Genomic DNA, 144,179 nt, shown 5'->3' on the forward strand with positions numbered 1-144,179 from the left:
AGACAGTGGAGAGAGAGACAGTGGAGAGAGAGTGACAGTGGAGAGACAGTGGAGAGAGACAGTGGAGGGAGAGTGGAGACAGTGGAGAGAGAGAGAGTGGAGAGAGAGAGAGAGAGTGGAGAGAGAGAGAGAGTAGAGAGAGAGAGTGGAGAGAGAGACAGTGGAGAGAGACAGTGGAGAGAGAGAGACAGTGGAGAGGGATTAGAGACAGTGGAGAGAGAGTAGAGACAGTGGAGAGAGAGTAGAGACAGTGGAGAGAGAGTAGAGACAGTGGAGAGAGAGTAGAGACAGTGGAGAGAGAGTAGAGACAGTGGAGAGAGAGTAGAGACAGTGGAGAGAGAGACAGTGGAAAGAGACAGTGGAAAGAGAGACAGTGGAAAGAGAAAGACAGTGGAGAGAGAGTGGAGAAGAGTGGAGAGAGAGAGAGTGGAGAGTAGAGAGAGAGTGGGGAGAGAGAGAGAGAGTGGAGAGAGAGTGGAGAGAGCGTGGAGAAAGAGTGGAGAGAGCGTGGAAAGAGTGTGGAGAGAGTGGAGAGAGAGGAGAGAGAGAGAGTGGAGAGATTGGAGAGAGAGAGTGGAGAGAGCGAGAGAGAGTGGAGAGAGAGCTAAGGGAGAGTGGAGGGAGAGTAGGGAGAGTGGAGGGAGAGAGTGGAGAGAGAGAGTGGAGAGAGAGAGAGAGTGGAGAGAGAGAGAGAGTGGAGAGAGAGAGAGAGAGTGGAGAGAGAGAGAGAGAGAGGAGAGAGAGTGGAGAGAGAGTGGAGAGAGAGAGTGGAGAGAGAGAGTGGAGAGAGAGAGTGGAGAGAGAGAGTGGAGAGAGAGAGTGGAGAGAGAGAGTGGAGAGAGACAGTGGAGAGAGAGTACAGGGAGACAGTGGAGGGAGAGTAGAGGGAGACAGTGGAAGGAGAGAGTGGAGAGTGAGTAGAGAGAGAGACAGTGGAGAGAGAGACAGTGGAGAGAGAGACAGTGGAGAGAGAGACAGTGGAGAGAGAGACAGTGGAGAGAGACAGTGGAGAGAGACAGTGGAAAGAGAGACAGTGGAAAGAGAGACAGTGGAAAGAGAGACAGTGGAAAGAGAGACAGTGGAAAGAGACAGTGGAAAGAGACAGTGGAAAGAGAGTGGACAGAGAGTGGAGAGAGAGTGGACAGAGTTGAGAGAGAGAGAGAGAGAGTGGAGAGAGAGTAGAGACTGACTGGCACAGAGACTGAATACTGACTGACTGGCTGAGAAACTGACAGAGAGAGAGAGAGAGAGAGAGAGAGAGAGAGAGAGAGAGAGTGACTGACTGACTGACAGACAGACAGACAGACAGACAGACAGACAGACAGAGAGAGAGAGAGAGAGAGAGAGAGAGAGAGAGGGAGAGAGAGAGAGAGAGAGAGGGAGAGAGAGAGAGAGAGAGGGAGAGAGAGAGGGGGAGAGTGGAGGGAGAGTAGGGAGAGTGGAGAGAGAGAGTGGAGGGAGAGAGTGGAGGGAGAGAGTGGAGGGAGAGAGTGGAGGGAGAGAGTGGAGGGAGAGAGTGGAGGGAGAGAGTGGAGGGAGAGAGTGGAGGGAGAGAGTGGAGGGAGAGAGTGGAGAGAGAGAGTGGAGAGAGAGAGTGGAGAGAGAGAGTGGAGAGAGAGAGACAGTGGAGAGAGACAGTGGAGAGAGACAGTGGATAGAGAGTACAGGGAGACAGTGGAGGGAGAGTAGAGGGAGACAGTGGAAGGAGAGTGAGTAGAGAGAGAGACAGTGGAGAGAGACAGTGGAGAGAGAGACAGTGGAGAGAGAGACAGTGGAGAGAGAGAGAGTGGAGAGAGAGACAGTGGAGAGAGAGACAGTGGAAAGAGAGACAGTGGAAAGAGAGTGGACAGAGAGTGGACAGAGTTGAGAGAGAGAGAGAGAGTGGAGAGAGAGTAGAGACTGACTGGCACAGAGACTGAATACTGACTGACTGGCTTAGAAACTGACAGAGAGAGAGAGAGAGAGAGAGAGAGTGACTGACTGACAGACAGAGAGAGAGAGAGAGACTGGTTGAGAGTGAGACTGACTGTCAGAGGGAGAGTGTCTGACTGACAGAGACTGACTGACTGAGGTAGAGCGATACTGACTGACAGAGATGCTGACTGATAGAGAGAGACTAAGAGAGAAAGGCAGAGACTGACAGATATAGACTGATTGACTGCGAGAGAGACTGACAGAGAGAGAGAGAGACTGACGAAGGTGGAGAGAGAATGACTGACAGAGACTGATTGACTGGGAGAGAGAGAGACTGACTGGGAGAGAGAGAGACTAAGAGAGAGAGAAAGACTAAGAGACTGGCTGGCTGAGAGAGAGACTTACAGAGAGAGAGACTGACAGAGAGAGACTGACAGAGAGAGACTGACAGAGAGAGACTGACAGAAAGGGAGACTGACAGAAAGGGAGACTGACAGAAAGGGAGACTGACAGAAAGGGAGACTGACAGAAAGGGAGACTGACAGAAAGGGAGACTGACTGACAGAGAAAGAGGACTGACCGACAGAGAGAGAGACTGACCGGCAGAGAGAGAGACTGACCGGCAGAGAGAGAAAGACTGAGAAAGAGACTGACTGACAGAGAGAGAGAGACTGACAGAGAGAGAGAGAGACTGAGAGAGACTGGCCGACTGCGAGAGAGAGAGAATGACTGACAGAGACTGGGAGGGAGAGAGAGACTGTCTGGAAGACTGACTGACAGAGAGAGGCTGACAGAGAGAGAGAGTGACAGGGAGAGAGAGACAGAGATGCGGACAGAGACAGGGACTGACAGAGAGAGGAACTAAGAGAAAGACTAAGAGAGAGACTGACTGACTAAGAGAGAGAGACTGACTGACTGACAGACTGATTGAGAGAGAGACTGACTAAGATTAACTAACAAAGACTGACACCTTGACAAACCTGCCTTGCTGTTTGGATTGCCCGTGGATTCCTTGCATCTCCACCAACGCCTCGCGGAACCCGCTGCGCGGGTCCCGCTTCGCAGAGGGGCGCTCTCCTTCGTGGGCTGTTAGCTGCTGCTGGGGTAAGACAGGGGCTGAGGGCTGCGAGCAAGAGGGCTGGGACTACATTTCCCAGGAGTCCCAGTAACCCCGCCCGTTCCACCTGGGCTGCTCTCCCTCCCCGCCCCGCCCCCAACGACCGGGTGATCAAATACCGGCTTGCCCTGCACTCCGTGGGACACCTTGACAAACCTGCCTTGCTGTTTGGATTGCCCGTGGATTCCTTGCATCTCCACCAACGCCTCGCGGAACCCGCTGCGCGGGTCCCGCTTCGCAGAGGGGCGCTCTTCTTCATGGGCTGTTAGCTGCTGCTGGGGTAAGACAGGGGCTGAGGGCTGCGAGCAAGAGGGCTGGGACTACATTTCCCAGGAGTCCCAGTAACCCCGCCCGTTCCACCTGGGCTGCTCTCCCTCCCCGCCCCGCCCCCAACGACCGGGTGATCAAATACCGGCTTGCCCTGCACTTCGTGGGACACCTTGACAAACCTGCCTTGCTGTTTGGATTGCCCGTGGATTCCTTGCATCTCCACCAACGCCTCGCGGAACCCGCTGCGCGGGTCCCGCTTCGCAGAGGGGCGCTCTCCTTCGTGGGCTGTTAGCTGCTGCTGGGGTAAGACAGGGGCTGAGGGCTGCGAGCAAGAGGGCTGGGACTACATTTCCCAGGAGTCCCAGTAACCCCGCCCGTTCCACCTGGGCTGCACTCCCTCCCCGCCCCGCCCCCAACGACCGGGTGATCACCGTAAGAGCCATATATTAACGTGTGAATACCGCTGCGCGGGAGCTCGCTGGGAGAAGCCCGGGACAAGGGCGGGACCGTCTGTGGCCGTCAGAGGCCGGGCCGGGCCACCTTCCTAACATTTACAACTCAATTTTTATAACATCTCATGGTATCACCTAACAGACGTTTTAAATGTTTATTTTGTAAACATTGCATCTGACCATAACCAGGCTTGTGTCCTCATTGTTAGTATAACCGCTTTGACCTAACTTTGCCCATTATTGTACATAATTTGAGGTCTGAGGTTGGTGTTAATTTGGTTACTTGACCCTAAGATCTGGCAAAGAGAGGCAAGTCCAGGTCTCCACCTCTAATGGCACTTTTACGGGTACAATTGACCAGTTTTTTAAACGCTCTACTGCCATACTGGAGAAAGAAATCGCTCTAGTTGAAAAACGTCTTTCACTAGATATAATTACAGGCAAGCGATCCTCTCTTGGGAAAATTAATGAGGCAGTCTCCCCCATTCCGCTTTCCCTTTTAGACACTGATAGCAATGATGTTAATACAGATTTAGTGCTTGTAACTGTTCCTGAGACCCAAACTGTGGAGTTAGCGGGGACGGGTCAAGATAGCTCATATACCACTGCACATGATAATATGCTAAATGGAGGGACTACTATTTTTTTAGACCAGCCTGGAGAGAAATCAGGTCTCTCGGACTCACCTAATCTTAATATCAGTAAGGAGCAAGTGAATTCCCCGCCCCATTCACAACTTCTACCCTCACAGAACCCTGGGAAACGTAAAAGGTTAGACTTTCCCGACTTAGATGAACATATTGAGGGGGCGGGAAGTACTATTGATTCACCTATACAGTTGCCTAATACTAATGTGGTGGTTCAACTTGAAGACCATAACACCACAGTTAGTATTGCAGAAGGCATACTTCTGGCTAAGATAGAGTTACTAATGAAATCTCTGCTCTTACCACTATTCGAAAGGACAAGACTATTGAATACAAAAATGGATTCCTTGGTTAAAGATAATCTAGCATCTACAAACAGAACTCTTGCCAGTTTAGCCCCCAAAGGCTTGCCCCCCACTGCCCTGTCATCATCGAAGTCTACTCTGGTGAATAACAAAGCAGGGGCCTCAAATTCAAAAGCGGGACCCACTACGTTAAAAGCCCCGCAGCCAACAACTGTATCGGCCCCCAAGAAAACAGTTAGCTCTGAGGGCGCACCTAGACAGAAGGCCGCAAAGCAACCTCAGGCCAAGAAAACTCTTAGTAGTCACGACCAAAACATCCGGCCCTATATCAAACCTATCCCGAGGAAACAATGTATTAATCTCCCCCCAGAGTCACAGCCTTACACCATCATCTTAACTGGCGTGGCTCCTTTAGTAGATGGTAAAAGAGAAACACACAAGGACCTCTACAATAAAGTAACATTCTGGCTTAATAAAAATCGCCCGCTCCCACCCAACATGAATCCTGAAATTCTTAATGTAAGAAGGGTGGATTGGATAGGTTATGGTAAGAAAGATCTTGAGGGGGACTGTGTGGTGATAAGTTTCAGAGAGCCATGGGTGGCTGAATTTATCAGCAGGGAACCTAGATTCGGAAGTTTTGGGGATGTGCAAACATTATTGTTGAATTATTTCTATCCTGCTTTATATACAAGTAGACCCCACACCCCATTTCAACATTCTAGAAGAGACAGGCCAAGAGGGAGATTTCACTTTGATACCCCAGTCTACCCTTTGTTTCACCCGCACCTCACAAACCGGTTTGCTCCGCTATCTGGCTTGGAAGGTGTGGATTGACTTGACAATCTACTACCGATTCCCGGGCCGAGTGAAGTTGTACTGAGTTCCCCTAACCCTACTCCATCTCCCAGGGCTGAGATTGTAACAGGGCTGAGTGGTAATTCCCAAGGGGAGGTAGAAAGGGTAAAACTTCCAAATCCCACAAATAGACCCCTGGTCCCTGAGGAGACTGTGAATCAGAAAGAAAAGAAAGAAACAAGTAATACCCTCACAGTCTTGTCTTGGAATATAGCGGGATTAAAAGGGAAAATGTCTGAGGATGACTGGGGCTCTTATGTGGACTCTTTTGATGTTATCATGTTACAGGAAAGCTGGTCAACTGATGCCATCTTTCGGGTTGGCTATCTTAACTACTATAAACCAGCCTGTAAAGGACCTAAAGGTCGTCCTTCAGGTGGTCTGGTTATTTGGATCAGACAATCCCTAGCCTTTAAAATTATAGACATTCCTACCTTAAGTAGTGATATTCTTGCCTTGAAATTGTCTGGTAAAAATAACGAGGACTTTTTTCTGATTAACATATATGCAAGAGGGCAACCTGGTGGGAAGCCTGCGAGAGCAGCTAGCGATTTAGATTCCCTATTAAACAATATTACTAGCGACAAATGTATAATGGTGGCAGGTGATTTTAATTGTTCTTTTGAACCTTTTCCTAGTCTTGACATAGAAGGATATGGGGAAATCGATCAAATTTGGAATATTCCACCATTATCCATCCCTCCAATTAAAAAAGTTACCGAGGCCGCAATGCAGTGGTTAGGCCTCTGCCTTGAATGGGATCTGCGCGCAGCTAACGGTAGAACTAAATCAGATTCGATGGGAAAGGTCACTTTTGACAATTCCCAGCATTCGAGCCGTATTGACTACTTCTTAATAAAGATAGAGTTTTGGAAAATCCTAGAGGAGATGGAAGTAGTCCAAAGACCTGAAAGTGACCATAATCCCCTGGCAATTAAATTACTACTGAATGAGGGTCTCAGATTGGATTCTGCATCCACTACCGTTACAGCCGAGGCTGTTCTCACGAATGACTGTAGAAGGGTACGCTGGACTAGGCTTATAGACAACCCTACCGTATTAGAAAGGGTTGCGGTGGAGGTCTCAGCAGCCACCAATTCGATGGTACCCATAGTTAATGAAGGCACTTCCCTGGAAGAAATAGGGTCGATCCATGAGTCTCTGTTTATTAAGATTAAAACTTTTTTTAATGAACCCACAAAAGGAAGGAATAATGGTCCAGTACCAACTAGGACCAAATGGTATGATAAATCTTGTCGTCTTGCCCATAGCACCCTAATAGCTGCTATTAAATCCAAGTCAGCCAATGATATTAGGCTAGCTAGGGTTAATTACAAGAAAGTACTTAAAGAGGCAAAAACCAACTGGGACGAACAGCGCTCGTTAGATTTATACCAAGCAAGCACCTCATCTAACCAACAAAAATTCTGGGAGGTTGTGAGGTGGGGTGGGACTGGGGAATCGAAAGTCCCGGTTAACCATGTGCCTGCAGAACAATGGGTCAAGCACTACGCGACGCAGTTTAGTAACACGGAACGGATCTCCCACACTTGGGAAGATGCCAGTGTACAGACTGCGGTGCCCATACTTGACCACATTGTCTTCACAGAAACAGAAACTGTAGCTGCTCTTAAACAAGTCCAGAACGGTAAGGCCCCCGGTATGGACTGTGTCCCAGCGGACCTTTTTAAGTATGACCAGGTGCATTGGGTTCCGTACATAACTACCCTAGCAAATGCGATAGCTAGAGGGACCAGGATCCCAAATTCATGGAAAGGGGCAGAGATCCTGCCCGTGTATAAAAAAGGGGACAAAACTGATGCAGGAAACTACCGACCCATCAGTCTTATTGATGCCCTACAAAAGGTAGTGGCTAGAATGCTTTTAGGAAAAATCGACACCTGGATGACCGAAGCTGACATTCTCTCTCCATTACAAGCTGGCTTTAGGGCTCACATTAGTACTGTAGATCAGATCTTAAGATTTGTTATGATCTACTGGAAAACTGTGTTTTTGAGAGGTGGCACGATATACGCTGCATTTGTGGACCTCAAATCAGCGTTTGATTTGGTCCCCAGAGGAAAGATGTGGGCTGCATTAAGAAAGATGGGAGTTCCTTCTGCGCTCCTAGAATTTACCATCAGGATGCACGAGGGAAATTTTGCTAGAGTTAGGTGGGGCCGCCAGGGCCAGGTCACAGAACCCTTCCCCGTGACTCGTGGAGTGAGACAGGGCTGCGTCCTGGCCCCTACCCTTTTCATACTTTTTATTAATCAAGTGGTTAAGTTTCTCTCAGAAACCCCTACCGATGCCCCATCACTGGGTGGGACTAAATTCCCCCTTTTAATTTTTGCTGATGACACGCTCATATTGGCTAAAACACAGAAGGGTCTGCAGGTAGCTATAGACAAATTTGTGGATTTCTGCAATGAGAACGATTTAGAAATTAACATCAACAAAACCAAATTTATGGTCTTCACAAAGAAAAAACCACAGAGGGGCAATGTTACGATGAACGGGTCTAGTCTGGAACAGGTTGAAGTTATGACCTATCTTGGTGTGACAATGGACTATAGATTACGCTGGAAAGAGCAAATAGCGGCGCTTAGCTTGAAATTTACGCATCTGTCCGGTTGTCTGGTGAAGGAGCAGCGGAGTTCTCTGACCAAAAGGGTATTGCCCGCTCTTAAAATATATAGTGCAAAAATCAGCTCTGCCATATTATACTGGGCTGATATATGGGGTTGTGTGGACCTGGCTGTCCTTGATAGGATACAGAACAAATTTTTCTGAAACCTAGTCAGTCTTCCTCCATCAACACCCGCTCTACCACTATTGATGGATATGGGGTTCCATTCAATTAAACATCAAGCCCAGTACAGGATGGTGGCGTTATGGAGACGCATATGGTCCACACCGGAACTTGCCATGTTTGCCCAAGAGCTTCAGGATGTTAGATCACAACAGGGGGCAGGTGAAATTCCATGGTTTAAGTCAATTAGAAACACTCTTATCGGAATGGGCCTCCCCCAGTTGTGGTTTGAGCCGGGCTCTCACATCTTTCCCTCTAAGAAAGATTTTAAATCTCTCTTCTGGTCTATGGTTAAAGATGAACACGTTGCTCTTTCAGAGAAACCGAACCTGACCGGTCTGTTTCTGCTACATAAAATAGTCCCTCATACCGAGTGCTTTTGGGATGTAATTGTCAAAACCTTAGATAGGAAACTTTACTTTCAGTTCCGTCTAGGTACATTGCCATTACGGGCCTTCACCAGTGGTTGGCAGAAGCCGGCGACTTCACTTTGTCCATGTTGTACTGACCATAAAGAAACAATAGGTCATTTCTTGTTTGTTTGTAATGCTTACCGTGAACCACGCCACAAGTGGCTAAAGCCTATATGCTATAGATTAAAGACCCGGTCGAGCAGTGAAGCCTTGCTCATTCTAAGAACTAACACCTCTGAATGTCTTTCCATTGGATTGGCCAAATTCCTTGGATGGGCTTGGTTATTAAGGTCTAAGCCAGTTTGTAACATACCGTCATGAAAAACCCATATAGTACGTTACTTTACTAGATTGTGTCTCCGACCAGTATTGATGTTGTGTCTTTTTATATGCATTTGTTCAATAATAATCTTCTCTTGTCATCTTTATGCACATATTTAATTGAGGTTTTAATCAATTCTTAATTCTTTTTTGTTCTATTGTTCTTTACGCTTAATTTTCATATAATGTCATTGATTATGTAATATTGTTATTATTCATATGTATGTAAATATTTTGTCTTTTATGAAGAATATTCGAAATAAAGACGTTAAAAACTGAAACTGAAAGACTGACAGAGAGAGACTGACTCAGAGAGAGAGACTGACTGACAGAGAGAGAGACTGGCTGACAGAGAGAGAGACTGGCTGACAGAGAGAGAGACTGGCTGACAGAGACCGTGAGACTGACTGGCAGAAAGGGAGAGACTGACTGGCAGAAATAGAGAGACTGACAGAGAGAGAGAGAGAGAAAGAGAGAGACCGTCTGACTGACAGATTGACAGAAAGAGAGAGAGACTGACTGACTGACAGAAAGAGAGAGAGACTGACAGGCAGACTGACTGAGAGAGACTGACTGACAGAGAGACTGACAGAGAGACTGAATGACAGAGAGAGATAGACTGACTGGCTGAGAGAGAGAGACTGACAGAGAGAGAGAGACTGACTGACAGAGAGAGAGAGAGAGAGACTGACTGACAGAAAGAGAGATAGAGGGACCGACTGACTGACAGACTGAGAGAGAGAGACTGACTGAAAGAGAGACACTTACTGACAGAGAGAGAGAGAGAGAGAGAGAGAGAGAGACTGTGATGGAATTGGGGTCAAAGTGTTTATGAAGCTATGCAATGCCTCTTAAGATTGCTATTGTCTACTAATAAAGATGTATTATCAAAATGTGCTCTTTGTAGTTACATCTGCTTTTGAAATACTGCATTGTCGCATCGTCTAATGGTTTAAAACGGAAACGAGAAGGAGCAGTGGATGCACTTTTGTCAAAACTGAACGATGAGTGGGCCGGATGTTGTATATCATGACAGGAGTCTGCATCAGGAAACCCACCTAAAATTGGGCAAACTTCCCCAGCCTACTGATGGCAGAAACCCTGTAATGAATGAACCACCACCTATGATAGCCTGCTGGCAGAGTAAGCCCAACCTTTAACTCCACCATCCAGGGTTACTTATAACGGCTGTATTGGCGACAGTGGCGTAACAATAGCCCCGCATCCCATGCAGTGTGGCGGGTCGCTGGCCTGAGAGCTCCAGACTGGCACGGAGAATGGGGGGAGCCCACCCCTTGTAGTTTGCAGGGGGGCCCCCTCAAGTTTCGTTTGCCACTGGCATTGCAAGCATGTAAAAGATGTGCTGCACAACAACATAGTCACGAGGATCCCAAAACACATGACTTTGCTAGTTAGATACTGAATATTACCTTCTGTCTCAAGGGATATACAACTAATGAGAGGGGGAAAAGAGGCAGTTGAGCCATCTCCTTGGCTGCCCCTGTCAAGTGCCACCGTAAGTGGAGGAAGGCAGAACATTAGCAGACAACTGCGCTATACCACACTGCCAACTCTAGTAGTAGAAGTACAGTAGAGTAGCAGACAAACTATGCATGTGAGAGTGGTCATGTTCAACTCTATGAGAGACCGAGAAATTATGTGAATGTGTGTGTTTATGAGTGAGTGTTGGGGATGCACTTTGGTTCGGTGGTGTATGTATGGTGTGGGTGTCTGGTAACTGTGCAAATAGGGATCCACCATCAAATTGGCACTTTACCAGGAAAGAGGGCAATAAAAAGGTTTGCAACTACCTCAGCCCAGGTTCCCATAGAGAGGCTCAGCTAACGAGAGGAAAAAGCGAGGACGGAATTGGGACAGGGATCATGCATGTCTGCTTTTGGTGTCTGACTCAGCATGCCCAGTCTTGCCCCGTGTTCATCTCACATCTAGCTCCCCTCGGCATATCTCTTGTGCCTTTTCTAGCTGCTGGTGCTTAGGTCAGCTCAAAAAACAATAAGTGTAAAAGACTTGCTGCTTGGAGCTGAAACAGGCACCCATCCACTGGCAGCACAGGCTCATTGGAAGTGGTGTTCAAGTGCTCCTCCGGAATTAGTTTAATGTCACCAGATAAGCTAAAGTTGAGTGACAATAAAGTAGCATGAAACATACAAAAAACAATTTAACAACTGATTGAAATATTTTCCTACTTTTATTATTACAGCTATTGTCACCTGTAACAAGAAAATGACGAAGGTACTCTGCAGTAAGGTATAGCAACCGAATTGTGAATTCACAATGCAAGCTGTCAGTGTCTGCAAACAGTGTGAAAGGCAGGCCAATGAGCAAGATTTGAACTGTTGCTTAAGCAATAAAAGCGCTCACTAAGTTTTAACTCCTAGCTATTGTTGCCTGGAATTGTTCAGTCATTAGTTGATAAGGAGGCTTGTATAGCAGTAAACCTACTTATTCCACTCAAGACTATAACAAGAAAGGAGCACTCTACCTACATCTTGACATATTTTCTGAACTACAGATCTAAAATATAATACGTGACCAATTTTATGTTGTGTATTGGTGTGTTTATTGTTAAAATACAGATCTCAAATGTATTTTACACATGCAACTATAGAATATATTTCAGAATATAGAACACCAGAGCAGGGATTCAAACAGAGATTTCGGGGAAGTTAAAATGTATCGCCATGTATTAGAAGGACTATAGAGATATCGCAAGTTAACTGTGTAGTAGGGCTTTAGGTGGTTGGTCGTATTCCGTCCCGTTCCTCAATATTGTTACAGAGCTCTTTGGTGACTTGGAAAACCTTTACAATGTACTTTAAAGTGTACTTTTTCCCACGCCTGTTATATTTAAAATACGTTATCTACTCAACAAACCTCTCCTTTTCTACTGCAGTGGGTTCATGAATTGTGGCTGTTAAACTTGCACGAGAAGCCTATGACCATCAAATACCAAATATGGTCTTTGATGCCAACGCGCGTTTCTGTAAATCATTCATAGGCAAGACAGTAGAAGTCAACGGGGAAAACCGGGAAAGCGTGGGAAAGCAGGTAATGTACCCAACTGCAACTAAACCAAAGAATTAAAGCGCAATTGTGCAGGGTTGCACTTGCACAGTCCTACTATTGCATTGACTGCTATTCCCAGTACTCCTTTTTACATTTCAAAACATCTTATTGAAAGCCTTCTCAGAGTGCAAAGTGGCATAAGTCAGAACAGAGAGGAATTGTATATACAGGATTAGTATCTGGAACCACCAAAGCAATATCATATCGTCAAGACAGCAAAGGTCATCAAATACAATTTAAATTCCGCAGGTCATATTATGTATGCATGATAATAGCCTATATTAATAATCTACTTATATAATCAGTTGTGCTGTGCTAAAAAAAATTAGCAAGGTGAATGAACACAGATAGGAGATAGGGCAGAGAAAGTGAGACAACTAACAGAAAGGAGAAAGAGGAGAAGACAAGAAACCATGTGAATCCAGGCAAAGTTAACAGTGGCTCTACCATGCTATTTAAGTCGCACTGTTTGTGGTGTGCGAGGATTATTGAGAAACTCAGGGATTACTCATCAGCAACATTTGTGAGGAATGAGTACCCCTGAGTGTAATAAGACACATTAGGTATTTTCCAATCAATGAGAAAACCTTAACGGCAAAAGTCAGTAAGAGATCTAGGAGAGCCATATCTAATTCGGTGTGTGTTATCAGAAGCATAACGGCCTAAGAGTACAGTGGAGTCCAGAGCAATGCTTACATGGGACATTTTGCACATTTGTGTCCGAATGTCATCCCAGTGGAATGTTAACTATTCACATTTGAAAGACATATGTCTGAGATAGCCGCTTTCAATTTTACAGGACTAACAGGTGTACGGATCCAGGAGATGCAATTTTAAAGGGGTCCAGTAAAGGTGGAGGAAAACATTGTTTGAATTCAGTATGGAATTAGATTGTTTCGTAAAAGATGAGAACATATATTCCATGATTTGGATCTTGCAGAAGCACGATTGTGGAAGTAAATATTCCATTTGGAATTGATCAGGAGTGGAAAAATCGTAACAATTTATAGATCTTTAAAGCAGAATATCCTGATTGGAGGCAGATCGACAAGACATTTGTAAAAGCCAGTGGATGCGAGCCCATTCAGAGCTTGGCACTCTGACTTGCATGCCACGAATGGGCAACACTGCCTGAAGCAAATCCTCTACTTTCAATACTGTAGTTCATGTAGTTCATGCGAGGACTGAACACAGCTTGTGTTGTTTACCAAGTCACACTCCGAGTCTCTGCTGAGCACCCTACCAAAAACAGAGCGTGGAGGGCACCACTTACTGCATCATATGCCACCTGCTGGGCAGCTGCTTGTGTAAGCAAACAAGTGTACACCGCCACCTCAGTAGTATCTGCTGTAAACTCACAAAACTGGACTATATTGATGAACTTTGGAATGACCGGCTTCCTTCTAGTGTTTGTTGATCCAATCAGCATCACAAGTAGAGCAGTTTCTTCAGGGAATGTAGGCACATTGGTGCTGGTGTAGAACCCTATATATTTTATTTAGACTCAGTGGCAAAGCAGGTATGGGAGCCGGGGTCTTGAACTGGGAGGACCCTTCTTTCATATATAGGAGGATCTTCTCTAGGGCTGGCTGGAAGATTAATATAAAAAAACTGACCGTCTGTTTCTGCATGTAATGACTGGCTGAACTCTTTGCAGATTCGACTCGTCCAGGCTGTACAGGTCACTACTGTCAAACATGAAAGTGCAAGGTGACTGGACAGAGAACCATCCTGGGGACAACCCAGTCATCCTATGAATCCATACCGCCTCGAGGCAATTGTTCCTCTTCCTCATAACCTAATAGTCGGCCAAATAGCCATCATTCTCTGAATTACAGTAACATTTATAGAAGGAGTTTTGTGGAGTGGGGAACGAACCTCGGAACTAGAATGTTTTCCATCTTCTTTTGTTTGAATTCTTTGACAATTAGTTTACGAAACTGGGCATTCTCAAAGTAACACATCTTATCCCTGGAGCATGGATTCTTCATCACTTGATGTGCCCTGGGCTCCATTCTTTTCTCTGAGGCCATGGAGCTCCATTTTTATGAGCCTAATGGATTTCTTCTCCCTCGGTATGCGTCTCTCTCTCTCTCTCTCTCTAGTCTTGCTGCATACTCTGGCATCACCCCCATCCAATTTGTAGTATTAGTATCACATCAAAATTGAAGCTTCAAGCTTGGCATGAGTGGCTGGTGTCGATAAGTGTAATATCATCAATAACTGCATCGAAAGCCTTGGTACTGTTAAGGATGGAGAGAGGTGTTAGTGCTAGAACCAGCATCTATTATCTCGAGCCCACAGAGTTTGATGTCCAGATCGGTGCAGAGGCATGAAAAAATATGATGGTTGGGGTCAATAACATCAAACTTAACGGAAACAGACAGGTGTGAGATCATGGTGTCAGCCAGAACAAGGTAGAAGGGGGTCCTTACACATTTGGGAGCATGCCAAGGGCTACTACAGGGGAAGACTGAGCAGTGGCAGCCAACTGGCCTCAGGAATGCATGTTTTCTCCATGGTAAACACCCAAAATATCGAATTTTAAATATCGACTGTCCAGAATATCGAATCAAAAATATAGAGAGGACAGAATATTGAATTCCCAATATATAGTTGTGTAGAATATCGAATTTGAGGTAAGAAATATGGTTTTCCATAATATCGAATTCAGAAATATCTTTTTCCAGAATATAGAAAAAAATTAGTATTATGTATGCTAGTATATGTGTTAAAATTATATATTATTTTTGTAATGTATGTCTGAATTTTTTTTAAGTTATTAATTTTATGGTACATATATTTTTTTGAGTAGTTTACTGCCGTAGCGGGTTGTGGGTTTATACGGGAATAGGGTGGGAAGCAATTTAATTATAATATAATATCATATCTATAAGGGGCGAACGAGATTATGCCGAAGGGCGCATCTTAACTTACGCCAAAAGATATGATTGGGCGCACAAAAACTTTAGAGCCACACTTGGGGAACGTAAAGGAGAGACAGTCTCTACTGGATCAAGCTCAGGCATAAGCAGAGATTCTGAAGATCGCAGTACAGCGGACCCTTTAGGGTCACGCCCACTCACTTTCCTGCACAAATTCCAGATTATGAAACAAAAGAAAGATCAAAGTCAGCCGAACAAGCCCCAAACGAGAGGACAACCCAAAGGCAAAGTTCCAAAAAAAGGAAGAGGAGGAGGGACCTGAAACGACAAAGACTAACTAACAAGAAGAATAAGAAATCAACTGTTGGAACTCAAAATCCCAAGTCCATCAAATCAGATGTAAATCTATTGTCCAGAACCCTAACAGAGACATCGGTCCTAGAATTAGGACTATCTTTTTGCCCCAACCATGATTTAAGATATACTGACACAAGAATTGCTCTTTTCTTATACATTCCCAAATTGAAACTGATGAAAATATACCAAACGCGCAACAAAATAAAACAGCCAACAAACACAACATGGGAAGGTCCTAACGTTACCGGCATACAAGTTCAATACATGGAACTCCTAAGGATCATGTACGAACTGGAAATGAATGAAAGTCAAAAAAACAGTGACCATGTAATACTATTACTATCATGTGGAATCACAAATACTGAGCAGAAGCACTGTGGGCTGAAATTAAAAACAAAATATAACCCAAATGTACCCTATGACAAAATTGAGGCATTCAACTCAGCAGTCACCTTGGATCTAAAAAGAACGAGAGAAAAACCCTGCAATTCGAAGTGGGATAACCTATCAAAAACAAAAAGGGAAGCTATCAATGCCCTGGAAAAAGACCCTACCATCGTGATTAATCCCTCCGGCAAGGGGGGCAATGCGGTCATTATGAACATTGGAGACTACAGAGCCGAGGCAATGAGGCAGTTATCAGATGCATCATGCTATGAGTTAATCAATTGGGATACATACAAGCAAACAGTCCAGCAATATCATGGACATCTTGGGAACTGGTACCATCAGGGATTATTAGATACAGACGAATACACATTTCTGAGAAAGGATAAACCCCGAATACCCTGTATCTATTTTCTGCCCAAGATCCATAAGAATGCCACTACACCACCAGGGCGTCCTATTGTCTCTTCCAATGGCGGACTTTTGGAAAATACATCTATATTTCTGAACCTCTAATTATGTACTTAATTTAAGTTCATATTGTAGAGACAATACAGATTTCCTTCGGAGGCTGCATGATGTTCAATGGGGAGAAGGATATCTGCTGATTGATCTGCTGCTTATATACATGCATTGATCAAGTGAAAGGGATGGCAGCATGTTTGCATTTTCTGAAAAGCAGACATTGATCACACAATGCATAAGAACATGTTGGAGAGCATGATGTTATTCTGTCTGCAGCAAAACATCGTCATTTTTTAAAAGTATGTGTACCGCCAACGATCTGGAACCGCGATGGGGACATGTTTTGCCCCGAGCCTGGCGAATCTTTTTCTGGCTGGTGGTAAGAACATGTTGTCTGGACTAACCATATGGAAAAATATACTGATCACATACTCATATGGATCAGATATATTGATGATCTTTTCTTAATATGGGATGGCCCAGAAACTCTAGCAAGGGAGTTCATAAAAATGCAGGGAGACAATGATTTAAATCTAAAATTCACACATTTTATTAGTTCCCATTATTGTGAAATTCTAGACATAGCAGTAGAGATTAAGGAAGGCAGAATTGCAACTCACCTGTTTCGCAAAGCAACTGCAGGGAATACACTACTCCATGTTGGAAGCAATCATCCAGCTCACCGAATACAAAGTATACCATATGGTGAGCTACTTCGGGCACAACGTAATTGTAATATGGACGATAACTACTAAAAGGAACAACAGACCATGATGACTCGTGTTAGGGAGAGAGGCTATAAGGAAGACACACTGACAAAAGCCAAAGATAAAATAGAAGGTCGATCTCAACATGATCTACTATTTAAATCCCTTGAAAACAAGCCTAGTGAGAGCAGTCAAAGTGCCAGTAAAGCACCAAGAATGATATCTCAATTCAGCAGAGGTGCATGGGCACTTAAAAGGATGATGAAAAAACACTGGAACTTATTGGCGGCAGACCCTATAATAGGCCAACGAATAGGAGCCGCACCACAAGTTACCTTTAAATGTGCCAGATCACTACGTGATAGCTTAGTTCATAGCTACCCTATAGATGACACAAATGCACAATGGCTTAAGATATCCAATGGGTTTACCACTTGCGGCTGGTGCAAGGCATGCAGCAGTGGTAAAAATTGTAAAGAATGCAGAACAGGGACCAACCAAAGAAGAGCCATAAAACAAACTATTAATTGTAATAGTGATTTCACAGTCTACGTACTGGGGTGCCCATGTGGGCTTCAGTACGTAGGCAGCACAAAACTCCCCTTGAAACAAAGAATTCTACAAAATGTAAGTGCCATATCGAATTGTGACTATATTTATCCTGTGGCACATCACTATACAGAACATCATAATAGTAATAACACTAGCTTACAATTCTTTGGCATAGATAGGTTACCCAAACATATACAGGGAGGTAATCGTGAGAAACGTCTCGGGATCCTTGAATCCAGATTCATTCTGGAATTAGACAGCAAGGTCCCAAGAGGACTTAATAGTGGCGAACAATTGGCCACACTCATAGGTAAATAATTTCCTCGTATCCAAAATAGCTGTAGCAAACTGTCGTCGTAAATGATGAAATGTTAGATTTACATTTTTTGTATTTGTTAATTGTCTATTTATCGTTAAATATTATTCACTTTTAATGGGAATGCATAGTACTACATTGATGTATAGCAATACAATTCCCAGCTAGGAACTGCAGAGAGCATTAACCACAATTGTGAAGCTGCTGAAGGGGATCACCAGTGGTCCAAATTGCTATAATCATATTTTGTATCCTTCTCTCAAGAAAACACTCCGTAACGCGGTTTAAAATCTATAACATGCACTTTTCACTTTCCCTTCACCACCCCATGGCCATTAAAATTTCCTAAGGATGAGATCTGTCCTTCATTCCGAACTTGCGTTTAACAGTGGAAATGACAGTAATTCAATAACTGTTATATATGACAATATCTTTTCATGATCACAGTACGAGATCTGGTATTGCAGTTTTATATGAAATAATGAATTGCTCTCATGCCGCGCATAACCAATATTGTGGAAGTATTAATATTTAATCATACGTAGGATTATCAGTGATTGTAAAGTATGCTTGTTGAATTGTATACTAGAGCAGCAATTATCGGAGGAACCGAATTGATAAGATATATGTTCCTCCTATTGAAGTGTCAGACATTTATACTGTGCAAGTCTGAACACACCAAATTCTCGCTTGAGATAATATTATTGAGCAGTATTGTTGTTTTAACTAATTTGAAGCAAATATCAGTGATAATCCAATGCATAAGATTCATTGAAGTATTTCTTTACATGAATTTGTATAAAAGTGCAAAGTATTTCTTCTATGTTTAACAATATTGTAACCTATTTCTATGGGAATTAGAGGATCAGGAAGCAGGTTGACAAAGGCAAACGCAGAAACGCGTCGTCCTTGGATTTTGAGTGCCCAATAAACTATTGTGCCGCCTCTTTATTCTTAGCCAAAACGGGTTTCAAATCCTCCGAAAAGAAAAAGCAGCACTCCCGGGATATCAGCAAAAGCAAGTTTTTATTTCCAATACAAATGCATTTCGGGAAAGCTCCCTTCCTCTGTGTCAAACACCGAGGAAGGGAGCTTTGTGTATCAAAGGTTATAATAGGGTGAGAGGAGGTCTCCCACTCTATCACAAGGATGATGTCATCCCTGATGTAATTTGAGATGTCATCAGTGATCATCTATGGTTTTGTACGAGTGAAATGTCCAACTAACTATAACGCCCCTGAAACCTATTGTTTTTTCAGTGAATTGCTAAGGTTTTTTAAATGCTAATGCCTAACTATAACGTGCTTGTTTTTTTTAAGTGAATATATATATATATATATATATATATATATTACCTACTGGCGGTAGCCAGTAGGTATATATAGTTAGGACCTAGTTTCCATAGGAAATCCCCAACATTCTATTGGGAATAACTTTGGCGCTGGTTGATGAATCTTCGCAAATTTCTCAAAGAAGATGGCTCGCTCCGCTCCGCTCCTTCCCTGAAAGTCTGGGGGGATTAGTCAAGTGGGGGCTGAGAAAAAAGGGGGGTCCCAAAACGTGTTTCCCCCATGTTAATTTCCATAGGACCTTTAGACTCGGCTACAGCTTGAACCGCTGAAGGGAATTACACCAAACTTGTCAAAATAGTAGTGTCTGGTACGCAGATCACGCTTTTGGTAAAATAGTGTAAATCCCTCCAGTGGTTCCTGAGAAAATTAAAAGAGAAACAAATTATATATCTATAAGCGCGCACGGGCTTGGGGGGCTTCTGTCTTTTATTTTAATGAGTTTTCTTTTAATTTCGAGGGTGCCCACCCCTCGTTTTACTCCCAAGATCACCGCCGCTGCCCGAGCCGCCTCAAGATGGCCGCCGCCTGGTTGTGGGCGGGGCCGGGAGGACGTGGTTTCCGCTTGGGGGAAGCCTTTGATGTGCCCGCCGGTCTCCCGTGTCAAGGGGAGACCGGTTAATGATGCGGGCTGGTGCAGTACTTGTGCGGGGCTCCCGTGTGCTGAGGAGCCCCCGCCTGCACCATTACTGCTTACTGATTACCGCTAGAAAACGGAACGAAAATCGGCGGCAAGCAAGCACAGCACAGCGGGGACAGCGGGCACAGCGGAGACAACCTGCAACCGGCTACCGGCATTTCTACTCACTGAGAGCGGAGCGGAGATACGGAGCTGCAGCAAGCCGCAAGTTGCAAACCGCGAGTCACGCTGCTCCCGCAGAGGTGCCGTTTGCCGCTTTTCTAGGCTGCTTGCAATCTGGTGGCAGCGGCGGCAACGCCAGTGCGATGCGGTGTGGTAAAGGACACTCGGGCTTTGTATGCTGAGGAGCAAACAGCAAAAAGCTTCATTTGGGTGTAAAGTGGAATAAGCGGGAAAAGGAGAGAGGGGTGCGAGTGGGGAAGCACCAGATATGAGCAGGAAAAAGAAGCGTGGGTGAAAGATAAAGAAGCGCTCCTGAGAGAAGTCTTGGGAATGCAAGTAAATGCCGCATTTTACCATTGCCCACATTATTATACTGGTGTATAGAGATAACTTTACTTTTTGATGGCTGTTTAATTAGATGGCATGAATTATGCATACCATTACTGGAGAGTATTATGCTCAATGACTCATAAAACTGCTCTTACAGTTATGTATCTATAGCATAAAAGCATATTTATGATGTTGCTTACTACCCATTCACCATTATGTTTACTTGCATGTTCTGTCGTATGAGCCCTTCTTCCTATGTAAAGAAATTCTGCCCACGCAGATTAATTTCCTCATTGAGATTTTTTTACTGTGCCATTGTCATTGTCCTTGTGATATCCCGTCCACCTCATCACTTTTCCAAACACAAAATGGACATGGCCTTATATTTGGTATGATGCACGTCCGTTTGGCTTAACTACATACATGTGTTTGAACACATGATTCTAAAGACCATCTCATTGCTCAATGGATGTAATTTCTGATATTTAAATGTTTCCCCGTGTCTTCATTGCTTGATTTTGCTTGAAAGAAAGTGTCACTCATAGTCATTGAAATGTCACTTATAATTACACTGAAATTATGAAAATGTCACACTTTTCAATCTGAAACCTTGGCAGCTATGAATATATTCACAAATCCACGTACCCGCCACAAGAACAGGCTTTTCTTTAGTTCTCCATTTGATGTCACTTTTAACACCTTGGGCGACAAAAAAAACCCCACATATGTATATGTATATGTATATGTATATATATATATTCACTGAAAAAACCATAGGTTTTAGGCCTTATATAGTTAGGAATTAGCATTTAAAAAACCTTTGAAATTCACTGAAAAAACCATAGGTTTTAGGCCTTATATAGTTAGGAATTAGCATTTAAAAAACCTAGAAAATTCACTGAAAAAACCATAGGTTTCAGGCCTTATATAGTTAGGAATTAACATATAAAAAACCATAGAAATTCCTCCTATATAGTTAGCTGGACATTTCATTGATATAAAACCAATGAAATTCCACATATAGTTAGTTGCACTAACTATATATTTCGCGCATCCGCAATCCAATGCTGATGATGTCACATATTACATCATTCATGACATGGTCAATGACATCACTGATGACATCTCAAATGACATCACTGATGACATCACTGATGACATCTCAAATGACATCACTGATGACATCTCATTTAATATCAATGATCACACCACTGATATACTTCATGTGATAATACAATACACCTCCTTACACTCTAATATAACCTCTGTTACACCTAGTGTAAAATACAGAGTATAATTTTTGCAACTATTGACACACGAATACCATTTACTACATACGCACTCACTGATTCCTACGTTTACACACACATCCATTCATTCACCCATAAGATCACTCGTACATACAGTCACTCATCATTACAACACTATCATATGCACTCATACACCTATGCAGACACTCACACACTGCAACTCATCCATGGAGTTACTCACACACCTAGTCAGTCCTGTAAAGAATCAATCACACTTTGATTTTTTCATCTATACAGTTAAACACAGAACAGCTTACATTTTCACAGATATACTAACACATACTTACTCACTTATACAATCAAATCCTTCATCCATACTCTTATACATCCACTCATTCTTCAATATGTAAAACCTAGTTAAACTTTACAAAAACACACAGACACTGGATGATGTCATCAGTGATGTCACTGACCATGTCATGAATGATGTAATATGTGACATCATCAGCATTGGATTGCGGATGCGCGAAATATATAGTTAGTGCAACTAACTATATTTGGAATTTCATTGGTTTTATATCAATGAAATGTCCAGCTAACTATATAGGAGGAATTTCTATGGTTTTTTATATGTTAATTCCTAACTATATAAGGCCTGAAACCTATGGTTTTTTCAGTGAAAATATATATATATATATATATATATATATATATATATATATATATATATATATATATATATATATATATATATATAAAACACACCTCTCGAAGAAAGAAGCAGGAGCCTCAGAGGGGATTTGCAAGACAACACCCTTTAATCTTGAAAAATGGCGAATGCATTTCGGCCGGATTGGCCTTCGTCAGCGCCTGCAGAGAGTGTGTAGGAAGTCCCAAATATCCTGCAGAGGAAATACACCCAACCGCACACTGATAGGTGCAAAATATTGGCTCCGCCCCTCACAGGTGAAGTTTTCTGCCGGTCCGGGAAGTCCGCGGACTACATGACCCAGGATGCACTGATTGATCCCAGGTAAGTGTTGCTGAGGGACGTTGATGCAGATGCTCGAAATTAGCAAGGTTGGGGTCGATGCAGGACAAGACACGCACAAGAAGTAGAAGGTGCTGCCTCGCGTCCCCACCCCACAAACCGGGAGTCCAAAAAGCAAAGTTGCAAAGGCGGGAGAACAATGTAACCCACCCGGCAGAGGCAAATGTCTCAGTAAGCCGCATCAAATCGTTTGGACTGCCGGCGAGCTTGGAGATTTTCACTAACGTGAAGAAACAGGTTCAGCCGAGACTGGGTCCAGATTCTCCAAGCCACAAGTAGTGAGTGGGCTCCTGAACGCGCTTCTGGCACACGCGTGGAATTGATAAAAAACACACCTCCTCTCGAAGAAAGAAGCAGGAGCCTCAGACGGGATTTGCAAGACAACACCCTTTAATCTTGAAAAATGGCGAATGCATTTCGGCCGGATTGGCCTTCGTCAGCGCCTGCAGTGAGTGTGTAGGAAGTCCCAAATGTCCTGCAGAGGAAATACACCCAACCGCACACTGATAGGTGCAAAATATTGGCTCCGCCCCTCACAGGTGAAGTTTTCTGCCGGTCCGGGAAGTCCGCGGACTACATGACCCAGGATGCACTGATTGATCCCAGGTAAGTGTTGCTGAGGGACGTTGATGCAGATGCTCGAAATTAGCAAGGTTGGGGTCGATGCAGGACAAAACACGCACAAGAAGTAGAAGGTGCTGCCTCGCGTCCCCACCCCACAAACCGGGAGTCCAAAAAGCAAAGTTGCAAAGGCGGGAGAACAATGTAACCCACCCGGCAGAGGCAAATGTCTCAGTAAGCCGCATCAAATCGTTTGGACTGCCGGCGAGCTTGGAGATTTTCACTAACGTGAAGAAACAGGTTCAGCCGAGACTGGGTCCAGATTCTCCAAGCCACAAGTAGTGAGTGGGCTCCTGAACGCGCTCCTGGCACACGCGTGGAATTGATAAAAAACACACCTCCTCTCGAAGAAAGAAGCAGGAGCCTCAGAGGGGATTTGCAAGACAACACCCTTTAATCTTGAAAAATGGCGAATGCATTTCGGCCGGATTGGCCTTCGTCAGCGCCTGCAGTGAGTGTGTAGGAAGTCCCAAATGTCCTGCAGAGGAAATACACCCAACCGCACACTGATAGGTGCAAAATATTGGCTCCGCCCCTCACAGGTGAAGTTTTCTGCCGGTCCGGGAAGTCCGCGGACTACATGACCCAGGATGCACTGGTTGATCCCAGGTAAGTGTTGCTGAGGGACGTTGATGCAGATGCTCGAAATTAGCAAGGTTGGGGTCGACGCGTTTCGGTGCAGCCGCACCTTGGTCACGGGTAACATCAGTTAGTTCATTTGTGCTTTATAAAGTGATTCAAAGTTCAAAAACAAACATAAAAGTAGGACTACCTGTCCTAAACAGTGATACAGTTCGGAATGGAGTGGGAGTAACATCGACTCGAGACACTAGGATGATGTCATCACTGATGTAATTTGAGATTTCATCAGTGACCATCTATGGTTTTGTACGAGTGAAATGTCCAACTAACTATAACGCCCCTGAAACCTATTGTTTTTTCAGTGAATTGCTAAGGTTTTTTAAATGCTAATGCCTAACTATAACGTGCTTGGTTTTTTTAAGTGAATATATATATATATATATATAAGAAGCAAAGTCTGCCAATCCCTCAGCCTTCTTAGTGGCGGCGGGCTCAAGTGAGGAGGCAATCCTCAATAATTCTTTACACCAACTTTCGTAGTTCAAAGAAGGAAACTCGAGCCTCAAATTCATAAGCGTGATGATTTTAATTAAGCAAAATGGTCAAAAACGCCAGACGCGTTTCGGTGCAGCCGCACCTTGGTCACGGGTAACATCAGTTAGTTCATTTGTGCTTTATAAAGTGATTCAAAGTTCAAAAACATAAACATAAAAGTAGGACTACCCGTCCTAAACAGTGATACAGTTCGGAATGGAGTGGGAGTAACATCGACTCGAGACAAAGCGGCAAGTTAAAAAAGAATTGTGGGATAAACTTTGGAAGTGTGCTAAAATGGAGCAAGTAAAGTGGTGGGAGGCCACCACTTTGCAGAAATACGTGGACTACGAACGAGTTCCACGCGGCTTGCGCATATTAATCACCTCCACATATGCCGACCCGGAGTTAATTGAACTATGGGTTCAGAACAACCATGACTGCTCCACGGTCATGCTCAAATTACTAATTAAATTTGCACTCAAGGACACAGACGATCCAAAGAGATCGCACGCATCACGCAATCACTCAAAGAACAGAATTCAGAAAGTGAATTTGACACGGAAATGAAGAAATTAACAACCAGACTACAGAAAGCTGAGGAGGAAATCAAATTAAAGAAACAAAGCAAGTTTTACCGCGACCAGCTCGATTATAAAAGAGGACAATTTTTCACTTTTGGTAAAAAATTTGATTACCTAAGGGAATTAAACCAAAAATATAAAAAACTCAGGAGAAACAACAACAACAGTCGGGCAAGAGCAAACGATGAGCCTGAATATTGAAACAGTTGCTTCGCCAGGAACCAGTGCAACAACTGAGACAACTAATACAGTTGGTGCTGCCACTAAGGATACAAGTGGAGTAAAAGCCAATATTTTAATGGAGTTCTCCTTGATGGCACAAAGCAGGCAAGGTTTAACCAGCCCAAGACCACAAGACTCGCCAAATCGAGGTCGCGGCAGAGGCGGCAACAGGAGAGTCGCCAAAAAGCAAGGATTGTTAGACGCCTTCGTGGGAGTAACAACAAGAGGCAAGACGGCCAAACAATGAAGAACACCCACACTGTGGTAAATCTATCTAACTTGATTTTATCTATAGATCAGATTGAAGTACTATCATTAGGAGTGACTTTTTGTCCGTCTAGCCATTTCAATTATACTGAGGGCAGAATGGACTTATTTCACTTTGTACGAAAATTTACATTGAAAAAATGGGTTTTGCAGTAAAAAGCAGAATGTGGGGACAACCCCGGCTGAAAGCACTGGTGTAACTATTGGTGATGTTAGTCTTCTGCAAACGATGGCAGGTCTAAATAATGACAACAGTGTTGTTCCTAGTACTATGGAATGTCTAATTCAGGATAAACTCAGTTTTGGCTGTGCAAGTGGGAGTGGTTTTAAATCAAAATCAAGATTTTTACCCTAAATCCATAGCAGGTGATTGATGTTTTTGAAACAGGAGTGATCGAGGAATTTAAGAGACTAGACAAAATCAGTAAACCGAAATATGACAATTTGACAGGCAAACAACGACAGGCCTTGTTGGAATTACAAAACAACTCGGAGGTTGTCATAAAAATGTCAGACAAGGGCGGTAATGTCGTATTGAGGCCTGTCGAAATGTATTTGATGAAAGTTAAAAGACAGTTGGATGATGAAGAGAGTTACACAGTTAGCAATAGAAATTGCTACGAGAAAAGTAATCAAGTTTATCAAAAACAACTGTCTAAATGGAAATTTGAGGGATTACGGTCTGATGATGAATTTAAGTTCTTAAAATGTGATCACCCGAAATTAGCGGTATTATATCTATTACCCAAATGACATAAAAACCAAGAGAACCCCCCTGGACGTCCTATTGTGTCCTCCATGGGGAGTACATACGAGAATACGTCAAAATACATTGATCACTTCTTGCGTCCTTATGTACAAAAGTTACTTTCGTACCTGCAGGACACTAGAGATTTTTTGAGAGTAATTGAACCAATTGAGTGGGATGACAGTTTGTGGCTGATGACGTTGGACGTCAACAGCCTATACACATGCATACCACACAATTTGGGATTAACTGCGAACCGACACTTCCTCAAACAGCGTGATGTAAAGTACCTATTACATACCAGCATGCTTATTGACATGATGCTCATTTGCTTGTCCAACAACTATTTCCTGTTCAATCACGTGGTCTATTGCAAGGCTCGGGGGACCGCGATGGGAACCTGCTTCGCCCCCAGCTACGCAGGACTGTTCCTGGGCTGGTGGGAGGAGCAGGTGGCCAGTAACATCTTGGCCTTTACCCAGAACGTGGTCCTCTGGGCTAGGTACATAGACGACGTGTTCTGTCTCTGGAAAGGCACCAAGGAGGCCGCACTGCAATTTGTCAGTGACCTAAATGTTAATGACTGTAATTTGAAATTCACCTGTTCTATTGACAGTCGATTGAATTTTTGGATGTGGTGGTATTTGTTGATAACAGACTCAGTAGCAAACTGTTCCAAAAACCAACTGCGGGCAACAGTTTGCTCCATGCTTCGAGTTGCCACCCAAAGAACCTAATATGCAGTATACCATTTGGTGAACTGTTGCGAGCTAAACGCAACTGTGGTACACCCACAGAATTTGCAAATGAGATGACAATCATGAAAACAAGATTTCAGGAGAGGGGTTACTCAACTAAAGTTGTAGAACAAGCATGTGCCAAAATCAAAAATATTGCTAGGAATGATCTCTAGAGCCCGAAACCCCTAACTGACAAAATCAGTACAGAGGGTCCTATCAGGTTTATTACCTCTTACTCTGATCAGTCCTGGCAGGTGAGAAAAAGTCTAAATAAGTATTGGCATGTCTTGAATCTTGATCCCGTCTTAAAACAAGCGGTTGGAAATCGACCCCAGATTACTTTCAGAAAGTGTATGGCATTAAAGGATGTGCTTCACAGCAATGTCATTAAAGAAAAGAAAGACAAGACAGCCATTAAAGGCTTTTTTACTTGTCAATCATGCAAGGCTTGTAAAAATAGTGTGAACAGAAAAGTAATGAGCTTATCAAAAAATCATAAAGCATTTATAATTGAGAAACACTTGTCTTGCAAATCCGACTATTGTGTCTATGCACTCTGCTGCCCATGTCCTATGGTGTACATCGGTAGCACGATACACCATGTGAAGAAAAGAGTCTTGGAGCACACCAGGGCTATCACTAATGAGGACAAGAACTACCCTATTGCCAAACATTTTAAAGACTTTCACCAGAAGAACGTAAAACTATTACAGTTTTGTGCCCTTGACAGGATTCCCATTTCTGAGATGGGAGGTAATAGACTGAAACAGCTCCGTCAACTCGAGTCCAGAATGATAATTAAATATGATACGGTTCAACCGATGGGTCTGAACAAGGATGAGGAGTTATCTGTTCATCTGGGCTAAGGAATGTACTGTCTCAACCCACTTCATATGTAATGATCTGAACACTGTAAGAATCGAAGTTTATCAGTTTTTATCTGTATTCACGATTTAGTGATTGTACTCTTTCTTTTGCTTATGTTTGTAGGAGACAAGTTGTCCATAGGCAGTTTGGAAAGTGGACCTAGTGGAGGCCAAAGGAAAGGAAATGGAATCTAATAAGGTGCCAAGTTAAGAATTATGTTATAACTGGTGATGACATTAGAAGGACGCAACAAGAGCCCACCAGGGCAATACACAATATTTCTGAACAATTAGACAGAACACTATGCATGGTGCCGGACTATGCCCACTGGGGCAAAACACCACACAATTCAATTACCAGTAATCATGGATGTTAAGGATTTTGAATATGCCCACTTGGGCGCAAGCAATTAGAACTCTATACGAACTCAATGTGAATTCAATATGAATTGAATATGAATTCAACATGAAATTTGAATTGACTTGGTTACACAAGAACTGGTACTTAAGCCTGTGGTCATTATAACGTGCTGTTACATTGTCATTATGTTATATTCATTATTTTGTACGTGCTGTCCATATTAAGCATCACCAATACACAATGTAAAATAGAATATAGCAACACTGGTGGATTCTGATAGACATTCGAAGATGGCCGCCATTTCTGGTCCTAAACTTACTTGCTAAGGACCGGTTGTCCTACTTTTATGTTTATGCTTTTGAACTTTGAATCACTTTATAAAGCACAAATGAACTAACTGATGTTACCCGTGACCAAGGTGCGGCTGCACTGAAACGCGTCGGGCGTTTTTGACCATTTTGCTTAATTAAAGTCATCACGCTTATGAATTTGAGGCTCGAGTTTCCTTCTTTGAACTACGAAAGTTGGTGTGAAGAATTATTGAGGATCGCCTCCTCACTTGAGCCCTCCGCCACTAAGAAGGCTGAGGGATTGGCAGACTTTGCATCTTGAATATATATATATATATATATATATATATATATATATATATATATATATATATATATTCACTTAAAAAAAACAAGCACGTTATAGTTAGGCATTAGCATTTAAAAAACCTTAGCAATTCACTGAAAAAACAATAGGTTTCAGGGGCGTTATAGTTAGTTGGACATTTCACTCTTACAAAACCATAGATGATCACTGATGAAATCTCAAATTACATCAGTGATGACATCATCCTTGTGATAGAGTGGGAGACCTCCTCTCACCCTATTATAACCTTTGATACACAAAGCTCCCTTCCTCGGTGTTTGACACAGAGGAAGGGAGCTTTCCCGAAATGCATTTGTATTGGAAATAAAAACTTGCTTTTGCTGATATCCCGGGAGTGCTGCTTTTTCTTTTCGGAGGATTTGAAAAGATTGTGGAGCATACATAAATAGCGCGGTACACCACCGCGTTGCAGCACCCGCCCTAAGAGTAACTCGCCTATTGGTGTTCTGGAGCAAAATATATATATATATATATATATATATATATATATATATATATATATATATATATATATATATATATATAATAATAATGTTTTAAATATGTTATAATTAAGATTAATAACTATTTTATATTATTAAGTAAATATATATATGTTAAAAATAACTCATTTTTTAATATTACATTTATTATTTACATTTTAAGCTTTTTTTTACATTATTTGAACTATGTTTTATTTAATTGTGTTTATTATTGAATTACTTTTAGATTATTTTTAATACATTTGAAAAACTCGATATTTTAGTTAACTATATTTTAAACATCAATATTTTAGTACTTACCTGCTTGTAGATCGGGAGGCGATATTTTGTCCCTCGATATTTTAGCATCAATATTCTGGACAGCAGATATTCTGTCCTTCGATATTTAGTCACTGATCCTTTCTCCATATATCTCCTCCAAAGGCGAGGGGATGCTTGAAGCTTTCCTATACATTTCCCCAGCCCTTTGCACCACATAATCAAATTCAAAATACATTTCTCTAATAGCCTATTCCCTTCTTGTGCCAGAGGAAATGATTAGCAGATCTAACAATCTTGCACATCAAGGTGAGGACAGAGGCAATATGCATATAACAAATTAGGTTATCATGAGAAATGTTGCTTAGCCCACAGTATGCACGTGTGTGGAACAAGGTTTTCTACTTTTTTACTCCCAGTGAAAAGCAGCTCTAAAGCAGTCTCTGGTAACACACACTTCACCACGAGAACCTTTGGTGGGATCACTGGAGGTGAGGGGTGTCTGACTAATGTAAACTAAGTATAAAAATAACCATTTTGTTTACACGAATACATTTACTGAGGGTTCCAAGCCTGAAGTGGGTAAACATGAAAATGTGAATCACTCAAAATATTCCGTCCTGGAGAAATGGAAAATATGTTATAATCTTCAGTAGAAAAGGTGCAGTGCTCATGGCAATCTAAACACAAGAAACCTCAACCACAGAAGCCGTGCATTTGCATATGCAAATTCTCTAAGGAGGAATGCTCCATCAACTTAGCAAAAATGCAATTATCTCTAGAAAGCATCTGTATAGAATGACTTTGCAATTAACACCAATATATTTAGCTCCTCCTGCCAATGGCCGTAAAAGTGTAGGCTTCCCACCTTCTCCATGTTTTGTTTTAATGGCTGTGCTCTCTTTTTTACGTTGACGTGAAATCTAACCAGCTCTTATGCTCTGCACAGCACTTTATTGCTTACTACGAAGGATGGAAAAAACATATACATGTGTATTCTAAGCTGTTTCTATTAGGGCCAATGTGTACCCACAGACAAGGCGGTCTTAGTCATACTGAGGATTTTCATCTAACTTTCTCAGTGCCATTCTATGGTGAACACTCAATGTAGGGAAGGCTATTAGGGGAGAAGGACTGCCATGGGGTAATTGTTGTTACATTTCATGGAACAATTTCAAATTCTTTGACAAGTGCATCGCTATATTTCAAAACAACTACAAAGAGTTGCCATGAGGCTCTTTATTAATTGGAGTACCTTTATCCGGTCTTGGTGTATCAGCCACAGCTCTTTGAATTCTTTGCCTTTTTGGGTCATGTTTGCCAAAGAAAGTAAAAAAATGTTTTTTCGTGCCAAGTACTTTTAGCTGGAAAGCCAGAAATGGATAGCAGTATGCCTGCCGATGTAGTCAACTCAACCCTAAATACTTAGTGGTTCTCCTTAAGACTTATTTTGAACGGTCATACCTCATGCAGATACGGAAAAATAAAAACGTTTTCTTAATGCATCGGAGTATTACACACGTTTCTGCTAAGCCTCGCAGATCAGACTTGCTATTTGTACTTGCTGCTTTCTCCAGCTTTTTGTTGAAAAATAAAAGGTAATTTGTTTATAAAGATTAGACAACTTAGGTTAAATTAGCTCATTTGAAGAATATCAGTTCAAGTGCATTATAGAGGTTACACTTGAATCAAAAATATATCAAAGTCTAAAAATATATTCTTACTGACCGTTGATATTGAGACATGGAAAGGCATCCTGTATAGCGACATGAGGCTGAGACTGATTTAACTCATCTTCCTCATCATCGTCGAAATCATCTTTTTCATCCCATGGAGCAGATCCAGTTGAGCCTGTAACAGAAAGATGCGAAACCAAATAGTTTAGAGAGGAGTTAGATCAGTGGTATGAGACAAGGAGACACTGATGACTGCTTGTGGATTTGAAGAAGAGTAAAGTACTTTTCATTCAAATAAAGGAGAGAGATATTAACAATTAATAGTTTTCCACAGCCAAGACAGCCATTGCCCTGTAAATCTGGGAATAATATTTGGTAGCCTAAAAGGATAGCATGAAGCTAGTATTAACATAGCAGAGCCTATCAATTGTAATAGCCTCTATAACTATGCTACCTCTATCCTGGTAGAAGAGCAAAGCAGCATCATAACTGTAACTCCAAGCTCACAAAAATGAGTTATTGACCAGTATTCAGTCAATTAAAACAAAAGTAGCAGTTGTGTTTATACGGGAAAACAACAGGATGCTATCTCAGTCAATGCATTAGATTGAGTAAGTGGGTGGGACTCCAAGTACATCCTGGAGCTGGTCTGACGAGAAAAGACTGATTGCTGCAAAAAGGGTCTTCATTTCAAGACGAACCAGCAGAAGATGGTAATTATTTTCTTCACAGCATTGGCAAGTAGTTCGTCTCTCACAAGGTAAGATTAGGTATTTTTATAAACAGGATAAGTTATTGGAAAATCTAGTGTGAGCAGAATTAACTCAAAAAGTGGTCTATAGAAACTAGTCCTCTAAACAAATAGACAAGTATATTGAATCATTGTCTCTCCAATGAGGCCCAATCTTCTCCATGTGGATTTCTCCCAGCAAAGGTCTTGTTAGGGGTGATAGAAGTCAGGAATCTGTTGCAGGCCATTCTCTGCTCTTAATCTAGTTTTAACCATATCCTAGCCATGTTATCAGGACCGACCATCAATATTCTTTCAAAAAATGGGAAGAGGCTTCAATAATTACAGATTGAGAGGCCGCAGCATAACTACGCCTGTCAAAGGTAAGTGTTCCATCTTCTTCCTTTGTAAAAAGAGTATAGCACTTCTCAGTTTCTTCACAATTTGATGACCATGTATTTAGATTACTGGGCACTATAGCCAAAGCAGAGCTTTACACAGAGTTCTATGCTCCTCACATTTGACTTCCTCCGTTGCAGTTATCAGGAGCAGTAGCAAATGTGGTTGGGTAAGAGGAATCAGTTCTCTAAAAAGAGAACACCTGATTCTTCCAATCTTCAGCCCAACAAGTTCTTGGTATATTCCCTGGTTAAAAAGAAAAACAAGACTGCTGATCATGTAATCAACTTTTAGTATTTCAATATTTTGGTTCTTATGAATTAATTGCAAAGTTGGACCTGAATGAAGCATTTTTTCACATACTGCCAAAGAGGTCCATTGTCAGGCATGGGATATTTGCCAGGACGGCTTCAAAAGATCACATGTGGAAGGACTTCCTGTACAAAGCTACAGGATTGGGGTTAAAAAGATGAAGGGATGGCTTCAGTGGACATACGGTTTACACAGCCTATTGCAGTACTCTCAAGCTTCCAAAAAAGAGCATTACTACACATGCATCCGGAAAGGTGTCACTTTCCATGTGGGTCTTTCAGCGCATTTAAGTCAATGAGCTAAGCAAGAGGTTTGGTGTATGTTTGAGCTACGTTTGCCTATCCAGGTTTAGACCTGCAAAGTTTCAAAGAATGTAAACTACAGAGGAGTCTGCTTTTCATGGGCATCATGGCTTGAAACAAAGAAACAATGAGTGTTAACTTTGGGGCCGGGTCACCTAAACACATTTAACAGCAGTAGCATTTTCAATGCCTTCCCCAACCTAGCCTTATGAGACCAACGCAAACTGCTATAGTTGGAGCGCCTAATGTAGCCATTTTTGTGGCAGTACGGCACAGGGTAGAATAATTGTTTAGAACAGTGTGTCCATTCTTTTGCAAACGGCAACATTACAAAAAAAACAATCTAATCATTTGGTGCACTTATAAAGCATTTTTAACACACTCACATGCAGTTCGAGGACACTCACCCCCAGTCACAGTTCTGGGTTGAATCCATCGTCGTCCTTTACCTCTCTTTGCCACCCCAGTTCAGACCCACCCATATGCAAATCAGTCTTAACCCTGTTCTTCATGGAAACAGTCCAGCCCGAACTCCCAAGCCAGGTCTTCCCTAGACTATAAACAAGCATGACTGGTGGTGAGTGTCTGAAAAGTTTCAGCGATCCGTCATTATCTCATTGTGTTTGATTTGTTTGCCCTAAGTTGGCAAGGTATGTCCAGACGTGGGTCCGTTGCTCACTTTGCCACTGTATTCAAGCTAGCCTGGCTGATGAGGGGGTGTTATCCGGAAACTGGTCCCAGGATGCTTGTTTCCAGTCCAGGGAAGACCTGGCTTGGCAGTTCAGGCTGGACTGTTCCCATGAGGAACAGGGTCAATACATATTTTCATATGCTGGGTCGGAACTGGGCTGGCAAATTAAGCTAAAGAACGATGATGAATTCAACCCAGAACTGTGACTGGGGGTGAGTGTCTGAATAGTTTCAGTGCTCCATCCATCAGGGTGGGGAGGGGACATTTTTTAGAGTCTGACTGTTCATTTACTCACAATATGCGAAATGAAAAGGGCAGCTTGCTCAAACTCCGGGACCACCCTAGTTATTAAGGCATAGGCCAAGACAGGAACACTCTGGGTCACAACAAAGCAGAGGGACCAAGTGGCCCTCACTTTATTGGATGGTCCCAAAGCGCGCACAGGCCGTTCCATTCTGCCTTTTATCACACGAGTGCAGCAGAGCCAACAGCAGGGCAGCCGTGAGTCATATTAGAACATATTCCGCACGCGCATTAGCAATGAAAGCTTTCATTAAGAGTTCTTCTAGCTGATAATTCAAAGGGCTAAATCACATATGACATAATAGCAGAGAGAGAAAGAGAAGGAAAATAAAGTTTTCTCGGTTATCAATCGTACCATTACATTTGATAAACTTTAGTTACTATACTGATGTATCAAAACTTCTCAACCATACAATGCCTCTTTCTTTGGAGTTTGTCATTCGGCGTTTATCATTAAAGTAAGGTGTTTTCCTTTAAGATGCAGAGCACCCCCTTTGGAGCCAAATGTCCATCCGTTCAGCTTACAATACAACCACACTTACTGAAACGTGCTAAAGTTCTGTGCACTATGCTCATTTTTAGAAGTTGATGCAAGCCTTTTTGTACCCAGACATGCGTGTTTAACTTGTCCTACTTGACCTTCATTTTCCACTTACTGCGCAGTAGTTGTGCTCATGGTGAGATGCCAACCTTCACCAAATAGATTTCCTCCTTTAAGTGTGACTGTGTTTAACTTGTGGACTAACTCCATTTACTTTGAAAAGTATATCTGTTTGTATTACGGGCACAATATGGTAAAGATAGACACCACATTGCAAAAGTATATGCGTGAAATATCCATGCCAGTTTTAGCATGTTAACTGCCCCACCCAACTACCAGTACAGCATCAAGCAGCCAAACTGGTGGCACACATGCCAACCTCCACAGGGTACTGGAAGCCTATAGCAAGCATAAACCATCTGACCCTCACATACCACGAGGATTGTGCTGCTCTCCCATGCACACTGTTGGGATCCATTTAGATCATTTGAAGAGCTGTTACATCTCATTTGAAGCCAAAACAAATTCCTGGTAAAAATCAATGAACCACATTTTATTACAGACATGCTGCGAGCTACAAATACCATTCAGAATAATTTCTGCGTCACCGATAAGTATCCAAATCACTGAACTGCTACGTTCACACTAAGTAACTGTAAAAGAAGGATGTGGGCTTTGTTTAAAAGCAAAGTTGCGCAGCTAAAAGAAATTGACAAAGCCAAAGCCAATAACTTTTTATAGGGCGAAACCTATTGGCTTTGCCAATGCATGTTTGGTTATTTACTTAATAATAATAATACCAGCATTTGTAAAGCACGCAGCTACCTCAGGCGAGGTGTCCCGCCGCTGGGGGCTGTCGGGAAGATTAAGCCAGCTATTACCCAGAGTCACAAGGTGCTGAGCTAACCTGCCGCTGGGGATTGAACCGTGAGCCCCCGTTTACTTCTTGATACTCGGTTGCCCAATCTGCCTTTTCCCCAATTTTCCACCTTTCGTGAACTTATATCAAGTTCAATTCTTATTTTTTAAGCTGGTTCAATATTAACAGCTTGACACACTTGCTACCCATGTAACATTGCCCAGTCTCATTCACAAGGTGTTTTGTAGTTACTGCTAATGTTGAACGAATAAGAATATAAGGCTCTATATAGAGGAATGCTGCCTTCCCTCATACGTACTGGCTACAATCAAGATACTGAACAGTCCACTTTTATTTCTCCTTTAGGCACACAGAATAAAATTAATTATAGAAATAGAAGGGGTGAAGAGCGATTACTTTGAGGGTGTCCCTCCTTTCCCTGACCAGAAGCAAGGGTCCCTATTTGGCCTAAGGTAACTGCCTCAGCCAACTAGAGACCCCAGTTCTACCACTTCCCAATGCATTACCCTAGTTCGCATCCCATACTTCTTGCAATATATCCTGTACCTCCTCTCGGACTCATCCCAAACCTCATTCTACTTCTAGATCCCCCAAAATAACCCTTTCTAGACTCTTCCCTCCTGTCCTGCTCCTTGCATCATCTCAAACCTTTTACTATTCAGGTCTCCCAAACAAGCCTTTCTAAATCATTCTCTCATGTATCCCTCCTACACTCATACAATATCTCATCTTTCATCCTTACCCACTTTTAGAGACTTCACCCCTCCATATTTCCTTTACTCATCCTCCTCCTCAACTGCCATGATCTCCTAATAAACACTTTCTAGACCCATCCCTCTTCTATCCCCCCACTATCTTTTTCAATCCAAATAACAGACTCACATGTCCACCACTCAAATTAATTTCATATTTCCCTACACTAATGGTTCCAGAGCAGTGTACTACCAGTCAAAAAGTGGTTAAACTCATCTGGGGTAGCGTGTAAGCGCTATAAAATGCATTTATGATTACGTGGCATGGTCTGAAAGAAATTACATGGGTGTACATACAAAAATGGATAATGTGGAGTTCCAAGTTTACCTAACACAGCTTTTTATTTCTTTGGTTCACGTTTTGTAATTGACTTTCACCATAAAGACAAGAGGACCTGCTGTTGGTAATGGAGAACTGTTTTATCACTAGGAATTCAGAATGATTAGGAATTCGGTTTTTCATTAGTAGCTTTACTTCACAGGTCGGACTGAAAGTACAGCTGATGCTAAACCTGGTAAATCTGGCTTCTAATTCTATAAACGCAAAATGTGAGTACATAATACACATTCAAAATCAGCACTTTTCTTTAAAACGTGTCTAGTAGGAAAATCCAGATTAGCAATCCACATAGACTGATGACCAGTATAGTGTCTCAAAGATGGGCCATGCTCTGGTCATGATAATATTGTCCAAAAGAAAGATTAAGAGTGGGTTTCTAAAAAGTGGTGCAGTATATAAAGGGGGGGGGGGGAGGCCAATTTAAGGGAACTCTTCCATTTAACCATTATCACTTCTGCAAAATCAGTCTTATCCCAGAAAATAAGAAAGAAGGAAAAAGAAAGGATATGTGGTGTGGACTGTGATTTTATCAGATGTTTAACTTCAAGACACTCATTCAAATTAAACCTTATCCAAGCCACCAAATGCTCTTGCACCACGCAAATGAATATTTCTCCATGCCTTAAACCAGTAACCTGCTTACAAATCTTAACAATTCAAAAGAAAACCTGGAAGGTTAAGTGGAATTGACTGAAAATAAAGCAGAAACAAAGAGAATTCAAATATACACATTACTAAGGCCCAGCTACCCTATTCCCAACTAAGGACAAGCACACCGTTGATCATCGTGGAGAGATGCTCGAGAGGTAGCTGTAATAGCAAGCCTCTTACCTGGGTTACTGATCGCTCCTCCTTGGGATAGTGGGATGTCACACACTTCGTATATTTTGATAGGGTTCATTGGCACCTCCTTGGTGCCGTCGTACATCAACTTGAACTCCCGGCTCTTATTGAGTGCACATCGTAGCTGTGCTTTCCACTTGGCAGGGTCTGGATCATCTACACCTTCTTGATATTTTCCAGTTTCTACTGCCCAGGCCTGAAAAACACATCTAGAATTAGTAAGGCTATGTAACAGCTATTACTTCCAAAAACCATAATAAACTAATCGCCCCCAAATCTACAAAATTCGCAATGAACTTTCCGTATCAATAAAATTAGCATCGGTTTGCTTTAAAAAAAAAAAAAAATCAATAAATGTGCATTTGTTGGAATGACTATAGCTGACCACAATCAAGGTATCTGAATTGAATCAAATTGGCTAAATCTTAATACAGAAAAGACAGATTTCATGATATTAAATTTACAATATACTTGAGAATGGGTCAGTCTAGAATTTTAAAGCTACTGGTACAACAACTTTCAAATAACTCAATCAACCTACAACTTTATTTGATCTCCTTGAATCTATGTTTTTAGAAATTATACTTGGTAAAGACTTGCTAAACTGTGATTGCAAATAAAAAATGACCAAAACAATGCAAACATAATATGAACTAATTCTAGGTCAGGACCAGAGACTAGGTTTATGCATTCTTTCCTTCTTTAAATGCTCAACAATCAAAATCAGCAAAGAACAAACACCGAACTACATCTCCCTTAAAATTGGTCACCACTAAGGAGCAGCATCAGCTTACAATAAGCCATTTTAAAAATGGAGTCAGGTGACCAGCCGATCGCAATAAAGTCCTCCAGTCACACTCCAAGTAAAAAAACTTTAGAGGTCAAGGCTGACAGGGCTGAATGGATTCTAAAAATGGAAACACGGATTCCTGTATCCAGTATAATTCAGCAAAACAGTCAGTTTTCATCGGGGAAATTGCCCCATACGGTTGAACTCCTGGCTAGTAGAGTTCGCTTATATTGTAAATATATCTTCATACACTTCACCATACACAATTTGGGTGAGTCTAGAATGGTAGGGAAAAGAATATAAGGTGTTTGATTTTGTTTTCCTGTTAGTGATAAATATCACCCCTTCTAAAGTAAACATTGCAGAGAGATGCCTAAAGATCACACACCCAACAGCCTTCTGCTAGAAATCGAGCACTTTTGTTGACCACGTCTTCCCTCAAAGGAATCCATACAAAACTCTGAGACTAAGATTTAGGACCAAATTCCTGCCTCCAAGTTTATAGTAGAACGTTTACAGTATCCAACACTGAGATGGAAGTAATAGTTAATTCTTTCCACCAGTCATGAAGTAAAGCATCCACTCACTGCCCGAGGGTCAGGATCTGTCCTACAAATGAAGTAGCTTGGAAGCAGACAATTTAACTGTGAGGCATAGAGATCTATCTTCTTCCCAGTACATCTACGGATAGAGTATCTAGATACCGGAGTCCACAAAATATCTGGAGTTCCAGTCCACCATCAGATTGTGTCTCCATGGAAGATACCCTGCTGTAACGGATATAAAAGTTTGTCATGGCACAAATACCAAACATTCTTGCCTAGTTTGATTAACATTTAGGGCCTGGTTCCCAACAGATGGTTGCTGCATCAACTACAAAGACACTATCCATTAGGGATTAACAGCAAAAAATGCACCAGGAGCTCTAGGTAACTGATGTGGAGTTATAGTTATTCTTATTATGAACACCTTCCTCCATTGGAAAAATCTCCACATCACATCCCTCATCGACAGGTGTGTGACTCAGTTAACTAGACTGGGCTGGTGCCAAAACTGGCTCTCCCATACCAAGCCTCAATGTAGTACAGCAACTATAGATATTCCATCATGGCATCATCAGAAAGTGACGTTAGCTCAGAATACTTGAGGCCATTAGATAGATGAGGCAACTTCTCCCTTCAGAACACACTGTAATGGAGTGCCCCACAAAAACTGTCTGAACTGATTAAGACAGCAAGCCTACAATCATTGCCAGGTGTCTCAAATAAAGTCATACTTCCCCTTTACCACTGATAGCAGTGGTCTCAAAGTGGCTGAGGAAGAGTCCATCACAAACCCAGGAGGGTAATTGTCTGAATGGGTACAAGTGTGGACTTTTCCTCATTGGTCACAAACTCCAAATCCTCTAAGAGGGGCATTGTTATGAAAAATTGAACCTCTACCAAAGTGGAGCATCAGGAGAATATTCTCGAGAAACCAACATTTAAAAAAAAAGATGTCTTAAATGTTTACCCTTATAATGTGCGTTCAAGACTGTTTGTTAGGAGACAATAAAATGTGCACTTAAAATAAAGAAAAACAAACACAATTACAATAAAATCCAACTCTTCAATGCCCAGCATCTTGAGATTTAGATCAAATCCCCTTCTAGACACCAGTGAGACTGATTATTCAACGTATTACGTAAAATGTGATGCTTTACCGTGGGCTCAGTATCAAGATAAGTCTTGACAGACAGGGGTTAGTGGACCGGCCAACATTTGGATTTCCACATAAAACTGCAACTCATATGTGATCAGGTGTGTATTAGATGGGGTACCCTTATTAAGTGAGGAGAGGTTGGTAATATGAACATGTTTCTGCCTTTCTCTTTAAAATAAACCATCACGTGGATCTCACTGTGTCCTCAGGAATTCCTTCACCTACTTAAGACATATGGTGAAGGACCACAGAGCTGATTAGAGGCCTGTGAAGTCTCTTAACAAAATCACCTCGGTCCCTTGGGCACACTGGAGGAAATGTTGGTTGGAGAAAAAATGGGTACTATGAAATGTCTCTCCTTCAGGTTCAGCCGGATTATACAGTCACCTGCCAATGCCAAATGCCTAAGAAATGCCCTCCACTTTGAAGTAGTGCTGGGTCACCCATTTGTTGAACTCTCTGAGAGAGATTACTGGTCAATTGATTTTTGTAGTGCATGTGATGGTGTAGTCAAAGTAAAAAAAGCACAAGTCCAGCGATATTCTAAGCGAACATGGTGGTCACTCTCTGAGTGAGCTCCGCTCTACAATGCAGGCCATCTGCGTGAAACGGCCACTCCCTGGGCTCATCCGACCCGGGTAAAGCCTATCCGGCAGCTGACATCTCACACCATTGGCCCGGGTACTGCAGCGCAGCCACACAACCTGCCTTGTTGCCAACAGGGAGAGGGGCTGGGTGTCCTTGAGGCCTGGACTGAGCACTGCCTGTGAAAGACTGATGGCAGGCGCCTATGCAAGAGAGCTGAGAGAGCCGCCTTCGGAGGACGCAGGATGGCTGTTGGGGGCAGCACCCAACTATATCCCACCCCCAAGGGTGTGCCTTGGCACGGGGGCCCCATCCCCCCTCCTACACCGCCATGTGGTCTCCAGTGGTGCAGCTGGGGCCCCTGGTCAATGCAGATCTCAGGAAGCCGGACTGTAGAGCTCACAACACGGGTGCAACCTCTACAGTCGGGCTTCCGAAGAAGGGCATTACTAACACTCTAGTGCAATAAGGAATTTTACTCCCTGAAGAAGGGCGGTCTATCTGTCCGAAATGCATTGGGGCTAACGCACGTCTGTTCATTGCATTATGGATAATGGATTTAAAAGCATCATGTGAACTATTCATGAATTTACTGAGAGTACATCATTTCAACTTACAATTAAGGATGTGTTGAAACACTGCTGTTTAAAACACTTGGATTATTTCATTAAACTTGTCATTTTGGACTCAGGCAGTGCACATTAAGGGACACTTCCCGGTGGGGAAGTGTAACTGTGGTTATGCTAAGAAAGCTACCATACAGGGGAAGATCACAAGGGCGGAAGGACCTGGCCAGACATGCGGTTAAAGACTTGGAGGATCGAATACTTTAACTCGAGGGTCAGTATGAGAGGTTGCTGCAGAATTCCATCCTCTGAGTCTCACTGCATACAGAGACAATTCATAAGCAGGCGCTCACACAGGAGGCGAGGGAGGCATGGCTGGCCACACGTAGCAGGATCCATCAATGGGGCAACAAGGCCAGCAAGACTCCACTGGTTGTGCACACCTCAGGAGAGCGGGCACAGGTGACTTGTCTGCCGGTTGAGGACGGCTACCGAATGACTTGGATTGAAAACATCGCACATGACTTTGCATCCTATATTCAGAAACTGTACAGCATGGGTGCCTTGAGCCCTCACGCAGATTTGCACACGTTCGTGCAAGTTCTGCCAATGCCATGCTAATCCCTGGAGGAATGCGACTCCCTAGAGATGGATGTCACAAGAGATGAGCTGTGTGATGCCCTAGCACAGCTAAAAGCTGGTAGAGGGCAGGGCCCAACAGCTTCCCTGCAGAATTTGGAGCCTGGTTGTGCCTCAGGCAGACCTGCTGCTTCTGCTGGAGACCTTCCAGGAGGCCAAGGGGCATGGTCAATTGCCCGTGGATCTTAGATCTGGGAGAATTGTTGTGTTACCAAAACCAGGCATGGAAGGAATACATTGTGCAAATTTTAGGTTGATCCCCATACTGAACTCAGTGGGGAAGATCTGGGCCAAGATGTTGGTCACCGGCCTAACAGGGGTTATCAATCGGTTGATTAATCCGAACCAGCCAGGGTTTATGCTGCACCAGGCAAATTTGGCACAACTTGTGCAGAGTGCATAAATCAATCAACTTAAGTAAGACCTGTTGGGGCTACAGATCCCTCCTCTCAGTTGATTTTAGGAAGGTGTTTGACTTGGTGGACTGGGAATACCTCTATGCCCTTTTAATTGCGTGGGGTTTGGACCAAAATTTATTGGTTAGCTGTGTTTACTTTACACCAACCAGGGTGCGTATAGGCAGCGACCTCGGAGTGGTTCCCAGCCACATGCGGCACCCGCCAGGGACATTCCTTATCGCCCATGCTGTTCGCTCTGGTGATTGAGCCTCTGACAGCTTGGGTGCGAGTGGACGTGCTGTTTCAGGCCTTTCAGAGGCCCACTGGGGTGGATGACAGAATTTCGCTATGAGCAGCCGATGTCTTGTTTCTGAATGAACCGGAGCCATCAAGACCTAAAGCCTTTCAAATTCTGTGTATATTTGGGCGTACTCTGGGCTCCATGTGAACAGAAAGAAATCATTGATTTATCCCATTACTCCCTGCCCAGTGGATATGCAGTGGACAAACAGGATATCAATATATCCTGAGGGACTCAAGTACTTGGGGGTCTTTATCACTGACTATGTACTGCCGTCTAGGACACTCTGCCATCTTCAAAATGGTCTCTCTGCTGCATCTCCTTTACCAGCTACAAAATCATCCATATTTGGTGGAGGGAGCCCTATAGACCAAACTGAATGCCCAGCTCAGAACTCTGTAATGGGGAGGGGGCCCGCGATAATTAGTCCTAAGGAACTACTGCCATCCTGTCTACGAGTGAGGTACTCCGGTATTACTGGGCGCCACATCACCTATTGGCGAATGACTGGTCGCTCAGGGTATTCGACAATCCGGGGTATGCAGCGGAGATGAGTTGTCAGCGACGTCCACATATTTTGTATGTTGGAGTCATGCCACGGACTCTTCCATCTGCAATGAGGGAGTGCTATTGGTTTGGACAGCTACACCGAAGGTCAGAGGTTGGGCGGGTAGACTAACGGTAGATACCCCCTTACGGGGGTTTTCTACCAGGGACACCATAGGCATTAACACACTGGGGGGATGTTCTTCATTGGGGGTGGGGGGACGCTAAAGTCCTTTCAGTGCGAGTATGAGCCTCATCGAACAGTTTTTCCGTTACCAACAACTTTGGAACGCACCCTGGCCTCTGATGCAGTTGGAAAACTCTATCCCCAAGTTATTTCGATTTTAAGCCAAAATCCTGCTCAAGGACATGAAGGATCACATATTATCCAAAATTTACAAAAGGCTCTTATGTAATTTGCCTGACCGAATGTTGGCAGTGAGAAGGGTGTGGGAGGGGGACCTCGGCCGGTTGAATGATGAAGACTGGAGGGTAGTGTTGGGGGCCCCCAGGGAGGTGGTAATTACATCCCAATTCAGACTGATACAGCAGAAGGTGTTTCATCGGTTCTATTTCACTAGGGCACCTCTACATCACATGGGCTGATAGTCGCAGGGAACTGCTTGCGATGTGACGAGCCGCAGGGGAATCTACCCCATACATTCTGGCACTGCCTCACACTCATTTCTGGAATGTGGTCCTGGGATGACTGGAGGGAGTATTGAGCTGGCGCATCCCTAGTGTCCCTAAACTCATCCTCCTAAACCTCACTGATGATTTGGAGGGCCCTCTGTATCAAAGGTCTTTGCTCTGGTAGGGTTTGATTGTTGCCAAATGGGATATTGCGAAAGCCTGGAAAGACACATAGGCCCCTCTGGAGGAAACATGGGATAGGGGCATGGACCACTGAATGAGGCTCTAGCGTGCAATATACGCAGCAAGAGGGTGCCCCCAAAAATACTATATAATTTGGAGTGAGTGGGCGGTATCCCGGGGCATTGTGCTTGAACTTTGCCCGGACAGGGCTTGATCCACTTTGAGACACACGCCACTGCAGCACTGACATGACTGAGGCACACCAGGAATGAGGAGGGAGGGTCTTACGAAGTAGCCCTATGGTATTCGCTCATACTTCTCTGCACTGTTGCTATGCTGGTCTATTGTTCCACTGTATATGGTATTGTGATCTGTGACGGGTGCGCGATGCAGCAACTCATCTTGTATGTTAAAAGATTATATGAAGGACCAATGACCCCCGAGAGGCAAGCGTACTGCTTTGATCAAGAGCTGCCAGCAACTGCCAAAGCATTGGCAGGCAATACATTTTTTTTTAAACGTACGTGATTGCCAACGCCGTCATCTCCCACCACATCTCATTCTTCCTACTTCTGGGCACAGGGTCCAAGACTGCACTGTGGCCAATCCTGATGCAGCATGAAAGCAGCGTCGGGATTGGGCTGAGAGCTGGTAACTTGTGCTCCCAGGCAGACAGGGAGCCTGTGCCTGCTCTCTCCAGACCCAGCAACGCAGTAGGGGCTGGAGAGAGCTTTACTGCGCATGAGGGCGCAATGAAGAGGGTGCACTACCACTCCCCCAATAGCAGTGTCATCCACTGAACCGGCCCAAAGACTCCTCAGAGTGCTGGAGGGGGTCCAGGGGATTAAAATAAAACGATGATAAAATGGGTTTAAAACCCGTTTTATTATTGTTTTATTTGAAGGTGGTGGCAGTGTTCCTCCGCCCTTAGGGGGGCCACCGCTGGTGTAAAGTGTATATGGGTATCCAGAATGTTTACAGTTTCAGGTGGTACACATACCTTACTAAAAGCATCATGTGGAACTTCATCAAATGTTCTAAAAAGAGGTTATAAGAAGTCACAGTACATCCATGTTGTGCAAAAATGGCATGAAGTGCAAATACATGATCAGATCACATACAGCTAGCATCACAAACAGAAACATGTAAAAAGTGCCAAACAGTGGTATCAAAGATAAAGGGGCAGGCGTAGAAGTTTCAAATAGCATGAAAGCAATAGTGAAACATCTAAGTTTACATTCATCAAATACATCAGTCATGGTAGCACATGTCAATGCCACTACACTGTGTAACCAGCGTAAAGTGCAAATGCATTATCAGAAGAAGACATACAGAATAAATAAATAGTGCATAAATAATATGTATAACATGATGCCTGGTAGTATGAGTTAGGCCACAACTGCACCCTAAAGAGTCGGGGCCCCACATTTGCAGCAAAGTTGAAACAAAGCTATGTGCTTCTCCTTGGGGGTCCTGCTCTCATGGTCGGTGGAGCGCGAGGCGAAAAGCTAACGCCAACATCCTAGATGGGAGGTTTTGAAGCTGCTGGTTTTCCCCTATGCCCCAGCACTGCCACCTAGACTACTACATACAGTTAGTTAATACTCTACATCCAGTTAGTTATTGGAACCCAAATCTGGGCTCCACAAGGCAGCGCCTTTCGGCCCATGCATTCATATAGGCCATTTTAAATACTACACATTGCTAACAGCGGATACCTCCATTCTGGGAAGGTTGGAGGGTCAGGGCTTAGCCAGCCTCATGCAATACACAAACGCGCCACTGCAATAGCACAAATATCAAGTAGGGTTAATTCTATAAATATCTGATGACTTCCGCTATCTCGGACAGCATCCTCTGAGGAGTAATTTTGATCTCCTTGTTTAGAGTCACACTGGCAAACATTCCAGTAAAAATATCTTGCGCTGGACAAGAATAAAACATGTGAATAAATTCAGGCTGTTCCAGACCACATCATTGACATTTGTCATCAGATTTCCTACCCCATCTATATAGCTTAGTCGAAGTATAGTATAGATCAAAGAGTCTTAAAATGCTGGCTTTTTAGCCCAGCTGTCACAGGCACCTCACTACCGATCTCTAATGACTTCTTCAATATCAGTTCATCTATCCCAACCAGTTCTTGCCACTTGGAATTCTGAGCCTCCAAATCATCAGGTAATGTTTGAATTAGTAAACTGAATATATGCCCAATCCTGGCTCAGTTAACTATAGCTTCTATGATTGGAATCCTGCAGTCTGATATCTGATTTTTCCCAGTTTACTACAAAAATCTCCGACCTGCAGATATTTAAAGACATTTTCTCTAGTCAGGCCATAATTTGCTGTATCTCACCAAATGAGCAAAGTTGACCAGCCTCTTTTTATTATAGAATGTATCACCTAACTGCGACCCAAACGTATGCCTCCATACATCAAATAAACCCCACTGTTTCATAAGCAATCTGACTCTACTCGACATATTAGGATTCACTGAAGCTCTACTGTTCTATAATAAAAATATAAACGTAAGTCACATATATTGTTTATATATTGTTAGATCAAAGAGTGAAGGACACAGTTTTGGAGATAGAACATATTGGGGTGCATCTATCCGATCACTCAGCTATTTTTCTTCGCCTTGCAGTAGGAGAAGAGACTTTGGGTAATGTTTGGAGGTTGGACCGTACAATTCTACTAGAAGAGGAGGTTGTGGAGGCCTTAAAAGAAGAGACAAGGGAATTTTTTGAAAGAAATCAGGGTTCAGCTAAGATTGGTATGGTTTGGGACGCCTATAAGGCGTTTTTGAGAGGCAGGCTAGGAGCCCTGGCAGCGAAGAAAAGGCGAATATACTATAGCAGAGTATTTGTTGGAAGAAAATATTCGGTATTTGGAGGCAGGTTTAGTTAAAGCTGGAAGCAGAGAGGCTAGTGAAAAAAAGATGGAGCAATTATTAAATTTAAAAGCAAACTTATCTGGAGTTTTGAGAGAAAGAGTAAAGGAAAGGTGGGAAACTAGCCAGCTGGCACATTTTGAATATGGTGAGGGCTGTAGCAAACTACTAGCCTGGAAAGTAAAAAGCCAACAGGTTCGAAGTCTGATTAAGGAAATAATAAGTGACGATTCGGGCATGTTGCTTAGTAATAGTAAGGGAATTGCTACAGCATTCCACAGTCATTTTGAGAGGGTTTACAAGGAAGACTTGGTGGTTAAAGAACAGGATGTGTGGAGCTGGTTGGAAAATATGGATCCTCTTGCGGACGACTTAAAAGATATCCTAAATAAAGAGATATCGAATGAAGAGGTGGAGGAGACTATTAGAGGAGGTAAAAAGGGTAAGGCCCCTGGGCCGGATGGCCTTGCAGTTCAGGTGTATAGAACCTAGGTTGGGGTTCTGGCACCTATAATGAGGCAGTTGTTTAATGAGATATTTTCGTCAAAAGCCTCTCTGCCCCAATCATGGAACAAGGCAAATATTTTCTTGATCCCCAAGCCAGGGAAGTCATTAAAAAAAGGTGGATTCGTATAGTCCAATTTCCTTACTGAACGCGAATTATAAGCTTCTTGCTAAAATTATAGCAGGAAGGCTGAATAGTGTCATGGCATATCTGGTTCACGAGGATCAGAAAGGTTTTATTAGGGGTAGAACATTAAAAAATAACTGACATACTCTCTTATTGGTTCTATAGATATGGCCACATCTTTTGATCTCCCCTTGGCTGTTATAGCCTTAGATGCAGCCAAGGTGTTTGATCGCTTTAATTGGGTATATGTACAGACTGTGTTGAGATATTTGAATTTAGGTTCGAATGTTTGTAAAACGTGAACAGCTATATATTCGTCTCCAAAGGCAATAGTACTAGTAAATGGAGTGTTGACCCAGCCAGTTCATATCACGCGAGGTACCAGACAAGGATGCCTTCTGTCTCCACTCTTGTTTGATTTATATATCGAGCCACTGGCACGTAGAACAAGGAGTACAGCGGGCATTGTTCCTTTTGAGATTGAAGGCTGGTGTAAAAAGATAGGTTTATATGCAGATTACATTATAATTTATACACCAGATTTACACCAAACTATTATGAGCTTAATAGACTTAACTAGTGAGTTTGGTAGCATTTCGGGTTATAAGATCAACAAGGAAAAAGAAGTATTGTTACTTACCTGTAAACAGGTGGTTCTCCAGTATCGGTGTCTTTCATAGATTCACATGCTTGAATATTCCCCGTCGTCGAAGTGGGAGTCCCACGGTAAATAAAATAGCAATAACATACCAATAACATAAGTATGTAAATACAAAACACATGAAATAATACTAGAAAATACATAATAAATACTCGAAAACAATTCCTACATAGGAATACATGGTAGAGAGAGAAAACACTTGTAACATATTCCTGTCATTATGTTAGTCCAAACTACAGCCAATCAGGCGCCAGCACCCTTCCAGAACCTTCTCCTCATAGCTCAGACCCTCAGATTTTGTACTGCACGTCGTGTGAAGGGAGTCTCCCTGAGCTCTGCTCAGTTTTCTCAACTTCTTCAAGTTTTCCAGTCATCTCAGCATGTCTTCAAGTAAGAAGTCTTTATTTAGACCTTGCTCTTCTTGTGGGAAACTGGGTCTTTACTCTGAGGAACCCCACAAGAAGTGCATTTATTGTCTTTATCCCGACCATGAGGTTGGTAAATGCAAGTTCTGCAGGACTTTCTCTACAAAGACCCTTAAGGACAGAGAAGGCCGTCTCCTCATTTGGCTTCAGCGACTTAAGGATAAGGATTTGGCACTGTCAGATGCAGAAAGTTTGCAATCTGGACCTTCAAAAGCAGCCTCCAAACGTAGTAGTGTGCAGGATATGCCTTAACCTTTTCTAAAGAGGAAGACACTTTCCCTGTCTGTGGCTCCTGCGGTGTCTTCACCACCTCCTACTACCTCTACCTCTACGCCTACGAGACCTGGCTCTGAGGCGTCTTCTGCTGCCTCCCATCATGTTTCTGCTCCGCAACATGTTTCATCGTCGACTGGAGGGTCGACAATCGTCCCGACGACGGGGTCTGCCGTCTTCGGAACGGACAGTGACTACGACGTCAGCCTCCGGATCGTCGACGGCAACGTCGACTTCTTCCATGTCGACTAAGGTATCGCTTAGCTTAAAGACTGTCTCGTCCACGATATCTATTGCCTCGTCGTCGACGAAGAAATCTGCTTCGTCGTCAGCAAAATCATCGTCGACGAAAGCTCACAGGAAATCTTCTTCGGCGGTCCCTTCGACGACAACTCAGTCGACGGCGGCTTCATCAATGCCGACGACTTAGTCGATGACCTTACTGTCTACGATGTTCCGTCGACGGCGGCTCCGTTGATGGTGGATCCTTCTGCAGCAACTTCGTCGACGCCTCTGCCAGCGTCATCGTCGGCAACGTCGACGACACAGTCAACGGTGGTTCCTTCATCGTTTGTTTCATTGCCTTTGGTGCCCTTGTCTTCCACCGGGTTAGATTGAAGGATTTAAAGGACTTTGCAGAAACATGGGATAAAATTAGGATGGCTTTAAAAAATTCATATTTTAGTCAACTGGCTCCAATTTGGGATGCACCAGGGTCCTCACTTTGGACAAAAGACTTACTTGAACGTCCCTTAAAAGAAAGGGGTTTAGTGAGTTGGAAGCAGCTATTTCTGAAGGGCAGTTAATATCATGGGGAAAGTGTGAAGAGGAGTGGGGACCTAGTTTTTCCAGATTTAAATACCTCCCGATTCATAGCTGGTACGTGGCATCTGGAGATTTGATAGGCACTTCTAATAAACTGGAGGAGAAGCTTCTTTACAACTGCACTTTTAAGTAAGAAATTGCATTATGGTACTGGTTAATACTCGAGATGGAGGATGGTCCTTTCAAGCTACCAGAGATCAATGGCAAGTAACAATGTCTATGCTTTATAAAACAGTGAAACCTGCGTATTTAAGGAAGAACCACTTTTTTTTACCATGCACAGGGTTTACTGGACTCCCTTAAGACTTTCAAAATTTGGATCAGGAAGAGTGGTTTATGTCCCAAATGTGGAAGCCCGAATGAAGATGATTTGCACATGTTTCTGCAATGTCCGAAGATTCAGACCTTTTGGGAGGCCGTGAGTAACTGTCTATCAAAGGTTCTAAGTTTACAGATAAAGGTAAGCCCTGAGATGGTTATATGTAGAAGACTGGAGATGCATGGCAAGGACATGAGCGATAAATCAAAGCTTATATTTTATGCAGTATTGTTGGCTCGAAGAGAGATATGCAAACTTTGGGTCTCCCCTATGAGCCCTACGTAGGGTGGTTGGTTACAATCAATGAAATTTGCAGCTAAAATGGATAATTCGGATCCGACCAAAAAGAGGTATCATTTTTGGAAGCCTTTTTTAACACATTATTGTTAAGGGCTGAGTGTGCAAGTAGTAATAAGTTCAATGACTAAGCCTTCATCTGCTTCGGCTGGTGAAAATCTTCTGTGTTTATACACGAAGACTAGGGAAATTGTATGATGGTGTGGCTGGGGGAGGAGGTCCTTCAGGGGTAAAAGAAGGTGGCAGGTATGGGGGGCCTCCATTCTTACAACTTCATTTCTAGCCTCCTGTATCCAGTAAATTAAGTTGAAAGCCCGGGGTGGTATCGTAACTAGAAGGGTGGCAAGAAGCCAAATGAGGACAAAAAAACAAAAAAGTTGACCAGCCTCATAAAAATCAGCAAGTGTATTGACACCATTCTGCACCCACCTTCCACCAGTTATATCATGGAATGTAGAGGGCAAAGCAGGAGAGTCCCAAATGAGCGTATAGTATTGAATTTAATAATGCCCAATCTCCATACCTTATATAACCCCTTCATAGTCTCAAGCCTAGTCTTTTTGTAGTGGCTGGGTTCAGTAATCTTTAGAAAACAGCCCTTGGCCATAGCTCCAAAGTAGAAAATGTATGTAGTTGGTGCTTCGGAGTAGCTTAAGTCAGGTGCCCGACCCCTGATCAAGACACTTATATGCTGTAGAATACAGGACAGAAGTAAAATGTGGGGTTGGGAACCACCCCTCCTCCCAAATCTTAGGGAGTATCATGTATTTAGAAGCCCTTCTTGGCTTCTTGAATTGCTACAGGAAGCTAAAGCACACACTCCAATTTAGAAAGCCAATGCTGGCTAATCTCCAAGGGAAAGCCCTAAACAAATATAACACTTTTTTGGGGGGCCTGCACCTCTACTGACAAATGTCTTTCCTCTGAGTCTTATGAAACCCATCTACCATCTGGAGATTACAGGGGTACTATGTTGAATGGTGCCTCCTATGAAGAAAAGATACTAATTTGCATGCCACCCCTCCCCCGCCTTACAAGTGAAAGCTGCAATCCTTCATAACGTCATGAGGTACTGGAAACATCGACATAGGCACCTCAGCACCTATGTCTTCTTCCTGCAGCTTTGAATGAGAGCAAGGCCCTAAAAATATTTCTGGTCTTGACATAAGTTATCCTCAAAGCCTATGAGCCCTGACTGGAAAACCATTCGAGCCGGCCTTTAATAGAGCAATGTGAAGGTGCTCACAAATATGCCTAGCTCCTTAAGAAACAGGACACTGAAAAGGAACCTGTTGTATCTGCTATGCTTCTATGTTCCAAACTTCAATTAAGATTGTCTAGTTTTATTGAATACAGCAGCTGTTACCACCACCGAATTACAGGGCCAAACTTAAATATCCCCTGCTCACTTCCTGATGCAGGATCCCCACATTCCAGAATGGAAGACCCTGACATCAGTGTTCTAAACCACCTCATCAAAATCAACTCGCAATGCATCTCCCCTTCGAGCAACACCAGGGAAGAAAAAGAAGTGCTAAGTAGACAAAACTGATTAAAGTGGGACTTGAAAGGCATACTAACAAAAATATACAGGAAAAAATGGTAATGACTAGCCATCCTCATAGATCATAATCCTGGAGTACAAAAACAGGAAATTCAAGTGCAGACAAAGTCTTTCATCCATCAGGGTTTTTGGTTTCCTTCAGGACAAGCTTTACGTTGATCATTTGCCATCCTTTGCCCTATAGAGACAGGTCTTTCCCATGAGTAACTCAAGCGTCCTCACAATGCTCAAACTACTCTTGGCCTTCACCAATTATGGTACGCTCCATAAGAACAAGTTAACGTATCTTCGATAACAATTCTTCTGGTGGATACAGTATCAACCTGTGGCTTCAGCACCTTTTGAATATCCCATTGCATCAGCATTCCATAGAAACCTTTCTTTACAGCTCTCCCATGTCGTTGAGTACGTCAAAATGCCACGGCTCCGTACGTGACTCCGCGTGATAACTGGAGCCATAAGAAGCCCTCCTCTGTGTGCATATGTCAGTTTACACCCATTTTTTCTGCGCCTTGAAGGCAAACGGGTGAAACCAGCAGGATCCATGTAGAAACAAATGGTAGGTCTGAAATAATACACATATATATATATATATATATATATATATATATATATATATATATATATATATATTATACACACACACACACAAACACACATATCTTTCTTTTTATCATATTCAGAAAAGCAACAAGAAGGCGGGTGGGTCAATGCACAATCCACAGGTAGATAATGTATCCACCAGAAAAAGCATTACCGAGGGTAAGTAACTTGTCCTTCTGATGACCACATCTACTTTTGGATTCCTCACCTTTTGCATAGAATCCCCAAGCAGTCCCGCACTCGTAGGTGGGTGCCTGTCTGCCTATACAAAAAAATCCTGCAACACTGAGCGGGCAAAGTGACCGTCGCTTCTCACTTCATTTCTAAACAATAGTACTTTGCAAAAGAGTGGAGGAAGGCCCAAGTTGCCTCTTTGCATATGTCACCCACAGGAACACCTCGTGCCAAAGCAGAAGTAGAAGCCTTCACTCTTATGGAATGAGCTCCAATACCTTCAGGTGGTTCTTTGTTAGCCATGGCATACAGATCTTGATGCACAGGATAATCCATCTGGACAATGTCTTCTTGTTAGAAAGGGGATTTCTGTTTGGCTAAGGCTTGCGCCAAAAGCCAGGCAGAAACCACCACTCTAGTCAAGGCAAGGGAGTGACACGCTGAAGAAAACCCCTGCTAACCCCCTTGGTAGCTCAGCACGAGCAGTCAGGCTTATCCCAGAGGCAATGTGTAAAGCGTTTGTGCAACACACACACACACAGCAGCAACACACTAGGCATACTACAAAAGAAATTTCATTTAAGGTTATATAAAAAATTGCCTTTGTATTATAAACACATTAGAAACCTAACCACACATTTACACAGGCAATTTTCATAGGGGATTATATACAGGACCAGGCCAATCGGTCCACGGTCAGAACCATCAGAACAGGTAAGTAAATGTAAAACCCAACCAGTAACTACTGGTACCATAATTACATAAGCATTATCACATTAGCATTTATACCCCACCCTGAAACATCATATCATGTACATGACATTAGGTAATAAATCACATTAGGCCCAAACCTCATTAGCATAAACACATTACGCACTTGGCCTTACCAACTTGAACACAGTATACCTAAACATCCTAAACATAAACACATTATGTGCTAGGCATCACAAGCATAAAAACACATTATGCATCTCATTAGGCCTAAAACTATATTACGCCTAAATCACATTACGCATAAATCAGCAGTGCACTACAGTACACTACTACGAGGTGCATACATCACTTTAGGGCCTTGCGCCCTTTCACCATCACATAGAGGTCCCCAGGCCAACTGGCCTTCTCTAAGGCTCCAATGCCCTATGTAAAGCACAGTCAGGGCTCAGCTGCCAATGCAGCAATGCACTGGCCTAAACGATGCAGCTGCAGCTAATTGCCGTGCAGCAGTGAGAATCACTGTAGGCCCTGGCACTCACTGTGCCCTCTGGGCCCCCACTGGGGCTCTCTCAACTTAGGGGCCCTCATGTTGCAGTTGCCCGCTACGGCGGAGCAACTGAGGTCAACACAGCAGAACTGGCACCTCGGTGCCCCTCTTGTCCCACTGGGACCTCTATAACCAAATGCTGCCAAACGTTGCAGCTGTCTACTGTCAGGCGGGGTAGCTGTGACCAACAAGGAGCACAGACAATGTGCTCCGATCGGCACTAACACCTGCAGGACCTTTGGGGCCCCCTCCGGGGCTCCTATCAATCAACTGCCCCCAACAATACTCCCGGCACCGGCAATGGGCACCGGCAATGTGCATCGGGGAGCATCAGCCATGCGTAATGAAGAGGGCCATATGCAAGCTAAGCCCTCACTCACCGGGTTCACCTACTGCCTCCTTGTCACCCTCCTCAGACAGCTAGCTCTGCCCCACTCACCGGGGCTTGGGAGGTGCTGTCTCAGTCTCGTGGTTCCGGCGGCATGCAATGGAGAGCCCCCAGTCCTCGGGGACTCCTCTCAGTGCGGCAATCTCTGCCTTCCCTCCTGGCAGGTGATGGGGATGGCTGGAATGGAGCACGCACTGCTCCAACTTCTCAGGTGGTTGCCGGGCTCTCTCAGACTCACGAGAGCCCCGTTCGGGGATGCACCACTTCCAGGACCTTCTCCCTTGGCCGCGCCGCTTCTGGTTAGCCCACCCATAACCAGGCAACGACACCTGTCTTCCAGGTTGCGCTGATAGCAGCCCGGCGAGAATTTCTTGAGTGGTTCATGCCGCGGCAGTGATCTCCTCTTCGACGCCAATGCAGGGTGGGCAGCCGCCTTCACCAACGCAAATGAAATCCAAAAGCGGGGTGGGCACCCACTATGAAAAAATCGCGGCATAAAGTGGGGTGGGCTACCGCAATCAACACCAAAATAGGCGGGGTGGGCTCCCATAAACTCAAAACGCGAGGTGGGCTCCTGCCTTGCTACGGCATCACAGGGGAATCCCTCACACCGGGATTCTCTCCATTAGGACGAGCAGCTCAGAGCTGCAAAAACCCACTCACTCCTCTTCTGGGGAACATCAAGACATAGCACTCACAGGGTGAAGGATGTCGCACCTCCTCAACAAAAGTTCTGAAGGTCCTGGAAAAGAACAAACCCACGCGAAATGTTCCTCTAGGTCCAAGGGCACAGCTGTGCCCGGGGAGGCCAGCACGCTGGGTACTCCAGCAGCACGCCCCCAAGTCAGGTACAGCAAGCCTTAATGGGGTCATAGCCCCAGTACTTCTACATCATTTCTCTTTGTCTGCGCCTGCACAGGGCTTTGGGGGATCCAGATGCAACTAGTTAGTTCAGGGGGGATTTGGAGCACTTTGTTGAGAGGCTTCTCTTCCCCTTTGTTAGGTGGGGGCGCGTCATTAGAATCACCACAGGGGGGTGGAGCCAGCATTCACTAGGGCAGGCATCATCCTATTCAGGGAACAGGGACTTCTCCTCCCACGTACTCCAAATGCAGATGTCCCTTTCATCCTAGCACTGACTCCCACTGCCCCTCCTGGAGCCACACACACCTCACCAGCGCCTGTCACTCAAAAGCCAGACATGCAATTCACATCAGGCAGGCAGACAATTAGCACACAGAAATGCCAACTTCTAAAAGTGGCATTTCTAAAATAATTATAATAAATCTGCGCACACCATTGCGTAGCATTTGTTATCACTATTCCAAACACACCAAACTTGACCGCGCTGCACCTCTCATATCACGGATTACCACTTAAACTCTCATCAGGGAATCCCTAATGCATTCCTATGGGAGGGCAGCCCCACAGTTGTGAGAAACCAAAAATGGCTGTTTGTCACTACCAGGACATGTCACACACTTAAGGTACATGTCCTATCTTTTACCTACAATGCACCCTGCCCATAGGGCGAGCTCGGGCCTACCTTAGGGGTGACTGCCATGTAGTAAAAGGGGGGTCACAGACATGGCACACACTTTAGGGGCCAAGCCACAGCGGCAGTAACACTGCGCGCACAGGCCCTGCAATGGGAGAGGCCTGAGATAGGTTTGAAAGGCTACCTTGGTGGGTGGCGCAATCAGCGCTGCAAGCCCACCAGTAGCATTTAATTTACCAGCCCTGGGTATAGGAGACACCACTTTACAAGGAACTTTCAGGTAAATTAAATAGGCCAAACAGGTGTACATCAATCTTACCATATTTATCAACTAGAGCACACACACACTTCACACTGGACAGCAGTGCTAAAGTGACCAGAGCCCTGAAACCACCAACACCATGTCTGCAAAAATGCTAGGAGAATGGCAAAAAGTTAAGGGATGACCCTGCAAAGAGGGCCACGTCCAACACCTCTTAAGCACTGCCCACATAGCCAACGAACAGCTGACCATCCAGCCGCTCAGAAGTTCTTTCCAAATAAAAGTTGGCCGCCCTTTCAGGATCCAAACAATGAAGCCTTTCTCCCAATTTAGAAGGATTTTGGGGAGGATAGAAAGTAGGAGGCGTGATAGACTGACCCAAGTGGAAAGTAGCCACCACTTTTGGCAGGAGAGCAGTGGTTCTAAATGCTAACATGTCTACATAGAATGTTGTGAAGGAAGGTTCCATACTTAATGCCAACAACTCACTAACACGTCTAGCCGATGTTATGGGAACTAGAAAAATTGCTTTGGAAGTTCACAACTTTAAGGGACAACTATGCAGGGGTTCAAACTGAGCACCCATAAGGTAGGAAAGTGCCAAATTAAGACCCTACAGAGGCATAATAAATGGAGTGGGAGGAAACCTGTTGGTAAAGCCCTTAAGAGATCTAAATACTGGAGGGGACTTAAAAAAAGAAGGTTGGTCAGGTAAATAATGGACTGCCGAAAGGGCAGACAAATATCCCTTAACTGCTGTGACTGCACAACCTTGCAGCGCCAGCGAAAGTGCAAAACATAAAATATCAGACAAATGGGCTCATAAAGGGTCAATAGACTGTTCCTCACACCACATTACAAATCTTGTACATCTGCCAGCATAAACTGACTTGGTGGAGTGTCTTCTGGCCGATAGTAAAACATCCACCACATCAAGGAAAGAGAAAAGAACACAGGTTGCTCAGTTGAATCTCCAGGTATGTAGGTGCAAGCTCTGGCGGAGGGGGGGGGAGGGGGGTGTAAAACCTACCCCTGCAACTGCAAGAGGAGGTCTGCTGTGTGAGGGAGAGGTGGGCACAAAGAGGTGAATAATGTCTGTATACCATACTCTTTGTGGCCAATCAGAGTTTCTTAATAAACCTTGGGCCCGGCCTTGGCAATTTTTTCTCAAGGCCTGAGGAATCTAGGGTATGGGAGAAACGTGCAAAACAGCTGAGCAACCCAGTCCAATTGAAATACGTCCCAAAGACCTCCCTGCAATGGTTACTGAAGGCAGCAGAACGGCTGAGCGGCAAATACATCTGAGGGGTCCCTCATATCCCGGCAAACAGGTCTGAGGGATCCCTCATATCCTGAAAATGTGTTGTACCACCTCCAGATGGAGAAACCGCTCATAATCGGCAGAAAAGTGTCGACTGAGACTGTCCGCACGCACGTTCAGGACCGTGGCCAAATGATTTGCTAAGAGGCAAATCTGATGGGCCTAAGCCCAGGACCAGAGTTACACAGCCTCTATGCAGGGAGGATACAACCCTACTCCTGCTTGTTTGCGTGTTTATGTACCACATCGTGGTAGTATTGTCTGTCAAGACTTGAAATGACTGACTGCGAAGGGAGGAAGGCCTGGAGAGACAGATGTATCGCCTGCAATTCCAAAAGATTGATATGCAACAATCTTTCCTCTGGAGACCAAAGACATTTGATCTCCCAGATGAGCTCCCCACCCTAGAGAGGAGGCATCAGTTCTTTCTGTGGCCATCGGAGGGTGAAATGGCTTCCCTGGAGACAGATTGCCGGATGGACCCCACCATCGAAGATCCACTTCAGTGTCTCCTGAGATCTTGACCAACTCTTTGAGATCTCTGTTGTGTTGATACCACTGCCTGCGGAGGCACCACTAGAAGGCCCTCGTGTGCCAGCGTGCATGGGTGACCAACAGAATGCAGGAGGCCATCAGACCTAGCAGGTTTAAGACCTTCAGGACAGGAACCACTGCTCCATTGTGAAACATCAGAATCATAGCCTCAATGTCCAGAATCATCTGTGGAGGCAGGTAGGCTCCATTCACTGTAGTGTCCAGCACTGCCCCTACAAAAAATGTGTGCTGAGAGGGCTCTAGGTGAGATTTGGATATGTTGATAGTAAACCCCAGGTTGAACAACAACTGTGTGGTCAACTGCAAACTATGCAAAACCAACTCTGGAGTCTTCGCTTTCATCAGCCAATCATCCAGGTAAGGAAATGTTGGTATTCCCACCTTCTTGTGTGATTTCAGGATGGGTATGTGAAAATATGCATCCTGCAAAGTGATCAAAACCATACTATCTTCCTTATCCAGCACGGGATGCACGCATGCAAGGATAAGCATCTTAAACTTTTCCTGCTTGAGGAACCAGTTAAAAATCCTGAGGTAGAGGATCGGCTGCAAGCGACTGTTTTTTTTGGGAATCAGGAAATACCTGGAATAGCATCCCTGACCCTGTTCCTGCTCCTGCTCCTGCTGTAGAACCAACTCTACTGAATCAGTCTGAAGTACAATTTGAGCCTCCTGATGGAGGAGCAGAAGATTTTCCTCTGAACAAAAGCCCTGTTGGGGAGGAAACAGTGGAAGGGTAGGGAGTACCCATTTTCCACAATGTCCAAAACCTAAAGAGCTGTAGTTAAGGATCTCCCTAGAGGTAGAAAATAGGTAAACCGTCCTCCCACTGGACAAGCATGCTCCAAGATGGCGGAACTATAGCTGCTTCCCTGTGACATTGGCCGGAGAAGAGGAGGAAGAAGTGGGAGAAGGCTGATGGGCAACTCCATGCTGTCTGCCTCTGCCCCGACCACTATAATGTTTGTAGAGGGGATTGGAAGGCTGCTGCTCCTGTTGCGACTGATAATGGCTTCTATCTTGAAAGGATAAGTTTGTCCAAACCCCAGACAGCCGTGAATGATCAAGTGACAAATCCAGCAATGTTGCAAGAACATCCGGTGAGAAACCATAACCCCTAACCAAGCATGTCTTCTCATGGCAACAAAAGACCCCATTGACCTCACAACCAAGTGTGCCATGTCCATGCTGGACTGAATTACCTGGTGGGCAGCAGCCTGGCGGTCATTCTGCAACTTTAAAAAACATCCTTGAAGGTCACCAGGCAATTACAGAACCACCTCCTTGGCTTACTCCATCAATGCATGGATTTAAGGTCCTAACAGACCAGTTGCATTGGTTGACTTCAGAGCCATGCTACCAGAGAAGAAAACCTTCTTGGCACATTGCTCCATCCTTTTAGACTCCTTATCAGCAGGAGTTGTAGGAAAAGAACCAGGTGTAACTTTGAAGAGCTCGACGCTTGTACCACCAAACTCGTGGGGGTAGGATGAGTAGACAAACAATCTGTCACCTGGAGCAGGCGTGTACGGGCTTGCAATAGATCTACACACTGCCACCGACGACATAGGCTTGAGAAAAATGTCAAGAATAGGCTCAGTGAGGGCCTCATTAAAAGGTAACAAAGGTTCAGATGAGGATGTGGAACAATGAAGCACCTCTGTCAACAGATTCAATTTCAGTTCTGTTGATGACAAATACACTTACAGCATTTCACCTGCCTTTCTGATCACAGAATGATAGCCACTGGACGAAGTTGCAGTGAAGATTTCTATGTTCAGACTGTGTTTCATTTGGAAATGAAAGATCTCCAGCGGAATGAAGCTGCAGGCTGTGTGCAATGAGGGCTCCACGAGGCGAGATAGCCCTCTGTGAGGAACTGCTGAACAGGATTTGCTGCAAAGAAGAAGAACATAGCAGGAGCTACAGCAAAGTCAGGCGAACAGGCAAGCAGGTGGGTCCCAGTCTCCTCTCAGAGCATTGCTCGGCAGAAAATGTTTCAGGTCCCAAGTTTTCTATTTGGGCTATCTGGGCTCCTTTAGTACCACTTACAAAGGTCCAGGACTGGAGGTGCAGGAGTCAGACTGGGTCCAGGTTAAAGATGGTTGGGGCCTTTTCTGTTCATGAGACTGATCAGAAGGCACACCAACTACCCCTTGGAGTCCCTCTGGTTGTCCAGGGTTCAAGGAGAAAAGCAGGTTTCAAGCAGGGCAGGCCTCTGAGGGGACAAAGTAGGCTTCAGGCAGCACGGTAGTCCTCTGGGTGCATCAGTGCATTCCTCTGAAGTATACCGTAGGCTGCAGGGCAGTCCTCAGAGTCCTCCGTAGGTCCCAAAGAGAACTGAAGAGTGGGTTGTGGGGTCTTAATTTTATACTTTGTGCGAGCTTGGAAGAGGAGGAAAATCCTTGATTTTCCCCACTACAGATGGTTTTGGAATTTCCTGCCAGGCCCCGTCCCAGGATGATTGGAGCACAAAAAGCTAGTGTGAAGTTCTACGTGTATGGTTCGAGGCAGCTTCTTTGAAGTGTAAGTAGGTCTATGCACAGCTCCACCAGTCCCATCCTGTCAGGGTGGCCCATCATGCCAAGTCCCCGCTTTTATATGACTGCCTGGGAGAACTATACATAGCAAACGGCACCTAGTAATATGACCCAGAAAACATGCTGCAGGCACCATATAGTAAGGACATAAAAATGCCAACTTTCTAAAAGTCGTAATAAACAACAATGTCTCAACAGGTAGTATTCAAAATACAATTACCAAAATGTCAAATAAATTACAAGATGGAAGTAAGAAAAGGGAAAAGAAAAGCAGGATTGGATATCAGTCTGCATTTGAATTTTGGCAAAAAACATTAATTTCAGACCTCAATATTACATGTCATGATATGTAAGTGTAGTACAAAATATAAGTGCATACAAAGTGCTTGTGGCAATGTGAATGGCACAAAGTGAGACGCGATATAGTGAAAGAACCAGCGAGACGGCACAACTTAAAATTGGTACGTAACATGAAGGTTGCAATAGCAGTTTGTTTGAAGCATGTTCGGAGCCAAAGAAGCCGTGATTACGCTGAGTATTATCGACGGAGTTTCGACCTGTGTAATTTCAGGTCATCATCAGGACAGAATTACACATATCGATTATCAACAGCGGATAAGTAATCCGGAGGAAACTCAGGAGTAGATTGTGGGAAATGCAGGGTTTCACGTGGGAGAACAATTCATCCGTCAGCCAGTGGGTAGGGAGTCAAGAAATATGCACAATGGCTGCACCAGGGGTGGGGAGTTCAGTGGGGTGGGCTGGAGTTGTACCACAAAAGAGAACTCCAGGAATTGGACAGCGTGCAAATGGCCAAAGAAGCAAGCAATTAATGCATAATCATCTGGGAGCTGGTGTGGTCATCCGGTGATCAGTCAAGTCATTAAATTAAGATAGACGGGGAGACGACAAGGGAACCAATCGGCCTCTGGTCGCAGTACCTACATAAAAATATCCACTGGCAGAGCCTCACAAAAACGGCTGAGTGCTGCCGGAAAGGCCGATGCTCTGTCGAAAAGGAACAGGCTCGGCTGGCCACTTTCTAAAAGTCAGATTTTCTGATTTTGTGACCTACAATCCAACTTTACCATAAAATAGAGTTTTCTTAGAAACCACACAGCCTTTCTACTTGCTCCCAAACAAAAGTTAACACTTATTAAATATAATAGGGTAGTACATGTCTAAAATTTAAATATAATGCACCTAGCCATATGGGCTGACAGGGCCTACTCTAGGGGTGACATATCTATTTCAAAAGGAAATTTTTAGCATAAGAGTGGGGTAGACTAGGGTAGATTGGGTTATAGTGTTGTCGGGTAGATTCAGGTTGAGGAGAGTAGGGTTGATGGGGTGGAGTGAGGTAGACTGGAGAGGACTAGGGTAGATTGGAGTGGAACAGATTGGAGTAGATTGGAGTGGGGTAGATTGAGGTAGAATGGGGTAGATTAGGGCAGAGTGGGGTAGATCAGGGCAGAGTGGGGTAGTTTAGGGCAGAGGAGTGCCAAGTAGGGTAGAGTGGGATTGACTGGGGTAGAGTGATGCAGATTTGAGCAGGTTAGACTAGGGTAGATTGGAGTGCTTTGGAGTGGGGTAGATTAAGGTAGAGATGAGAGGGGTACGGTAGATTGGGGTAGAGTAGGGTAGTTCAGAGTGGGGTAGATTAGTATAGATTTTAGTGAATCTGAGTAGAGAAGATTGGGGTAATGTGGATGAGTGGGCTAGATTGAGTGGGGTAGGCTGATGTAGATTGGGGTGGAGTAAAGTGGAGTGAGGTAGATAGGGGCAGAGTGGCATGGGGTAGATTGCAGTGGCATGGGATAGCCTGGGGTAAAGTGGAGTGGGTTAGATTGGGGCACAGTAGAGTGGAGTAGGTTAGGGTGGATTAGTTTGAGGTATGCTGGAGTGGAGTAGAATGGCATGTGGCAGACTGGTGTGGAGTGGTGTAGATTGGAAGTGAAGTAGACAGGGGAAGAGTGAGGCAAAATGGAGTGGGTAGATAAGACTGGAGTAGATTGGAGGGGATAGATTGGAGTAGGGTAGATTGGGTCGACTGTAGTGAGTTGGGTGGAGTTGGGTAGCGTGGAATGGGGTAAGTGCAGAGGGGTGAGTGGAGTTGGGTAGATTTCGGTGGAGTGGGATAGCATGGAGTAGATTGGATTAGGGTAGATCGGGATAGGGTAGGCTGGGGTGGAGTGTGGTCGTTTGGAGTGAGTCACACTGATGTAGGTGGATTTAGAGTGGGGTAGTTTGGAGTGGGGTTGATTGGGGAGGAGTAGATTGGGGTAGGATAGAGCAGGGTAGAATAGGGTAAATCTGAGAGGAGTATATTGGAAAGGGGTAGATTCGTTGGAGTGGGGTAGATTGGGATAGATTGGAGTGATGTAGAGTGAGGTGAAGTTGGGTATATTGGAGTAGATTGGGGTAAATTAGGATAGGGAAAAGCTTGGTGGATAGTCTGGGTTGGGTTAAATTGAGATAGAGTGGGGTAGATGTGTGTACAGTGGTCGAGTTGATTCGTGTATAGCGGTGTGGAGTAGAGTGGGGTAGATTGTAATGGGGTATGTTGGAGCTGGGTAGATTGGAGTAGAGTGGAGGAAATCAGAGGTACATATGCAATCACATGGACTGCTTTAATAGTCCATGCCATTTATTTGTTCCTGTATGATGAAGAGCATAATTGAACAAGAAATGAGGCAACCCAAAGAGGTCAAAGGTAGAAAAAACTGAAAATCAGCAAAAAAAAAATGTTAACCCCTTCCGTGCTCATGACAGCCCACGGTGGGTGTGAGCACTCGACGGCCGGGGGCCGTCCGAGCCACACCCGCGAATTGAATGTCTAGCACCGCGGCGGAATTCGCGCTGCAGCCAAGGTGTTAAAGTAACCTGAATAACAGGGCGAGAAGCAGAACGACACAAATTAAACAAAATCAATTGGTACGTGGTCCATGTTACGGAAAAATAAAAGGAAGTGACCTGAGTCATATGATGGCGAATTAGGAAGAAGCTAAAAAGACTGAAAATCAAGCCAGCAAATGGTAAGTAACGCCTTCCGCGCTCATGACAGCCCCCGGCCATCATGAGTCACAGTGGGCGTGAGCACACGACGGCCGGGGGCCGTCCAAGCCACACCCGCGAATGGAATGTCTAGCACCGCGGCGGAATTCGCGCTGCAGCCAAGGTGTTAAAGTAACCTGAATAACAGGGCAAGAAGCAGAACGACACAAACTAAACAAAATCAATTGGTACGTGGTCCATGTTACGGAAAATTAAAAGGAAGTGCCCTGAGGCATATGATGGCGAATTAGGAGGCAGCTAAAAAGACTGACAATCAAGCCAGCAAATGGTAAATAACGTTCAGGCTCCAAGCCCTTTACAATTCCCCTTGCTGTTAGGAGACCTAAACATGGGAACCTTACACCAATTCTTCAGTACACTCCTAGGCCTGTGTACACTACGAAAGAAGGACTGCCCTTCTGTCTGAGATGAAACACTGGATGTTTACCCTTTTATCCCAGGCTGAAGTGACTGCAAGGGTCAGCTGGCTGAACCCTTGTTCTAAGCTATAGTGACACAACAAGCTCAAGAGGCCTCTCTAACTACCCAGTTGACCTGCTGCGACAGGACCTGCCTGAGCCCTGATGGCCTCCACTGGAGTGGTTTACTGATGCCAATAGGTGCCTCCCACGTCCTGAACCCTTGTTGTGGCTTCAGTTGAGATCCTTCATGAAGCAAAGGAGAAATCAGGACTTTTGGGGTTTTTTGCAACCATGAACAGGACCGTTCCAGCCAAGATCTTGCCACTGTCAATGCACAGCTCTGGTGAACCTGACTTTGCGCTTCACCAACGACCGGCAACGTGATATCTGCTCTTTGCGCTACAGCATCGATAGTCCATGGTGCCAGCTAACCGAAATCTCCAGCAAAGACCGTCTGCAACGCATGACATGATCTTTCCAGCAACGATCATCTGTGACTCTTGAGCTGCTATTCGCGCCACAGCAATGACCTTCCTCAACATTCTCCCTGCATCCTCCACCTTGAACTGGACTTCATAAGGTAACTTTTTCAGCGGGACTAAACTGGTCCCTGTACCCGGACCACGCTCCATCACCATCGGCCATAACTTGTGACTTTCACCCAGACTTGCATGATCAAAAAGCCATTAAAGACAAATAGCAGTGAGAGGTGTTTTGGGCTTTTATGCACTATACTTACATGAAATCTTTTAAACTACATGTCTCTGGTTCTACTGATTGTATTTTTGTCATTCTGGTGTCAAATAATTGATTACATTTTACTTAATGTTTCTAAGTTGGTGTGCGATTTTTCTTGTGTTTTGTTTTCACTTTATTAGCACTTGTGTGCTGCATAAATACTATACATATTGCCTCTAAGTTAAGCCGGACTGCTTTTGCGCCAAACTACCAGAGGGTTAAGAACAAATTAATTTAGTGACTTTTGTGTTTCACCCGGACAAGGAGAGTGGCTATTGCTTTAGAAGGGCTCATATCCCCCTCAAACAACGGCTCAATATCTCACTTAAGTGGTCAGAAGTGGGATCCAGTACTTTTTTGAGCAGTACCATACAGTGATTTATGTTACACATGAATCCCATTATAAATAATTTGACATCAGATCTGACATCTTTACATTTTTCTTCATTGGCCTCTTGTAGTTTTCTTTAAAATTCACTGCCATTCTATCAGACTTTGGGTGCCTGTGAACATACCAGCAAGCATGGAGGTTGAGCCCAACAACCTGGAGAAATAGACAGTGTCTGAGTTCAGAAGATTCTGCGGAAGAGGGGTTTCCCAACAACCAAGGACTCCAAGTAGCAGGAACTCCAGAAGGCCCTCAGCCCAAGGTGTGAGGCCCACAAATTACAGGCTACAGAAGAGAAGGATGACATTGAGGAGAAGGCAGAAACTGAAGAAGGATAAAAAAAGATGAGATGGAGGAGAAGATAACAGTCTCCTAGTCATAGCTCCAGATTAGAGAGGACACACCTGAGTGAGGTCCCCTGCTAGATCTAGGGCCACAAGCAGCTTCTCAGCCCACACCCTGTCCCCAGAGGAGCTGGTAGACAGGGAAGCAGAGAGAGCTCAAGCTAGACCTGGCTAAGTTAAAATTGTGTTCTATGTTGTGACTGCGCACTATGGGTTTTGTAAAGGAAGTTAATTAAATTAATTTGTGCTCAGGTATACTCCCTGCACTGGAGTAGAAAGTAGAATCAATAAGGTTGCACCTACACAACTTAATTTTTTTTTAAAACAGATCGTAATAATCTTCTGGCTTATCTGAGCTTCCACCGGCAAGCACTTAGACAGCACTTACCCTACTCGCATTTGTTACGAGTTAAAAGGATCGTTTCTGACCCTGAGGAATTCACCAAACAATCTGAAAAAAATGGTACAACGTTTCAAACAGAGAGGATACCCAGATGGAATATTGAAACAAGCCATAGAGCGAGTTAACAGTCGAGACAGAAAGAGTCTATTGACACCAAAAAGAACAGTAAAGGATCCAAAAATAACATGTGAATAAATTTTCCACCGCTACTTCACAATACAAGAGTATCATTAAAAAACATTGGCCGATCCTACAAGCCGAACCAGATTTTAAAGAGATCTTCAATGAATTGCCAATTTTTGCTTTCAACAAAGGAAGAAATTTGGGTGAAATAATTAAGCAACCCTCAAGGGCACCTAATGTACAAAAATATAAAGGAACCATCCCATGCCGAAATTGTGGGAATCGCAATAACATTCTTCAAGCTAACACAATTACCCATCCCATGAGGGGCAACAAAATTAGTTTGAAAGTGAATGCCACTTGCGATACGACAAATATCATTTACATGATCAAGTGCCCGTGTGGCAAGGCCTATATTGGGTAGACTGAGCGCAAGCTAAAAATACGCTTAAACGAGCACAAAAGTAACATCAGAACAAGGGCTTTGAAATCAGTTGTGGCAATCCATTTCATTGATGCTAACCACCAGATCAGTCAGATTAAAATTTGTGTTTTGTAAAACGTGGAGAAACGAGCTGACAGACAATAAAAAGGGAGAATTACTGGATATACAACTTACAGACATTGAAGCCCAAAGGGATGAATGAAAAGACTGAATTTAACTGCTACCTATAAATAATGTATATTCATTGAGCATGTTGAATAAGAAGTTGAATTGCCATTTTTTATTTTATTATTGATACGTTATGCAGTTGTTGATCACTTTATTTGAACAGGTTTCATAATGTTTAAGTTAGGTAACATGTGTCTCTTTATAGACTGTTATGCCACCTAATGTCCGTGATAGCCCGCGGTCTATACTGTTATTATTATCTTGAAGACCGTTCTATAGAACAGCCATTTACTTGAAGCAGTTAGCAATTTTAACACGAACGTTTATATTTTGTGACTCATTCCATTTCTTATTTTGGTGTAAGCCACATTTCACCACTTTTGCTTAAATCTTTATTGTTCATTTAGGAGGAACATTTAGTCAGTTAAGTTACACTCTCCCTTTAAATACCAAAAGCGCGTAAGCCTTGTCATTATAGCCCACCCCCTACGCTACGTCACACGCCAACTAGATTTTGTCGAGGGAACCTTTGACGGTTATTCGACTTCGCCGTCCGGATTCTTGATGTGAAGGGATCCAGGCGTTTGTATTTATATCAACAACAAGTGGTAAGCGTTAGGATCTCCCTATTTTAACACAAGTTAAGCGCGCAGCGTAAGTTAACATATTGTTGTAACAAACGCACAGTAGCATTTTATGGCAACGTGTGAATCTAGATGTATCCAAGTGTTACTACACTAGTTACGAACGTAGCGAAAGACATTACATTGCTACTATGTATGCCGCATAGGATATTCTGTGGCAGTCGGCGAGTCCGTATAATGCCCATACTTATCAATACCTGTTAGCATGTATACCTCATACACATCATGTGATCCTTTCTCAAAGATGTTTCGTAATCATGGGGTTAGAATGTGGTATTAATTTTTGTTTCCGTTTACATAAAGGGGTCACTCCTTCGTGCAGTTTTTAGAATTAAGGACATTGTCATCAGAGAGCATAGCAGAACAGATCGTTATGCTATAAGCATTATGATAATCCTAGATCGTATATACTTGCGATTTTGAGACCTTATATGTTTGCATTTTAATAAATCCAGAGGTAGAATATTAGAAAGTTTTATTTTCTTCTTACAGATTTCCCTGATGAAGGCAATTTTGGCCGAAATGCATTGGAATGATGGAATCTAATGAATGATGTTTAAGAAAGTAGTTCTGATCACAAGAACATATGCTTATTCATGGAAAAGAAAAAGATAAATCAAATTTAAGCCATACAAATGAAGTCTGAATAAAATACTTTGAAGATATACTCCAACTGTGTTTCACATTTAATTTGAAGAACTTTTGGTAGCAGAATTTTAGCACACCTCTGTGCCCCAGGAGACACTCACACATCCTGTGTAGGTGCAACCTTATTAAGTTAAAATTGTAGGCAACCAAGAAGGAGGCTTCTGCCAAAAGGGTCCTTGAGGAAAGGAAATTGGCCCTTTTGAAACTTTGGCAGCAGAGGAGGCTTATGTCCAGAGCGCCGTTGAGGAAAAGACATTGGCCATGGAGGAAGAGAGAATGGCCCATGAGCTAAGTCTCAGAGAGCTGGGCATCAGGACCAAACATGTAGAGTCCAGCAACAATGGTGGCAGCATACCTCCAGTGTAAACTGAAGGCAAGAGGGTCACACATTACAAATATCTGGATCCTAACTTTTTTGTGAGGGATGACATAGATAAGTGGTTTGAAGCCTATTACATTGCCCTGGAGATGCACAGGATTAGGAACAGGATGTGGGGCCAGTGTCTTGAGGCACATTACTAGTGAGGGGAAGGAGGGATGCCTGCAGGCCCTCAGCAAGGGGGGGCTGGATGAGTTACCCCCCCCCCCTTCATGAATGACACCTTTATCAGAAAGTATGGTCTCACACCAAAGAAGTATAGGCACAGGTTTAGGGACAGCCAAAAATTGCCATAACACTCCTGGGTGGACTATGCAGAGTACTTTTTTAAGGCACTGGGTGGTCGGGTGAAGGGCATTGATGTGAAGGATTACCAAAGGCAGTACAATTTATCTGTCGAGGAGCACATGTTCAGCAAATATTTTCCAGAACAGCGTCAAAAGCTACTGGATAGTAAGCTCACTGGCCCCAGGGACCACTGGCTCAGCACTAGGGTCCACAAGAAGGTATCTGGGAGTGACCTCAAGAAGGGTCCAGTTTGATGCAAACAATTCCAAGAGTAAGTTGAGGGGAAAGGTTTCCCATGCCCCTTCTGAGAAACAGAAGGGAGGTTCTGGTGGGCGGAGGCCCAGGGCACCCCATTGCCAACCCCGTGCTTTGAGTGTTCTCAGTTAGAACACAAGCAAGGGGACTCTGTTTGACAAAAAACAAAAAAACACCCACTGGTGGGAATTCTACAGGTGTGGCCAATGTGGCATTAGAGGGAAAAAAGTCCCCAGGGGCGGCTGGTAGAACATGCCTCAGTCTCCTTAGTTGGGAGATGGACTTGGAGGGTAGACTTGTGATCCCTGATAGTAGGATTCCACATTTCCACAAGATCACACTAAATGGGATCCCAGTCACTGCTCCGAGAGATACTGGTGCCAACCAGACCATGGTAGTGGAAAGGCTGTTTTTGCCAGAACAGTACACCAGACAGGTATGTGGGGTAACGCAGGTCCAGGGGCAGGACTTTTTCCTCCCCATGGCTTTGGTATCCCTTGAATGGGGTGGGGAGGTGACTCAGAGGAGGGTTATGGCAAGTTGGACAGACTGACATACCAGTGTCCCATTTTATTGAAGATGGGGCCACCCAAGCAAGCACAGCGGTCACAGAAACCAAAAAAACAGATTGAGCTAAAATAAAAACTATCCACCCAGCTGCATTTCGGTAAAAAGAACTCTTTGCCACTTTATGTCACAGCCTTGTACTGATAAATGACAGTAGAGTGGAGAGAACTGTGCCATCACCATCTGCACAATCATCGCTTTGACAGTTGATTGCGTGCCAACTTATGGACAGCTGCCGAAAACCAGGAGATTTGCTCCACTAATCTCAGCGATCAGTCACTTCCACAAGTTCTTCCTTCATTCTGGACAATTCCTTATCCATGAACCAACAGGCCAGTAAAGTAACTGGCCTTTGCCTCACCATAGTGAAATGGCTGAGGAAGATCCTTTGGATGCTGCCTCTGTCCACGCAAAAGACCGTAGTCAACGCCCTCATTACATCAAGGCTTGACTACGGCAACATTCTGTACCTGGGCGCAAACAAATCTGTAGTCGGCCGACTGCAGATGGTGCAAAACGCAGCTGTTCGGCTACTATGCAATATTCCCAAAAACTCCGGAGTCTCGAACCATCGTCGGGAACTCCACTGGCTCAGGATTGAAAACAGAATCCGCTTTAAAGCCCTGAACTTTATGTTCAGAATTAAAGCAGGTACAGCACCTAAATATCTTCAAACCCTCGCCTACCTCTACACTCCCAAGCGAAACCTTCGCTCGCAGACGGCAGCCTTTTTCTGCGTACCGAGATTCAAACGGGCGAGAACAGGTGGCAGATCCTTTGCCCATCTGGGACCTTCCCTTTGGAACACGCTCCCTCCCTTCATCCGAAAGGAAGAAAATTACATCAGGTTCAGAAAGCTTGTTAAGACCTGGCTATTTGAACAATAACTACTCAATAGCCATTACTCCTCCTTTTCTGCCCTCAAACTAGCTGTGTCTAGGCACCGGGAAACCCTTTTTGGGTAACTGTTGCGCCCTACAAATTGAAAAAATAAATAAAAATAAAATAAATAAATAAGTGCCAAACGCATCACTAGGAAAAAAGTTAGTTACCAAAATATTCAAAGAAAACTACTTATCACAATCACTCCTATGCCCATCTCCTAAAATATCTTTCTTTACAGAGTAAACATGTGATGAAAAAAAAGGAAGAGTAATGTCCACTAAGCACATTTTTCTTCAGTTACCTATCTGGCTGCCTGTATAGTGAAGAATGAGGAAAGGGATATTGATTCAGACTAGTTCATTGTCTCTTGCAGTTTCTAAACACATACTAGTTTTGAGAACTCTGTAAAATGCAACTTGTCCTTTGTAGTTGCTTGACTGGCTGTATAATAGGCAATTACCCTCTTGGGTGCTGAGAATGTGCTGGAGCTGCCCCAGCACCAGTGCTCAGGTGCAGAGGGCGGCGCCAGCACATCCTGGCACCAGAGAACGGATATCCCTCTGCTGCTCTCACCAGAGGGATTTCCTTTCATTGAATTCAGCCTCGAAAGCTGAGAAAGATATTCCAGAGCAACCAAGGCTGTTTGGTTGATCGTCAATCGAGCAAACAGAGAATGGTGATTGATGCGCTGTTGTATAGATTGAAAAGGTGCTACTACCAAATTCACTCCCAAGCGAGATCGCGCATACATTTATCAACAAACCCCTTTATTTCTACCCACAAAGTTTTGTTTTATCCACAGACTAAACAATACGCTTGCAAAGTAAAAACGCGGATGCACTTTTGTCTGTGATCAGAACAACACTATGAACATTGAAAAGAAAAAGGCTCTCAAACAGCCTCCCAAGTAAGTGCAGATGAGGCCAACAAACAGTACTCAGATGCATAGAACGCAGCATTCACGATGACTAAAAAGCATATTCGCTCGTTCATTTTTTAACAGATAGCGCTGTCGCCGTTCGACCATTTTCCAAGACTGTGACAAACGTTCTAACAAAAAGAAGCGTGACCATTTGTCCGTCCCCGACAATACCTAAATATCAGTAAGTTCCATTGCCGCATGGTTTAAATACACCACAGTGACAAAATAATAACGTTGTACAATTACATAACTCAAGACAATTGGTTTGTCTCTCCACATTCAGGACTACAGGGTGTTCCTGAAACGCCAGAATATTTCAAAAAAAAGAAAAAAAGAGTCTACGACAGATAGAGGTAAACAATCGGCTGATACAGTCAATGTCAGGTAAAACAAATGAGAAGGTTCCCACACTTAATTGTCCCCTCTTATCACTCAACAGGTTATCCAGTAGAGCCCTGATGAAAACCCTGTAAAACAAGCAACGGGTTTGGAAATGCGCCGGCTTTGTCAGGAATTTTTCCACATTACTCACAAAGGGCAACTAAATCAACAGAGTGCACCCCAGTGGAGGCCACTTCCATAAAACTATACCCCTTAGGAACCACCCCTTGTGAGAACAGTCCTAACACAATGAGACATAAATAAGTAGTAGATAGGACTGCCACTATAAAGAATACTAGTGTACTGTCTTTATGTATTGTTTTGAATGTATGAAATTGTTTGTAATTGTTTTGCCACACATTTTTGGGTATAGATTGTGTTTTTGAATATTGTTTACCACTTCTAAATGTTCTTTGGTGTGTCATGCTTGGACATTCTGAAAGCTATAAATGTTAAAACATATGATGTAAGTAAATTGTGATAAAATTCGCTTGTGCCTAAGAATAAATGTATCTAGGTGCACAGTCTGCCTAAATAAAGAGCAGCAACCAAAAATCGAGACCAGGTCATTTTTTCTTTTAATAAGTTGTGATGTCCCACATGGCCTCGTAAGGACAAGACCCCCCTTCTTTGTCAAAGTTGTGTGGATCCCATGGCATTTTCTTACACACAATGCCCTGCAGATCTAAAACTTTGACTAAAATTGCACATTTTCTTTGCATTTCTGTGACGTGAACTTCCGGAAACCACGGGGATCCACAACATTTCTACCACCCTGCCTACCATTGCTTGCCTCAATAAAAAAGTTACCCCACTTGTGTGACTGGACCTAGCATCCATGATACAAAAGGCCCCAAAAAACGGAATGTGGAGAAATTGCCTAAAGGGTTTTGACCCGGTCTCTGTGGCCACACAGGGAATCTTACCAAGCCCAGACATTTCTTAAAACTGGACATCGGGGGAAGTCCAGGTTGGTGTGCCTCATGTGGATCCCAGGACATTTTCTTACCCACAATTCTGTGCAAATTATTTGTGCATTTCTGGACATAAACATCAGAGATCCACATTTCTTCCACCCAGCATTTCCCCACTTGTCCCGATTAAAAATAAAAATGCTACCCCACTTGGGTGTCTTAGCCTATTGCCTCCGCAAGCTCAAATTAAACCAGGGTCAATGAGAGTGGCACCACAAGACTTCCATTGACCTTGATTTGATCAGTGCCTGTCTCGAGCACTAGGCCCAGCAACACACATGAGGTAAAAAAAATTCGGGACAAGTGCGAGAACGCTGGGTGGTAGGAATTTTGTGAAATCCTCCTGATACCGGAAATTTATATCACGAAAATACAAGGAAAATGTGCGATTTAAGGCAATGTTTGAGGTTTTCAGGGTATTTTAAGAAAACCTAGTGGGATCTACAGGTGGCATAGCACTCTGGTCTCCCTTGGGTGTCTAGTATTCAGAACTGGATGGGTTGGGTAGATTTCCCTAGGGGCCCGTCTATCCCTGGCCAAAAAAATGCTGCTTCCCTCCATGCTAAATCAGATCATTTTTGTGACAGGAAATATTGTTGTCTCCACACTATATTTTGGGCCTTTCCTGTTTCGGGCACTAGGTCTACCTACACAAGCGCGGTACCATTTTTATCAGGAGACTTGGGGGAATGGAAGATAGTAGGAAATTAGTGGCTTCCTGTAGATTCCAGAACTTTCCATCACAGAAATCGGCGGAAAATGCGTTTTTTTTTAGTCAAAGTTTGAGGTTTGCAAGGGCTTCTTGGTAAAAAAAACTTTTGAGAGCCCCGTAAATCACCCAACCCTGGATTCCCCCACGTGTTTAGCTTTCAAAAATATACAGGTTTGCTAGGTTTCCCTCAGTGCCGGCTGTGCCAGGGCCCAAAATCCACAGCTAGGCACATTGCAAAATAGGGGACAATTTTCAGTCGTAAAATGTAATGTGCCCATGTTTCCGGACCGTTCCTGTTGCGGGCACTAGCCCTACCAGCATAAGTAAGATATCTTTTTTATCTGGAGATTTGAGCGGAATGCTGGGTGGTAGGAAATGTGTGGCTCCCTACAGATTGCAAAAGTTTTTCTCACAAAAATGACCGGACAATGTGTATTTTGAGTCAAACTTTAAGGTTAGCAAGGGGTTCTGTGTAGGAAAATCTGGAGGTAGCCACACCAGTCACCCTACCCTGAATTCCCCTGGGTGTCTAGTTTTCAGAAATGTTTGCTGTGTTTTCCTAGATGCCTGAGGAGCTAGGGGCTAAATTCCAAAGCTACCTACATTGGTAAAAAAAGGGAAAGTTTTGAATGGATAAAAGGTGATCTGTCCATATTGTGTTTGGGGCCCTTTCCTGCCGCACGCACTAGGCCTAGTCACACAAATGAGGTATCATGTTTATCAGGAAATAAATGGGAATGTACAACTTACTTACCTTCGGTAACAATGCATCTGGTAGAGACGATTCTAGCCGCAGATTTCTTAATGTAGAATTAGCCCAAGGCGTGAGACTGGATCCGGAAACGTTTTTGCCACAGCATCCCTGCGCTCAGGGGGGACGGCATCGCATGACTCCGCCAGGCGTTGTCCGCGTACGTGAGGTCACATAAGTCCCACCCTGGCGCGCCCAAGTCAGTTTTCTTCAGAGAACTTTTCTGCGCGACAACGCTGAGCCATCAAACTGTGGGAGCATGGGAACAGTGTGCGAAGAGCAGAAAAAGTGGAAAAAGGAATGGTGACGAACAACACCATAAGGAGCAGTACCAACACCGCAGTACCCAAAGGCAGGGAAAGAAGAAAGAACAGAGCACAGCCCTGAGCAGGCACCCTGCCAGCATGTAGACAGTTCCCCCCCTTGAGACAAGGAACATATGCAAAATGTCATGACAACATGTGGCAGGGCTATAACCTCAACCAAGAACAATGAAGGGGCACCAGTTCCAAGGCAAACAGGGAACGACAACCTCCAAGGCAACCCCTGCACAGTGCGCGACAACCACCCAAAGGAACAAAGAGCAAGGCACGGCCAGATGACTCCAACCCAGAGGTTAGCAGAGGGGCCAGGACCCTTAGTAACAAACAGTGAGGGAGGGAGGGGAGGGATGAGAGTAAAGGCAAGCCTCAATCCTGGAACAACCAGAGCAGAGGGACACAGGAGTACCTTAAAGACCCATCCTCCAAAGCATCAAAGAGGAGAAAAGGAACAAGAAACAAGACAAAACAAAATGTCAAAAGAAGAGAGAATGCACTCACAGAAGACATAGCCACCCACCAGGAGGCGTGTGCAGAAGACCAAGCCAAAGGTCCTCGCAGAACAGGGAGGAAGGGCGGGCCGTGAAGGAATCCGCAGCTAGAATCATCTCTACCAGATACATCGTTACCTAAGGTAAGTAACTCGTACATCTGATAGAGACTACTAGCCGCAGATTCCTTAACGTAGAATAGATACCCTAGCCATACCCACGGGGAAGGAAGGTCAGCGAAGGACCCCACCAGCCTGGACTTAACAGAGGCCCCAGAGTGGACTAGTCCAACAGACTGGGCGAGGAGCCCCACCCACCAGGCAAGGAGAACCTTCACAAGCATAACACCACCAACCCCAAGAGTGGCGTGGGAAGAAGAAAAGAAGAAGAATGAGGAAGCCCGTTCACACTCAACAGAGGAACCAAGGGCAAGGCTGAGAAAGGACGAGGCACCCCACGCTCCTACAAGGCCATAGAACCCTCATCCAATGCCATGGCAAGGAAAAAAAGGCGAGCCCACCACAGTCGGAAGGCAACAGACCAGACAGACCAGCAATAAGCAGTCGGAAGCAGGAAGAATAACCCGGGCCCCCCGGAAGACTGGGCAGGCGACGCCTGAAAGAAGGAGGAGCACAAAACCATCTCAGCCACCAGGACAAAGAACATGAAGGCGAAGAGGAGCCCGGACACACCTCATCGAGGGGCCGAGTGTCAGGGCGCCAAGCATTACCTGATATGTATATTCTTGACTCTCACTTGCGCAGGAGCAGAGATGGTTTCTGGCTCGGGAACTAGATGCTAATACCCAAATCCCAAGAGACGATGCCGGCAGGTCTAGTAGAACCTCCCTACATCATCCTCCGGGAAGGGGGTGTGGATAAAATAATAAACAGAGAAGAGACTGGTCCGGAAAGTTTCTTCAGACAACTTCCTTCTGGGTGTCTGCGAGTTAGAAACCTGAAATAGGAGCACACCATTAGTTTCCCTACTCTCTTATCCTGACTCTGATATTCACTGGGTTATTATTGTTAACTCACTTTACTATTTCTGGACCTTGCTTCTCTTCTTAAGGGTTATTTATGCTTTTCTCGTCTAGTCAGTTGTTACTGCATAGGAAGACAAGGACGAATGGGTTAGATGCCTGCTAGTACTACTCTATTGTTAAACTACGATTATTATCTTCTAGAGCATACTTACTTCACTAACTAGTCGATGACGCTGTAATTGGATTCTGTAAAATTGCAGTTATTTGAATACCTCTCAGCCAAGTCTTTTCCTTATTGATAAGTCTTTTATCTTATTCCTTCAGGTGACAGCTTCAAGGTTATGCAAAGTTCATGTAATTGTTTCTTTCTTGTTCACTCAAAAAATACTTAAGAAATAGTTCTTTTCTCATTTGACGTACTAGTTCACTACTGTTGATAATCTTCAGTTTGGCCAAACACTGGTAATTGTTACTTAGCTTTCAGTTCGCTGACGGACTCTCTCTTTCTCGTTTGGGCTTCTCTCCTCAGGAAACTATAAACTGCTCACTTCTCCACTCGACGACGCTTCGGGGGTTTTCTTCACAACTGGAATCTCGAACTTGGAATGGGGAAAGAATTGCTACGCGTTTGAATTAATACACCGTAACAACATTTCCTCGACACTCGCGCTAACCGCAAATGGAGTACTACAACAAGGATATTTAGAACTAAGGATTCAAGGAATTCACCAGAGCTACGCACACAGGTTCGTCTTCGCTAACTGTTCAGGTGAAGTGCGTAGTTTCCAGAGCTCGCGCTCCGTTCGTACTCTCCGCATCAGAACGAGGTTAAACGACTAGAGCGTCAACCTCACAGCACCACGGCACCGTGGCAGCCATTTTGTCTCTCCAGACTCGGACCCTATCAGACCATGAAGAATATGCAGGGATCCTGGCATCATCTTGGGCTGATACTGAACCACATATTTGCGAGTCCAAATGACGGGTTCTGACACCGAGCAAACAACTCAAAGAAGCAGAACCAGAGCCACGACGCCAGGCCGCAGACAGTAGGTCAGACCTGGCGAACAGCGCAGCAACCAAGGATAAGGACATCCCGGGGCGCCACCAAGGCATTCCAATCAAGCAAAAGGGAATTGCACCGGAAACGTACATGAACGCCATAGAGAGCAGAGGCCCGAAGGCGACCACAACTCCCCAGCACAGCATCAGCCTCAGAACAGCTACCAATAGCCCACATAGTGTGTGTTAAGTCCCAAATCATGGGTACTCTCTTTGGAAGAAACGTCCACAGCAGAGGACAACAGAAAGAGTCGCGGGGGAAAAAACCCTCAGAAGGCTTGTCAAGCAGCCCAAGAGAAAAACAGGAGGTCTAATCTCAGGGCCAACCTGGTGGAGATAACCCAAGCATAAACACATAATGAAGAAGGGGCGTCCAGCAGCTAACAGAACCACAGTCTCAACAAAGCCTTAAAGCACACAGAACTACAACAACGAGGGCGATTCGCCCGAAAAGAGGAGCATCATCATGAGGTAGCCCAACTTGCAGGTCACTGATGGGGAGAAGGAGGAGGAGGAGGCCGAAGCCCCCTGCCAAGAACCTCCGGATGGCTGAGTCTGCTGGGGCATGGAACAGAAGAGTGCCATTGAAGGGAAGGTCAACCAGCCGTTCCCTAACATTTTCCGGAAATACAGTCCCGAAGCCAAGAACGGCGGCGAAGGGCAACCGAAGAAGTCATGGCACGACCAAGCACCTCCGATATGTCCAGAGCAGAGCAAAGAATAAACATCGCTAGCTCCCGGCCATCCAACACATGGTGCCGCCAATCAACTCGAGCATCGTCCTGTGACGTGGCGAACCCCAGGGACTCAGCAGAGTCCGACAAACAAGAGGTGGCCCTAACTAACACAGAAAGTGTTAAGGGCCCGGAGAGGGGCACTGGTGGAAGCAAACCTATTGCACCCCCAAGAGTTAAGCCAGCGGGCCTCCCATGATGGTGGAGACAACAGTGGTTGCAGGGAGGGAAAGGCGGTCCGCAAAAGGGAGCTCGAGGCAGAGGGGTGGCGTGAAAGACTCGCCGGGTCACACGGTGCTGGAAGGTGCCGGTGCAAAAGGTGTTGGGGCACCGGGTCCCCCATGGCGGGACGTCCCCAAGTCCCCATCAGGGAAGAAAGGAGCAAACCCACAAAGGAAAGCAGCAGCTACCTCCCACCAGAGACCTGGTGGAGAACTTCCAGGAGGGGATTCGTGGGGAAATGGGCAACCGGATCCCCCATGCGCAAAATACCCACAGTCGAGGACACAGCACGAGCGAAAGACGCACCCGCCTCCATAGGGCCCCATGGTGGGGAAAGCAGCTCCTCCGTGGGCGGCGGCTGCAAGCTAAGGCGGCCGTCCCCGAAGCCAACCGGAGCGTGCAAAGGCCAGGCCCAGAAAGGCGAAAGAGGGACCGAGGAGTGGGTGACCTGTGGCTCCTCCGGTGAAAATCGCGGCCCGGGCAATGGTGAGGAACCACCCTTGGATGATGTTGGGGAAAAAGACACGACGTGGCGGCCAATCTCCGGCGAGGACAACACCAACAGGCATCCAACCTCCGGAGAAGAGGGCATATCCGAAGAAGAATCCGCAACCAGACGCCTGTCTGGCGCCGTAGAGTCCGCAGCCCGAGGCAAGATGTCATCATCGTCCGGCACCAAAGGAGACACCGGACAGGCCTCCTCCACATCACACAGCTCAGGGGACCGGGGCTGGGCCGGAGCCGAGGTGGCTAAGGGACGGCACCGACTGGACCTCTGACGAGGGAGCCGCCTGCGTGGAGGGACGAGAGGGGCCCGGGGGACGACGAGGGGGTCCCCAGCCAGCCTCGACCCATGACTGGACAAGGGGGGTCCACCGACCCCTGTGGCGCTGCCAGGGCTCGCAGCAGCTGGCGCCACAGCGGCATCACCTTAGCCTCAGGCAAGGCCACCGCCTGTCCAGAGGGCGGAGAGGGGCTCGGGGATGCCACCCGAGCCCCAGAGAACTCCCGCAACACCACAGGGACTCCCACAGAAGTTTGCGGCGAAGCAGACACGCCGTGGTCCGAAGGAGGGACCCCGAAGGGCCGCACCCCAACGGCACCACATCCTCCAAGCCTGGAGCCGAGCCAGTCGGTGCCAGGGCCAGAGTAGCCGGCAACGCCGCAGAGAGCCCCGCACAACGCAAGGGATCTGCTGACGTCCCAGGAGGGGAAGGAGGGTAAGGAGGAATAGGAGAAGAAGCCAGTGAGGTCTGCAAAGCCGCTGCATGTGCTCTCGACGCCCCCCTACCAGGAAACTGTGGATAAGGGGACGATACGCGGGCCGCATCATCTGCGGAGAGCCCACGCCCCCAACAGGCCGGAAACCAGCCCTCGGGGACAAACTGTTACACTTACCAATCGGGTAGCGACACTCTTGCGGCATAGGAGAAGGATGGGGACAATGGGAACGACTGAGACGATGGCTGCTTCGAAACCCTTCCGCAGAAATCGATTGAGGTGACAAAGCCGACCTGGAGAGATGAGCCGAGAGAAGTTTCATCTGGCGCTCCCGCCGCGACTTCGGCTTAAACTGTTGGCATGCCTCACTATCAGTGGAGCCGTGATCTTCCCCCAAACACCACATACAAATGAGGTAAGGGTCAGTCGCCGACCTAAGGCGTCCACACGATAAGCATGTTTTGAAGCCAGAAGGCATCCGCACACTGTTCCCACAGATTCAGAAGGGAAAAAAAAGGCATGAACCGGATCCGCGTTGCACGGGGAAAAGGAAAAAACTGACGTAGGCGCGCCAGGTTGAGACTTATGTGACCTCGCTGACGTCACTTACGTGGACGATGCCTGGGTGGAGTCACGTGACACCGTCCCCCCGGCGCGCAGGGATGCCGTGGCAAAAAAGGTTTCTGGATCCAGTCTCAAGCCTGGAATAATTCTACATTAAGGAATCTGCGGCTAGTAGACTATTCGATACAAAATAATAGAACAATTGTATTTCCTTGCAATTGTGCCTTCTAAATGTAAGGCAATGTGTAAGAAAGTAGACATTTTGATAAATGCCCCCTGAATCACATGGTAGTATCGGTACCCACATACTCCGATGTACAAATCATTGCTCATACACTATGCATCTGGTGTTTATTTTAGAAATACATAGATTTGATGCCCATTTTTCATTCTATATTTCACCATATGAATTGATCCAAGCAAGATATGCAATGAAAAACCATTGGAAGTTCAGTTGTTGGCTCTGGGTACATCGGGTTCTTGGAGAACTTACAAACCTTATATTTCCCAGGAACCAGAAAGGTCTAGCAGGTGCAATGGTATATTGCTTTTGTAAATCGCCCATCGTGGCAGGAAGGTACAAATGAATACGTTGTCACAGATAGCTGTTTTTTCCTACTCATTTTCAATATTTATTTCAACAGTTAGTTTCTTAGGGAAAACCTTGAGGGATCTACACAAATTACCGTTTGCTGAATTTTGTTTACTTTTCAGAAATCTACATCTTTCACCCATGGGTTTCACCCTGGTTACCATCACAAACTGGAAGTAGGTTGAAAACACAAAAATGAAAAATGTCCTTTCTTTATTTCCCATCACTAACAGTTTTCAACATTAACAGAAAACACTCTTTCCCATGGAACATCGGGAAAGGTCAGCTCAAGAGGTCAGCCAATCAGCAGCTGCACACGTCCTGAACGGTCCGGGCTGCTCGGACAATTCCTCTTTCTTGACTGCGACCATCCAGCCGTCATCGAATTCCACTAGTCCGTTTTAGCAGGCTTGGATCCTAAAAGAAGCCAAAGGATATCAAGATGAACCAGAACTTAACAACCACAAGGATCACAAAATAACCTAGCACATGAGAAGGAATCGAATACCAGGAAAACACAATGCCAACTGAACTGTAAATCCATGTAAAACAAGCCCATGTGCAAAATGAGAACTGAGAGACTACTTATACCTTTACAGAGTGTTAATCCATAGTCAAGGGTGGGTGATGAGTGAATTCTCTGGAAACTCTGGGTAGGAATAATCCTCGCCTCAGAGTCCTTAATAGAATTCAAACTCTCCTTCGTGTCTACAAGGAAATTTATCATTCTTTGGCAGGACCGGAGGCGAGGATTAAGCTCGTTCAAAGCTTTGTCCACCACCAGGGAAGCCATGTCAACGACTGGTTTAAAATAGAACTTGTTAAACATAGAGTCATATGACCAGTCAGTGGCAGTCAGTTGTTAATATCTTTGAGGCGTGCTATGAGAAAAAAGGCTTTGGAGGCCATAGCTCCTCTAACTGAGTAAGTACCGAAGTACGAAATGTGAATGCCTGCTTCCCACAAGACCCATCTGATCCATCTTGCTATGGTGGGAGAAGACAGAGCCTTGAAGGGTTTCCTAAGAGATATCAGCAGTGTTTTCACGCCATGGGGCGATATTTGTATGTCATGATCTCATAAGCTTTGAGGCAACGCACCACACATAACTTATAGTGTTTGTCAAAAGATGGGTATAAGATCACCCTAGAATCCGACTTAGTGCGGCGGGAAATATGGAAAGTGCCTCAGTGAGGGGTAAAAACCCGCCCATGAAGATCCAGGGCTCTCAAATCAGAAACCCTCTGACAGGAGACCACACATAGAAGCATGGCCAACTTTGCTGAAAGTTCCTTGCAAGACAGGTGCCTATTCGATTGCCAGGACTTAAAAAGGGATAACACCTTGTTGACGTCCTACAATTTAGAATATGTAGGTAAAGGTAGCAGGGATAAGCGAATGCCTTTCATCAGTTTACAGACAAAAGGGTGTTCCCCTACACCGTTACCCTGCACAGGGTGGTGGCCCACCTAGATTGCCGATCTGTAAGTATTTATTGTGCGGTATGCCAAACCCTCCGTGGCCAGGAAGTTCAAGATGTGGACCACCTCGCACCCCACAGGATTCTGATCCCGACCAAGGCAACAACCCACTCATCTGGACCAAGCAGATCGGTATTGCTTGTTGGGGCCTTCTTGCCCATGCTGCTGCCAAGATGTTTTGAGCTTCTCCTGCTAAACCCCAGAGTCTCTAATGTTGCCAGAAATCCGCCAAGCCATGAGGGACCTCCGGTTCTGCAGAACCAGGGGATGAGGCTCCCCCTGGGGATCCCGAAGAATCATCCTATCACAGGGTAGAAGGATTGGAGAATCCCAGGAAAGTTCCGGAAGAAATGGAAACCATACTTCCGACCTCCAATAAGGCATGATCAACACTACCTTCTCCTGTTGTCTGCGGACCTGCGCCGAGAGACGCATTATCATGCCGAACGGGGGAAAAGCGTTCTCCGTCGACCAATCCTGAAGGAAGGCGTCAGTGGCCGCCGCCAGAGGGTCCGGCATCCAACTGAAAAACCTGGGGAGTTGGTGATCCAGTTGAGAGGCAAAGAGTCCACTGAGAAGAGGCCCCAAATGCTATGGAGTCTCTGAAAGACTTTGGTATCCAATTGCCAGAGGCTCACATCCAACCACACTCGGAAGTACCAATCCGCTACCACCTTGGATGCTCCCAGAAGGTAGTCTGCTGTCACAGACACGTTGTTCTTCAGGCAAAAAGACCAGAACTCCTTGGCCATATCCGCTAGCACCTTGGATGCTCCCGGAAGGTAGTTTGCTGTCACAGACACGTTGTTCTTCAGGCAAAAAGACCAGAACTCCTTGGCCGTATCCGCTAGCACCTTGGATTTTGTGCCCCCAACCCCCCAGGTAGTTTATGTAGCGGACAGCCGACACATTGTCCATCATAAGAAGGACATTGCAGCTGATTTTGTCCTTCGTCCAGCACTTGATGGCAAAGGTACCGGCCAAAACTTCCAAGCAATTGATGTGAAGGCGCTGCTAGTCTGCGGACCATTTTACTCCTGTTAAGGAGTCCCCACAACGCGCTCCCCAGCCTGACCTGCTGGCGTCCGACTCTATGATGATGTCTGGAACCGAGCTGAAAATGGCTCTCCCGTTCCAGACCTCCATATGATACAGCCACCAATGCACCTCTAACCTCACCTCCTCTTTGAGAAGAACAAGCTCCATGTACTGTAGGTCCTTCTAGAGGTGGGTGGCATTTAGCAGTTGAAGGGCTCTGTAATGGAGAGGCCCTGGAAAGATGGCTTGTATGGAGGACGATAGAAGACCCACCACCCTGGCAACTTGCCGGAGAGAGATGGTAGAGCGGGCTAGAGTTTATCTGAGTTCCCAATGAATTTTTTAATCCGTCCTGGAGGGGAGACTCAATGTCTTGTTGACTGAGTCGATGACAAATCCTAGAAACTTAGTTTGTTGGGCCGGGATGAGGAGAGATTTCTTCCTGTTGATAACGAAGCTGAGGTTCTGCAACAGAGTTCCAGTCGTCTGCAGCTGGTCCGTAAGCAAGGTTGGAGATTAAGTCAGAAGAAGAAAATCATCTAAATAAATAATGAAGCAGAAGCCTCAGGCTCGGAGGTATTGGACTACCGGCTAAAGCACCTTGGTGAAATACCAAGGTGCGGAGGAGAGGCTGAAGGGGAGTGTTGTAAATTTGTAAACCTGTCCTCTCCATTGATACTAAAGAAACCTGCGGTGCGGAGAAAAAAATCAGGACGGATAAATAGGAGTCCTTTAAGTCGAGTCGCACCATCCAGTCGTTTGGGCGCAGTAGGTCGTGCAGCAGGTGGATGCCCTCCATTTTGAAATGGCGGTACACCAACCAACTGTTAAACTCCTTCAGATTTATCACTGGGCGCTGACCCCAGTCTGTTTTGTATACCAAGAAAATGTTGCTCAGAAAAGCCCTTGGATGGAGAGAGGAGCACAAATCGCCCCTTTTGTGTGGGAGGTCTCGAACCTAGTAGTCTACCAGGGCATTCTTGACAGACGTAAAGTCCAGGGGGTGGGGACGTGATTCCTGTATCGGGGTCCCGTAAAACTCTATATGAAAACAGCTGATGGTCTGCAGAACCCATGAATCGGAAGTAATAGCCTCCCAATTGTGCACAAATAGAGTCAGCCTGTCCCCTATTGACAAATTGGGGTAAGGGGAGAGACTCACCTGGTTGGTTCTGGAAATAGCCTCTGCCTCCGCCTCTGGAGCCTCTGCATCTGTTATTTCTCCTCGATAGGAAGAAATCCTGCTTGGGCTGGTCTTGCACATTGCAGCCTTTGTTAGGGGCTTGAGTGTAGAAGCAGCCGGTTGAGCCACGACCAACCCTAACAAAAACCTTGGAGTGGAACACACGCTTGATGGAAGACTGCGCTCCTCTAAGGTGGTGAAGGCTGAGACAAACTTTGTGAGCTCCTTCACAAAAGGCTCTCCAAGGAGTCCCCCGTCCTCTACAGCGCCTGCCTCCAAGGAGGCTAAATCGCCATGTTTGGGGTCCACCTTAAGGAACAAGGAGTGTCTCCTCTTTAGCCGAGAGGGCACAATTCACATTCCCAAGGTACACTATGGCACACTGGGCCCAACCGGACACTCCCTCCGTGAAAAGCGTGGTACAGGAAGCCTTTGCTTCCACCGCGAGGTCTAAAATTTTGGTAAGAGTGCTGTAAGCTTTCCAGGACCTATCGATCCCTTTCTTGGGATCGCAAATGTACTTTTTGAGAAAGGTGGCCATTCTGGAATCTATTTCAGGGTTGACGGCAACCTTGCCCACCAGGGCGGGGCGTGAGCATTACGCTCGCAAACCGGCTCTAACCTCATTTTCTAGGGGCTTCCTCATGCAGGTGGCTAAAAACAGCGCCACTTTGTCACCCAGGGTCCACATTGAGGTGCGAGGGTGCAGAAGATCCTCCGGGACTAGCATGTCCGGTGGAGACTCAGTTACATTCGTGGAAGGACGCCAGGGACTAGAAGTGACCTGTTTCTTCAGAGACTCAATGGGGGAAATCATCACCATCGTCGTCTCCCTCCTGCCCCCTGCAGATAAAGGGATCACCTCCTCTACTGGGTCGATTGGCCCCAATACAGGACGCACCAAGAAGGCCTTTTTAAGGCGTTCAAAAGCCCCCAGATCTACCGCAGTGTCCTGCTTTCTTTTAAGGGGATGTAGGGGGGGGCTCGTTCCCAAGAGGGTGGTCCAACCTGCATGATACGCCTCTCAAAGGGCCCCAGAGCCGCAGCAACTGCCTGGTAGAGGGAGGCGTCCACCGTGTCACAAAAGTTATCATCTAGAGGCAGAACCTGAAAGGTTTCCTACTCTACCATAATCCCCTTCCACGGCAACTACATGCCAGAAATGTGACACATCCTCAGGTCAGAAAAATGAAGCAAACCAGAGTTTTGTGAATTTGGCGGGTCTGAAAAACCTGGGTTTTGGCCTGCGCACGTGTAAGGGTAATCAACCCTGGGGCCCCCACACCCACCGATCAAAGGGTAATGAGAAATATATATATATATATATATGTATGCCTAAGCCAGGCCCCAGGATAAATGACAGCCTGTTAGGATCGTGAAATTGCATACGTTGGATTAATCCTCTACCGACCCGGGATCGGGCCTCGGGCTACGAGGATACAGACCCGGGAACTGGCCGGCAAGGCTTCCAGGCGTGCGGGCTGGTTGTTCAGCAGTGAGCGCACGGACAGGAAAACCTGACAGGAAGACGCGCTCCCGCCGAGCAATGAGTTGCGAGACGTGCTACACCGGCGCCCCAAGCGGCCGCAAGCATCACCGCAGAACACTCCAAATACAGCCGCGAAAGAAGCGATGAGTGACGCTCCCACGGCAAAGCAAACGCAGGGTGAGAACACCGCTAGTCGGAAAAGAATCAAGCGCCCGCGCCATCATACAAACATGAAGAAAGCATTTGCACTGCCACAAACATTGCCATACAAATAACGGTGTAAATGTACAGTGCCATAAAAAACCATAGAGGAAAGAAAAAACAACTTAACTGCTGGGGAAGCAGGAAAAGAACGAAGAAGTGTCCCAGCAGCCCCAGACCTTTCAGGACGTGTGCAGCTGCTGATTGGCTGACCTCTTGAGCTGACCTTTCCCAATGTCCCACGGGAAAGAGAGTTTTGTCTGTTAATGTTGAAAACTGCTGGTGATGGAAAATAAAGAAAGTAGAGCATAATCCTCACCTCCGGTCCTGCCATAGAATTAGGAAAAAGGGGCACCTCTTTGGGAGGGAAAACTGTTTTTTTATTCAACTCTGCATGTTCCTCAAAGTCGGGAAAATTCTTAATTTAGCACAGCAAACCTTTAATTTATGCTTTTTAAAGAAAAAAACAAGTTTTTTTGTGGAGCATTCTTTTCCTATTTTTCCAACAATAAAAACCCAAAATGCTGCTATATTTTGCCTATTTTCTCAGTCCTCTCCAGGGGAATCCACAGACCCTCGGTACCTCTGCAATCCCCAGGATGTTGGAAAAAACAGGATGAAAATTTGGCGTGGATACCTTACATGGAAAAAAGTTATGGAGGCCTAAGGGCGAACTACCAGAAAAGACAAAAAAGGGCTTAGTATTCTAGGGAGTAAAGGCCTAGCAGCGATAGGGTTTCTAGAATAATTTAGATATGTAATCTTTAGCAACTGGCAACAAGTATCCCAGCCTGCAAGAAGAACCATTTAAAGTGTTATAATACCAGAATTTCTCACATTGCTTCACAAGATGTCTCAGTAGGATACAAGATCATATTGAAAGTGTGTACTGTTATCATTTCAGATTTTTGGACTCAGTTGACACTCGTTATATTTGACAGACAACAGTTTAGAGGTTAATGAATCTAGAAGTTATTTCGAGGCCCAAGTGGAGCATCAGTTAGTACATGGACTTCAGTGCTAATTTTATTTTGTCAAAGAAGTTTTGTTTGAATCTTTTTAGAGTACCTTAAAGATGGTGTTTTCTTCCTCATGCTGAGGACTGTGTCGAGTGGCATGCTTCCAGGGGATCTGAAACCGCTTTGCTTCTCTGTTGAGCCAGGTGAGCCCAGGATACATCCCACTATCCACTTGGGCTATTAGCCAGGGCTTCAATCGAACCCTACGTGGGTGCAATGCCATCGTCTGTAAGGAAAAGGACATCAGTGAGCATCTCAAGCTTAATTGAGTGATGTTGTGAAATCAGAATAATAGCAAAAGATAACGTAAAATCGGACTCTGGACTATGAATACAATCTCTTCCTTTTATTTAACTTTTAAAAGTCTTGCTGGTCAGACAGTGTAGGGTATGTTGGTTTTATAAGGCTGAAAAAAAGTATGAGGTTCCATTGCATTTGCCAACTAACACCATATTTCTTTCAATGACCATTATTCCACCCGTTCATTGTGCTTCAATGACCGAGTCATTATGCTCATCATAGGTTATAGCTCTGGCCAGTACAGGGAACCTTCATAGAACCTGGATAACTAACCCAAAGGGTGTATGTCCTTTATGCCAACTTAGGAGCACCAAAATCTAGACTGCTATATTTCTTAAATAAATATGGAAATCATATGTCCACCAAAATTCTGGTATACAATTCTTTAGATATATATACTGCACTGGGAAAGATTTGAGGCAACTCAGGCCTGCTGTTGATGGGCTTGAGGGGAGTGGGGAGAAGAATTCAGAATTAGAGGACGGGCACAGACCCAAGTCATAAGAGAAGAATTCCAGAACATCCCTGCGTATCCTGCCACTCTCTGATAAATTCTGCTTTCTCCAATCAGTTTACGGAAAATCCTCCCTGCCCAGTCTGTGTTCTAAAGACAACCTGAGGGCCCCAAGTACCACACAGGTAGGGAAACAAATTTGAAAGAAGAAGTCTTGGTCTCCTTTCAAGAGTCTTTGACAGTCAACCTACATTCATGGAATATAGTCATGGAGCCCAGGTAAAAGGTACACTGGAAAACGTAATATCTCACCTAAGACAGGTCTAAGCCAAAGACATTATGTTGTCAAAGACATTAAAAGGCCTACTCCTCACCCCCACGATCATGTTAATATGCCGACTGGAAACCAAAAGGCCGCTCCTCAAATGTCTGGGATGGTTTATTCAAAATCCATATCTCTGGATAGAGGGTTATCTGGTCCATCCATCTCTCAGCCCTCTGTGTCGCACCAAGCGAGACAAGTTATTTATCCATGAGTGGATATTCACTAACTGACAGCAGAACATTCTGAATTTCCCACTGCTACACCTTAGTTTCTGGTATTGGCCAATGTTCCCACCCAGGAAAAGACAGATCGAGAATTGCCTTATTTCTAAGGTCCGCACAGCTCTCAAACTGGTGAAAATGTTTGTAAGCACCAATGAACTTTTCAATGACATAATGAAGCATAGGGTACAAGTGGGAAGAGGGAAGATCACTAGTGCTGGTGACTGTTACAAATTTTAGTTCTTCGAGCCATGTAGAGAAATAACTGTAGATACTCACAGCTGTGACTCGAGATGGAAGTAAAACAGTATCGCAAGGGTTCTTTTATAAGCCCCATTAACATTTGTCAACATTTAGAAACTCAAAGTTGACAGTTGCCCACACCCACCACTAACTGTAACGGTTTAACATTCTTACTTCAAACCGATTTCTTTCCCAGAGGGCCTATGAGTGCCACAATTGACTTTTTGATCACTTTCAATATCGTAATGGTCAGAAAATCTTTCTGAGGGCGCCGTGCAAGCAGGGGCTACTGTATCCAAATGCGGTGTTTGAGGCCTTTTACTTTTTATGTCACAGGGCTTGACCGACCATTGATCCTAATCAACTGGGCCAAGTACACCTTCTTCACTTGAGTCTCTATGGTAGATGTGGATGAGCAGTCAAAAGCTCCCTTAGAGGGAAGTGTATTTACAGGTAAGTGAACATGACTCATAACTCAAAGTGCACACAGTATGAACAATAAAATAATGTTGAGTCAAATACTCGTTCATAATAAATAACACAGCCCCCTTCAAGTAGGTGCTCTAGTGCTTCTCAAGCAAATCCCTGCCCAGCCCTTTGTCTAATGTGTTTAAGGTTATTCCCCATTCATTAGTGGCCGCATACAGGGAATGCACACTATAAGGCCATACTCAAGACTTCCCTTTGACTTTTCAGCATTTTAGTCCAAAATGGTTATAGTGCCGCAGCACTTACAGCAGTGAAAACCCAGACGCCTCAAAGACCCTAGTTCAAGCCTTACCCGATCCTGCAGCACGTAAGCGTTCAGTGTTACAGTGGGTGCCCTCTATGCAGGCACTTGCAAGATCAGATCCTGCTTGGAACAGTTGGGATGCTCGCTATACAAGTGGCAGCATCAAGTGGGAGCAGGCTCACTCGAAGTGGTGCAACAGCTCTACACAGCAATTGGATCAGCACCCAGCTCGTGATGCCTTTCCCCTCAGCAGGTGGAGAATCAGATCCTTCAATTCCCAAGATGGAGTACAGCAAGGATGCAACATCCTCCCCTGAGTCCTTCTGGTACGGAGGGGTCGGTAAGGGCAGATCTTGTGGCGCAGCTCGACCGGCTGGTCACAGCCTCACTCCAGTCCCAGGTGACAGCCTGAAATCTTTGGTCATTTGGTCCCGGAAGCCCCACCTGGCACATGAGGTTGCTGAGGTACCTCTGGACGCAACGTAGACTTCTCCAATGCAATCACCCACACCATGGCAGCTGTTTGTGGCATACAGTGTCGCTGCTAAGGCATTCATGGGTCCTGGCATGCTGGTCATACCATCACTTCAACGGTGGTCCCTATAGCATACAGAGTTGAAGCAACAAGGCAGTATGGCCGTACCGCTTTCCACACTGCACTCGCTGCACAACCCTGTCAACTGTGACTCTCTCCTGGCATACAGGGGTAGACTAAAATAATCCTGCACATGGGCTATGACCCAATCGGTGCACAGTTGAATCCTCACACCTTGAACGTGGAGTCCTAACAGTATGGATCTCCACTGGACCTCGCTCCCTTCAATGCTCTTCACTTCCCCACAGGGTACGCAGGTCTAAGCAAACAGGGAAGCGCTCGTGCTTCAGGCCCCAGGGAAGGTGGTCTTGGTTCCTCTGAATGATGTCCCCTCACCCTGCAGAAAGACTAGCAGGCCTTGGCTCCCAGTTCTGGTTACATGCAGAAGTCTTGAAGAGCTTCCCCTTCTTATGCTGCCCAACTGGCGCTTGGCAGAAGGCACATTTTTAAGTCTCAACCTCCCTTTCTTACAGTTCTTTTCCAGACAATAAATGTGATTTAGGGTAGGAGTATTAAGTAGGTTTATGTTTGTGTTCTGCTTCTTTTGAAGTATACATTTCTTCTACTCTATTTTACGCTTAAAAGGCTGTCCGTCTCAGAAGGAAAGACTTCAAAGTTGATAGACCTACAACACAGTTCATGGAAGTGACTAGAGTTCACACCTGGATGTCAGCCACCGTGATATTGCATCAAAAGATTAATCGTGGGCTCCCAGTTCTACTCTTCATGATACCTGTAAAGATCCAATTTCCAGTCAATTTGATGAAGATCAAATAGCTTTATTTGAGAATCAAGGCAGATACCTCCAGCACAGCTTCACAGCTCACAGATCAACTCCTATAATCAAAAGCTAACATTCTAGCCTAGCAACATAGCTAACATTCTAATGATGACATGCAGATGCACTCAACTCTACACATCTCCCTACTTAACATACACTAAATAAATTATAATTTTTTTTCATATAAATCATATTTAAGGAATATAATACATTTCCATTTTTTATATTCAAAAGAAATCAATCTTCAGAAACATGAACTGGAGCACGGCATATATGTTTCCAGTACTACAAGCTGATCCATCGGATAGGATAACAACATTTCTTTTTATAGACTTCACTTGAATAGGTGCAGAAAATTTGCTGTCACCCTTTGTAGTTACACCACCACTTTTTATGGTCACCCAATCACACCACCACTTTTTATGGTCACCCAATCACCAATCTCAAATTTAATATCTTTCACACTCTTCCTATCATTATAATATCTAGTAGACTCAGCTTGCATTTTAACTATTTCATCTTCCACAGTAGTTCTGTCCACCCACACACAATCTTTCACTTTCAACCAACAAGGAACCTCTTTGAAACCAGGTTCACGTCCCTTTAAAGATATAAATGGAGAAACCCCTGTTATTGATTGCGGCGTAATCCTGTAAGACCACACCAATTTTTTTAATTCTTCACGCCAAGACAATCCATTAGACAGGGACAACTGAATATTATCCAAAATCAATCGGTTAATTTGTTCCACTAAACCATTAGCTTGTGGCCTAAATAGAGCAACCCTCTCATGAATGATCCCAAATTTAGAAAGAAATTCCTGCATTTCTTCCTACACCAATTGCACACCATTATCTGACACTAGTGTCTTGGGTATCCCTTTATTCATAAACACCCTTTCCATAAAATCAACAACTCTTTGAGTATTTATAAATTTTGTGCTTTCCACCACAAACCATTTAGAATGGTGGTCAACAATGACCATCAAAAACTTGCTACGAGTACCAAGCTTAACAATTGGCCCAAGAAAATCAATCGCCACTCTTTCCCATGGACGTTTGGGAAAAGTTGTAGACACCAATGAAGGCTGCCTTACAACTTTAGTTTTATCCGCTTGAGCACAAGCGTAACACTCTCTTACTGCATCCTCAATCTCTCTATCCATTCCAGGCCTCCAATACGATTGTTAGACCCTTCTCTTAGTCATATTCCTGCCTAAGTGTCCCTCGTGAGCAATATTTATAATTTTCCCTCTCAGACATGCTGGTGATACAAATTGATATCTCCTCAATAGTTTTCCTTCGCTTACACTCAATTCAGCCTCAACATGGTAAAAAACTTCTGAATCTTACATCTTCAATAATGTTTTGATGCCACCCATGAGAAACACAAGTAATCACTTGTTGTAAAATGTCATCATTCATCATTTGACACTGCATTTGTCCATTCCTCCTTGCTAAAAGCATGTTCAACACCTTTAACATCATGTACTACATCAATCATGTCGTCCATATTATTTTCCACACCCTCAACTGGCATTCTAGATAAATAGTCCGCTACTACATTCCTGAGACCCTTAACATACTTAACAACAAAATTGAAATCAAGTACAGACAAGATCCACCTTGAAATCCTAGGGGTAACATTTCCTTCTAATCCTCTGCCTCCTTTGAAAAGATGAACTAACAGTTTATGATCAGTTCGCACATGAAAAGGAAGACCCCATACAAAGTACTTAAAGTGCATAATCCCCCAACAACATGCTAAGGCCTCCCTTTCTATCACAGAATATGATAGTTCCGCAAGTGAAGTCTATAAAAAGAAATGTTGTTATCCCATCCTCGTCACCAATGTAAAGATCTAATTTCCAGTCAATTTGACGAAGATCAAATTGCTTTATTTGAGAATCAAGTCAGATAGCTCCAGCACAGCTTCACAGATCAACTCCTATGATCAAAAGCTAACATTCTATCCTAGCAACATAGCTAACATTCTAATGATGACATGCAGATACACTCAACTCTACAATACCCTTATCAGCCCCATCACCTTCCGAAGACGTGTCCAGGCGCCTTCCTTGTGATCTATCATAGAATCAAACAGCACCCTTTTGAAGCATAAAGGGGGAGTCTCTTCCTCCCTTTCTCCAGTGTGTGTCACCCAGCTCACAGGAATGCAGCAATACACAAATCTGTCTGGGGGATTTCTCTACTCCTCACGTCTTCACCAGGCAAACTGGGCTTCCGAAAATAGAACCCAGAGTCCTTTATGTAATGTTCCATTGCAGGCACACTTATACTCCGTGTACTTACACAGCACATATACTCTCCAGTACTGTTACCTCCATGCATTGTGCCACTGCGCACACACATTTATTCACCAAACACAAGGTTGCTGTGCACTGTTTAGTACTGTAGCTAATCTATATTGTACCAGGGTGTGCCATTTGCAAACACACACTGTGCCAGCACATACACACACTCACCATGTACGCTCTGCACAACACTCCACCCATAATGTATTGTACTTCATGAGAGTACACATACACCCAGCACATGCTTCCATTACGCAAGTAGTGGTAGTCACTACATTTCTCTTGCAATTAATTTTCCAAGCATATATACACCCAGTATGGTGAACTAACCACACACATACTGCACAGTACTGCTCTAACCCAGTATGTTAGTTTTCTCAGGCACACACACAGACAAACACCCAGCACACACTCACTACTCCTACACTACAGAGCACTCTACCCGGTATAGGCCATGGGGGAATTAAGCACATAGCATGGGAACTTGAAAAAAGGTGAGTGAGCCTGGAGGATAAAAAGGGCCTGTTCACTCTAGCTCATCACTACACGCTATGCTGCCACCATCACGCTCATACCTTTTAACTCTTGGTGAGAACTGTAGCCTTCCTCTACTTGAAGGTAGTTCTTTTGGCGCCCCTCCCGGTCAAACAAGACTACGTCGTGAGACAGGCCAAAGTAATGCCCCACACGCATGATCTGTGTTTGCTTAGGACAACAAAAGACAGCATAAGGATTCTAGGAACACTCAGGGCAGGAGGACACGTCTTTAACCATGCAGAGAACTTTCACGTTCCAACAGCTACAGCTACAGAAGATCTCGCAATACAGATTGTTCAGAAGGACAACCCTGAAAAATGCTGCCAGTTTGGCCTCTTGCTGCCTCTCATGAAGGTTTTGAAATGGTAGGTGGGCGTCAGCCTGGGTCGCTTAGTCATGATCCTTCGTGGAGGAAATGTGGGGTAAATGCGATAAAGATTAAAAGAGATTAAAATAAAATTATGGGGTTTCTGTGGATGCTGCTAATACTGATAAACAAACTTTTTATTCTGGAATGTGGCAGGACATAAAAGCAAGCTACAAAATTTGTTATGCAATTATCTGTTTGCAAAATATAATTTTGTGTGTGCTATTGAGGTTAAGCCACCCCTCCCCTACATTCAAACACACTTGTTGGCAGAGAGGAAGTACAATAGATTATATTTTAGCTACTGAAAATTAGAGTCATTTTGTTATTAATTTTCAGGCACATATTCATTGATGTTGTGACCACAACCCATAGGGCTATGAGTTCAGACTATCTAAGTAGGAAGAATCACCCAAAGAGAAAACATTAGTGGAAGATGTTGAGGTGATCAGAATAAACGGCACAAGTTTAAGGTGGAAAAGTGTGAACCCAGAACCCACTAATTGGTACTATTAAGTCATATATAGTTATCTTCTGAACGAAAACACAGGAAATAATTATATTAATAGGGCTTTTGTGGAAATTTCCAGAAATCAGAAAAAATTGGGCTTAAGAAAGAGCACCAGGCTTAAATAAATCTAAATGGAAAGACTCATGCAGCAGCTCTTAATAATCCTAAAAGAGCCACGGTCGAAATAGTAGCCTGTAGATGGGAATATAAACAGGTGTTAAATAAACAACAAAACAAGCTGTTAACGATGAGGCCTGAACTGCAATGGAGGAAGTTAGCGGGGAAAAAGGGGCAAGTGGTAAAAAAAAAAAAACTTACTTCAGTTATTTGGGTTCCCCATTGTTGGAACTTGCCATCTCAATAAAAGAAGGGGTTTCTCATTTTAGAAGCACCTATACGGATTAAAAGTGTTAAGTTCCAGATGGATCTGAGAACTTGGTCATTTCTAGCCTTTCCCACAGCCCAAAGGAAGTGTTAACATGCAGATCTCAATGAAGGATATTATATCTGCTATTGTTTAACGCCCTTCCTCCAAAGCTCCTGGTTCTGATGGTATCCAATCAGACCTTCTTAAGGCTAATATTAAGCTTAGGTTTTTGGTCCTCTTAACTAATGTTCTGAGGGCTGTATGTAATATGGGTAAATTGGAATCATAGTCAGAATCCTTAATTATCACCATACATAAAAAGAGTAACAGGGCTTTCCTAATTGTTAATGTCCGATATCCCTGTTAGATTTCCTAGTCAAAGTCATGGCCTGAATCTTATTAGCCAGGCTGGAATAGTGGGCAAAAAATCATCCAAATCGGTCTGATATTCAATACGGGTTTCTAATAGGCATTGGAACAGCTTAACAGTGCCTAAACCTGAACTACTCATCACAAACACACAATGACAAAAAAGTAATAATCTACCTAGCCTTTATGGATTTATCAAGCACTTTTGATTGTGTTTCCCACTCTAAATTGAGGCACATGAAGAAGAAGCTGGGGAAGAGATACCAATTAATAACCTTATCCAGGACATCAATATTAGAGCTGGAGTAAGGTTTGGTCATAAAGGGGAATGTACAGTGGGTTTCCACTGAACTTGCAGCGGGCAGGTGGAGGCAGGAGTCAGGAAGGGGTGTGTCCTTGCCCCCTTTCTCTTCAGACTGTACATACCCAATCTGGGGAAGGTGTTGCTTGAGAGGTGCAGGAACATGCTCAAATAAGTCATTATCCAGTGCTGGCCCTCCTGTAGTGGATAATGCAATACTTACGACCTGCAATCCAAAGGCGCTCCAACTACTTCTGAACACCTTCGCAGATTTTCAGAGCGAACTGGACCAGAGAGTAAATTTGGATAAATGCGACATCATGAATTGCGGGTCTCATTGGTTCTCCTCCTGTCATCTAAGTTTAAAAATACTGAATTAAAACACAGGCTCCTTCTCATACTTGGGAGTTCAATTGGATTCTGATGGTGCATGGGACAGAATTAACATTAGACTAATCAATTTGAGAAGACTAGAACTGCTTTATTCACTTTTCAACTAAATTGAGGCTTAAACCAGAGACATATGGGAACACTATTAGGCTAATTATATAGCAATGACCACATATGGGCAGGACCTGGACATGTAAATGCCGAGCTCTGAAAATGCGTGTTGCCGAAGAATGCTCCCAGGTCCCTGCCAGCTGGACGTACGTACGAACGTATACACACACACACACACACACACACACACACACACACACCCTCCCCCCCAAGATCACCTGCCTCACTGTTACACTTGTGACTTCTGCGCTGTTTATTTCATTGAGGCGTTGTATAGTGTATATTTTGCATTTTGTGCTTCTGCCTCTTCTTGCAGCCTGTCTTCTGATCGTGCCTCTTAGTCCCTGCCCGTTTTCCCGCATCTGTAGAGCGCCAACCCTGCCCCTACCGCCCGCTCCCTACTCCCTGCTGCTCGTCCCTCCCCCTCCCCTACTTATTGCGGCCGCTGCATGGAAGACATAAAACTCAGCATGTACTTTAAGAATAGCAATTTGTAGTATATTTTTTAGTACTACAAAAAAGTACTATAAAGTGCAGTTTGTGAATCAGCCCCAGTATAAGAAAGATAAAGATCCAATGCATTGTGTATTGTCTTCGCGTAAAATTTAGATGGTGAGTGGAGCTTGGGGGGTGGGGGCTGGGGGGGGGGGGGGAGGAGGAATCCAGGGGGTGGTGTCATCCAAACATGGCCAAGACTTTTGTAAACACCCATGGTCGAAAGGACAACAACCCTGAAGGTGTCATCAGAGCAACATGTAAATCCTTGAACTCACCACGGTTACCTCAACCACACTCCTGTCCCTCTTCTCTCCTTGAAATAGCTCAGCTCAAACAAAGACACTTCAGTCAAAGCAACAAACCACTAAGTGTCAGCCCAAACAACATCACAGACTCTTGAGAGGTGAGCACAGCACAACAAGCCTGGAACTCTCAACTACCACATCTCGAGGCTGCCTGCCTCCGGCAATACTCTCAATAGCTATGAACTCCCTCTGGTACATGAACCCAAAAGTGAAGCAGTGCCAAGACAGGAAATAAAATCAATACCTCTGCAAACCACTCATGTGGTGCAAGAAGGTGCCGATCTCCTACATGCACCTCTGAACCTATTGATCTTTACCTCCTTTCCCCTAAGCTCTCCCCATCCTTGAAACAGCAAGCTCAACCAATCCAGTACCACATCTAGAAGTAAGCGCTGGCTCAGAGCTGCACAGGCTGATTGGTGGCATATCAACCATACAAGTGGGTCTTGTGACAATATCTATTAACCTCTACATGGTACACTGAAGACAGTCATGTCCTTGTACCAATAGGCAGACATTTTACTAAGACGAAAAAGCTCTATTTTGTGATCTAAATCAAATATTCAATAGTTCATGAGTTATATATATATATATATATATATATATATCCTACTGGCGGTCGCCAGTGGGTAGTTCTAGTTAGGATTATTTTCAATGCAAAATCTCAACATTCTATTGTGAATAACTTTGGCGCCGGTTGAGGAATCTGCCTGAAAATTTCCTCAAATTTGCCTTGCGGCGCTCCGGTCCTTCCATGAAAGTTTGGGGGGGGGGGGGGGGGGGGGGGGGAGATTCGTCAAGCGGGGGCCGAGATAAAAGGGGGGTCCCAAAACATGTTTTCCCCATGTTAATTTCCATAGGGCGGTCGACCTCACTTTTAGCCCGAATGGATTTCAACCAAACTTGGCAAAATTGTAGGGACTAGTAGCCCAATGTGCCTTTGCTATGTCTCAAGATATGTGCTCCAGTGGATTATGAGTAATTTAGGTTAAAAAAAATATATATATCTATGGCAGCGCCCCGGTACACGCATTGGGGAGCACTCCGGGCGCGCCACGCGAGGTGCGCACGGAAAGCTGATTGGCTCTCGGGTGTCTGTAAACATTCGAAACATTCCGGAGCGGCCGCCATCTTGTGTCTCGGTAGGATCAAGACACAAGAGGTGGGAAAAACAAAGGGGGAAATGACCATAAGGGGACAGAGTAGACCCCCCTTGACCCTCTAGGTTTGATGTGGGGGCTGTAAAAGGGCCCGCGGGTGAAAAAAAAAAAAATTTGATTTGCGCAGGGGGAGCGCCCGGTACGCGTACCGGGGAGCGTGCCATGGGGAAAATGAATGATAGAGTTTTAAAAAAATTTAGCCTTTTTTTAGAAATTGGAGGTAGTTCTAAAATGAACAGTTTTTTTTCTTCTTTTTGTTGTTTTATTTTTTTTTATGTTTTTTGAACATTTTGTACTTTTTTGGGCTTTTATGAACTATTTTGTATTTTTTTTGGTTATTTTTATGGGGAGAAACAAAACAGAGAATTGAAAATGGCTCAACAGGAGCAAAAAAAAAAAAATCAGGAAAAAATTAGGGTTTTTTGGGGCAATTGTGGTTGTCACCAGCAAGGAGGATGAGCTTTAGGCTCTGCTCACCATAGGAGATGGTCTTACCACAAAAAATACAGGTAAGCCTAAATTCTCCAAATCGTGGTTGAATGCAATGGATTGTCTCCCTTGTCTCTGGTCCCGATGGAGTGGGTTGTTTTCGTTTGGAGGTGCTGGGTGTAGATTGGGGAGGGTTGCTGGCCAGTTCTCTCATCTCTGCGGCAGCATAGTTGTTAGGATGCTTGCGCTGCATGTGCCTTATCATGTTATTGTTCCCAAATGAATATTTTTTATTTGGGTTACCCCTTGAGAGTTCCATGTCACAGATAAGGCAAGTCACCTTTGCCGCATTCACTTTCTTTTTTCCCTCAGGGATGGAAAAAAACTCCCATACAATGTGTGGCTTGGGTTGGTATGGGGTATTGTGTTCTTCCCGCCACCTCCTCCTCGTCCCCTCCTCCCCTTCCTCCTCCTCCTCCTCTTCTTCTTGACCACCAATGTGATGTTGTGGTGGTCCTCTTGTTGTTGGTGGTGGTGGTGGTGGTGCAGATGCTCCAGCTGATGCTGCAACTGTAGCCATTTCAAAGTACAAAATATACCTAAAAGATTTCAAAACAGGCCTTCCTCAGTCAAAGGACAAAGTCAGAATAAGGAAAAAAGGTGGGGTCTTTTATCATTTGGAAAAAAAAATGTCCTGAACCAATTAAAAAAGTGTTATTTTTCAGGTCACATGACCCGACGCGCTTACGCGACGTGCCCCTGGGCGCGCCCGTAGGCTTGCCCGGGGTCGCATCGCGTAAGCGCGTCAGATGTTTACGTTGCGCGATCGTATTCGCTCGAGTGCTTCCGGGTGCGCTTATGCTGTGCGTATCACATGGACGCGGCTACGCGATACGTCACAAGTATGTTTTTGTTCGCGGCGATAGCGCTAACGGGACGCTCTCCGGAGCGCGCCCTGGGGCGCTTAAAAAAACTACGCTTTCCGGGGCGCGCCCGGGAAGCGCTCCAGGGCAAAAAAAAAAAATATATATATATATATATATATATATATATATATATATATATATATATATATATATATATATATATATATATATATATATATATATATATATATATATATATAAAAAAAAATGTTTTAAATACAAATATAATATAGGATTCATTCATTTTCAAAAATATGACATTTCATAGCTATAGACATTTGCTATTAACAAAATTTTGAAATTTACCGAAAAAAACTTAGGTTTGGGGCCTTATATATAGTTAGGAATTAGCATTTAAAAAACCTATTAAATTCACAGAAAGAACCATAGGTTTCACACCAGTTATAGTTAGCTGGAAATTTTACTGACATAAAACCATTGAAATTCCCAAGTTATAGTTAGTTGGACTCACTATAACTTGCGTGCCTGCAATGCACTGTTGATGACGTCACATATTACATCACTCATGACATGGTCAGTGACATCACTCATGACATCACTGATGACACCATCCAGTGAATGCGTGTCTTTCTGAAATATCAATATGTTTTATTTATGTATTTGTAAAGATCGATGGACGAATAAATGTTTAAATAAGTGTGTAAATGGATGTTTATTTTTAATAAAATATTGATTGGTTAACTGGCTTATAAAATGTATCTTAGTGAATACATATATTAGCGAGTAATTTTTAAATATTTTAAATATATGTATCAGTGTTTCACTTTGTGTATAAGTGGCTGCATGGGTTGGTGACGGACTCACTGTTTGTATGAGTTTTTAAGACAGCGTATGTGCAGGACTGTATGGGTGGATGAGTGTGAATATGTGTGTGTTAGTGAGTGAATGCCTGCCTCACTAGTGTTTTTATGAGTAACTACATATGTTTTAATCTAGTATATGTGATTATTGATGTATATAAGTGAGAATATTTGAGAGTGAGAGATTGAAATAGTTCCTGTTTAAATAAGTATGTGTTTCTATAAGTGATTGTTTAAGAGAGTAAGTATGTGTAAGTTTCCTTAGAAGTAATGTACTAGTGTGTGTATAGCTGTATATGCAAATAAATGGATGTTCAATAGTTTATTTGTATGTGTGAGTAACTTTTGGATGACTGTCGGTGTGTAACAGGATGTATATGTGTATAACTACATATGATGAGTGAGTATATGTATGAGTGACTATATAGAACTGTTGCTGAATGAGAGGATGTGTATATAGATGGTGGAATTACTGAATTGGTTGTTGTAACTGGTATGGGTATCTCAATTTTTTGGAAAATGTTAGTTTCTGTTTTTGAATATGTGTTTCAAGGGTTACATTACACTGAAAGGAGGTCTGTCAGTCTGTCACAAGGATGGTGTCATCAGTGATGTCATGAGTGATGTCACTGACCATGTCATGAATTATGTAATATGTGACGTCATCAGCAGTGCATTGCAGGCGCGCAAGTTATAGTGAGTCTAACTAACTATAACGTGGGAATTTCAATAGTTTTATGTCAGTAAAATTTCCAGCTAACTATAACTGGTGTGAAACCTATGGTTTTTTTCAGTGAATATATATATATTTTTCCCTCAACTAACTTTGCGACGCGTACCTTACTCGACCTTCTCTCCTCATTGCTTAGGTGAAGTGCGCCACAAGTCGGGCACAGCACCTGAATCCTCGTGATTGCCAGCAACATCTAGAGCTCAAACCAGCTGCGCTAGTAAACCACTTCGAGCGGCCATTTTAGGTGGTTGTAGTCTTTTAGTATTATGACATTTCTTTATCTTCGATCGCTCTAGTTTTGTTTTTTGCACCATAGCGTTTACCTTCAGCACTTCAGATTTTATTAGGTATTATACACCAGTGTGTTGAAATTAAACTTCTGAACTTATTCATATCAGTGTCCCCCTCGCATAGGCCGAATAAGTAGTATAATAGGCCTGTCCCCACCATCTCCTTTGTAGTGCTGTCCCCTCCTTTGCTGTTAGATGCATTTCCTTTAGGAGGACTATATGAATCCCCCACTGATTAAGATGTGAAAATACTTTGTAGCACTTGGACATTGTGTGCATTCCCCTAATGTTCCATTATCTCTCTCTCTCATTTTCTCTCTCGCTCTCATTTTCTCTCTCGCTCTCATTCGCTCTCGCTCTCATTCGCTCACTCATTCGCTCTCGCTCTCATTCGCTCTCGCTCTCATTCGCTCTCGCTCTTGCTCTCATTCGCTCTCGCTCTCATTCTCTCTCATTCGCTCACTCATTCTCCATCTCTCATTCGCTCTCTTTAATTCGCTCTCTCTCATTCGCTCTCTCTCATTCGCTCTCTCTCTTGCTCTCTCTCTCTTGCTCTCTCTCTCTCTCTCTCTCTCTCTTTCTCTCTCTCTCTCTCTCTTTCTCTCTCTCTCAGATATTTGTAGTGGAACCACTGTCAGTAGTGCAGTCGGAGCTTATAACATTTACTTGGAGCGTTCAATCAAATAAGAAAGGCTTTCAATTATTTGGCCATGAATATAAGTTTGAACAGCATTAACATTTGGGCAAAAAACATTACCTTAACTGCAGACAGTGCCCTTCCCTGATCCATAATGTGGTATTGCAAATAGGCAGCCAAAGGGTTTGTGCTGCCTTCTAGTCCCAAGGACAAAATACACATGAAAACCAGTTGCCCTTGACCCAAAACAATATGCCATGGGCGTCTGGCTATTGGAATTGCACATCCCTGTGCAAGCCTCCCTGGCTTTAATGGTGGTACCTTCAACGCTTCTCTAGTGGATGAAGGCAGGTGGCTTCAGTCTTTTGCCGCTTTGTTTAAGTCTACCAGCCGAGGCGCCAATTCATTCACATTTGTGGCGCATAACTCCACTGGGACCACATCTCCAGGTGTTTTGCCCCGAACTAGGGCTTTTATAGCCACTCGGGCCTCATGTAAGATAAGATCTTCCCATGCCCTCACCCGTAAGGGTTGGGAAGGGTAATGGCGCTAAGAATTCTCCTATGGCATTGTCCCCATGGTTGGATGAGCACACCTATAGCTCAGAGTAGCAGGTACAGAATTATTGGTTCATTTCTGCTTGCTTATAAAAGCCTCGTTCCCTGAGCAGTTTCAAGCTTCACTTTAAATGAACCCCTTTTCGCTAGGTTAGCAAGCCAGAACAGGAGTGAGCCAGTGCAATCCCTTTCTGCATGTGCCAGTATCATATACTCACTGTAATCAAAACATCTTAGCTTATCGATATGTCGCACTAGCAACTCCTATGCTTTAAGAAGTGCTTGTTGTAATTCAAGGGGACCCGGTCTGCACCATTCTGCATCTCTGGGGTCTTCCTCTACCAGCCTGGCTTCGTTTAATAATGTGTGCCTTACTCCTATCGAGTCTGCTATGCACTTCACCAAAACTACTGCTTAAGTGCATCACACTCTATCTGAGGAGAAGAGGCTGTACCAGCATTGACCTTGAAATATTGCCGGCTTCAATTTATGGAGGACCATATTCGTTCTCGCCAAAAAATGGAGGAGGACCGGATTGTGGTCTGAGATGATTCTTGTGAGATAATCAATGTCATGTACCAAGACGTGAAAGTCCAGGGTGCAGAGGTCCCATCCCAGGCGCATGTGTAGGTCATGGAGCCCCCTCCCCCCCAAAAAAAGAGTAGTCCCTATCTAATGGGTGTGTCTGGTGCCGGAAGTCAATGAGTTCCCATTTCACTTGCCAATCCGAGAAGGTGCGGACTATTCTAGTGAACGGAGAGTCTCGTAGTGGGGGGTGGGATCGATCAAGCGCCGGGTCTGCCACGCAGTTGAAGTCCCCACCCATGATAACCGAGTCCAGCAGAAAGGGGACAAGGATCTCGTTAGGTAGGTGAAGTACACCCCTTGGTCAATACTCAGAGCGTATAAATTAATGATTGCTATGTCTCGACCCTCGAGCCGACCAGTCACTACCACAAATCTACTTGCAGGGTCAAATAGGTCACCAGTGTGTTGAAATTAAACCTCTGAACTTATTCATTTCAGTGTCCCCCTCGCATAGGCCGAATAAGTAGTATAATAGGCCTGTCCCCACCATCTCCTTTGTAGTGCTGCACCCTCCTTTGCTGTTAGATGCATTTCCTTTAGGAGGACTATATGATTCCTCCACTGATTAAGATGTGAAAAAACTTTGTAGCACTTTGACATTGTGTGCATCCCCCTAATGTTCCAAAATAGAATGAGGTATGTCATGGGGGTTGCCATCGCGCCACATTATAGGCATGCAGACTCGCCCACCACCTGAACTCGATCCATCTCTCAATAGCACCCATCCATTGTCAAGACACAGAACAGATTCTTCACTGGATTAGACTTTCAAAATCCCACAAATGGAACAAAGAGGCATCCCAACTCCCATTCCTAGGGACAAGCAGGCAACGACTACCCATCCAAACTCTCAGTCACGCCACAATCACTCGTGGGAAAACCCACCTACATAACAAACAAACAATCAGGGAGGTGTTGCTATCTCCGAGGAAGCCGGCAGGTCCCACACCACCCAGAGATAAGCAAAGAGGGAAGGGAGCCCTAGGCACCGGAGGTAGGATATCACCCCCATTCACCTCCCGGTTACCATGATATGCGATATTCCAATCAGCAAGTTCAGATCTTACAACAGTACGTCAGCTTTACAATATTTTGCCAAAAGTGCAAGAAGTCACCTTAGGCATTTCAATGTCAGAGTCCCCGGAAGAGCTAGGTCTGTGGTCAGAGTCCAATTCTCGATTGTCAGCATCTCCCACTGAGAATGCAGGGCTCATTACACTAAAGCTCATGGTCACGACCACCTCCACTGCCCTCTGCTATCCTTGTTGAGCTTCTGCCATCGGGGGGCTGTTACCTTGTGTTCGGCAGTGCAATCTGTTCCTTTTTTGTTTCCTACACGGCGACCTTGAACCAGGGTTCAACTGTGGGTGCAGGTCAGTCCATTCCCACACTTCTTGCGGGGTCCCGAAAAACTGTATTCCGTCCATGTCATAACAAGGGGTCGGGCCGGGAGCAGCATGGCATAGGACAGGCCCATTTGGCGGAGGCATTTCTTAGCATCTAGGAACGTGGAGCTTTGTTTCTGCATGTCTTATGTGAAATCTGGGAAGATCATAACGTTGCTATTTTTTCAGACGGTCCCTCTTTTCCTGGCTCATCCCAGGATATGATCGAAGTCTTTGTAGAACAGCAATCTGGCCACCACAGGTCACAGTGGCGCTCCCAGCAGTGGTGGTCGTGCCAGCACTCTGTGTGCCCTCTCCAGGGCATAAAACAGGGAAAGGCCTTCTGGTGCCAATTCAACAAGTTTCCATTGTTCTAGACAGGCCAGCATGTTAGCCCCTTCAACGCGTTCTAGTAGACCAATTACTAATATGTTTTTTGTTGCAATCTATTCTTGACATCCTCTGCCCCAAGCTCTAGTGTGCAGACCTTGCTCTCCATCACAGTGAGTCACTCTTTCATTATCGCTCGGTCCGAGGGATCTCCACTAGTTCCCTCTCCTCCACTGTGACCCATTCAGTCAGGCGACGGTGTTCATCCCTCAGGATTCCCATATCTGACACCAGGGTGTCAATCTTCGTCTCCAGCACCTCTCTGGAGACGGTGATGGCTTGTAGGATATTATGGAGGGTGGGTCCGCTAGCAGGGCCCGAGAGTGGCACTGAGGATCAATTGTCCTGTGGTCGCTCTAAGGGCTCACCCACGGCTGAGCTCCCAATGTATGCATCCTTTTTTTGGGTCATTTTCCCAATGTCTTTTTTCCCTAGTCTATGGCACAGATCTGTAAAGACCTCAGCCAGGTGACAGAACCAGGTTTGTGCTCAGGGCCCAATCACTTGGGTCGAGAGGAAGGAACCCAAATTTGAAGTTCAAAATCAAATCTTAGCTGTCCCCGTGCGTGTTATGCAAGGTGCTGTGGTCAATCCTAAATAGGCTTGCGGCAGCTCTTCCATTCCCACACTGAGATTACAGTTCTGCACTGTGCAATGCAGTAGCTGTTGCTCCTCCAGAGTTCACAGTGTGCGATAATGTTCTGTGTAAGGTCAATGCTTCATTGGCAGTCTGCAGTCAAGACGTCAAACCCATTCTGGGTCATGGGAGAGTAGGCCGGTGAAGCTTGCATATAACAGTAAGCCTCAGTAGTGATGTAGTGCCCGCTAGATTCAAAGGTGTTCTGTCCAGGGACCCCCTTCAGGGCGTTTCTTAGTGACTTCAGGGAGTATGATCACTCCGGGCAGTGCAAGCCTGTTAAGAGCCCTCCTTCAGCAGGCGCAATTAGTCCCTAAGCAGCCTGGTAGTTTGCGTCCCAGTGCAGAAGAAATCAAGGGGAGGCACTCCGTTGGGTATGATGCTAGTAGGGGAATGCGCCTTATGACCATGTAGCACACAAAAAGGAGGTAGGCCCTTGATGGGGCTGAGGGAGGGCTGGACCCTATATAGTTATAACACACAAAAGATTGCCCCCCTCTCAAGTTATTTTAGATTGAGGACCAAATAAACTATTGCATTAAATCTGGTCCAGTATATTTATTTGTACCTTTTCATTATTTTCTTTCATACAAAAATTATTTCAAATGGCAGAAAGAGAATACACAAAACAAGCAATTACTAAAAAACCTATCAAATGGACAATTGACACAAAGCATATCACGAAAATATCAAACAATAAACATCAATATTACATCCAACAAACAATATAAATTGCAGTGCAACAATTTTGCAATATATTAGGTCAATTCAATGATCAAAATTTCTTTACATGAAAAAAGTTACTACATTCCAAAGAGCAAATAGAAACATGTTATACTATTTCCTAAAAGACACACTAGTTGTTGCAATTGGCTCTTGCTGGGGTAGCCAAGTACCCCAGCAAGAGCCAATTGCAACAACTAGTGGGGAGCAATCCGGGGTCGATATCCAGCATCTGGTATATGGCACTTGGTGATCCCAATGACAGGCAACGAAAGAAGGGCGATGAAGAAGGGCTGTGTCTGCATTTAGGAATATCATTGTTTGGCGGACCACAGAGCATGCAGCACCTCAGGAACCACTGGGAGCGCAGCTCCACGTGGGAGCCACTAAAGGTGTCAGGATGAGTCGGGAAGGTAATTCCGGTGCTACAGGGGGTACCCCTGCGAGGTATCCCGGACCAGGCACATTGCCATCAGGGGCGCTCTCCTCAGCACTACTCGAGGGTGAAGCAGTGGGCAATGGGGATTATTCAATTTAGTCACTAACCTTGCACCTGTAGATCCTGGCACTGCTGGCCTGCAGATCCAGGAAGCTTAGCAGTTATCCTCCGCTTCTGGCGGGGGCGAGGGGGGTGCTACCTCTGCCTGTAGGACAGGTGTACTGTTTGAAGTCAGCTCTCTGGCCACTATGGGGCCACTTTAGGCAGGGCCAGTTGCTGCTGCCGCCCACAGCGCTGCGCTCCCAGGGGGTCGCATCGTCAGCAACAGCAGCCCTTCAAGGCCTAAGTTTTCATCCTGCTGGGGCCGTAGTTAAGGTCTGCTTTACCCCAAAACCCGTGGGTGGCTGCAATGGTAGACACTGCAGGAGGCTTGTCCACTAGGCCTGTTCAAACCGCTACACATGGGTTGCATCCAAAATATGGAGAGACCGACAACTGTTCTCCAAGTCACTAATGGCGCTCCGATGTGCACACCACGCTAAGCTAGCACTATAGGGAGGGGAGGGGAGGCACAGATCTGTAATTGCTTGCTTTCCAAGCCCCTTGTGTCTGCTGGATTTAACTGGATGGGGCTCCCGTGCAGGAGCTCTGGCAATGTACGTCTCACTCCATAGACACCAGGCCATCCCCCAAACTATTCTAGGAATATTTCTGTATATGTGAGTTACAAAAACTAAGAAGTTGTACAATCTCAGCGCAAACAGTGTTGAAGTAGTTAGTGTCTATGTTTTTTAAAATATATATTTGGATTTTTTTTAAATCCTAGAAATTCACTGAAAAATGCAACGGTAAAAGTAATGTTAAAGTTAGGTGTAATAAAAATAGGAGTTTGAATTAAAAAAAAACTCACTGAAAAACAAAGGTTATAGTTGGCTGAATTTCCCAGTGATAACGTTAACGTTTTTAACTAACAAAAAAACCCACAGAAATTCAGGAATTTTAGATGGTAGCACTTACTATAACTTGCGCCTCACATATGACAATACACATAACATGTTCTAGGACATCCTTTATGACATCACTGATGACATCATCCAAGCTAGCCTTCCTGCATATAGCTGTATAAATTGCTATGAAATAACACACACTATAGTTCATATTCACAATCAACTACAGATATATAGTAAACCCTCAGAGTACGGTGTACAATCTGTATGCAACTGTTCAGAGAAAGCCAAAATAGTGAATGCCAATTCCAAAACAAATGTCCTACTACAGACAGCTTTTTTCTGAATGAAACCCCCAATAACCTCAGAACCTACATTAAGAAATGAATTTGATATCAGTAGAGGACTGAGTAATGTAAACACGGTTCACTCTATAAAGAGAGGTCTCTCTATACGACACAGTATGCAAACAGTGAAACTCTCATGAGAAATACACCACAGAGTATTGAAAAGAATCTACTAAGGACAGAGCATTCTAAGCAGCAGTCAAACACAACACTGTTTGCTAAAAATAACCAAGGTCTGAAGGTGCTAAAAAATCGTACTACCTGTACCCTTCATACTGTGGTGAAAACTTAACAGACAGCCCTTCTTCTGAAGCAAAACATATTCGGGTACATAGGTTAGTACCTGGTGCACACACTCTTTAATATGCAGTATAAATGATGAATCTGACACGATTCTCTCCAATAACTCAAGGCACCTTATAAAAGTTATTATTTTCTACGTAGAATCTTTCTCCTGTTGGAAAATAAATTCTGTAGAACCAAAAAGTTGTGTGAAGTATAATGAATACAAGTCATCTGTCAGCTGTACACAGAGTTACTCTTGAATGCAAACATTTATAACATGTTCATTACCTCTACACAGCTATTGCGGATTTGGAGCACATGCATGCTGTAAACACTTACACCCATTGGCTGGACACAGGCTGAGTTAGTGGCTGTTTGAGAGGGTGTTTGGTTAACTGAGTGGCTGTATTGGAGAAAATCTGTGGGAGTGTCTGTATGGTTGAATGAGTGGTCGTCTGAGTGCCTGTAGGGATGAATGAATGAATGGGCATATAAGTGGTTGTGAGTGGGTTTTTTGAGTAGTTGTATGGGTGGGTCAATAGGTCACTTGAGATGCTGTCTGTCTGAGTGACTGTATGATTGAATATGTGGTTATACGAGTAGCTGTGTGAATGAGTGGCTGTGTGAGTGGCTTGATGAGTGAGTGATTGGGTGGGTGGGTATCTGAGGGAATGCATGAATGAGCGAGTGGGTTGGTGACAAGTTGTATGGATATGTGAATAGGTATGTAAATGGTTCTGTGGGTGTGACTAAGTATGAGAGGCTGTATGGGTGTGTGAGTGGTTCTGAGGATGATGTCATGAGTGATGTAACATGTGAGTTTATAAGCAGTGCATTGTAGAGGCGCACGTTGTAATTAGCTCACATAACTACAACTTTTGAATTTCTATGGTTTTGTACAAGTGAAATCTTAGCCAAATTACAACGTCCCTGTAACCTACAGTTTTTTCTGCAAATTTCTACGTTTTTGAAATTGTATTTCTCGACTATGACGTCCCTGTAACCTTTGTTTTTTTCAGTGAATTTCAAAGGTTTATTTAATGTTGATTTCGAACTATAACGTTCCTGTAGCCTTTGGTTTTTTTTTGTGAATTTCAAAGGGTTTGTTTTAAATTGTATTTCCTAACTGTAACCATTGAGAGTGTGAGTGCTGTTTAGGTCAGTGAGTGGGTGTGTGAATGGCTGTACGGGTCTGTGAGTGGGTGTATTAGTGTCTGAGTGTGTCTATCAGTGGGGGTGTGAGTGGGTGTCTAGGTGTCTGTGTGTCAGTAGCAGTGTCAGTGACTGCTCCACAATGGAACCACACCTGCCCCTTTATCTAACAAGAGTCCACGGTTTTGCACAAAATATCCTCTCAAGTTAAGTTCTTTCTTTTGGATAATTAGTAACTGCTTCCTCATTGGCTAAATGTCCAATGCATATTCTACACTGGATCTGTGTAATGGATCACGAGAAAATGTCTCCAGTGACCTTGTGTGCTTTTCAGCAATGTGATTGTTTCTTCTGTGTCTTATGCCAGAAATCTGTGATAACGTGTATCTCCCTATAGAGAAGACTAAAAAGAGGTAAATCTCCACCAAACAAGGGTACTTCCTCTTAGTGCTTCTTTGTTTGGTGGATATGTCCTTATTCCTCAGCATGAAGAACTGGTCATCAAAATCGGTGGGAAACATGATGGGGGGGATCTTTTGGTAAGCTGTTCAAAATCCTGGCAAAATGCAGGAAGACCTTGCATACTACTAAGGTGGGTGGGGAAGCTGCACCCCCCCCCCCCCCGGGCCAATTTCAGCCCTAGGGACCCCCTTCACCCGGGGCGTGGCCTTCAAAGGCTGTGTGCCCTTGAACTCACCCAGGGCACCCAGTCAGCACCTCCAGCGGGAGCTGGCATTGCTCTGATACCCAGGGAACTGTAAAACCTACAGCTCCCTCTCTGTGACAGAAATTGTTTTATCTTTTACCCGGTCTGCTTGACTGTGGGCAGGGAAACAGACGAAAACTTTGCTCCAGGCAAGCAGGCGCGGTTTCAACGTGGGGTTACTCTTAGCACTGACTTGGTTGCCACAGCTTCTGCCAAGTCAGAGCAAACAGCAATGTCCTGGGGGTAGGGATCCCTTGACATAGCAGGAGGCGGCCCGGGGGGATAGCAGTTCCCAGGGCCATTAATGGCTCTAGGAAGGGGGCGTGTCCCCCCTCCTTTCACAGGTCTGCCCTGGGGAGTTGGTGGTCCTTTGGTAAGTAAATGACCCGGAAGGTGGTCCGCATTCTCCCCTCCATAATTTATATATATTTGATAAGCCCCGGGGAGGTGGTGGCCCCCGGGAGGTCCCGGTTGCCCACCTTTATGTTCTTTTATTGCCCTATGGAATTGGTGGTCCCCATGGCTTCTCGAAAAACAAGGTGGGGGAGAGGGGTCCATGTGGCCCCCCTCCTTCTATAAGAATAAAGCCTCAGGAAGGTAATGGTACCTGAGGCCAAAGAACCTTAGGAGGGAGGCCCAGTGTGCCTCCCTCTTTTTTTTTTTTACATGTCCCCAGGACCTGGCCTACTCGGGGGCTATTGTTAAAACAAGCACTTGAGCCTATGCTTCTTTTTCTTTAGATATTTTGCAGGATTTGCAGATCACCTGCGATTTCCGCTGAAAAATCTAAATAAAAAGTGCTTTTATGCACCGTTGGGGTCCAGGCCTAGGGGCTTAGAGTATTTCTACTCGACCTCCTTTTCTATTTTTTTCGAGACTCTGCTTAAGCGGAGTCCCAAGATGGCTGCCAACACTTCCTGGTTGAAATGTTGGCAGCCAATCAGATATCAGCACAGGACTGTCGGAACCGCAGAGGATTCAGTCCTCTAGATATACAAATTTGGTTTTCAGTTAATATTTCTAAAACTACTAAACGGATTTACACTGTCACAAAAATCTTGCTTTATAGACCAAGAGCTAGCTTTCTGCCAAATTTGGTGCAATTCCATCCAACAGTTCAGGCTGTAGTCATGTTCAAAATCCCAATGGGAATTAACATGGGGATAACGCGCTTTGGGACACTGGCCCCTTTTTCTCGGTCCCCACTTCACCAATCACACCAAAACTTTCTAGACAGCAACTGAAGTTATGTTATGTTATTTTGTTATGTTATTTTGTGTCTTTTATAGCGCTCGGCTACTCAAAAGAGTGTCCCGGCGCTTTATTGACAAGCTGAAAACGCTAAACACAACAAACAGCTAAAAACAGATCAGTAGGGCAGAAATCTAAGCGGCAAAGAGCCAGGTTTTCAGGCCCTTCCTAAAAGCCAGCAGATTAGAAGTGCTACGAAGAGTCAGGGGCAAAGAGTTCCAGAGTTGAGGGGCCCGGAGTGACAATCACATATTTTTTTTAAATTTCGGGAGGATTCGTCAAAGGTGTGGAAAAGTTATAGCCAAGTAAATAAACGCTTTTTCTATGGAAACATGACCCGAACTATAACTACCTACTGGTAGGTAATATACTCATACATATCTTTACAAAGAAAGGATAAACCCATTCATGAGGTAATCGTTTGCGGTTGCCATTGTAAAACTGAAATTTTTGTGCTACTCAAGGAAGCACGGTCCTAATTCAAATTTTCTCTGATTAGAATTACATAGCACTATTGTAAAATTGTGTTTCGGGGCTTCCTAGTACTGCCTCGATATTCAAACACATATGGGCATTCAGATGTATCGTAGTAAGACTAAACCCCGTAGTAAGACTAAACCCCGCAATACATCTATACAGTATCAAACTGTCTAGTACCTCAGTCGGATGCAACCGTCGTTTTCAGAAATCGAACTTCTTGTGAATGTTCCTGTAAACCAAGGACGGGAAGGAACGTAAAGCTTTACATTGCCTACTCACAGTTGTATCCAATGGGTCACCCCTCACTCCAGAGCTTGAGAGACGTCAGTTCACGATTTAACCGGGACATGTTCTTTGCTTGCAGTGGGTCACTGCCATCATTCATTCACAGTCTGTATTCCTACTGTGGGAAAGAAACTCGGAGGCCGCTCGTATGTGTTCTTATAAAGAAAGCGCGCAGCTGAAATCACGTGCTTGTTTGAACCTGAAATAAACTTACATTAATCTGCACATTCCAGCCCTATTCTGGAATGTAACCTCTCACACGGGATGATGCTACTATAGTCGGCGGGAGAGCTGCTGCTCAGGTTCCTGTTCAGCCGCATTACAATCCCTGCAATCACCGTCAAGATATTTACGTTACTTCCATGCATTACGTGACGATATTTCGCAATATTAAAAGTCTGAAAAGGCTTACTTGATTTCCATATTGGGATCTTTAAAACACTTTGAGTCAATCTTTACGCGGCCTGACAGGGGGCTCGTTCCGCTTATTAACCAAACATTTGTAAAGTCTGGAGGGAACTTAGAATTATGTACCGCGGTGCCTCAAACACGATATCGTGCCAGGAAAAACAAGCATTGGCAAAGCCAACAGGTTTCGCCTATGTCAAATCTATCGACTTTGTCAAAGTGTTTTTTATATGTTGCACAGCAAAAAACACAACAGAGAGCGGGAGTGTTGAAGAAGAGGGACTGTAGACACATGCAAATCGATTTTTTCTGTAATTACTTGCAGGAGCCTGCAGCAAGTTAAAGGACACTGACTGCAGACACAAAGCTGTGCTTGCTCCATGCTTCACGGCAGGAACAATGGGGAAGCCCCAGGAGAAAGCTGAGGTGAGGAGGAGGCTCTGACCAATGAAAAGCAAGGAAACTAGAGTGACATGGGAGCCCGCCAATGAGTGGGCTCCAAGACAGTTTTAAGATTTATTTTTTTAATTCTGTGGGGTTTCGGGTGGTGTCTCAAACAGATTCACTGACACAGGTTGTCGGGGTAGTGCGGGTTTTATTATCTTAATAAGTCTGCGTTTCTGTACAGGCACGCGGTAGAACGGTAGGGGTGGTTCTGAGTCTTCCGTGGTGGTTCTTCCCCCTCCGGGCCGTCGGTCCCACTGCCTCCTGGGAGTTGTAGGCCTTCTCCCCGCCGTCTCGATATCCTCGGTGTGCCGGTATGAAAAAAAGGAAAGGAAATTGTCTCAGTCAAAGTGTTCGGTGCGACACTTGCTCGCAGTGAAAGGGAGTGAGGAAACACACGTGAAACCCGTACCCCTGATCAGTGACGTGACCCCGTGTAAAAACAAGGGGGGGGTTGTGCAGTAGGGGTCTCGTGCATTCAGGGGGGCTTGCCTCGTCTAATGCCCGCCCACCCGCTGAACCTGGACCGTACCTGGTCGAGCCATACTTCCGTGTTAGTGTGGCTGGGCGAAGCGCGGTCCACAATGCCTCCTGGCTTGAAGTTGTAGTCGCCCTCAGCGTCGACCTTCGAACCTGGCGCCGCCTTCTCTCCTGAAGCCTTCTCGGAACTCCGCTCCGCCTGAAGTTCTTCCACCGTCCTCCTCCGAGGTCCCGGTCCGTATCCCTCGTCTTTCCTCCGATGTTCCACCACGTCCTCCGCCTCCGTCCTACGCTCTTCTTCCTCTTCGTCCTCCGTTCTCCGATCCACGTCCTCTTCCGTTCTCCGATCCTCGTCCTCCGTCCACTCCGCTTCGCTTTCTCTCCACTCTCGCCACCAGTCTCCTACTCCGCCTCCGGGTGTCTCGCACACCTGGTTGGATTCAGGGATGGGTTTTACCTCTTCGGCGAGGGCGTGCCGCCATTCCGGGTCCGCCCCTTAAAGGTGTATGGCAGCCTGTTCTCCATGTCGGGCCGGCGTCGGACGACATCCGGAGTGTTCCAGGCCTCTGTGTGCTGCACAAAGAGAGTAGAGACGTTAATAGGCATACCCGGGGGGCCCTCGTCCGGGTCCCCCATGTCACAAATTCATAGGCGATTTCGCAAGTATAGCGCAAGCACTGTGCAGGTAAAATCTAACCAGGCAATTTAACTCTCTGCAGCATTTCCGTTCTCCTGTGGGGGCTGCATTGCAGCTCAAGGAGCAAGCAGATAACCCATGGTAGACCAGCCCTCGGTTCTAGCCAGACTCCTATCCCGAACGTCCTTAACTTCTGTCTAGTGCCTAGGGTCAAAACTCGCTGAAAAATATTTGGTGGGTTGGCACAGTCAGTGGTCAGCGGGCATCTGTAGTGTTCCATCACTCCTTTTGATACTTGCCTACAATGTCATACCAGCTTGGGAAGTAACAAAGTGATGGTGACAGAAACAATATAGCAGTCACAATATGGCTTCCTAAATATCTGCAGCACAAGACAATTGATACCTTCATCACTTGAACCTTGTAGCACTATTGGCTGACTCGAAGTGTCCCAGTAGGCCATTTCAGGCTTTCCACCACAGACGAGATGTTCTAGGTATGCGTTCTGATCAGGTTCTGGCCAGGTGGCACTGGCAGAAGCACTCCCACCCATTCCCGATGCTCGTTACATTGTTTATATAGTGGTCTGTACAAAAGGATACTAAGGCCAAAACAGGCACACATCCTGCAAATTATTTCTGCTTTTGTGGGCATTCAGCGCTTTTCACACATTTTCAGCAGCATGTAGACTACATAAGCAGCAGTTATGTGCAGTGTTTAGAGATTATTAGGTATCAAGGGGAGAGGGAGGAACAGCAGGGCTAGTTCACTTCCCCTGAAATATATGTATTATCAATGGGAACTAGCCTCAAAGGCCATAGGGATAGTGTAGTGTGCTTGTACGGAAGAAAGAAATGTATTTCTTTTGAAAGCCCATACAGTGTTTAGAAATGGCAGACGTGTTGTATGAAGCGCTATGGATCGCATCCTTCACAGGATGTACCCTGAAAATCCAGCAACTGGCCTTCACCTCTGAGCCCAAAAGTATCATCTGCTGCGTCCCTCAAGGTTCGTGCCTCAGACCGACCCAGTTCAACCCCTGACACTCCTGGCCGAGATTGTCAGAACCCATGGCCTCAACATATGCAGATGACACCCAGCTCATCCTCTCGCTCACAGAAGACCCCTCCATCACTAGAACCATATTCCATAATGCCATGACGAAAGTCACCAACTGGATGAAAACCGACTGCCTGAAGTTAAACACAGACAACACAGAAGTGCTGATTTTTCGGAACAGCTTCCCATGGGACGACACTTACTGGCCCGCCGAACTCGGCCCAACACCCTCACTGCAATCTCAGCATCAGCTCTGTGTGGAATTCAGCACTGGTCTTAACAACATGATCTTGCCACAAAGTCTGACCTGGACATTACAGACACATGACTTGCCAGGTTCTTCTGCAAATCCTACCACTGATCAGAAACTTGTAGTTTCTCTACCTCTGCAGACGTGCTCTCCTTGGGTCCTCGGCCATCTTGTAGTCCCAGTATACACAAACTCACAGTTTCACAAAAGTCTGCCACTAAAACACAGACATCTACTCCCTTATGTTTACTCCTACATATGGTATAGATTTCCTTCTCGCATTAGATCCCTAATGAATGGCGGGCTCCATACTGGAATCTACTACAGTCCTAAATTTGAAGCAATTTTCCAATTCAAATAAAAATTACTCATGTAGAATTTCCATACAGTGGAAAGTATGCATGTGTAAATCATGCAAAATATTACATTAGCACATTTCACTTTTTTCCTCGGGGGGGGGGGGGGGGGGGGAATGCGCTCAGATGTAGAAAAAAAGTACTCTAACATTCTAGGTATGCCTTTGATGAAGAATTGCTTTACCAGATCACAGGTATAAAGAAATATGACACTATTGACTTACGGTCAAGAAATAAGATGCTATACGAGACATATTTGCATCAGTACCTTTTGGAAGGTGGCTTGTTGGGCTGTGCATTACAAAAGCACACTAGAAGTGCATGTGTGCACTACGACATGCAATAGTGCAATAGTGATATGAGTGGAGCTGTTTAAAGACATCCCTGGTCCAACCTGCATTGACATTCACAATAGTGCTCACATTCTGAGACACACTAGTGAGTCTGCGTAATCAAGGATGCTGGTGGCAGTTCAGGCGGATGTGCTGTGTCACACGACAGCTCCAGAGCAGGGACTAACAGTCACCAACTTCATTTCACAAGGGAGGTGCTTCAGTGCATGTGTGAATGAGCCTGTAGATCTAGCCCATGATGTAAGCCTCTGTGGCATCTTAACCTCTGCCAACAAAAACAAGCACTATCAAAGCCAATAAGTGTGGCCTTGTGCTGTCAGTTCTTTTAATTTTTTTATTGCAAGTATATGCCACACAAATAAAAACCAAAGAAACAATACAGCGACCTAATCTTTTTTATTATTATTTGGGGCCGAGACAGGAATAGCAAAGTCACCAAGCACTCAAATCACAGACAGCTACAATATATTTAAACACTTGTTTGCAGCAACTTAAAAAGCAGATAGAATATAAACCCCCAACCAACTAGGCAGTTGAAGTGGAAGCAAAATACATGTTCAGTATTTAATGTTTAAAAAAAAAAATCAACAAAAACAAAAAAGCACACTTTGAACCAGCGTTGTCACTTAAGTCAAATGAACTGTTTTTAGGCAGATGAGAACAACGTGCACAGGCTTTGTGCAGTCTCTCAAAGTGTAGGGAGCCAATAGTTAGTGGGCTCAACCACTGCCCCATGCTGCGGTGGGTGAAAGCAAAACAGGCCAATGGACGAAGCCTGTTGACCAAAAGCCCCGTCTATGTATATTATGTATTTTTGAGTGAAAAATAATAATCTGGCAAAGCAGCTAACACTAAAAAAAATATATATATAAGGTCAAAACTAAAAACATGATCGCCCCTTTGACTTATTACTGCTTGCGGTGCACACACGTTATATAACTTAATATTACTGAATAATTAATATATCTGAATAATTAGGACATAGTAGGTCCTACAGAACTCTGAAAGAACCTTTAGAACCCCCCCCCCCCCCTCTCAAAGGCATTGTAAAGGGTGAAACACGTGTTCTGCAAACACCAAGGACAAAATAAAAGGATTTAGAACAGACGCATCTGCATTGAAGTGTCTTTTCTCTAATCCTTCATACTGACAACCTCAGTACCGAGACTAAGCAGATATCTATCAGGAGAACAAGACACAGTAATAATACAAGGTCACCCATGAGGAGTTGGCCCAACCCCTGGAGAGTTTCAAAGAGTTTTCCAGCAGATTAGTAATAATCTTAAAAGCATTGTGGGTAAGGAGGGAGCAAGCTTGCATAACTCACAAAAACAAGTTTAAATAAGTTATTGTTTACAATATGAGTTCACCACGGACTAAGTGCCCCTGTCCTTGGTTTCAGTTTATCATCATGATGCACTCTGGGGGTGCTGAAGTAACACATCTGAAAACAATGATTGATAACAGTCTCAGGGGCGTAGCTAGAGCTTCTGCCGCCCGGGGCTATCCCCCAGATTGCCGGCCATGGCAGGTAGCGGCGGGGAGGGTGGATCTGGGGAAAAATTACGGCGAGCAGCAGGGGTGGATTGGCAGGGTTTAAGTTACAACGCCAGTGTCTACTCCACTGCATAAGAAAGGGTGTGAAACTGCGGCGTAAGCCTAGAGCAAACCTCGACGGTCAAGTCTCAGTTGATGAAGGCCCACCAGCACTAAAATGGTAGCTAAATGCATAAGTAAATGTATCCCTTCCTTCCCTTCCTCCTCTTACACCTCTCCATCCTGAACTGCTGCTACAATACCACAGCAGTAAAATCACCCGCTAGACATCAAGCACAACACCAAAACAACTCCCACATAGGTCACACTTTACACCCACACTCTACCAAACAACGACAGTATTTAAAAACATAAGCCAATCTATAGCAATAGAACAGCTTCATTATCTCTTCCATCCATGCATCTATCTATTCATTCTTTCACCCTTCCATTCACCTACTGGCATCCACTATTTCACCTTTAGATTCTGTCATCCATTCATTCTTTCATCCATCATTCAATATTTCCCCATTCTACCCATTTATCTATCTATCCATCCATCCAATTTGCCATCCATCTATTATGCCATCCATCTGCCCATCCATACAGTCTAAAAACCAACCATCCACTCTGCTACCCATTGATCTATTCACTCTGCCATCCATTCTCTTTGCATCCATCCTCCACTCTTATCTTACCATCACCTCTGCCATTCATCGATCAACTGATATCCTTTCATCAATTCATTAACTCTTCCATTCATCCACTCAGCCATCCATCAGCCTACTCTGCCATCCATCCATCCTCCTATCCTCTCTTCCATCCATCCATCAATCCACTCTGTCATTCACCCTCTCTGCCATCCACTCTGCCCTCCATTCACCATCCATCCACTCTGCCACCCATCCATTCATCAACTCTTCTATCTATTCATCCAACCACCCATCCACTCTGCCATTCATTCATCCATCAATACACCCACTCTGCTATTCAACCACCCATTCATTCACTCTGCCATGCATCAATCCCCTTCACCATCTATCCATTCTGCCATCCATCTGCTCATCCATCCATCCATCTATCCAGTCTGCCATCCATCCTGCCATTCATTCATCAATCCATCCACTCTGCTATCCAATCATGCATTCAGTCACTTTGCCTTTAATCCATTCACGCTGTCACGCATCCATTCATTTACTTTGCCATCCATCCAATCTGCCATCCGTCCATACATTCATTTACTTTGCCACCCATCCATTCATCATCCATCCATCCATTCATCATCCATCCACTACGACTTCCATTCCCAGATCTTTCGCCCACTCATCCAGCCCTTTACTCTATCCTCCTTTCAGCTGTCCCTCCACCTATTCATTCACTCAACTATTCATCCATTTGTTCTGCCTTCCTTTCACTTGTCCATCCACCTATCCATTCACGCACTCACCCATCCACCCATCCCTTTACTATACTTTCATGTGTCCATCCATCATCATTCACTTCTTCTTTCACCCACTCATTCATCCACATATCCATCCATCCTCCTACATCATCATCCCTACTTCCTTTTTTTCACCCTTTTCTTCCAACATTCCTTCTTTCTTTCCCTGTTCTATTTACCCAGCAGTCGGGTTTCCTCTGTGGCTGTGGGAGTGCTTCCGGTTTCCACGTGAGACATGACTGCATGTCAAAAAACTAAGCATGCACCTACATGATCTGTAATGTCTGGATTTAATGAGCGAGCCCGCACCATCCAGCAACAAACCACTAAACAACCCATTCTTGGATCACGGTGAAGCAGAGCATTCACTACAAGCACTGTGCGAAAACAAAGTTTTTTTGGGGGTGTGGGAGTTGGGCTATGCAAAACTCCCAGGCCCCCTGCAAAACCAAATGGAGGAGGGGCAGGGGGCTTAGGGGTGGTCAGAAAAGGACGGTGGAAGGAAGGGGCAGGGTGCTGAGAAAGAGAATATGGACAGAAGCATACGGATAGTTAAGCGCAGTGTGAAGAAATGTGCTGGAAAATGGGGGCGTGCGCCAGCTGAGTCAACGAGGACAGCGTCTTTCACCTCCACAGTGTCTTCCCTGCATGGGCAGAATCGTGTACACCGAGGTGGCTTGGGGCTCGCATGTCTAAAATAAACACAGTAAAAGAGGCTGTGTTTTTCGTCTGAAATGTTCCTAGAAATCAGGGAATGGTGGCCTATTTTAGCAACGGACAGTGATGTTTGGGGTTCTTCTTCTTACTAGTCCACAAAATTTAATGAACTGAATGTTTGCTTATTGCGGCGCTGGGAGTGAGCCTCGTATACCAGAGCACACGAGAAGAGAGCATAGAGACGGGCGGGGCGTCCAGTTGAAGTACCACCATCAAAGCCAGTGCAAAATCAATGGAGAAAACTTACTTGGTTTTGCTTCAATGTCCCAAAGATCAGCACCATCACCACAAGGAGAGAGAGTCGAGAGAGTCAATGTCTCTCTCACATGATCTACGCCGGCCTTCACTTAAAGTGACAAGTAAAACAAGTCACTCACTCCTGGTCCAAAACCGGAAATCAGTTATGATCCTGTTGATCCCTGGAAGCATGCACACACCATCACGTGACGTGCGTGGTGCACACTCAATTTCAGCACGGTTCACTGCCGAAGGCGGGCTCCGAAGTTTAAACTTTGCAGGCCCTGCAGGGCCGTCATTGGTAGCGCTTTCGCGCGCTGATTGACGGCCCTGGGACCCAAAGAAACTTGTTACATATTCTCGGGTGGTGCGTGCAGTGCGGTTGCACTTACACACACTGGCCAATTAGGCGGCACTTGGATGCAGTGATCTGAGCACTAATACGGCCGTCTTTATAATTTATTTGGGGACACTGACAGTGTCCCCAAATAAATTATAAAGGCGGCCGCAACGGGCCACTAGTACCGCGCGGCCGTGGCCGCCCAAAAAACAGTGCCGCCTGGGGCGGCCAGCCCCCACCGCACCCCCCTAGCTACGCGGCTGATAACAGTCCACCGCTGGTGCTGACTGTGTCCTTGGTGATGTGACGTCTTCTGCTAACATTTTGTCTTGGTGGCCTTTCTTTGCTTGCACAATGTTAGGTAAATGTTTCGTTTTTATATAGCTCATTTCACGAGGCCTGGTTTGTAAGACGGTGTCCCACTGGCCGCCAAGAACACTGATCTGAAGAAATTTGCCCAGGATCACACGGTTCCATTGTTAAAATGTGGAAGCGGGAATCGTAACTTAGTTGCCCTCGCATCGCAGCTGACAATTTAGCCACCAGCCCACATCCTCTGCAGGGAAGGGGAAAGCTGCACATCACATGCCTGTGACAGTGAGTGACTCCCGCCAGCGGCCGAGTCACTGTTTATACCCGCCCACCCTCGAAAGCAGCTTTCTGGGGATCAACAGAACGCGAGAGCTGAGGAGCTGATTAACCTCTCCAGCCCAGCTGGGCGCTCTGCACGCGCGTATGATATACGGACACTCTCCCAGACGGACATATTTATAACAAAAAAGGTCGTTTTCAGGTTGGCTTGCGATAAAAATCTGGGAATACATCATTGTAGCTCCGATATCTCGGTGTTCGATCAGACATGCAAGGGGCACGAGGGAAGACAGAAATAACAAATGCGTCAGAAGACATCGAGGCTCGCCAACGCGGCATCAATGCAGGCTGAGGGGGGCGGGGGGGGGGGGGGGGGGTCTGTACAGAGAGCGCCCAGGGAACTAAGAGAACAAAGCAAACGTGCGTGTACATTTCTGGTGCTGGTGTACATCTGAAAACATGGACATCTATTGGGAGGTATGGGTGAATGTCCTGCAGGCACCTTCGGTCTGGGATAGAAAATAGACCTGGGATCTAAAATAAAAGGGTCTATTAGCAAATCAGAAAGCTAAACAAGCAAGTCAGGTCCCGGGCCGGCAGCCAATCACAGCGCGGCCCGGGGAATGACGTCACGGGGGTGTCCCGGGCGGCAGCCAATCACAGCGCGGCCCGGGACACACGGCAACAAGGGGGCGGGGCTTAAAAAAAGAGTCAGAAACGCCCACAATTCGCGTTCTGACCGTGAAAAAGTAATTGACAACGATGTCTTCCAATGGCTAGCCTCCATTTATGGAGCTAGCCAATGGAAGAAGGGGAGTGTTCAAGTCCCCCTTACTGTAAACAAAAGCTTTCGCCCTGGGCGCTATGGCTAGGTCGAAACCTAAAAACCGTATTGTGCCACAAAATGGCATCACCATAGTGCATGCTCTTTGAAAAAGTCAATATTTAAATCTATATTAACACAACTAAAATACATTCTATATTAAATATTGACCCAACCTGCATCTATTTCAAAATAATTTTCGAAAGCTTAACTCACGATATAAATTTGAAGAAAAGGTTTATAAGTGTGCTTCACAAACAATGTCCCTGTTTGTGGATACTGACGGTTTTGCTAACACATAACAGTGAATAAGAGATCTGATTTTCATTGCCTTTCTCTTGTTTTTTTGTTTCAATAGCAGCAAGATACTCCAGAAGAAGCTTGACAGTATAAAACCCAAATGAGTGGGTATTATGAAAAAACCAACAGCATCCCTTACACCATACTCCATTTAAGCCCACAGAATTCAACAGCCAGGCTGACAGCACCACTTGTCTAGGACCATATAAGAATTGAAACTTTAAAATCAGAGTAAAGACAAGAAGATTTCTCAATTGCCAGTCTGTTCCAACATTGTGCATTCAACTTATGGAATGTACTCTGCTAAGATGAACAAAAATAATCACAATTGGGCAAAATCCTATATGGGTAATTATGAAATGCATATTAAGGTAAGTAAGAGATCTGAAAGAGGGCAGTTCTACCCTTGATAGGAAAAGGGGGTTGGAATGGAGGCGGGAGGGGAGGGGGGTGGTAGAGGAGAGGGAGAGAGACTCTCTACATAAGTGATTTGGAGGGTCGGAGCTTTGTCACTCTTCTTCAGACTATATGCATTCCCATTTATTTCAAACTGGTTGTTTCCACCTGTAGATTTCCAAGTCAATGCCTGCTCTCAACCAATCAATGAGATCAGAGATGATTTTAACTAGCTCCCATACAGAGCAGAACATTTTGCTAAAATGTTAAGAATCATGGGCATAGCTTCAGGAGGAGGGGGTGTTTGAGGTAGGACTACCCCAAATAAATGTTTTCTTGGCTGGTGGTCGAGTCTGTGGCCTGGGTCAAATCTGCGTTGCTTTTGCTAGTTGTTCTGATTTCACTAAGAGGATTTAACTTCTTAATTTTTTAGATCAGGAAGTATATTATATATATATATATATATATATATATATATATATATATATATATATATATTAACCAGTTTACCCAAAAAGTAGCGAATCTGTACGCATAGTAGTACTCATTGAATGGATGCAATTTGACTACTTTTTGGAATTCACAAACCTTGTCAGTAGTAGGCTTGGAAACACCATAAAGTTCATTGGATGAATGCTTGCAAATAGTCCAACCACTGGGAATCACTCGGGTGGTATTCCGAACCAGTTTTTTTGCCACTGGGCCAAACAAGACCTGATTTATAGTTTGGCAGATTCGGTAAAGGCAGAAGAGGTTCCCCACGACTTTACATCTGCAGCCCTGCCAAATTTAGAGATGTCCGCCTGCTCACAGATCTCTCTATGCATTGGCAAGAACCGCTGTAATAGCAATTAGTGTCAATGTAGGAAAAGGTTCACTAATGTCTCTACCTGTTATGATAAGTATCAATCGAGAGAGCGAGGAAAAAGCATGTGCTAGTTCACTTCCTCGGTTGAGTTTGGAAAGATCAATGGGAACTAACTACAGAGTAGAAGCTCCATCTGTATGTTTGTAAATGGAAAAACATTTGTTTTTTGTTTAGGAGGACCCTCACCCACCAACCTAGTTGGTGGCATGCTTCATCATCGGGTCCCACCCTTGGGTGTGCTTGGACGCCTGATTACAGCGGAGCAGGTCGACGCCTGATTACAGCGGAGCAGGTTGTGTGCAGTGAGTGTGAAGTAAAAGTGCAAAGTGTGTGAGTTAAAAAAATAATGTCCAAAGGGTCCCAGATGCTCAAAGAACTATTTTAATATTGGGCCCTTGGCAGCCTTAAAAAACTGAGAAGCGGATATTACTGGAGGTACGTGTGATCAACATGTTTCAGCCAGGTCTCAGTGCTAAACTGATGTCTCTACGTAACAGGACACCCAGCATTAAACATTTTAAGTGTTTTTGTTTTTTTTAAACAAACTCCCAAAGCAGCAGTTCGTTTTTGAAATAAAGAAAAAAACAACTAATGATCACCACACTGGTGGTTTTTACTGTCACTTACTGCCAAGATATACTTGGCGGTGATAAAGAGAAAGAAAAAAAAAAGGATCTGACCGTTCACTCCAAGTAGGACAGGCGGTCGGATGGCTTACCTTCGACAGCCCCTTCTTTGGGTTGTCAGATGTTTTACACCGACAGAGGAAATTTTACTCTTGCAATATATCAACTGCAGTCCACTGAACTCAAAATCAGATGGGCAGACCTTGAATTTGCAGATAGGGTACTTTGTTGCCATTACAATGGAGTACCAGTCTGCTAAACTCTAAATCAGCCCTAAAGGCCCATCTAATGCAAATCAGTACAGACCCTGCTCCTCATGGGAACAGTCTATTCCTAACCTTCATAATTTCACTCATTCACCTTGTGTTCCACTGCTTTTTTGTTTGAAACATCCCCCTGAACCTCACTGACTAAGCTACACCCCTGTCAAGAATCCTAGGGATGGGAAATATTTTTTCCATTTTGCGGACCATGAAAGTGAATCTTTGCAAAAATGCTCAATTTTTTTACAGGACTGTACGATTCAAAATGCAGCCACAGATCTCGATTCTCAATCTATAAAGACTACTGCCAAGCCATAGCTTCAGGAGCCTGATAATGGTTATTGCAGAACCCCCACAGATATGCAATAGTCCTTCAGTTTTATCAGAGACAACTGTTAGTTATAGAACTGTGGAGGAGAGAAGGAGAGACAGAGGATTTGACAAAGTTTGTTATTCAAGAAACTTGATGACAAATCCTCTGGGCCTTCCCCTCCTCCCACATCTAGCAGTTTCCGTTTGGTCTGAAAACTGTAGAATATCACTCCGTCTGGAGCGACTAAATGTGTTATTCTGCAGCTGCATACAAACAGCCTGCAACTACAAGTATCAGGAGCTACTGCTTTAGTAACGCAAATTAAAGTTTATTTTATCATGAGCACCAGTTAAATTACACAAGCTCATATACATTTCATAGGGACGTGGGATTAAGTGATTTGCCCAGAATCACAGGATGTTGAGCTGATACCTCTGGTTTCCCAGTACCAAATTCCGCATCTCTAGCAGTAACCAGTAGTGGCTCGTCCCCTGCCAAAGTGGAGGGTGGGGCCAGAGGAGGGAGGTGGGGAGGGACAAAAAAATAAAAAAAATATTAAAAAAGAAACTTACCTTAGCGCCACCGCTGTCTCCCACGGCATCATGCCCTTCCTGCTTCTGGGCACAGCCTCCCAGAAAGCACTGTGGCCAATCCGGACGCTGCATGAAAGCAGCATCGGGATTGGCCTGAGCACTGGTAACTTGCGCTCCCAGGCACTGGGAGCCTGTACATGCTCTCGCCAGCCCCAGCAACGCAGCTGCAGCTGGAGAGAGCTTCACTGCGCATGAGAGTTTGGCCGGCCGGAGACGACTGGCTAAACACCTCGTGTGCAGTGAAGAGAGTGGCCACCACTCCCCCTCCAGCAGTGTCATTCCCTGGACCCACCCCCAAGACTCGTCAGAGTCCTGGGGGCAGGTCCAAGCGATTCAAATAAAACTAGTTTAAAACCAGCTTTATTATCGTTATATTTTCTGATGGGGGCGGCGCTACTCCGCTCTTGTAGAGCGCCTGCTGCTGGCGGTAATGCCAAATCCTGCTCGGAGCCTCCCTGGAGTTAGGGCACCGGTTAACTCTGTATACACGCTCCACTGCCTCTTCGATTGGGGGTTCTCCCCAACAACTTTCCACAGTTCTCTCCAGTGTCTTTTCAAACAAAGAGCGGGTAAAAAAAATGTGTGAAAGAATTTAGTCTACAAAGCTGTTTTAATGCACTTTGAATAAGTTTGTGCCAGGCAATGGTTCTTACCCTCAACCGCCCAATCCACCCTCACATCACCGCACACCTCAAAGAGCTCCACTGGCTCCCAATCCACAAACAAGCACTCTTTAGACTCTGCATGCACACATACAAAGGCTGACCAACATTGGCCCCATGCGTGCAGCCAATGAATCCAAGACTTGAACAGTCTGAGTTAAGTTTCTGCAAAAATCTGAAGACCTGGCTCTTTAGACAGAGTTAGAAGCCCTCCTGCCCCTGACTTGCCAAGCCCTGATTTTGCTAGCATTGGGACACTCCCTGGAGTAACTAGGCGCTTTATAAATCCAAATTCATTCATGTACCCCAACTACTGCATAAACTGCCACAAAGCTATCAGTCAAGGGCATGCCTTCACCAACCTCACTCCTAAAGACTGGAACAATCTTCTCCCTGCATATCAGAGCCAGCTTCTCAGTTCTTGAACTACACAAGCAACTGAAGACCTCGCTCTTCACCTAGCCCTGGCAGGGCCCACATTATTCCTGCATCAGCACCATGATAACCTAATGGGTGAGCTGTACACTATACAAATACACATACATTGGTATGCTAAGTTTAAACACAATGGTGAGGTCTACAGCGATTTTAACTTGTGAAAATGTTCATCCTCTGATTGGATTTGCTGAACTAAGTTTGCAAGAAAACTGTTTTCTCACATGATTTGCTCATGGAGATTTGGTCAAGTGGCTCAGACTGCCACCTTTCAAATCTAGAGAGCCCATAATCAAATCTCGGCTTCAGCGCTATACTCGCAATCTTATGATCCTGGGCAAATCACCTAATCTCTCTATACCTAAATGAGTGTAAAATGTTTAATGTTTAATGTAATTCCCACTTGATGCACAAAATCTTGTAGATTGCGACCAGAACCCTCATGCAATGTTCAGCACATCGATGCTTCACAGTTAGGTTTGCAATATATAAATGTTGATACATGCATACATATATATAAATTAAGGAAGGTGTCACAGAACGTACAACGAAGGTACACTTATTATGAATTCACAAACAAAACCATTGATGTATGATAAATGCCTGACCTGCGCAATAAAATATTGACTTTTACCAGCAACAGTAGCCTTTCAGTTGATTATACAGTATTCTACAACAATTTTACCACAGATGTGTAATGAATAACAGATCTCTAAAATGTTATATTTATGACAAAGTGAGATACTCCTGAGCCTCATGTTGATAGAACTGGAGCTCTAGCATTAAAATAATTTCCTAATTTCCTGTAGAGGAGAATGCAGCAAATTAACAACATGAAAGGATTCATTTTGTCATAGAATGTATGGATAAAGCTCCAGAAGGGCAAACATTTATAAAGTCTCAAATATCTTCCTCAATGATGTCGGTCGAAATAAAGTCAGCACTAAGGAACACCTTGGAGTGCTATCATGCTATATTGAAGACAATAGTGAGGCACTCCTGATTGTCATTTTGCTGGAATAGAAGCTGGTGAATTTAAATCCTTTCCAATGGAGCATGCAGAAGTAAATGTGTATTGAGGTCAGGGCCGGACTGGTGCTTTCGGGCACCGGGCAATCCCCTGGTAGGCTGGAGGGAGTGGGGGCCGGTTTTAAATCAGGGGGCCCGTTTTGTGAGTGGGGGCCGATTTTCGGTCCGACCCGACCGTCACAGCGTCAGTGTCAGTCACACTCACACGGGTGTCGTCGTGTCTGAGATTGAGTGAGACTCTAGTCTACGTACTCACTCAGTCTTAGTTCCCTTCCAAGCACGCCTGCCGTGCAGCCCATACACTGCAGCAGCAACAAGCCTGATTGTCGACCGGCGGTGTGTTTGCAGACTGAAGTGCAGCCTAAAAAAAAAAGCGGAAGCGTTGGAGGAGGGACTAGGGAGGTGCCTGTGCGCAGCGCGCAGTCATGCCCTGCCTCCTCCGGCGCGTCTGCGCTCGCCGCCTAGGGTGCTGTCGTTCCCGCATGCGCATTATATAGAGGCAATTAAAACTGCGCAGTCAGTGTGCCCTACAGCAGGTTGCAGCCATCATCACGAGAACCAGCCAGGAGAGGACCGGAGCAGCCACCATAATTTAATTATTGTACTGTGGTGGCTAGGCCGCTGCCTGCCCCTGGAAGTAGGCAGCCCTCCTGTCCTGTGTCTGCCACCAACAGCAGGAGCCGGCCCGACCCATGACCGTGGTCCGTGACCGTGAGTAAGTGTATTTTTTCCGCCCGAAATACTCTTAGTCATAATCAACATCAGATTCATTATTAATCACTCATTGACTGTCTTTAATGCAAACACTGAAGTTGGTGGGCGGGGCGTCGCGCAGTGGTGGTGGTCTGGATGGAGGCGAGGGACATTCCAAATCAATCAGGCCTGAGTGATTAGATTCCAATCCGACCGCGTTACCACAGTGTGTAACATACAGAACTGTACTGTGCATATACGTTCAGTGTTAAGTTACCTACCACTGACCGTATATGCACAGCACAGCTCTGTATGTCACATGAGGCCTCTCGGAGTCCCTCGGAGTCGTCAGCTAGAGCCTTTCAGTGCCCATAGCTGCCAAGGTTTCAGAGTGCTATGTGTGTGACAATTTCATAAGTTCAGTGTAATTATGAGTGACTGACGTTTTTCTCGCAAGACGACAGCAACATATAAATATCAGAAATAACACCCATTTTGATTTGAGCAACGAGAAAGTAAACTCTTAAGATCTTACAACTGCTGCACAGCACCACAAATGAAGGGCACTGTGGGAGGGACCCAACTGTACCGTACCAAACAGGATGTGAGAGTAGCTCTGTATGTTACATGAGGCCTCTCGGAGTCCCTCAGAGTCGTCAGCTAGAGCCTGCCCATAGCTGCCAAGGTTTCAGATTGCTATGTGTGTGACATTTTCATAAGTTCAGTAATTATGAGTGACTGACGTTTTTCTCGCAAGACGACAGCAACATAAATATCAGAAATTACACCCATGATTTGAGCAACGAGAAAGTAAACTCTTAAGATCTTGCGCGCCACGCCAGGGATTATTGAGAATACCCCGCTTCACAAAGCGCCAGCGCCTCCATTCAAAGTATTGTTCATAATGTGCCAAGTATCTGGAGCAGCTCCGGCAAATGACACGTTGACTCAATTCCCCCGAAAACAGCAATATCCTGTGGCAGGGGTTGGACTTGCTGCTAGGTTCCCTCCTAATACATTCTCGTCAGGGTAGCTGGTTAGCCATATATATTCTCCACACATACGATGCCCAGCCTTTACTTCCGGTGCCACTCTCATTCAGGAACCCTGATAGGCTTCCTCGCTCACCGTCACCAGCTGCTTTCCAGTAGCGGGGCTTCGTTTTGCCCCCTTTGCCCCGACTGGTTGTTTTCCTCTGAGGGGAGGGGGCACTCATCTTGTCTCCTCCGCATCTTACCAATGCGCTCCCCTCACTCCCTGCCAGCCCTCCCCTTTCCTCGTCTTCTTCAACACTTGCTGTGACTTAGTAGCATTTTTCTGCTGCGTCCAGATGAAAAATCAAAGCCAATGCATAAAGGAAGGATTATAAATATACTCCACCTCCCCCCCTCCCCCCAATCCCCCCCCTTGAAAAGTTCCATTGTTGTAGTGAGGAGGCAACTTCTTTTTGTTGGCGTATTGCTTCACGCTGCCAGTGGGGATAAGGTCCGCCAAGCAAGGTGTGTTTTTTGTTGTTGTTTAAGACAGATTTGGCTACACTATTTGGCAAAATCTGTCACTTCCAGCACGGGACTTCAAATAAGAGATATATAGCAGAGCTGCAGGGGAATTACCACCACAGAAGGAAAATACAATACTTGGGCATTTTTATTAAAAGTTGGAACTGCAGCGTCAGGCCACACAGTGGCGGCTTTGGATATATATGGTGGTGGCAGAGACCCCCCCCCCCCGCCCGCAGCAGCACGGGGCCCGGGCTGAACCGTGTGACAGGTGACAGTGACAGGTGAAGGGGTCGAGATGCCAGCAGCCGGCCCATATAAGGTCAGGAGAATGTGTTGATTGTAATCAGGGTGATATTGTAAAAAGAAACAACATCCATCGGTTTAATTTAAATAGGGTAAAACCGAAACCGAGCGTTCTCTGAATATCATCAAAGCGCCACGCTGCCTTTTACCTACTGTAATCAGAAGCACTCCAGTAACAAAGTTTTATATGATTGACCTGGAAATGTACTTATGCATGTCTGTGCCATATAGATATACAAACAGAGTAGCAAAATATTTTACCGATTCAGTGAGAGACAGGAATCACGCAATTTTGTGATCAGTCTTAAACTGATTTTTAAAAATGAGAGGTGAAGTGTGTCGATTAAGGGAATAAACCCCAGAGACAGCAGCAGAAGTTAAAATCCCTATCTGTCCTTTACAAACTGTGTGAGCTTGGTAAAGTTACTCCCCTCTCTCTTTTTCACAGCTATCTTAACTGCGAAATGGCATCTGTTAGGAGAGGGATTTCCTTGAGAAGGGCCATGTAATCAATATTGTAATCCGAGGTCTGTTTCAGACTTGACACGCCATCCTGGGCTAAGAGACAGGGTACGTTGGAATTCGTCCAATCAATGTTCAGTTGTTACAATTTGAACTTGGAGACACTCACTACAGTAACAGGAAGATTTACCTCTGCTGCTGGCTAGGCAAGAGTCTGCACACCATCACCAGCCATGACACTAGGCATCTTTTTAGACAGGTTAGCAAAGGAGAGGTCAGTTTTGCCCACGTGTGGATATTGTACACTCCCATGTTGATATCAATCTATTCATCTTTAGTCTGTAAATTGGAGCAAGAGACTTTTTCAGCCAGCATTGGTTAAATTCTCACACAGTCCGCTGGCTGTCCCAGAAACTCTTCTTTCAGAAAACCATATCATATCTGAGATGCACTTGACCCAGACAGGTCACCCCTGGCCCCATCCATGGGTCTTTGGACAGTTCTGACTATGGTGGTGATAAGTAAATGAATCCTCGTGTAAGCAGATCTTTCTAAACTCCCAGATCTCTGCTGCCTCCATGCCCTGCGTCTACCATCTGAGGCAATAGTGATCTAGCCGCCCAACTGGTTTATTCCTCAGGTTATGTTTATTAGCTGTGTTTCATCTTCATGAGCGAACTACAGCACTCTCCAGTACTCAACCCAATGTCTGTAGTCCATGCATATCACAGCAGCCATGGTCATTTTGGGCCTTCCAATGTGTCATCAACTGCTGCACAGCACCTCAAATGAAGGGCACTGTGGGACCCAACTGTACCAAACAGGATGTGAGAGACCATACTGCCTGCTAATGAGCCTCACAGCCCCCAAAAACAGGATGGAGCTCTCATGGGTGGACTTCACTTAAACAGAATCAAGCGCCTCATCCTCCCTCCGTATGAACTGAACAAACTGTGCTGAGAAGACCCAGAACGGACTAGCAGCGACAGCTTATCCCCCTCCTGTACATTGTGATCCTCAAAGCCACCTTCTGACACAACTGTCACCTCATAGCTTAAGGCTTTAAAAAGAATGCCTATGGATACATATGACTGGGTGGGTAACCTGATGTTCTTTAAGGTCATCATCTACTGTTTACTGTGCTTTGAAAGTTGATACAATTTGAATATGTAATGAAAAATGTGCTGTAAAATTCACCATTTTGGTCTGTCGTTTTTGAAAAATTTTGTGTGGGGAGAACCGCCCCAAACCCCCCTAGTGGCCGTCGGGCTTGCTCGCTGTGCTCGCTCACTACGCGCCGAACGGGGGCTGGCTCGCTACGCGCCGGACGGGGGCTGGTCTGGCAAAATTTGCCAGGGCTGCTTTCAGTTCCCAGTCCGGCCCTGATTGAGGTGTTAATGCAGAAATAAAACCCGCTGGTTCAAAAATGGTAAGGGATAGTATGGGTTTTTAGTAATTTATGGCACAATATATTTGTAAAGGGACTAAAATATTTATTGAGTGATCTCCAAGTACAGAGAGAACATTCCAAATCCGTTTACTCTGGCTCCCAATCTTCTCCGTCACTTAATACTGCCTCAATTTTAAAATATCAACATTTTGGTAGACGCCAATGTTTTATAATTGACATTTAAATGTATAGCAGTAGACGTTCTAGAGGTGCAGGAAGTGCTTAAAAATAGGCAGATGTGCGCTCAAATGGGTAGTGAGACCTTACGAATGAGTTGCTGTTTGGACACTTATTTTTTCTTTTTAGTTTTTCCTCCTTACCCTTGTTAACAGCTGCATCTACATGCACAAACGTTTGCACAAATAGCTTTGATCGTGAGTTAAATATAAGGAAATGAAACATTTAAAAATATATATTTATTGTCTCTAAAAACTGTTGCATAATTTATAAACTATTGTATTAAAGGTTATTGTGTTACAACATTTTTGTAATGTAATTTAAACAAGCATTTGCAATGCAATAGGTCTCGCATTAGGAAAGTTTGAGCTATTGGTATTGTAAAAGACATATTTTTTATTTGTGTGCTGGTTTTGAAAATAGAGAAATGAATAGCTTTGTCATTTAAGGATTAAGCATTCTAAAAACCATGTCATTGATCAGCAAAAACTTCAGAAGCCCTAGAAAAAGAATATTCTCATAGTTAGGTATTGACAATCATGGAAGAAACTGTATATTTCTGCATTAAACAGAGAAGAAGCCGGTGCAAAGAGTTAAGATGGTAAATGTGGATATCGCTGCCTACCCTCCCACTAAGCAAGATGTAGGGGAGCAAGAAGCAGCTTTGCATCAATTTTTACACCAAGGTTTTACTGGTATTAGGAGTAGTGAAGATCGATAAGGCTATAAAAGCTTCCATCATTCTCTAGAATAGTACAGCCAGTGATGCTTCACAGTGGTAGGCTTTTGGGCTCTGCCCTCCTCATTTTCTTCCCCTTTTAAGGTTTCACTTGCAGACAGAGTTTGCAAAATATTTTGCAGACTAAAAGCTCAAATGTGACCCTGCCCACTATTAACATTTGTTGGCTTCGAAGTCCCTTGTTTCCTTGCTTCTTATTAGTCAGCGGCTCCTGCCTCCTCCTGGGGCTTTGAGTGTTTGTCCCTGCAGTGGAGCATGGACCAAGGAAAGCTTCCAGACTGCAGCTAGTGTCCTTCCACTGGCCAAACGCTTCTACAGATACTTGTTTTTCTTCTTCAAGCACTCTTACAGACTGTATATATTCAATGTCAGACCACCTTATCCATTTCGTCCAAGATCTGGCTTGCTCCCTCCCATTGCTCTCCCTCTCATCTCTCTTCCTCCTCCCACTGCCCGAGCTCTTGCCCAACCTCCCTACTCCACCCTACCTCATGTTGCTTCCCCCGCACTCCTCCTGCTGTCTGTTGCTGCTTCCACCGTCGTGCTCCTGCCACAACTTGTCTCCATTTGTGTTGCTTGCCCCTCCCTCTATCCGTTATGTTGTTGTCCACTGACCTCACCCTAGTTCCCCTTGCCTCCTCAAAACTCCATTCCACCACAAAAAACACTAAAAAAGAAAAATAGCACTCACATAAGCGAAAGCCATTTTGATTTTTCAATATTTTTTAGACATATTGGACAGCAGTGCAGGCTGTTGTGTAACATAGTTTAAATAGAAAAAAGCACTATGAAGCAGTCCTTCAACCAAACTAAAATGGTTTCACATTCTACAAATCAAACTAGACACCCTTTGTGTGATTTGGAAATGTACACATTTCATCGCCTCTCAAACATTACTGTTAATCCTAAAAAAGTCTAAAAAAAATCTGCGCTAAAGCAAAGACTTTAAGCTCTTCACAAGTAAACGGAGATGGGAAAGCTTTGGACAGAAACAACTCTCCACAGAGGGCACTGAACTATAAACTCTCTCCCACCTACCTGCAAAAACGTCTCATTACTCAACATCTTCAAATCCATGCTGTAATTTAACTTCAATTCAATTCTGTCTTTATTCGATCTCAACACAAAGATCATAAAAGTTACACACATTAAAAGTGATCCCATTATTTAAAAAGAAAACGTGTACCAAGCACATACACATACTAAAACACACACAGTATTAAAATTGTTGAAAACACACCAGAAATGTATACTGAGCTTAAAATTCATCACTGATGAATATTAGCTTGCTAAAATTTATAACCATTAGAAATTACAGTATATTGTTTAAAAGCAAGGGCAGGAGAAAATAGTGAAAAAAAGCACAAATAGCAAACAACATTGCATTAATTAGAATGGCATACTCTTTCTCAATACTAAAGTGCATTTCAAGGAAGACAATAAGATAAATTAAATATATCATAATTGCTTTACAACCAGCATGATAGCTTGTTAAAACATCATATTCTTTCTCTGTGCTAGAATGCATTTCAGGAAGATGCCAATCCAATAACATGTCAATCATTTAGTTGCTGGAGACCGAGCAGAGCAGCTTTGCATTTAAAGAACTATGCCCACGTAGGAGGGGCAATAAAGTGTCCTAGGGTTAAGGGAGGTGTTGGACTTGGTCCTTTTTGCAGGGTTATCCCCAAACCTTTTGCTTCTTCCTCCTATTTTTCCTGACCGGTTGTAGTTGGCTGTAGGACTCTGGGCACTTTAAAACTACTAATCAGTGCTAAAGTGTATATCCTCTCTGTGTAAATTGTTATCATGATTGGTTATCCATGATTGGCATATAGGATTTACTGGTAAGGCCCTAGTAAAGTGCACTGAGTGTGCCAGGGCCTGTAAATCAAATGCTACTAGTGGGCCTGCAGCACTTATTGTGCCACCCACATGAGTAGCCCTGAAAATGTATAGCAGACCTGCCACTGCAGTGTCTGTGCGCAGTTTTGAACTGCCAAGTCGATCTTGCAAGTGCACCCACTTGCCAGGCCCTAACCTTCCCTTTTTTTACATGTAAGGCACCCCCTATGGTTGACCCCAGGTACCCCTTGTGTAGGGTGCAGTGTATGTAAAAGGTAGAACATGTACTAGTGTGTGTGGCATGTCCTGATCGTGAAATACTTCCAATTACATTGTTTTCACTATTGAAAGTCAATCTGTCCGACAGGATAGAATGGGAAATACTTTGTAACATCTTACAAGAATAATTTCCAACTGGGACAAGATAGAGATATAAAGTTTAGGCTATATGAACTCAGAATTTATTAACACATCTTTTAGTAAAGATAGATTTGAAATTGTGTGTTGGAAAAGCCCACTTTTAGAAAGTACGCATTTTCTTGTTTAACCATCCTATGTGCCTTTGTCTGTTTGTGGATTGGCGGTCTGGTTTCGGAGTGACAGGGGCTGGGGATGTTCATTTACTGTAGACAGTTACTCGGGGTGAGGTGTGCCTGGCCCTTCCTGGATGACTTAGAGCTGAGCTGAATGGGGCTTGGCTGCATTTATAGTAGTGGGAGGAGTTTACCTTGCACGTGAATAGGGCCTGCCTCCCTTGCACAATGCTGTCTCCACCCCCTGTGGTCATACTGCACCAGAACGGACAGAACTGGTTTAGAATGGGCTCAGAGACCCTTGCACAAACAGAACAAAGACAAAATGGGGTATACGTAGAAGACCTTAAACACCAGAACTTTAGATTACTTCTGGACCGAAGAGGACCAATTGCATAGAAGAGCTGAAGAGCTGTGAGGAGGAGTACTGCCCCTTTGCTGTGTGGGGTTGGCCCGCAGTTGCTGTTTCTGCCAAGGAAAGCACAAAGACTGGAACTTTGCTGTGAACCTGCTTGAAGATGAATCTCAAGGGCCTGTGTGTGCTGGCCTTCTTTTCTGAAGTCTCAGCGACACAAAGACTTCACCCCCAGCTCCCCTGAACTCTGCTGCTCAGTGTTCTGACCTGCCAGGATGTGCCTATTCCAGTTTTGGGCCTCTGGAGATTGTTCTTGCTGTTGGGAGCTGGAAGAAACTCTGAAGAACTGAGAAAATAGTCGCACCGCTCTCCTTGCGCCTGTTTTTCCCGAGGCAGCACCACAGTGCGAGAAGAATTTCCATGCATCACAGTGCCGCTGCAAAACCGACGCATCGCAGGTCCCCATTGCAGGACCTGCCGCATTGTGGGGATCGCAACTGAAGAAACCGACACAGCACCGCTTGCTACAGCATCGATCACTGCTGTGTCACAGATTTTCACGCATCACACCTGTGTGGCAATTTTCCCGATGCATCACCTGCGGACCAGAACCGTCTTAAAGTTGAAGCATCACTTTCCCCTGCAGTCCGGATTTGGCGCATCACTTCTTATGTGTGCAGCAGAACTGTTGCATTGCCTCCAGAGGACTCCGGAAAGTAAGCATCTCTTGTTTTACAATGCTTCCCTACCCTGCGGCTGTTTGGCCTTGTGAATTTTGACCCATCTACAGTTACTTTGTGAGAAATCATGCATCAAATTTTCTATGGACCCAACTGCTTGAACCCTTTTAAAAGTCAAATTTTTCCACATGTATGTTGGATTTTTGTTGTTTTTGGTTTGGTTGAGTTTAGATAAAGATACTTTATTTTTCCTGAACTGGTATGGTGTGCATTTGTGGTGTTATCACTGTATTACTTGGAGTTGGGAGTACAAATACTTTACACGTTGCCTTTGGGACAAGTCTGTCTGCTCGTGCCAAGGTGACCAGGGGGTGAGCAGGGGTTAGCTAAAGTTTGTATCCCCCTTACCCTAACAAGAAGCAACGGTTTCCCATTTGGACAAAGGTACCCACCTAAGCCAACTAGAGACCCCCAATTCTAACAAGTAGGTAATACCTACAGAAAAAGACAAATGGCAATAAGGACTGAGGTGATTTCTCATCACAAGGGCAAATACGTACATCAGAAAAGGAGTATTATCCTAGAGGAAAACATAACATCCAACGAATCGTACCCAGTCTAAATCTGTCAGCATTGTTCATTCATAGGTATTCTGTACAAGGACTAATAAATAAGGCGCTGTCCCTTCTGGCATCTGGATCACTCAGTAATCTCTCACAGCTGGTTTTACCACTTGAACCATGAACTTAATAAATAACATTCCTTCAGATACCAATTATCCTCTCATCCTGTTACACTATTTTATTCCATGGAAATTACATGCCTTGTTCAGCAACTGCCTTGCCTTCTATATGTAATAAACCTGTGTCGTCTTTGCCCTTATCCACTTTCACACATACTCATTCGATATTTAGGCTTGGTCTTCCCATCTCCCTTAATATTGCTTTACGTGTCCAGAAATTAGGCTTGTCTGATAGAAGGTGCGCATAATAAATAAATACAGAATATTATGCTCTTAAATGCTATTTAATCGGGTCACAAGAACTTGTGAAGTAGTTAGAATGTAATAGACTACTTTGCTTTGAATTATTACACTAAAGCAAGACATGAAATACAGAGGTAGTATATGAATACTAGGGAGAGGATGGTCTACAATAATAATGATTAATGTGGTGATATTGGTTACCTTTTCATCCAATTAGGCATGTACCCTGAGGACCCGGGGGGGTGTTGCCGGTGGTACAGGGACTGGTACACACACTATTGCCGAAGTACGAAATGTTCACTGTCTTTGACCTTGGATGAGGACGAGGATCTAGATATGCCAACTCTACTTAGGAATCTGAATATTACACCGGATCCTAATGTAGACACTGGACTTCGTCCCCAATTCAAGTTCATACACTCCTACTCTTATCATTCAAACATCGATAAGGTAGCAAAAGATCTATATGAACTTGAGACACCGAGGAAGTTCATGGTGAGGAACACCGACAACACCACTGCTGCAGAAAAACGTGCATTAAAAAGACTCAACAATGACACTAGTATCGTTATAAGAGAAGCGGACAAAGGTGGTAACATTGTTATCATGAACCACATAGATTACATGTAGGAAATAGCACGACAACTGGACAATAAAACATACTCTTGTGAGGTCTCCACCAATCAGACTCGTAGCAGCACATCAATGATTAATGCCAAGCTTACTGAGTGGAGGGAGATAGGTCTACTAACTGATGATGAATGCAAATTCCTGTGGGTGGAACATCCGTCTTATCCCTGTATTTATGTACTTCCAAAAGTGCATAAAGGTGGCCAATTCCCACCGGGAAGAACAATCATCTCGGGGGTGGGATCGCCAACCGAGAAATTGTCCCAATTTGTAGACTTGAAATTGCAAAAATTCGTCCCTAACTTACCATCATATGTTAGGGACAGTAAAGACATACTAACCAAATGTAAGAATTTCGAGTGGTCTGAGTAGTTGATGTTCGTCACTCTCGAGGTAGAAAGCCTTTATACCTATATTGACAAGGAACATGGTATCAATGCAATACACTCGTTCCTTGACAGGGACGATGCAGGACTCTATGAATACAACGAGATGATAATATCTATGATAAATATCATCCTCACCAATAATTTCTTCCTCTTTGACAAGCACGGGTTCCAGCAAATCCATGGGACGGCGATGGGCTCCAAGTTTGCTCCTTCTTACGCCTGCCTCTTTATGGGGTGGTTTGAGGGGGAGCATGCTTTGAGTAGACGTGCCTCCCCCTGGACCAATAACATTGTGTACTGGGGGAGGTACATTGATGATGTGATCTGCCTTTGGTCGGGGTCTGTCACACAATTGGAGGAATATGTCACCTTCCTGAATACCAACAGCTTCAGTGTCAGATTCACTATGGCCCACCACAGGGAGCGCATCACCTTTCTTGATATTGAGTTTTATATCAAAAATAAAAAAATTCTGAGTACACTGTTTAGGAAAGCAACATCCTGCAATTCGGTGCTTCATGCATCCAGTGCACACCCCCGCTCAGTTATAAACAACATCCCTTTTGGGGAAATGGTAAGAATACGCCGTAACTGTAGTGCGGAGGAGACCTTTAGTGCCCATATCAAAGATACTAGCAGGACATTTTCCAAACTAGGATAAAAGCCTGAAGTCCTTGAGAAAGCTGAAAGGAGGATTGTAAATACACCAAGATATGACACATTAAAAGAAAAACCTCCAAAGCTCAGTAACAATCAGAAGGCGAGGTTTATAACCCACTAAACTTCACATAGCAGTGCCATCTTCAATATCTTCCGGAAACATTGGCATCTGTTAACCGAAATTCCCAACTTAAGAGATAAAATTGAAGATAGACCCTCGATTACATACAGGAGAGGTAAGGCCCTGAAGAACATGCTGTGCTCTAGTTACGTCACAACACTGGTGGCCGCACAGTCTTGGCTACCTACAAAACCAAGGGGTTTCTTTACATGCGGTATGTGTAATGTGTGTCCATTGGGCAAGAATAAGATTGCAGAATTCTGTTATAACACGAACAAGACGTTTGCAATCAACCACTTCCTGAACTGCAATTCAACACATGTGGTCTATGTACTAGGTTGTAGGTGTGGAATCATTTACATAGGCAGCACAATCCGAAGTTTGAAGATCAGAATACAGGAACACTGCTGTGCAATCAAAACAAAAGACACTAGGTACCCTATAACTGACCATTATGTGAAAGAACACCCTAATGACTGTTCCTTTTGGTTTCATGCCATAGATCATGTTCCAGTCCCATTAAGGGGCGGTAATAGATGCCTGATCCAGAGACAAAGGGAGTCTAGATGGATATGTCAATTGAGAGCTATTAGTCTAGGACATAATTTTGATGATGAGATGCACTATTTCATTTAAAACTAATAATTACCTTCATCGAGGTGTTGGGCTCAACATCTCTAGATATGTGTGTCTGTAACTAAGTTAAGAGTATAGTGAGGTATGATTACATACTAGGATACCACTGAATATAAAAATGTACTATGGCTAAAGTGTATGTATTTTTAGTTTGTCTCTTTTCGGAAACTCTTTATTACACATGCGCTACCTATATTGTAACACTTGTGTATGGTGTCTATATTGTATGCATAATCAGTTTGTTATTTGCGAACATTCAAAAACTCTGTATTTTACACGTGCCACTTAATTTCTTTTTGTGATCATGAATTGATTAGTTATATTCCCTGATATATGCATTCACGTTTCTAAAAACTACTCTTACAAGGACTATTGCTTTCTATTTTTTCTGTGTTTGTCCTTTGGCACTACGTGGTTTTTCACTGCATGCCTTACATTACTGTCCCTGGGGGTAAATCTGTTCATCCTCTACTGTTGATCCCAATTTTGAATATACTAACTCATTAGGGTGAGAGTTTTTCTTATATTTTTTATGTATCCCTTTGTAAATAGGTGATTAGCCTCGGTTTGACTGTATGCCTCTGGAGTAACAATCCTTTTGGTTATAGCTTTTCCCCATTGTATACTACTATCTGGAGTTTGGGGAAGCACGTCTTGATTTTGATTCGCCGACCATGGTTACTTACTACCGTGGGTCGTGCTGCAATCAAGCGCTACCCGGAGTTATCTCTGGCTCTGAAATACACAGTTTATCGTGGGCCGGGTACAGCCGCGATGCAGCCCTAACATTATTATTGTGCGGCGAATTCGATTTGGTTTTGCTACTACTCTCGGTATTGCTACGGCGACGTTTTTGGTGTGACATATTACCCTCGGTCTTGAATAAAACGGGTCCCAAAATGCGGGTAATACATATTTTTATATATTTCTTTGGGACCGGATTTGTGGTCCGTTGCTTCCCAGTGCACTCTTTTTTAATTTATCTTTGTATGGATTTTCTGGAGATACTGTTTTATTTTATGTTTAGATTTATTTTTATCTTCATTTTTCTGTCCATAAAATGTGGGATCAAAATATTGCAAGTATTCATGGGACAGTGCTCTGCACAAGTGTGCCAATCGCTATATTGTAAAAGGAGAGGGGTGATCTCCGTTCTTAAATGACTATTTCTCAGGATATTCGCCGCATTCAAAGATGGCGGCCGCTCTGGCGAATTTCCTTTGACTATGCACATTTGTTTCCTGGTGACTCTAGTGTTGCACCATGGGAACACTGAGGCATGACGGGAACTCTAGGATAATATTTTTAAAGATGTCCCATCACGACGCGCAATATGTGGTACTAAAACTTGGGGTCGCATGGAATAACACCAAGGTACGTGGACGGCTCGGTTTATGTTAACTCGTGAGCTTGCTAAAGCGCTGATAAGATGGATTTATATCCGGTATTGTGAGTATACACAAATGGGCTAGCCATATACGAAAGGTAGTATCGCATGTGTATGGAAGTACGTGGAGCTGCAGAGTGTCTTATTGCTAACATCTTTACTTTTCCCCGACATCTGCGGGATGCAGTAAAATCGGGTCTCATTGTCAGGAAGCGTGCATTGAATAGTTAAGTGATATGGAAGTATGTGGAGCGGTCGAGTGATTTAAAATTAACATCTTTATTTGTCCCTGACATTTGGGGAATGCAGTAAATGCAGGTCTCTCTGTCGGCAGGCTTGCGGTGATTATTTACGAGTGACTATAGGCTTGCATATGTGACAGTGATACTAATTACTTCTGGGACGAATTGCCTACTGTCACTTTGGTGACAAACGGACACTACGTATGGGTCTTCGATCCAGCCATTATAATAGGTGTCCTTCAGTGCCCTATTATTTCAGAGGGGTGATTAATAGCAGGTATATGGTCTGCTATTTGTATGTTTATTTATTGTTGACTGCTGGCTGTCGTTTTCATTATGTTTGTTCATCTTCTTGTGTGACCTATTTCGGTGGAATTGTCCAATGTTTATATTGTTAACCTATTTATATTTGGTTAAGTCATTCATGGAATGTATCTTATCCTTAGGCACAATGGCCATATACATGAGGGGTCAAGTGATGTTCTTCTCCTCTTGAGAATTTAAAAGCACTAAAATAACAGGTTTGGGGACAACCTCTCTAAATTCTGGATGTAATTAGGGTCTATTAATCCGACAATTTCATTTCCCTTCGAGGTAAGCCATGTTTGAACAAGCATTATACTCACCCTATATCATATTCATTTGATTCTAAACTGATCCCATTATATTTGGGTCGCTAGAGAGATTTTTTTTTACCTTATTATTCTTAGGACATCTGGGTCTGCAGAGTGCACAATACAGAACTGGAAAGTTTTCCAGCACAAGTGATGTTAGAAGGTACACGGGTATTATTATTATTGTTCTGCATTCGATTTTTGTGACCCCCCCATCTCAGTAGCTTGTTGGGGCACATGGTAGGGGGTACCCTTAATTTGAGGCTGTTATTTTCAGGTGCTGGTGTGTAAATTTGCAAATACCTGATTTTTTGAATGCCAATATACAGAATACAACCTACCTTCAAAACTCACACTGCTACCCGTGTTAAGGTGAGACCACCTCTCTTCTTTTCTTTTTAATCTTTTTTATCCTTTTTTTTACTTATCCACTCAACATATGAACGTAAACGGTATTGCTCTGAATAAATCCCAATTTTGGATGGTTTTTCCACGATGTTCTTTCTTTATGTTATCTTTAGATTTAATTATTGATCCTAGTAATATATTGCGATTTGACGATTTCGAATGAGAAGATCTACCGGTACTTAAGAATTTGTTGGTGTACATTCACCTTTTATCTGCCATATAAACTGAAAACAGTGACATAGGTGAGATATAAGGTTCTTGGTGTTTTGCTTATGTGCAGTTTATTCTTATTGTCACTGTAAACCACTGGAGAAGAGATATAGGATCTATTTTCTTCCATATTCAGATTGTCTACATATCAATTATCATGGCCTACCATGACCAGTTATTCCCCGTAATTAAACCTCACGATATCATACATGAGGTGAGATTCTAATCCGATTCATAACTTTTCATTACCTTCTTCTCACGAACTTCTTTCACAAATTTCCCACTGCTTTTCTTGGATCCTAATTCAATTATACTACATTTCCGATTTTCTTTGTTCTTTCCCTTTTCTTTCTCTTTTTTCTTTTTGTCATTTGTTTTTGCTTGTTTATCTAAAAACCTAAAATAAAGAATTTCTTTGGTACACACATCTCGACAGGATATTAGTTTCGCTTTCCATTTGTTATGTGTATAGTGGTGCAATCTACCCTTAAGTGACCTTCTTTCCATGAGTCATTTCCTGAAGTCTAGCGTTTTAACATGGTTTTGTGTATATAATTGTACATAGGTGTGCGTAAATTGTTTATGTGACATGTAAATGTTTTTGTAATATGTAAATATTCTATGTTGTACTTGTTTGTATACTCAGTATACTTTTAATTTTTGCATATTTCAGCCCTGACGAAGTTCCACAGGAACGAAACGCGTTGGCTGATGCTGAGGCTTTTTTAACCAAGAAATTTAACAATAACGTTTTTTGAAGACCTTTGGAAATTGACTGAACTGTACTGTTTTGTGCACCGTCCCTTTTGGATAATCATTTGGTATCTGTGTCTAAAGTGGAGCCAAAGTGTGGCAAGCTCCGGACGTGTGTTGCACTATCCATGGATTAAACTTGTTAAAACTAAGAAATTGGAGTGCCTTACCAGGGTCAGCTGCACTGTGCTTTGTTGGAGGATGTACCCTGAGGACCTCGCTTGGTTACCTAAATGTCCAATAAATAATTGAGCAAATATTGTTTGCTCAGTGTGGAAGTATGAGCAATGGGGAAAGTATCAGAGCTGACAGGCTAGAAAAGGTAAATAGAGAGGTGCTGTGTGATAATTGGTAAAATCTCAAATTGTTTGTCTTACATGTGTACATATGATATTTCCATAGTGCAAACCCAGCCAAAAGGCAGAGTTGTGATGTACAGGGTACAGAAACACAAAGTCTACGACTGATAGGAAAGGTAGCTGGTGTGGGCACTGTTAATGCATTGGGATGAAGTGCTCTTCAACCAGGTGCGTCTTCAATTCTAAATTGGAGCAGCTTTTGGGCAGTCCTGATGGGTACCGGGATGTTTTCATGATCCTGGGGCAATGACAGAAAGAGCCTGCTACTTTGTGTTTCATTTTAGTTTTTAACACTTAGTCTGCAGTCTGATGGTGTTCTGGCTGCAGGTGTGCCAAGAACCATCAGAGATGGTGAACTTGTCTGCAAGAAAAGCAAAGATGCTGGTTGCAATGACTTAGTAAATGTCACAGCTTGTTTTAAAGGCAGTGCAGGATGTAAAGAAGAACCGATGGCGTTCCATCAGAATGAGGGTGATGTGATCATATTTCTTCAGACCCTGAATCTGAAGTGTTATGGTGTGTAGTAAGTTCTTAAGGGGGAGGGGGCAGTGTGGGGTCTGAAATCCATGGAGCAGTGCATTACCACTGTCCAGAAGAGAGAGTTTGAGGGCTATAACAATAGTTCTGAAGTCGGTTTCTGGAAGAAACAGTTTCATTTGATTCTTTAGAAGAGAGCTCTGGTACGAGGCTGTTGTTTTGGCAAGGTGTTTCTTGAAGATGGGGTTGGTGGATAGGGTGAATTGAAGTAACTTGGCATTCAGTGGAAGTTGGGGTTCGAAGCGGTCAAGGTTAATGGCACAGAGCAAGGTTTTTACTGCTTGAGATTTGTTTCTCTTGACAAATCACAAATTCTGGCTTGGTTAGGCTGAACTTAAGGTAGATGCTTGACATCCAGCTCTGGATGATGTGAAGGTAGTGGATGCTTGAAGCAGAAGAGACTTTCAATTGGAGTATCTTGGGTGTTTCCTTAATGCCAGAGTAAAATAAAACTAAAGAATGTGATAAAAGTCATAAACATTTTGATTAAAAAATATGAAAGCAGTCAGCTAAAACAAGCAGAAAGAGCACCTATATTGTATATGCATAGTATTCTGTATATGTATTTATCCTTCTCTCCAGTTGCTTTCTCCCTAGATGCTCAGCAAGTGTGAATGTGCAGCTGGAATGTTTGTGCGGTGATAAGGAATGGAATGTTTGGGTGTCTGTGAGATGAGGTGAGGTGGGACAGTTGGAGTATGGGCTGAGCAGCAGGCAGGCTGCTCCTGGCGGGGCTGCCCTACTTAAGTTACATCTCGGCTACTGGGCGTCGTTACTATAATACGTTAAAACATCCTCTTTTACCTAACCATTTTCCAAAGCGTCCTCTCGGTCTCTGGAGTATACAAGAACACAGGATCTGGTCTTTAACGGGCCTAGCATAGGTGCGTCTTTCCCCCAAAAATCTGTCAAATGGAAACTCCCCTCTTCTAAATGCATACCAACAGAACATGGTCACGGAACTCTATCTCCGGTCTCGCTTCTCTCCTGCCCGATACGACAATCACCTTTACGCATTTGTTTGTGGGTATTATCAGAGTTCTCGGTTATTTCTGGGCATATCTAAATCAACCGTTAACGCTGAAAGCTAAATCTCTTGCCCTACTATAAAATGTCTCAACATACAAGGGAGAGGGCTTCCCGATGGGATAGAGGTGCCCAAGGCAACCACTCTGCTGGCCTTGCATGAATTCAGGTCT

The 144,179-nt window shown here is 44.4% G+C and overlaps 1 protein-coding gene across 1 annotated transcript; it reads right to left on the reverse strand.

The window, feature by feature from the left end:
• Nucleotides 1–31,289: 31,289 nt before the first annotated feature.
• Nucleotides 31,290–111,273, reverse strand: LOC147662833 (interferon regulatory factor 6-like). Its single transcript, XM_086950875.1, has 4 exons — nt 111,148–111,273; nt 86,313–86,489; nt 37,327–37,534; nt 31,290–31,420 (listed from the first exon to the last, which is right to left on the reverse strand). The coding sequence occupies exons 2-4, from the start codon at nt 86,484–86,486 to the stop codon at nt 31,290–31,292; spliced, it is 513 nt and encodes a 170-aa protein (XP_086807001.1). The 5' UTR covers nt 86,487–86,489; nt 111,148–111,273.
• Between the last annotated feature and the right edge of the window lie 32,906 nt (nt 111,274–144,179).

This window comes from Lissotriton vulgaris, unplaced genomic scaffold (genome assembly GCF_964263255.1).
Source record: "Lissotriton vulgaris unplaced genomic scaffold, aLisVul1.2 SCAFFOLD_1808, whole genome shotgun sequence".
In the NCBI taxonomy this organism is placed as follows: domain Eukaryota; kingdom Metazoa; phylum Chordata; class Amphibia; order Caudata; family Salamandridae; genus Lissotriton; species Lissotriton vulgaris.

Coding starts and splice junctions, on each gene's coding strand:
- LOC147662833 (XM_086950875.1), bottom strand. CDS start 86,486: ATGGCATTGCACCCACGTAGGGTTCGATTGAAGCCCTGGCTAATAGCC. Junction 37,535..86,312: donor AAGAAAACACCATCTTTAAG/GTACTCTAAAAA, acceptor TGTGTTTTTCAG/GCCTGGGCAGTAGAAACTGG. Junction 31,421..37,326: donor AGGAGCGATCAGTAACCCAG/GTAAGAGGCTTG, acceptor TTTCTGTTACAG/GCTCAACTGGATCTGCTCCA.